Source organism: Carassius gibelio, chromosome A7, assembly GCF_023724105.1.
Source record: "Carassius gibelio isolate Cgi1373 ecotype wild population from Czech Republic chromosome A7, carGib1.2-hapl.c, whole genome shotgun sequence".
NCBI lineage: Eukaryota > Metazoa > Chordata > Actinopteri > Cypriniformes > Cyprinidae > Carassius > Carassius gibelio.
In genome coordinates, this window is record NC_068377.1 from 33,473,129 (window position 1) to 33,603,819 (window position 130,691).

Consider the following 130,691-nt stretch of genomic DNA (forward strand, 5'->3'; position numbering starts at 1 on the left):
CCATGTTTGATACATTAGAACCAACATTCAAACCGCCACTTAAATAGGACAGCAATCACTGTAATTAGAAAGAGTCGAGCAATTTTTATCATTCTAACCAATCAAATATCTTATAGGAAATTAAAAGCATGGTAAATAAAAAAATAGAATTCATATACACACATATAATGTGTGTGTGTGTGTGTGTGTGTGTGTGTGTGTGTGTGTGTGTGTGTGTGTGTGTGTGTGTGAGAGAGAGAGAGAGAGAGAACGGTCAAATAGGAAAAATTACGCATGTAAATTCAAAGTGAGAATTAGAATAGACCCTATACTTAAAATCACTCTTTTTTTCCTTCTTGGACTACCAACCAATCACAGTCTTCAAAAGATTGTGTCATACATAGCAACGGGGTCAACCCCGCCTCCTCACTAAGATGAACGTTTTTGTCTTTTCCTTAGTCAGAGTTGCTCTCAGATCGGTCCCGAATTGCTTTAAAGCTAAGACTCCTATGTAAAAGAGTTTTCTGAGAGGACTTTCTTAAAATCATTATGAATGCGGTCCCAGCTCCCTAAAAAGGTGGCTAGGTCAGAGGAGGAGGCTGTGGAGAATACAGTAGGGGAGGGAGTTAGGGTGCCAGTAGAGGATGGGTGCATGGAAGAGACTGTGGAGGACCATAGAGGAAACAGTGGAGAAGCCACTGGAAACAGGGAAAAAGAGAGGGTTATGTAGAGCAGCCACCTGTAGGTGTTCCTTTAAGAAGGAGTGGTCAACACGATGGCCATTCATCACAATGGGAACCACCAGCTCTTTTTACTGGTGCTTAGTCTGCAGACAAGAGAACTCCTGTGTCCATCAAGGTGTGAGGGACATAAGCAGGGAGGCTTTCTAAAATAGCTGCATTAGTGTTAGTGCTCGCTCATTCAAATACCTATGCTGAGAGGGTTTTCTCCATGGTGGGATTAAACAAGACCAAAACCAGGAACAGCTTAGCACTTGATGGAACTGTGAAAAATGGCTGTCCTGGAACCACAGTGCTTCAAATGGGAGCCACCAACCCCTGGCCTCAAAACCAGCTACCAACACCTACAATAAACAACACTGACCATTTTCTCTCTCTCTCTCTCACACACACACACACACACACACAAATAAATGCTGAATTAAATAAATATTATTTTATTTGTAAGAATATGTGTCATTTATGAGATCAGACACCCGTCCCCATCAAACCCCTGCCGCCATCGCGACCGCGGGCAAAATCTCACTCTGAACTCAGTTCAAAACTTGAGAGCCCTGCAAGTGTGACAGAACCATGTTTCCCTCTCAAAACAGCAGAAGTGAATCAGAGAGAGGGACTGAGAGTGGATTTGAACATGATATGAAACAGCCTAAATCTGAGGCATAGGCTGACGAAATTTTTTTTAATCAATTTAATCATTAAAAAAATTGTGGAATTGAACAGCCCTAATCGACGACGATGTAGGATTCATCAAAACGAACCGACTCACAAGAACGATTCATTCACAAACCGGATATTACTACGTGGTCATTAATGCGTCAAGGAAAGCGATTCCCATCTCAAGACTGTAGACTGAAAAAAAATATCTTTTTTTCTTCTCATCTCAACTTCAAACGTTAGAAATTGCTCTTTCATTTCTTGAGGGTTGACCAGCATCATAGGGACGCTGCTATAACAGTGTGGGTCACTAGGAGGCGCTAGAGGACTGTTCACTGTGTGCTGCGAGGAAAATGACCAACAGCCGGTGTAAATTATAAATGAATAAATAATTATTATTTAGATCTCTCAGTAACATCATAATAACATAATAATTTACCAAAAGTAATGAGAAATAAAATAGATTTATATAGAATGTCCCACACTAATATTTCTGCTCTCATGCCTTGATTTAATTATTGTGCATTTTAATGTTCCCCTCAGTGCACGCACCTAAAGTCCAGCCAGTTCATTTATAATTAGAGGGAATCTAGGTGCAGTCATAGCTCTGTTTAATTCTCTGTTTACAAAAACATTTTAATAGGCTCAAAATATGTGAGTTACTCAAATATGTTTGTGACACAAATATACATAAAATAAAAATTTTATACCATATGGAAAACTTTTGTTGCTCGGAGGTTTTTTTTCTTAGTTCAAGATAATATGACGTTCTTCTCCGTAATCATATGTCTAAGATGTTTCTCTTAAAATTACACAAGGAATGAACAATAAATGAGACAATAATTGGTTTACAGTTCATGATTTAAAAAAAAATCACATCAAAGAACTTATAGAAAATATTTGAGTTCATATTGAAATGTCTGACTTTTGATGACCAATTTTAAATCCGAGCACAATTTGAGACATTGTCAGAATACACATGTGAGATTCATATTTTTAGGCATTTTATAGGAGAAATATCTGGGAATAATGAGAGTTTAGCAAAATATGATTTGCTTTCTGTTAATTCTAATTTGCTTTCTGTTTATGTAATTTGTTATTTTTTAATTCCTTTGAGCAACAATCTGATTCAAAAATCAACCATCCATTTATAATATGTATCAAATAACCAAAATTGCCAATTGCAACAGATTTTTATGCAGAACTAGTCAATGTGGACTAATGTGCGAGTGAATCTATTTTATGCTTGTTTGAGTGGGTACTGTATATAACATCTATGTCACAGACCTCTGACACCCATCTGACATCTCCACAACCCATGAAATCCTTCCTCGGCTTTTGTTTGTTGTGCCTGCTATGACTCCCTGTCCACAGCCCCATGAGTGCAGTCACATAAAGTGTCCCTGAGCGGTCGGGGGTGTGGCCCCGTGGGTGAAATGGCAGGGCCCAGCAGGGTGGACGCTAAAGTTGCCCAATACTTTCACTGCAGATTCTTCTGGTCCAGCAGTTCAGGCACCCCTCGCTGTGAGAGCGGGTCACTTCTCTTAAAGTCAGTGTCTCGAGGACATTTATGATGCTGACATCCTCTGGACTCCGCACAGAGTGTGACTTCAGTGGATTTACCATGAATATGAAGGGATATTCCAGCAAAAATGATTATTATATTTCAAACCAGAGCTCAAATGGTACCTAGTACAGAAATGCAGGTTTCTAAAGGTTAAATGAGATTCTGTTTGAGTTATGGACATAAATCATACCTCAAACCATGCGGTTTGTTTAGGAGAGGTGTGCTTTTGCTTTTCTAAAGGATTTGATTTGTGTTCACTTCTTCTGTTGCTCTGCGAATGTTCACAGATGATGCAGTCATTTCAACAAGAAATCTGGAATTTGGAATCTGGTAAAATTTGAATTTGTTGTGTTGCCCAACAGAAAGCGGCTTGTTTGAAAGGTTTTATGTCAGCTGTCGTTCATTCATCTACACTATTGACAAAGGAAAATGTATTGTAATTTTATTTTTTTTGTTATTTGCCATTTCCAACCCCCCCCCCCCATAAACATACACTGAAAAAGTAATTTCTAGAAATGAAAATATCATGAAGACTAGCGAACATTCATTTAGAACACCCGATCAACCACCTAGTAATTAACAATAACATCCTAGAAGCTGCACAAAAACATAGAAAATCAATCTCAAAACAAGGAGTAATTATTTTTCGCTTCCCTGACAGCCAGTATGTGCGCAAGATCCTCACATGTTAAAACTGCTGTGCATTTGGTTTGGATGCCAGTTTTTTTTTTTTCCAGTTGGACATTGCAGCATGAACTTTAAAGATTTTGCAAGCCCCTCAACTTGGCGATTCCTTGACCCTCGACCTACGATGAGTTCTCAGCAGGAGGTTACGATCCTTGTCAATTGTCTATACTGTCCTCATGTGGGATGTGTTTAATATCTATGTGAACTTCCCCTTCTCATAGTTTACATGCCGGAGATATTTAGCTGGATGTGCACAAAGCTTGCACAGACTTACACATCACCCCATCACTTCAGAGTTAAAAGAGTCACTTCCCACTCTAGCCCAAAGGTCTCCAATGCTAACTACACATGTCCTGAGAAATCAATTACGAGGAGACACTTGATTTTGAGTGATTGGTGAGGGCGCAGTGTCTCCATATTCCATGTCAGCTTACTTCCTCTTCTTATTAACCAAAATGAATCTGAATATCATTTTGACCTCAGCTTTCCTTCAATCAAGAGGCTCAGTGGGGGGTAAATTAATTTTAGGGGCATTCAACACCTCATAGTGCATGACAGATAGCAGACAGCAGTGGGAAGTGTTTTGTGTGTGTGTGTGTGTGTGTGTGTGTTAATAAAGAAATAGTGCCATTTTTTTTTTCAGTGTGTGCATGCGTGACCCAGTTGGCTTTTCGCCCATTTTGCAGAATCTGGAAGCTACAAATGAACCATCTGGTCTCTGTGTGTGTGTGTGTGTGTGTGTGTTACAGATTGTATGTGGAAATAAACAGGTAATTTGCAGCAGCTGATTCTTTTCTCCTCTTCAGTGATGCTGATGAATATTATCCAGATAGAAATGGACATATATTCCTGCATGACATTTTTTATGTAATAATCTTTTATTGTTTGTAATTTATTGATAGAGATTCAATCCACCGCACAATACACATTCATACTTCATATTTCCCAGTCCATCAGCTCAGTGTGGGTTGAGTTAACTTTGCATGTAGCTAGTATTATTTTATTATCCCGGAGATGCTGTTATTGATTTTATTAATGTTTTCGATTAGCTTCTCCTTTATTTTATTTAGTTTATTAGTATTTTAGTAAAGTTTATTTTGCTTGTATTTATAATCAACATTTCTTGAATTGAAACACGAAGTTGGTTTTTTAATGCTTCACTTATTTGCAAACGTGCATCATTCTAAATTAACCCTTAAAACTGGCTACTTCAAAACATAGATTTGTTTTATGAATTCGTAAATTATGTCTCACGATTCAGATGCCAAATATTTAAATATACCTGCATTATATAGAGTATTTTTAGGTAATTAATATGACAACAGAATTCACATATCACCAGAATCATGGCATGTTTTAAACCAAGAGGATATTTTGACTGTGAAGGTCTCCGTATCTGACAGATCCTCTCTGCAGCTCAGAGCTACTTCTCGGACTTTTGATCATGACATCTGTGTCTTGCTGAAATGTTTGCTCGTCTCCTCCATCCTTCTGATGTAGCTCCAGGAGCTAATGGCTTGTGAAAAAGGCAGACGGGCCCCTGTCTGCATGTGTGTGTCTCTTTGTATCTCTTTTGTATATAAGGAGAAAAATATATTTTTTGTTGTTGTTGTTGTTTAAGAAGAAAAAAAAAGACACACAAAAAGTATGATTCTTTAAAAAAGGAAAAGAGTTAATGTGAAGTTTGTAATATGTCCAAAAAAGGAATCAAAATGGGTTTTTCTAGCATTTCTTCCACTGGCATCATTACATCTGTTCAGGCATCAGGTGTTTTAAGATAATCCAATTATTCTTGACCTTCCTGTAGAGACTCTATGAATACCTCAGAGTGTTATGCACTCATCTCCTGACTTTAATCCTGTCCCAGACGTTGAATCACAACCAAAACCTTTCTGCTCATAAGTATAGAAAAAATCTGTCTTTTCCAGATATCAGACATGATATTCAGGCTTGTGGAAGAGATCAGGGCTGTGTTTCCCAAAAGCATCGTAAGCTAATGGTTCTATGATTTACTTGAAACACAGCCCAGGACTCACACTAAAAAAAATAATAAGTTACATGAAAAAAACACTTGCGATTGCGTTTCACAATTCATTTAGTTTGTCTCAGTAGAATGATACCTAAGTATAAATACTGTGCCAAGTGTACTATTACAAACAAACATCCAAGGGACTGGCCTCAAATATAAAAAATATAAATATAATATGGCCTCAAATATAAAAAAATATTGAAAGTGGCGGGAGGTTTGAATAATTTCCCCCCAAATCATCAGAAATCAATGTACAGCAGATATTCAGGGAGAAATTACAAACACGCAGGCCAGAAGCATGTTGGAGAGCTTTGTTGCAATATTTTGTTGTACACAGAAAAAGTCATCAATTTTCACAGCCAAATCAATATATATATATATATACATTTTGTTAAATTATTAGATTTTTTTAAATATAATTATTTAAAAAGTTTTGAGGCTCTCAATTGCTTTATGGAATGAATTACACGTTTCTTAAAACATTTTTATATAATGTAAAATTATTAATCGAACAAAGCTAAACATTTACTTACTGATATTATGCTTGAGTTGTGGTCAGGATGTTGCTGTGGGGTTACTAAGGTATTCTAACTGGTTGTTCATGTGTCTCTAAAGTGGCTGAAACTTGCAAGGGTGTTCTATTTGCTGCATTTTTATTTCTTTATTGTAGTGTTTTTATTTTAGATAGTAAACAAGCTATTTCATGAAACTTTCGTTTTGTAAGTGTACTCCCAATGCATTTATTAAGACATCATGGAACGCTGGCATACCATCATTAAACATTTAATTGGAAAACATTATTTTCCATAAAATGTCTTTTTTGCATGTCTGCATTCACCATGATAAAAGTTAATATTACATTCTGCTTTATAATGTCTCTATTTAATAAATGAATCTGCCATTTTAATAAGGTAGATTGGGGTAAAATTCAGGCAAATCATTAAATCCTTGTTTTCATCCAAAATATTATGGTTCATTTAATTGATTTTATGGAACTGATTAAAAGACAACAATACAAGCTCATTATGTTTTTCCTTACATTTTTTATTTCTAATATTGAGTCCAAAATGACTAGTCGTGTTTCTCCTGAACGATGCTTTAATACAATAAAAAATTCTAATAAGAGCAGTTGACTTCATGAAATGTAGAGCATTTGAACATGAATAACAATTAAATACGAAAAACAAACATAATGAAAACTAGGACAAGAATTCTCAAACATGCCACTTTTCTGTTTCTCTCTCTGACAGCGCAGCGTTTCTTGTGTAAATATGAAATGAAAGATGCCCTCAAGCAAACATCTGCTCTCAAACCCCACACACACTCACACTCTGCTCTGAGTGTCATGTTAATTAATAATCCCCAGACAGTTGAATCATATTTACAGCTCAGTCCCGCTGGCATTGCCTTCAGTGCAAGAGCTCTGACAGAAAATGCTTTGTTTTGGTTTTAGCTGCCTTTCACTTTCTAATCACGTTCTTGTGTGTCACTCCTACCTGATGAGAAGTGTTTGGGTTCAAATTGAAATCTTTTCAATCTTTTGCTATAAAGTTCTTGTGTGTCAGCTTATAGGTTCTTCAAATCAGCATATTGATTTCTGGGATTTCCAGAATTGTACTTAAAATACTTTGTTCTTGCAACTTAGAAAGGTTCTCATGGGACGTCAGACTATAAAACATTTTTTAAGAGTGTAAAAAAATTGAAAAGTGGTTAAATAAGAACATTTGAAAAGAAAAGAAAAAAAAAGAAGATACAGTAGAACAAGAAGGGAAGAAGGAACCAGACGGAGGCCTCAGTGTTGGATCCATCAGTTTGTGGATTAAGTGGATTGTGACGGGAGCCAGACGGACTTTGACTCCCTCAGGTGATTTTTCCGGTAAGTTCTCAATAACACAGAATGACAGGGGACAGAGGGTGCACATCCCCTCTCGTGTCATCCTCATTCTCCTGCTATTTTCAAAATCGTGGCCGTGACAGGAGTTTTAGCCGCAGCTGTAATATGTAGCCGTGGAGGGCAGCCAGGCACGAAACTGGTGCTTGTTGTCACGAGCTGTGGTCACTGGAGTTTGTTACATTAGCCTGTCGGGGTGAGAGGCTAACAGCGCTGTTACTTTAAAGACTTGATACAGCTGGAACATGACAGGGTCTGTGTTTGATTGAACATGATCACGAGAGAGCAGCTCGGCCTTCCAGCATGATAAAACATCGCCTAAACTGAAAAAGCAAAGGGAAAGAAGGTAAATACTGGTAATAGTTCATGTTTATTCTCGGGTAACACTGCCGTTTTCATATCTTTATGACTTACTGTGCAAAAAGCTAAATGAAATAACGTTTGAGGTAATGCTGAATCAGAACAGATTTGGAGAAGTTTAGCATTACATCACTTGCTCACCAGTGCTTCCTCTGTAGTGAATGGGTGCCGTCAGAATGAAAGTTCAGACAGCTCATAAAAACTGATAACATCCACAAAACGTCTATAATATTTCCTCCCTCAGTAAAAATGTCCTCTTGTCTGAATCAGGAGAGAAATATGCACAGATGGAGCACAGTTTACCAGTGAAAACAGTCTAAAACAGTTCTAAAATATATTTATATGTTGGTATATTTTGATGTGTGAGGACAACAGGGCATGGGTTTTATAATAATAATTATTATTATTTTACTGGAGGAAGCATTATTGTGTATTATGAATTCATATTCATTATGGATTATGAACTCATATCAGAAGAGACTGTTTAAAGTTAAAATGCTTTCATTTTGGAATTGTTTCTTACAAACACACAACTTTTCACTTCAGAAGACATTAATTAATGGACTGGAATGGTGTGGACTGCTTGTGGATTTTTTTTTTTTTATCATCTGTTTGGACTCTAATTCTGATGGCACCCATTCACTGCATAGGATCCTTTGGTGAGCAACTAATGTAATGCTAAATTAAAAAACATGGCTGGTTTAATGATCAAATATGAAAGGGGTTTCCTAAACTAGAGGTTGATCATAAAAATGTAAAAAATAAAAATAAAATAATAATAATAATAATTGTAAAAGTAAAAAACAAACAAAAACAAAATGTTGTGACCATTAACAGCATTGAGGAACTGTGAACATGCACTTAATATTTAATATAATAACATCAGTTAAATATTTTAGGTTTACAGGTTTAGCTGCCAAAAATGTTTGCCTATTTAAAGGAGCATAAACTATTAGTTATAGTTCATGACATGCCATTCTGAGAAACTAAATTCCAAAAATGTCTACATTTTACTTTCAAAACCTGAAGTATATATATATGTGTGGTTTCAAGAATTTATATGTGGCACACAAATGGATATTCAGCATACCAGTCTCTGTAAAAGATTTAAAAATATATTTATAAAAATCTAAATTAATATTTAATTAATTCTAAATTAATTTTTAAAGCCAAATTTAAAGTCATATTCAGTGATCAAAGATGTGGGTACCATCTGGTCTACAGGTGAGACACTTCTGTCCTAAAAAAACAAACAAACAAACATCTTGCATTTTAACACCAGAACCTATGAGTGTTTTCCAGAGCAGCATTGGCAGCTCGACCACTATGCCTTTGATTGTGCTTCTGCAGTGGAGTTAGTTTTGTTTCATGGTCCTGTTCTCTCCTTTCATTTCCACAGTCTATCTCTTGTCATTGTTCATCCCTGGGGTCTTGAATGGGTAGCATATGGAGCAATGTCTCTGTTTTTGTTTTGAGGCTGAGCTAAAAGTCAGGAGCATTTGGTGATCTCACATGACCACCACACGTAACACCTCAGTACCACCAACATTATTCGCTCATGGGTAAAATTGGTTTGGCAAAGTACTTAAATACATTTGTTTTGCAAAAGGTTTCCCAGATATTAATTTCTAGTTTTAAAACGCAACACTGATATATTTCTTTAGCACTGCAATTGACCTCAAAAGTCAGTCCTTAACCTCACTTTGCATACATGCATATGGCCTTTAGGTGGCAGTGTTGTCTTGCTGTGCGTGCTGTTCTCTCACCATCAGCCTAATGGAGTGAATTCCACAGTGTGTCTGACACTGATGGCTCAATCTCCCTTGTCACTTGCAATTTGTACCTGGCTTTCTGAAGGCATGAACACTGAAATCCTGAGAAGTTTTGTCTGTTATCATATATAAGCCCCATATTAAATTTGTTTGACTAAGCTTATATGCATACTTGGATTTTGAAGTGCATATATTTGGATTTGCAACTTAAAATTTTTTATTTGACATTATTATTTGACATGCATTTAGTTATATGTATATAATTTGTCAATATAAAATTCTGCAAGCTTTGATTGCACATATGAGTATAGATTTCAAAATGCATAGGGTTATCGTATGTTCATGCACTCATGTACACATTTATGAAGCTCAAGAGAGAGAATGAAAAATCCACAAAGACAAGTGCAAAGAGAATGAGAGCATGACTGAGGTTGTGTGAAATAGAGAGAGATTTGTACCCGAGTCTGGTTTGCTATAATGGTTGCGTGCAAAGGCTTTCACTCTTCCCAAAGGAAAAAGAGAAAACTAAATGAGGCAAAACACATGACAGACAACTGCAGGACAGGCACAATTAGAATCATTATTGAGGCAGCAGAGATCAGAGAGGAACAGCATGGCCGTCCTGCTGGGCTCTGGCACGCAGGCTCAAGAAGGTCATGGTCACTTCAGTAAAGGTATGCTGGATCTTCTCCTGGTCATCCCAACTTAATGTCTCTATGCCTTCTGTTAATCAACAGCAGACACACAAACACACTTATACACACTCAAGATTGAGCTATTTTACTGAAATCTGTGCAAAATCAAATCTGATCTTGTGAGGTGTAGTCCACACTGGTTCAGAAGGAACATATTTTTGTCTGCCATTCTCTCTCTCTCTCTCTCTCTCTCTCTCTCTCTCTCTCTCTTTCTCTATCTCTCTGTGAAACTTTCCAATAAGGGTGCATGCAATTAATTATTCAGAAATACATAATGTATCATTAATCATGATGGATAAACTGAAACATCTATTCAAAAGTCTCAGAAGACAAGTTCAGCAACATATTTTCATTTGTCTGAATACAAATGCATTACTATTATTATTTTTGAACATGAAAGTGATGTGACATACAGCCAAGTGTGTTGACCCATACTCAGAATTCGTGCTCTGCATTTAACCCATCCCATCACCCATTCAAGTAATATTTCAATGTTTCTGCTTTATTTTTGATAGAGTAAACGCACACAAAACTTATTGACCCCATACCATTGAATGGTGTATGCATTTAAAAATGTGAAAATATTTGTGACTGTATCATTCAAATGCAAATTTGCAAGTAGGAAATCATAAACAAAGAGCTATTAAAATTATATTTTAAAAAAGTTCTGCCCCACTTTGTGTTCTGTAACCTTGTGTGCAATAAAATTGACAAAAGTGTGCTTTAAATCACCAAAACTTAGAAAGCACATACCTGCACATTACTTTACAAATTTTCCTTTAGAAAATTAAGGAATTTCACTTATTGCAATAACCATATTTAACTGCAATGTTTCTCTAGGTGACATCAGTTTGCTGGCGATGTCTCCATTGCATCCCTGTCTCTCTCTTTCTACAGACGCACAGTCTCTCCTGAATTCAACTCGCACGACTCCCACGTTTAGATATGCTCTGGAATCTTCTGCTCGAGCGAGTGGACTAATGCATCTCGGTGGAAACGTTCACTCACAGATTGATCAGGCATTATAATATCTGCTCTCTCCACCATCACAGTCAGAGATCCGGAATCGAGTCATCTCAAACATGGGGAAAATAGGCAGTGAAGAGCATCGTAGGTTAGTGTCAGTGTTATGCAGATGATGCATAGTCAATGTCCCTATTCTGCATTCATAATTGCAATTCCCAGTTCATTTAGTTTGTCTCAGTAGAATGATACCTAAGTATAAATACTGTGCCAAGTGTACGATTACAAACAAACATCCAAGGGACTGGCCTCAAATATAAAAAAATATTGAAAGTGGCGGAGGTTTGAATAATTTCCCCCCAAAATCATCAGCAGTCAATGTACAGCAGATATTCAGGGAGGAATTACAAACACGCAGGCCAGAAGCATGTTGGAGAGCGTCTCCCTTTCTGGCCTCCAGGGCTGTTTATGGAAATGCAGAATTTAATAAGCTCTTCTCGACACCTTGTCACTGACGTGTGTGTATGTGTGTGTGAGTGTGTGTGTGCCTGCATTAGCAATGCTCTGTTGAATAAGTCTATTATGATGAGACAGAATTGAGTGAACTTAGTGTGCACTGTCTGCATTCCTTGAATACTACAGAATTATTTGCACTTGAGTTCTGTCACACCATGTGTGACTGTACAATCTCGAAAAAAAATTTAAGTACAAAAGCTGTAACTGGGGCAGAACTCTTTCAAAAGGTACTAATATGTACACTTTAAGTACTAAACACAACTGTTTGGTTAAAATTACACCATCCCGTCTAGAAAAAAAGACTTTCTATAATTTACAGTAAGCTTCAGTTGGAAAATACAAAAATAAAACTAACACAAAATAATTATACATATCTAAATGATACTAAAATAACTGTTTATTTTAACAGAAGTACAGAAGTAAGTCAATCAAATAGCTCTGACAACTCTGTAATCATTTACATAAAATAGTCTGTGGTTGTTGTAATTACAGCTAAATATTCAGTTTTCTGTTCCTCATTCTGCACTCTGAACCGGAGCAGACCCGGAAACCACTGATCATCCCCAGCGGCTCTCATTTCACTGGGCTTTACCGGGGCCCACCAGGCTTTGGGAAGATTGATGATCAGTCAGTAAGCTGCCACAGAACCAGATTCGCAGAAGGTCTGGATTCACTGGTCTGGTAAAGGAAGGGCAGGAATAGCTGGAAAATTTGGCATCACTTTAGCCTTTATTCACTGTCTGGGCCAGCAGTGTTGGAAAGACAGTCATGCATGTCGGCCCAAACAACTTCTGCCAAAGAGAACCAGATGATGATTTTATTTCTGACGAAACATTACCTCTTGACCAGTTTTTGTTAGAATTAGTGCTATAAATCTACTATTTATGTATTCAGTAAAAATCACACAGAAGTTGTATTATTATTATGGCACTGAGGATTCAAATGCTCCTTTTAGTTGTTTATAATTATATATTTATATGACCTTCTCAAATGTATTGTTGCACCATCGAAACAGATTTTATCTTGACAGCAAATCACAACAGATTTCAGTAATTCTGAAAGACCAAACATCCATTTAAATTTGGAATACAATAAATTGCAGCCAAAAAAACTAAAAAGGCTTTTAAAATGCACATTTTCTGGCGTGTTGTTATTCTGTCTCGGATCTCCTGGACCTAAAAACTCACACAAACACAGAAAAAAGAGAGCTGTTAAGTGTCATCACATCCTGACATACAACAACATTCTCTCATTTGAGGCTTCGAAAAAAGAAACACTGGTAACTAAAGTGCATCTGTCTTATAATCGGTCAAATGACAAACAGATGAGGCTGTGGGTGGCAGGTATGGTTCCAGCATCTTAAATGATAATCTGATTTGATGTATCGCTTAAGTCTGTATTTGTAATGGTAGTTTAATGGCTAAAGTTCTGGGCTAGCAACCCAAAGTGGGTCTATTTGGAAAGTGTTTGTCCATTCAGTAAATATTATCCCCAGCAAGAAAGTTTTTGGAATAGACAACTAAATGGCAAGTGGCCAGATAGAGTTCAGCCAGAATGGCTACCATTGTGATTTCTCTTGAGTTGACACACTGTCAAACCCTTGCCAGTGTTATCTGTACTGATCCTCTCTATAATACGTGGTTATCATGACTTCCTTTTATGGACCTCCATGCAAAGAAAAGTGGTGGAAATATAATCATACTGGCGTAATGTCTGGTTTATCAAGAGCTCAGAAAGAGCAGTCGGACCAGGTTTTTTTTTTTTTTTTTTTATAAAAAAGACTAGGCATCTTGATAAGAGTCTTGACTTTCATGAAGGACAATCAGTCACATTAATTCAAACTGTTTGTTTCACAGTAATACCTTTTTGGTTCCAGATCCTGCTCCATATATTAAATATGTTATACTGACTGTGATTGTGTGGACTGTCACTGGAAACATCGCTCCTGGTTCATGGCACTGAGTTAGAGACACAGGTGGTGTTAACCTGTGGGTTTCTCAAACTTCTGAAGCCCATGAGTCAGTGCAGTCCTGTCCATTGTCTCTGTGAAGGCGTATCAGTGCTCTGTGAGGCTTTTAAGGAAATTAAATCAACGACTGAACATCAAAGCTGTGTTAAATGTGCTAGAAGGTGGTTCTCTAATGCTGCCTTTAATTAAAGGCTGGATCGATGACCTTTTGTGAAAGGTCTGCTGGAGTCTGATTGCAGCTTCTCTCCATTAAAAGTTTAGTTTCACCAAGATTTCTTTTTTTAACACTCTTCAGTTTTGGAAACTGTGGTTCATTCTTTGGAGATAACCAGGGACAGGGTAGGAGGTAGTATTGATTGGTGTTCTAATCAAAGAAGAAAACCACATTATATTTGATATTTAAATTGTATATTCAGTGAAATCACAATTACTGCCACGGTTAACAGAAACAAGATTGAGAAATAGTGTTTAGAATCCTTGTTTCTCAAAAATATGCTTTCATTGAGCAGGAGTGCTTGCACACAGACCCATGGGGGGTATGTGGGTCAGGACTGTCAGAACAAGCCTGCCTTTACACAAACTGATGGGTCTTTTGCCCCTTTAAGCCCCCTTTTTCTTCCCACCTCGCCCCCTGCCCATCTCTGCAGGCCTTGGGGAAAATGTTCCTTTGGCCTCCATTAGGAGTGCACAGTGTTCCTCCCCAGCACTCGTGCCACTATTAGTCGAGGAAAGAGCGACAGTAATGGTGTCAAACGCCTGTGGCATGAGGACACTTCCACACAGCAACGCAAACTCATGTCACAGACCTCCGAGCAGCTCCATGCTGCTGTTGTGCTCTTCAGAAGGCTGCCTCAGGTCTGAGAGCTGTGATGTTTAGCTCAGTCTCCACTGGAGAAATACAAGTACGCCATTTGTTTGACCATTTCCTAGCAAAACTGTAACATGGTTTCAACCAAAATACCACAGTTAGAGCATACGTCAATAGTTTTATGCGTAACCCTGGACAGCAAAACCATTCTTCCAAGTCGCTGGGGTATATTTATAGCAATAGCCAAAAAAACATTGTATGGGCCAAATGTACAGATTTTTCTTTTATGTCAAAAACCATTGGGATATAAAGTAAAGATCATGTTCCATTAGGATATTTTGTAAATTTCCTAACGTAAATATATCAAAACTTAATTTTTGATTAGTAAAATGCATTGCTAAGAACTTAATTTGGACAACTTTAAAGGTGATTTTCTCAATATTTTTTTTGCACCCTCAGATTTCACATATTCAAATAGTTGTCTCTCAGCCAAAAATTGTCCGATCCTAATAAACCATACATCAATGGAAAGCTAATTTGTTCAGCTTTCAGAGGATGTACAAATCTCAATTTTGAAAAATTGACACTCAAGATTGGTTTTGTGGTCCAGGGTCACATACATATATTATCTACTTTTGGTACGAACAATTGGTGCTTTCACTTATACAACCCTTTCTTCAAATGTAATGGCGTTTTGCTATTTGAACATTATGTGTGAACAGGAACCATTGTCAAAATGTTTAGCAAAAAAGCAATACGATTATTTTATTAGTTAAGCAAGGTTTGAATGCACATGGAAACATGGGAAAAGAACAACAAATAAATATATATTACCATTAAAAAGTTTAGGGTCTTAAAAGATTTTGGTAAGAATCTAATGCTTTTATTCAGCAAGGATGCATTTAATTGATTAAACATGATATAAAGACATTTAGTTCAAATCAATGCTGTTCTTCCAACTTTGAAGAATCAATAAATCTTGAGCAGCAAATCAGAATATTAGAATGATTTCATGTGACACTGAAGACTGGAGTATTGATGCTGAAAATTCATCTTTGCATCACAGGAATAAATTACAATTTAAACATATTAAAGTAGTGAACGTTGTAAATTGTAAGAATTTTTCACAGTACTGCCTTTAACTATTTTTTTCTTCTTCACATAACTCAGATTTTTATCAAAACAATTCTGCTAATGTTTTAAATGAAACTACTTCTAGTTTGAAATTTGTGAAAACTGTATTTATGATTTACCATTTACATGATCTGGATACAGATTTTTACAAAGAAAATAAAAAATGAAAGAGGCAATCTGTGCCGTTTTAACAAATTATGTATAAATGTCTTACATGGATAAAAGACTGAAAACCACTTAATGTATGTGGTGCATTTAAGGTAATGTTACTAATATAATGAGATTTTTCTGTAAAAGTGGCTAAAGATCAGTTCAAGTAAATTCAGTTAATATCTATAGCAAAATCCCAGCGGCAACACTGGTTACCATACTAAGTTTTGGTTAATATATTGTTTATATTGCAGGACTTTAATTAACACCTGGAAATGTGTTTACATTCTGTTTCCCTTTTATGCTTTCTAGAATAACACTGGAGCCTGGCTCACATTTGAAATCAAAGGCTTTGATCTGTAGGGTTTATCTATCGATTATCCTCACGAGTCTGATCACAACAGACATCACACTTGATGCAGCCGCCAATAGTCTGTCTCCCACTCAATGCCATCTGTCTGGTATGGATCCACTGGCGCGAAATCCAATGTTGGCAGAAGTTTCCTTTTTGAACTGATCTAAAGATCAAATTCCCTTTCCACAAGCCTCAGTGTGAAAAACAACAACAGAAACCATAAATCTGACCTCAGATCAGCTTTCAACCAAATTACGAGGCTCATCCCATGCAAACGCACATGGTATCCTCTCGCATTTGTGTTTGATGTCAGCCAGCATCGTCTAAAGACAGACTCATCCTGCACTGAGATCAAATGATGCTGTCAAGTTTTAATTAAAGCCTTGATTAAAGAAAAGCACATTCTGCATTGAAAGAAGAACGTCAATTTCTCATTACCTTAAATGCACACATCCAAACACGCCAATAAACACTGAAAGAAAGAGCAACCGAGGGAGTTAGTCTTTGATGAAGGTGTGTAGAAGTCTCTCTTTGGACCTTAATTATGATTAAGTTTATTAATCATTCCCTTCAATGGTGGATTAGATCCCAACTGTGCTTAAATCCATATGATATATGAACAGTAAGTAAATCCTCTAAGGGGATTACTAGAAGGATGGAAGGTTGTAAGGAAAACAAGTGTCTGATTTTATAAGTTTGTGGAAAAAAAAAGAAAGTACTACATGTGTCAAACATTCTGCCCCTCATGATTAAATTCTATTATTCTTAAAGGTCAACAAGATCCTGGTCAAAGGACAATGCCAGCATGGCGGAAATATGTAACAATATATAAATTAAACATCAAATAAATAGTCACACTGTTAGTTATTGTTAAAAACATTATCATTATTAAAGCTGCGGTAGGGAACTTTTGACGCTCTAGCGGTTAATAAACAGAACTGCTTGCGTCTTGCGGAAGAACATCGTAGCCGGAACTACTTCTCTCTGTTTATGTCTATGAAGAATCACAAAGGTCCTGGGTTACTCCGCCGCGGTACCCCCGAAGCAATCTAAAATAGTCCAAATATAAACACTTATTATAGGTGCACCCTAGTGATTCAGGACAAGCCAAAAACACGGTTTGGAAAACGGATTCATGGTGTACTCGCTTATTATATACATTTTTCTACATTTTGAACACAAACAAAGTTACGGACTGCAGCTCTGATTGGTTGTTTCTTACCAGGAGCGGATGTATTTCTGCAAATGGCAATAGGACCACTGGGAGGAGCCAGAGGAGCTTGATTTTTTCACAGATTATATGTCTCATTTTCTACTGTCAGGACATAATGACAGGTTTAATAAATATGTAAAAAATATATTTTTACAAAAGTTACCTACTGCAGCTTTAATGGTTCAAAAGGAAGTTTCATCAAATTTAGTCTCATTTAGTCTCTATACTCTCATATACTCTTATTTTAGGGTGCCTTCCAATATATATATATATATAAAAAAAAAAAAAAACACAAAATTACAACTTTTGGTAAAAATGTTTCTATGCAAAAAGAAATTTCAATGTAAAGAGTGTCACTTATGGGTCAGCTGCATTAATGAGTATTTAAAACCTATTTAAAACCTCACCAGATCTTTCTTGCATTTAATACGGTTTAATTTAAAGCATTGATTGCAGCATGATGTTGCTGATATGATGCATCTGTGTGTTTTGATACATGATGCATTTGCTTTTAAACTCATAAATTCATATTTGCTATAATAAATTAAATAGACATGAATTATAAATATGGATTTATTTTAAAACATTGCAAAAATATAATTTACATTGCGACTACACATGCACACAGCTTCTTCATAAAATGCGCCCGTCATTAGGACTTCCAGCCAATACGCCAAAACTATGCGGTGGCCACATCTGCAAAATAAAAAAAAACAATAAACAATAAATTGCATCATTCAATTTAATGAACTTTATATGTTATTTTATATCATACTCTTAAAAGAGCTGTCACTGGGGCATTGTCATTTCCAAAGGTACACATATTGATGCATTTTAGTATATTGAAGGTACATATTAGCACTTAAAATGCACATATTACCTAAATGGTACACATATTAGAGGCTTTTGAAAGGGTATCACCCCAGTGACATGCATTTTCATAATATGCATTATACTACTTTTACAATTCAAAAAAGGGGAGAAAACATCTTTTCCTTGTAAGAACCTCCACCCCCATATCATTCGCCTCTTACTTTCCAATCAGGGGCTGACAGAAGGTGAGGAGACCTGTTTACAGGGTCATGGGCACGCGACGCTATGTGAGTCGACAGCCAAAAACAGTTTCAAATAAAGTTGACATTCCACACTTCAGCTACTTGCTAAATTATACTTTGAATTAATTTATTTGTAATTTCAAATAAAAGTAAAATTAAGAAAGAATCATTTGTATTGCTTGTGTAAGAGAAAGAAAAAAAAACGTAAAAAAATACTACATAAAAGGGCAACAGTTCAAACTCAAAAAGCTTGTGGTTTGGCCTTTGGGGAAGTGTATAGGTCAAGAAATGAGACTGTATTCTCATTACCTTTAAGCAAACGCGTCCTCGGATCAGGGCATAGGGAATTGGACCATAGCTTCGGGAATCTGTGGAATTCCGAAGGTTATCGCCTTCCAGCCACACATGGCCTCTTGGAACCTAGATTACATTAGGATGGGAAGTACAAAATATTAAACCAAAATGCTAACTTGAGAAAATGAGTACAATTTATTCTGATTGCAGCCACACTCATCTAAAATGATCCCTGAAATGCATTTGCATCCGACACACCGTATTGCAACACTAGGATCTCCCAGGATTAGAGGATAAAGTAGAAGTTTCTAACAGTGAGAAAGTTCACATGACTTAACTGCTCATCTCAGATGGGAATGGGATAATATTTACGGACCGCTGGGGCCTCACAGCCCCCCCCCCCTCTTTATCCTCTCGGTGAGGGGTGAAACCACGCCTCTGTGAGCTGCTCCATGGGTCTAGAGTCTAGACCATGGACAGACCTGCCAGGCTGGGCCGGCAACCGAGCGAAGTCTGATTCACACTGACATCAATTAGGAATAATCTCATCACACTGGGAGAGTGGGGCTGTCAAGCCCCTAATTAAGTCCCCTCCACCCCCTCTATATGTGAGGCGAAGGCGAACAACACATCACGTTGTCATTATAAACATAACAGTATGGACATGCCTATCTGGCACTGACCAAACTGAAGGATTTTTAAGTTAGTTTTTCCCCATCAAGTAGAATTCCAAGGAATCTTGAAGAATTCCAATCTTGATGCAGCATTCTTATAGTCACGTTAGATATCTCACAAAGCCATCTCATGCATTAATGTGTGAGAATGTCTAACCAGGACACACAAATTGATTCGCTGAGCTTCTGTATTACAAACAAATGCATCATTGACCGATGCTAAAGAATCGTGATTATAGACATATGTCACGTCTTCAAGTCGACTCTCATTAGCATGGAAACATATGTTTGATCCCATCCACAAGAAATCTCAGCCCGTTGTCATCTGCTGTTTCGAAGCCGAGCTTTTGTCCTGTCTGTCAGCCAAGCATACGAGAAATCACACCATACTGTGACCAGACACAAATGTGGACAACCCTGCATATGATCTTACAGATGGGAAGCATGTTAAAAACATAGTACCGTTTCTGTTGTTGATTGTTTAACATCTAGATTCTGGTCTACTAAATACCTCTACAATGAATTATGCAAGTTACAGGTAGTATAGGGCTTATCTAAACAAAACTTTGTTTTGCAATCAAATTATTATTATTATACTTTTTCTGTTGAATAGAGTCATGATGTAATTTTGTAAGCCAACATGGAAGTTTGGGTTGCACTTTATTTTACAGTACGTGTACTAACATGTTCTTATAGTGTACTTACAGTGTATTTATCCAAGAAAGTTCTGGTAATACAAGGTAACTACATGGGGTATGGTTAGGTTTAGGGTAGGTTTTGGGTTAGTACCTAGTTATTACATAGTTATTGTAATTACTATAATAAGTACATAGTATGCACATAGGGAACAGGACTGTAAAATAAAGTGCTACTGAAGTTTGCATCACCACGGTTCCCTCGACAAAAAGCTGTTCATCTAGATTATTGCAGAAAATATACTCTGTGACCAACAAAGGTTTATGAATCTTACACATTTTGTTCCTCAAGATTTTGAAGCTTATATACAAACCAGAAGTAAAAAGCTAAACACAGGCTACAAACAAACTACACTACGGCTGCATGTCTTCAACATTAGCGGCTGATCTTAATTTCAAATGTAATTTTGAAAAGTTTGCAAGAGAATGCAACAATGTTGTAAACACGGACTAGTGAGTAGATACGTTTAACTGTTCAGCATCCTCACAATCTCTGCAGTCCATTTAGCTACTAGTAAGCAACCACCTTTTTCAAGAAATGTAAAAGCTTCAAATTATGAGCAGGGTAACACTAATCTATTTATGTTGTAGACTAAAACGTGAAATTATCTTGAACTTGTGTTAATCACAGACGTCATTTGAGGCATTAAAAAAAAAGAAAAAAAAAAAACACATTGACAATCAACAGCTGATAAAAATGCAAACTAATGCAAGTTTTAGGACTCGTTCCTGCAGCACTGTATTGAACTATCACACATTTTCTCCTGTTTGTAGATCTTGTGGTTTGGAAACATACAGTGAAAAACAGCTGTGTAAGACCACACAGCCAAATCGGTTTTTAACATTCTATCTTTGATTGACAGATCCTTTTAAACTCAAAGGCATTTTATATATAGGACCAAACAAATCACCCTGTCAGTGTGAAGGTAGTTTTTAAACACACTTGCCAAGAGACTCTTTTCAAATTATGTTTCTAAAGCATTGATATTTCAATTTTATTAGATACCACAAAGTTTCAGATCTGACTTATTATATCAGCATTCCTTCCTTCCTGTCAACACAAACATCTTGGTCACAAAATGAGCATTAGAAAGAAAAATCAATAGAGCAAAAGATTGCTATAACATCATCACTCTGCATACAGTTTTAAGAAAAGAAGAAACTGTATTGAAACTGCAATTGACTCAATTCGGACATTGCAATCAGGTTAGGAAGGCTAGTACTGAGAGTGAGCATATACTTCTACAATCTCGGGTCCTTGTTCGTCTGAGGGTTTGTATTACTTGTGGTGACAGGCCTTTCTTTCTCTCCTTTCTCTTCATCACTTGCTCTACTCACCTGGCACTAACACTAACAGCTTCGGGAAAAATTACAGGCCAGAACCGCACATAGTCAAGGTGGGGGAAAAAAAGTGATACAAAAAAAGCAATAACAGCTATTTCCGTGACAAGGTGACTATGCTCTCTCTGGACCAATAATAACCAAGAAATGAGGATTTCTTGTTGCCATAAGGTAAATGTTTTACCCTACGAAGGTGAAAGCATGTGAAATAAGAGTTAACACAGTGGTTTACACACAAAAAATAAGGGGAAAAATTTAGTGAAGGACTTCAGAAAGTGTTTAAGGAAAGATAAGAAGTAGAGCTGATGTCAAGTGTGGTACAGGAGGTACTCACGTAAGTGTGTGTTTTAAAGACGTCTGATGGTCCACTAGTGCAGACTTTGTCCCCCTCCAGCCCCATCACTCGTTTACAAATGTTCATCTTTGGATCAAAAGGACTTTTGGCTATTACGATATCCCCTCTGGAAGAATTTAACAGGTAAGGTCAAAATAAAGCGGATACTCAAAGTTTCTGCATTACTGTATAATCAATAAAAGTCAAGTCAAATTTCAGACTCACTTTTGTATTCGGCAGAGGTGACGGCTTACTCGTTCGGAGAAAACCACATCATGGTTAGTAATGGTGGGTTCCATGGAAGGCCCTGAACACTGTCGGAGGTGAATTGTGGGTAGAAATAGACATTTACTAACATTTATTTATGTATTTTATTTTGTAGAAGCAAATGCTTTAAGCAAACATCTCCAAGAAACTAACCGATACAAATTCGCCGATATACTCAAAGGCACAGTGAGCGATGCAGCCATACTGGACGGTGTAACCGACAAAGCTAATCGTTTTCACAAAGAAACCACGAAACATCCTGCCAGTCTTCACAAATCCTGAAATAATAATAAAACAAAAGAATCAAAATTATAAACAATTATTCACATGCAACACTGATTTTGTAATACAGGTGATATTGAGCACATTTACTGATTTGTTTATTTGTTTAAAACTCATTTTTAATATGCATCCTAATGATCTTATTGTGAATAATTCAGTTTTTTTTTAGAAACAACTGACATACGTTTAGGCAGAATATCTAAGATTACTAAATGAAATAAAAGTTAATTAAGCTATACAGAAATACATCAATATTTTTTTTTATTATAAAAAAATGACAAAAGCTTAAACTAAAATCAAAAGAAAAAAAGAAAATATATAAACAAAATGCCAATTTAACATATTTAAAATACTATAATAGTATATAAACAATACTAAAGCTACACTGATGTAGTTTCAGGACACATAAATTAAACCTTAAATTAAGAATATAACTAATTTAATTATTTTATGACTAATTGACCATCCTAACCCATTCTTAGTGAGAACAGCTCTGGAGCACATGCTCTAACTGCTATACTTCAACTTCAAATGAAAACCTTAAATTTGCATGGGCTTACCCAATCGGACCTCTTACTCAGTTGCTAAAATTGCCGACATAGACCTGTGCCACAGGCTTGAAAGAGGGTTTTAAACACGGTCACTGAGGTGGTGTTGGTGGGGAAATACACCTCACACATTTAATGGCTAACAGTTTAAACTGTGAAACCAAAGTGATCATTAGAAATGGTGTTTCATTCTCAGGAGCCTCTACAACCCATCAACAAGACACAAATAGTGACCCCTGGGCGTCTGACCCGGTCTCAGACAACCCAATCTACACCTTTGGGAGCAGGTGACAGTGCTAGCAGGCACAGGTTCATCTCCTCCAGCTGAAAAAAAGAGTGTTACGCTATGGCCATATCAACAAAACACAGGGTTTTTTGTTTGTCTTTGCACCACAACACTTTAACTGATAAAACTGTGGTGTGTTGTCAGAATAAACAGTCCATCCACTCTCAAACTATTGACTTTTCCTTGGTCATCAAGCTAGCAGGATGTGTGGGTCAATAAAGGTCGTGTTCGGATGTTTGTACACTCTTAAAAGAATAACTCACCTCAAATTTTCTCAGCTGAGGCCATCCAAGAGTTTGTTTCTTCATCACAACAGATTTGCAGAAATTTCAAATTTCTCCACTTGCTCACCAATGGATCCAAATGCAGTCAATGGGTGCCGTCAGAATGAGAGCCAAACAGCTGATAAAAACATTTCAATAATCCACAAGCACTCCAGTCCACCAATTAACATCTTGCATGAAACAATGCCAGTGTTAAGGCATTTTAAACGTCACTTCCAGCCAAAATACCAGTCTCCAATTCATGCTTCATTCAGTGAAAAAGTCCATCTCCTGTTGTCCTGTCACAAAAAAAACAAACAAACAAAAAAAAACATATGCATACTGTATGTATTTTTTTGAAACTGTTTTGAACTGTTTTCACTTGTAAACTGTTCTTGAGCTGTGCATATTTCTATCCTGATTCAAACAAGATGACTTCTTCACTGGAAAAAGCTATATTATGGATAGAGGACTCTTATTTTAGCCAGAAGTTTGATGTTAAACATGTATTTTGTTCATTTATCAGATGTTACTTGATGGACTGCAATCCAGATGAGAACTCGTGGATTATTGTGATGCTGTTATCAATAAGAATCTCATTTTGATGGTACCCATTCATTATAAGGGATCCATTGGTAAACAAATGATATAATGCTTTCTCGAAAACAAAATCGTCTACATCTTTGGAAGACCTAAGGGTGTGTACATTATCATTACTATTATTTTTTTTGGCTGATCTATTCCTTTAAAAATAAAGCACCCAAAAGAGTTTTTTGTAGCAATATAATATAACCACCATTTAGGGTTCCCCAAAGAACCTTTTGTGCAATAGTAAGATTCCATAAATCTTAGAGGTTCTTCATAGAACCATCAATGCCAATAAATAACCTTTATTTTTAATAGTATACACATCCACAAAACCTAACTTGGCTGAGAAACAGCTCAAAACATAACCCAGCACTTCAATGAGGTGCCATTTGTCGATTTTTGAACTACTTCCCAACAAGAAACTCTGAAAGTCAAGCTCTTGCACGATTAGAAAACAAATCTTCAGAAGGACAACCTCACTGGATGTCCAATGAAGGATAAACCTCAATCTTTTCTCCTGAAACAAACCAAAAGAAGCAAGGTGACCCAGCCGAGCAGAAACTGAACGAAAGCGAGCCCCATCCCAAAAAGCCCCTATTGCCTCATCTCCAATATTGGGTGGAATTAATCTGTCTGTCCCCTACTTCCTCCATCTCAGTCCCAGGCCAAGTGTCAGGTGTCTGTCTCCATGTGTCATGGAAAGTGCTACACCTAATCCCATTACCGACCAGCCATCTCCTCGCCCCATACCTCTGTCCCCTGCTCCCCTCTCTTTCCATGCTGGTCAGACATCGAATCCACACCTTTGAATCCTCATAATTGCGTCTGATACCCCAACACAAACAGGGTGTATGAGAGTTAGCTGCTCTGCCCAAAGGCCCCCTCCGTCCAGGGATGTTTCTGCCTGACTGGATGTCGTCATATCTCAGAGAGGCAGTGAAAGGGCCAGCTGTTGTTTTGCTTATCAAAGTCCAGGGTGAGGTGAACAAACTATTGTTTCTGAGCAGTTTTTTCTTTGCAATTGATAGCAGGCACAGATTCTCTGCCTAAACTATAACATACAGTATATGCTCACCTTTTAAAGCTCTATAAAGTATCTTTTGGGATGTACTAGCCTAGGGATGGGCAAAATGAAGTATTTTCAAACTCGACTAGGCAGTTGATTGCTGTTGGGTGAATTTAAAGACTTTTCTGACAGGATTTTGTTGTGCAAACTGTCAAAATTGTTATTTAGTTTCTGAATACTAAATAATGGCCTGCCTTTTGAAAATAATACTAAAAATAATATACAAACCTACACTACCATAAAAACAAAAGCATTATGAATTATAGATTAAATCAATTTTAAATCAATAAAAAACCCTGAAAATAAATAAATAAATTAATTAATAAGCCGTACTGTTTTCAACATTGATAATATTAAGACATGTTTCTTGAGTACCAAATCAGTATATCAGAATGATTTCTGAAGGATTGTGTAACATTTGATGCAATGATGCTGAAATCTTTGCTTCGCATCACCGGAATAAATTACATTTTAAATATATTAGTAATTTTAAATAGTAATAGCATTACTGTTTTTACTGTATTTTTAAAATGCAGCCTTGGTGAGCGTATGATACTTCTTTTAAACACATTAAATCTTACCAACTGCAAACTTGAACGGTAGTTTAATAAAACTGTGTAATAGAAATAAAACTACTGGACAATGGTTGACTCAACACCATTCATATAACAACCAAGGATTTTGTTCCAGAAATTAGTTTGTCTAGTTATATCCATCCTTTTCCTTCAATCTTATTGGCTCTCTCTCTCTCATTCTCATCCTGACCTCAAGAGACTGTGTGTCGCGTTCATAACGTGGACCAGCTCGGCAGAATGTGTGGCGGAGAACACAGCATCCCCAACTACGTCTAGTCGTCCAATCACCAGCACCATCACTGTTGTGGGCGTCCATCATAGGTGAGGATTAAGGATTTAGCATAATAAGATTACACGGCCAGTGAATGATATCAAGAGACAGTCCATATGCGGCTGCCTGGTTTTCCACTGGCACCCTGTGTGTGTGTGTGTGTGTGTGTGTGTGTGTGAGAGAGAGACTGGGTGAGTCAGCTGCTTGGAATCAAATGGAGTTTAGCCAAAATCAAACAGACCTACTGACAATTGAGATGAAAATCTCTATTTCTGAACATTCCCCTGTGTGTTCGGAACGAGCACTAACTGCCACATGATTCCCTGGGCGGGCGATGTGACGGAACCAAAATGAGTTTTATCTAACAATTGGATAATTAACTCTAAGTCTCCCCTTAATCCAGGATTACACAGCAAAATGTATATATTTGCTACATAGAGTCACATAGAGCATCTCTGGAGAGCCATCTGTGGCCCCAGACCCTCAAAACCCAGAATGCAACAGAAGGGAGAAAGGGTTTCCAGAGAGCTGAGAAGCAGGTGGCATCAAAATTGCTCTTTTAATCCTATGAATCTGCTGGAAAACAAACACTTCTGAAATTGAACAAATCTCTTGAGACAGAGCTGTTATCAATGTTTTAGCAGCATTTAATCTGATAAACAGCTCTAAATAATAGATTATTTACAGTTTAAAATTTGGCACCAAGACTTGTTGAATTAAGATTACTATAATATCACTACATGGCAAATGCTTTTCAATTTCATTTGAGAACTTGCCAACGAGTAAGACAATAACTTAAAAGAACAACAAGTGCTTTGTTCTAAATATGCGCTCATTTTTATTTCTTAAGTATTAGAAAAATAAAATAAGCTGTTGCATCTTGAACTCAGGACATGGACGTTGCATTAATATGGCAGATGAAGTAAAAAAAAAGTTGTGAAATAGTATTTAAATATTAAAATATGTGAAATAGTTCAAACACCCTGTACAGATCAGCCTATGCATAAATGCACTATACCTTATAGTCGCCCTAGTCTCTCTCTCTCTCTCTCTCTCTCTCTCTCTCTCTCTCTCTCTCTCTCTCTCTATATATATATATATATATTAATCAAATCAACAGAACAAAAAACTAAAATAAAGCTAAAATTAAAACAGCTGAAATGCATCATGTGTAAAGTAATAATTAAAATTTGTAGTTTTTTTGTAGGCGAATTTCGGTGCATAATTACATATATTATTGAGGACAATAATCTACTGCATACATAAATGTATTACTTCAAAAAATCTGATGGTGGCAGAAACAGTTTCAAATATTATGGCAAAACACACAGAGATCCCTTTAAGACTAAGAGTCAATTACAATGAAATATATACTGCAAACACCTGGTTTACAAAGCAAAGCGTGCAAACACCCATTCAAGCACTGATGTCACACTTGTGTAAAGGTCACAATGACTCCATGCCACCATCCAATGTGCTAACACTCCGCTGACCTCCTGAAATAGCAAAGAAAATAAACAGCAGCCAAGGTGACACTGGAAAGCAGGCTGTAATTCTGAGCCTCATTGTTCATGATTGCCGGACATTCAGAGCAAAAATATGTACAAAAAAAAATTTGGTTAAAAAAACAATCAATATATTGAATACAATCTAAACAAAAATGGTGCAAAAAAGCACTAAAATAGCACTGTGGTTCATAGGGGAACCATTTTAAGTGCCATCTTCAAAGGTGCTACACAACACCTTTGGCAAATGGTGCTACAGTATGTAGAACCATAAGAGGAACCCCATTCTCCTCAGGTTTTAGATGTTACTCCACTGTCATGTTTACTATGAATGGGAATGGCAAAAGCTGTTTTATGCTTTTCTGAGGTCGAAAAGTCTTGTGAGCAGGGCCTTGGGGGCAAAAAAGGTTTAGAACCACATTATCTTCAGGAAATATACTGTATATTAATGTTTTTATTTTTTCAACTAATCTAAGAGACTAAGAGCGAGTTGGAGAACCTTTTAAGAACTATACAGGGGCTTATCGGGTTCTTTGTATGGCAGTGGTGCTATATAGCACCTCGACCACCCAGAAAAAAATATGTTTGTGTGCGTGTGTGTAGAAAAGAAACAACAACTAATATACTACCAGTCTAAATATTTTTTTCCCTTTTATGTGTTCGTTTATGTCTATATATAAACTATTACAACTTAAAATAACTTTTTTCTTTGTTTCTGTGTGATGATACATACTGGGATTTAGAGCAGTGGAGTAGCCACGGGTGTCCCAGGGTGTCAGCTGGCACACCTGAAATAGATGCAGAATTATTTTTATAGTCTCAATAAAAAATGTTAACTAAACTTGGGCTATTGTTGTTTAATTAGAAAAAATATATATTTTTAAATCAACCCTTTCACGCGTAAATTACAAATATTTTAACTGAACCCTTGTTTCCATGGCGACGCGTCATGATTGTCACGTGACACACCGCAGCCACTAACAGATGTATCGCTATTCGTTTTATTTAGTTTTTCATTATTTATTAAAATATATACAAACTTGCTTACCATGTCAACTATCTGATATGCTGATTCTTCGTTTAAAAACCTTTATAAATGATCTTGTTCTATAACGAGATGAGCGCTGCAGTTCAGAGTCCTGTCAGCCGGATTTAACGTAACGTTACCGCACTTGAATTCCCCAGTTTCTCCCGAAATACATGAAAGTAAGTGGCTGTTGAAATGGACGAAGAATAGAGTAAACTTTATTGTTCTGCTATGTGTGTCTGATATATGAATAAAACACGTCGGCAAATTACATTTGATTAGATAGTTTTTGCTGCTTCCATAGACATATGTGTATTTTACAAACTACCAATGTATTGTTTTACTAGTGATTATGTATATTTAAATGAATGAAACCTAAAATAAACATTATGTGGTTGTAAATTTAAATGTAATTTACATTTTAAATTGTTTTTGTTAAAATATATCTGTCGACATTTGGACTGCCAACCAATCAGCAAACTACCACTAGGAGTATGGTTGGACGGAAGCAGTGCGACAAAAATACAATCACATAATTTTGCACAGTAATCTGACAATAAATGTGGCACACCCAGGTTTTCATATGAACACCCATAGTCTCTTTTCTGGCAACGCTACTGAATTAGAGGCAATATTAAATACTTAAATTAAGTGTTTACTGTTTATTATTTGAAACACAGTGATCAAAAAGAGAGGAACTGAATCCCAAGGCCTGCTTCTCAGTTTCTTATCACAGCACATCTGCATTTAGACATACATAAGGAGGTTGACTTTGGGAGATTCTGCAGAACTTAAGAAGATTACATAGATTCGAATAGTGTTAACTAAGATGGCGTTCCCCCAAGAACCCAGATGGAAGGAAGATGAGGAGGGGGGACCTCTCTGATGTTCTCGATGTGTGTAGCAGAAGGCAGCTGAGGGTGGCCTTGCATGGCTCTCTTTGTTCTCATTGGTCCTTCATGTCCGTTGAAAGGGATCAGGGAACCTAGAGATTTGGTAATCAGGAGGCTATCAGCACAGCTATCAAAATGAGGCTGGCACCTGGTTGGTTGATGGAGGACAGATGTCTGGATGCATGACATAAAGGAACCCTCCCTCCATCACTTGATTTTTACAACAGTCCAATGGAAATCAAATGGGTTTTAAAAGGCAGATAATGACTAAAGCCAATTATGGTGTCAATCCCCATAAATATGACCAAAAGCGAAGCGATTTCAAAGGATGCTGAGCTAGTTCTGTAACAAAGACGTGACATAAATAGACTAATCTTTATTGAAATGACCTTTGACTGCAGCCTGAACCCAAGATAGAGCTGAAAGGCAAACAGATCTTATCTGATGTCCCAAATTAGGCCTTCTGTTTTGGCAAAAAAAATAAATCTTACAATTGTCTATTCACTAAATGCCCATCCCTAGTACCGATTTTTTTTTTTTTTTTTTATATACAGATTAATTGTGTTTTCAGAGAAGAGAATAAAATGACCTTCCTGTGGGTCACAAATAATAGTAACCACCACAACCCTATAATCATCCTGGCCTCCAAGATTATTACTTTGCTTTCAACACCAACGCAAACAAACCCTCCGCAGATGATAATCTAACTTCCCTTCAGAGCTATGCCACTATATTCTTAACCTCAGATTGTGGTGGCAAAGAGAATCATGCTGGGGAAACCCAAACAAGCTGCCCAGGAAACATCTGACATGTTGTGACTGTTCGTATTAGCACTGTGTGGAACAATCAGATAGGAGTTTATAAAACTGACGTAATAAAACTATATTAGCGATACTTGCATCTACTAAAACTAAAAAGTGCATCAACAATAAATGGACCTGTAAAATATAGAAGTTGTATATATATATATATATATATATATATATGTGTGTGTGTGTGTGGAGTGATTGTGACAGACATAATTTACCTTTGTTATTCAGTGTAGTTCTGTACACTGAGTTTCTGCATAACATTTAAAGGGACCGCGATCCCTGAACAGTTATGCAGAACGACTGTGTACAGAACTACACTTAATAACAAATGTGAATTATGTCTGTCACAATCACTCCACACACACATCGAGCTTTGGGACTCTGTCACACAGATCCTCGGAGTGAGACTCCACCACACGACTGCATATCACCCGCAGGCTAACAGACTCTGTGAACGTTTTCATAGATCGACGAAGGCTGCCCTGCGTGCCAGCCTTAAAGACAGCTACCGGTCTACAAGCTCGCGTGGGTGATGCTGGGTATCAGGACTGCACCAAAGGTGGACCTTCAGTCCTCATCCGTGGAACTTGTTTATGGACAGCCGCTGCGAGTGCCAGGGGATTTTGACCCTAGCACCACAGTTCCCTGGTCTGCTACTCTCCAGCGGTCTACTCTACTGGATAATGTGAGGCTTTTTACACCTGTCCCTACCTTCCGTCACGGCCTCCCTCAGTCGCACATCCCCGCTGGACTTCACAACAGCCGACTATGTTTTCATTCGCCGCAATGCCCAGAAGGGACCACTACACCCACCCAACAAAGGCCCATTCCGGGTTCTGGAGACAAGGGACAAACACTTTGTGGTGGATAGGGGTGGCAAACTGGTGCGACTCTCAAATGACTGCCTTAAACCAGCTCATTTAGACGTGGCCAGGCCCATTGACCTGGCCCAGCCCCCACAATGCGGGCGGCTTCCCACACCCCATGCCCCTCACCAGCGTAATGACGGTACACCGGCTGCAGTGAGGTCTCCTCGACCTCCATTACAGCGCAGTCACTGTGGCCGGTTGATACGCCCACCTCCCCGTTGACTGTTGGGTTTTTCTGTTATGGTGAATTCTGGGGGGACGTGTGTAGTGATTGTGACAGACATAATTCACCTTTGTTTTTAAGTGTAGTTCTTGTACACTGGGTTTCTGCATAACTGTTAAGGGATCGCGGTTGTTTTTTTGCCTTTAAAATAAATGACACACACATTCGTGTGCTCAAAGTTAGAAGTTGTCTCTTGCAAATTACTGCAATTTCCACACACACACACACATGTGTGTGTATGTGTGTGTATATATATATATCAACTATCAAAGATAAGACTCATTTGACACTCACTTGAAAGGATGCATAATATTATACCACCTATAAATGAATTACAAGTCAATAAATATGGATGTTAGATACTGATTTGCATCTTTTTTTATTATGTGAGACACTACCACAACAATAAGGAAATTGGTATGGGTCAAAGACGAGAGGTCCTATTCTGGAGACTGTATCAAATAAAATTTGCAAAAGCTATTGATATACACAGAAAGCATATTAAATGCAAGCTTGCAAGTGTCTACATTAATGTTTCAAGCTAATTTTGTTAAAGTAAAATGTCAAAATATGGGTGAAATAATGTTTCATTGTCATTCAGTGTAACAATTTCATGTAAAAATGAAACCACACGTCTTCTGACATGTAATTGTAATATATATTAATATATAGATACATTCAGGCTTCTCTGATAGAAAGTTCAAAAGAGCAGGATTTGTTACAAATATATTTTGTAACACTGTCTTTACTGTCACTTTTGCTCAGTTTAATGCATCCCTATTGAATAAAAATTATGTATTTATTTATATATATTTTTAAATAAACACGCGTACACTGACAGCTTCAGTATTACACTATCAGTGGTTATGAATGAACTGGTTATGATCTGTTCACTACTAGCTAGGTCTTGTATAAAGTAAAAGGGCATCATGATTTCTGTGCTATGGCTCAGTTGGGTCAGTTTCAACACCGATAGCAGGATATAAATAAATATGATACAAGTGTTATGTAATTATAATAAACGCTAAAGTCATTTGTACACTTATCCTACCTGACTCGTGCCCATTCACTGCGAGATGTGTGTATTTCTTCATCAAACCTTCACTACGCAGCTGCAGTCAACCTTGAACTCCACTGCATCATCATCGCCAAAAAAAGTCTCCTTCTGATTGGCTAAGAGAACAACAGTTCAGTCTCTGATTGGCTGTGGAGCCATCGCTCCGCTGTCAACAACAGAAAATCATGGCGGCTCCCGTTAGAGGCATGGCTGGGTCCACCAGCATAGGCAACACAACTAGTTTTCAGAAAAAAACCCGCAGCAAACTAGTTTCTATCCCTGGAACCAGACCGTCTGTACAGAACGGACAGCTCTTAGTGTCTTCTGGCGTCAGCTCTCTTGACTACGTGATCGGTTAGTACAATTCACTCGGCTGAAGCGTACTGTTAAGTGAATGTGCACTATAATGATATTGCCTAACCTGATTTTACCAAGTGAGACATGTTCCTGGGACAACATCGTTGTTGACCCTGGAACAACATTGTGATTAACCAATCAGATTTGAAGAACCAGTTTATAGATTTTGTTAAGTTTATGCTTAAAATCAGTGTTTGGTGCTTGTACATCAGTGTCATTCATCTATCATTTCCTCTGATTTTAGGGATTACTCATGGTTAAGGTTAGGTTTAGGTGTAGGGATATGGTTAAGAATATATTTTTGGAGTAAAATGTTGTTCCAGGGTCAACAAAATATGTTGACCTAGGAACACATCGGACTTGGCAAAATCAGGACGTGCAATGATATTTTAACACGGCACTCTATCGTCATCATATTTCTTAATAAATCTAGAGAAAATCCGCATTAATAGACTTTTGTCTGCACTCCTGTCACACTCATAATATATGCAATTAAATGTTTTAACCTCACGAAGGAATCCCATCAAACAAATATCAGGGTCCTTTTCTGTTAATCAAGGGAGTTATCTTCGCTTTCCAACAAAATGTATAATATTAAATTAAGTATTTTTTGTATTTTAGGTCCTGTAAGTCATTGATTCAATAACGATTACTTTATGGTACTTGTACGTCATCATTAATCTAGTGATTTTTCTCTGTATTTGCAACACAACATTTAAAAAAATACATTCCTATGTACATCATATAAGATGTATTACTATATTTCTGCGTATTTCTCTTTTTGCATACCCACAGTATAGATTTATTCTGTTTTAAAAGTTAACCTTTGTTATTATAGCCATTTTAATAATAACGCAGAATCATATCTTGTAAAATATGAGTCAGAAAAAATGTTTTCTTTCAAAGTATGCATATTTGACCTTTTCTGATTAAGTTATAGAGATACCTTTGTCTTTTGAAGTGTATGATTTTGGTTGACCGGTAGATAAACAAGGTTATGTGTTCTGTCATTAAGATGTATACACTTTTCCATAGGTGGTGGCCTGGCAGTTGGAACGCTGCTGCTTGTAGGTAAGAAATGAAGCAATGTCTCTTTTCTTTCATGTCAGTACATTGTTAAGATATTGTTGTTTATGGCTATTATGTTTGAACTAAGCCACTGGTTTGCATGCCATAATATGTAGAGAAAATATGGATTAAGTGTTATAGGTATTGTATATTTATGTCAGATAAGATTCAACTTTATTGTGCATAGTACAAAACCAAAGCCAGTGAAAAAATACAGAAGCATTTAACCAGAACTGCAAATAGCAATAGTGTATGCATTATTTAATTTCTTTTTTAAGATGCAGATAATAATGTAGTTGCTTTTGATTCTACAAAATCTAAAATTCAATAGGCTGATAGCTCACTAGATGAAACAACCCCATTTCAAGAAAATGCCATAAAATTAAGAATATGTGTTCATTCCCTTTAACATTATTCCAAGTTTGAAACTAACCTCAAAGATATGGTAATTTACAGGTATTTTTTTGGAATTTATAAAACTATCATATACAAAAATTAATATAAACATTTTGTTTGATCATAGGCTCACATTCATGCAAACTAATACAAAGTTTTAAAATGAAATTTCAGTAGGGAATCTGTGATGCTTTTTTTCAGGATTTATTGGTGAATGAAACCTTGTGAAAAGTGTTTATTCAAAATAGAAAGCTTTTTTAACAATACAAGTCTTCACTATAACTTTTTATCAATTTAACACATCCTTGTTGAATAAAAGAGAAAAGATAACTGACCCCAAACTTTTGAATGGTAGTGTATTGTTAAAAAAGGATTTATATTTTAAATAAAAGCTGTTCTTTTTTATTTCTTCTTTATTCAGCAAATAATCCTTAAAAAAAGAATCACAGGTAATAAAAAAAATACAAATTAAAAAATAAACAGCTCAACTGTTTCCAAATTCAGCTTTGCATCACAGAAAAACATTATATTTTAAAGTATATTAAAACAGAAAACCATTATTTTAAATTGTAATACCAGTAATACTGCACAGTTTTACTGTTTTGTTCTGTATTTCTGATCAAATAAATAAAGCCTTGATGTGAAAAAGATATGCAGTTTTTAAAACATTAAAATTGTAATGTTTCTAAAATTTTGACCACTACAGTAATTCTGTATAACAGTGTAACGATAAAAATTTCCTTTTCATCGGGAAGAAGGAAGCGGGGACCGGCACACAATCAAAAATCACTTTAATATTCAAAAATAAACAAAACAGCACGTCAGCCCCTCACGGCGACTGACGCGCACAAATAAAAGCCAAAACATAAAATAATGTCCCAGGCCTGGTCCTCTCTCGTCCTTCACGGTCGTCGCTCCAGTTTTATATCCTTCCATCTCCTACGTGGGACTCCATACTGGCGGTGGGGCGCAGGTGCAGCTCATCTTCAATCACTACACCTGGCCTCACTCCTCGTTCCAACGCCTCTCGGCCCCTCCCCACTCGCCACATACCCCCATCGCCCCTCGCAGGCCGGGGGGTAGTCCCGAGACTGCGCTCTACTCAACCCTCCGGGGGGGACCGCTCACGGGGACCTGCGGGAACCTGGGGGTAGGACAGACGAGGCAAGAGAAAAGGAGATGGAAGGAGGAGCGACAGAGACGAGAGAGGGGAGAGAGGAGAAAAAAACAAAAAAAAAAAATTCCGGTTCCCAGACGCACTGCTGCTCGGCCCTCCACCAGCTGGGTGATCTCCTCCGCGATGGACGGCGACGGCTCCTCCGGTTTTGGGCAGCGGCAGGAGTCGCCCGTTCCCTGCCCCTCCGGATTCCATCGCGGAGGCAGCAGGCTCCGGCCCCCTGGCGAACGGCGCCGACTCCTCCGCTCCCTCACGGATGGCAGCCGCCCCTCCATATCGTGTGCGGCCGGCAGCGAGCTCGCCCGTCCCCGGCAACTCGCTCCAGCCCACCGCTTCGAGCGTCCCTGGCGGCACACGCCTCGCCAGCTCGAGGGCACCGCGGATTCACCACAGCGGCGAGGGATCTTCAGCAGCGCGTCCCTCCTTTCTTCCGGGTTTCGGCACCACTGTAAAGCGATGGACTGATATTCATTTCAAGTCATTTTGGAGTTCATTTTCGTCCATATATATGTACAAAAGACAGTTTCTTTGTCATTCTCTTGACAAGGATTTCTGTGGAGACCAGAGGTTCAAAGCCCCTTCCCCCCCCTTAGGAATTTCAGTCTGGTTCTGCTGGGTGGGGGAAGTGTTTAAGGAAGTGTTTTAACTCTCTGGGTTTACATGTGATGTACGAAGTTGCATCTCACTTACGAACAACAACTTTGACAGTCTCTTCTGCGAATTAAAATTTTCAATAATTGTTCTAGTGGTGTTAATGTTGAAAGCTGTTCTGTGAAAGCGTTGGTTGGTTGGTTATCTTTCTTGGGACTTGTGACACAGAATATTTTAGGACTTCCTGAGGAATTTGGCTCTGTGTTTCAAACACAGCCCTGATAGACTCTTTAATTTGTCTGGTTTGAGTTATTTCTGTTACAGGGGATTTCTCTCCACTGGATTCACCTCCAACAACCTAGCATGAACAAATGTTTTATTTATTGAGGAAGATAACAAGGACGATCATTGGCACAAAACATACCTAACAGTGTGCAAGTGAGAGAGAAAGAGAGAGAGAGAGAGAAAGACTGCCTGAATGATTGAGCGCGTCCTCCATCAGGTTATGTCATATTTATAAAACAATTGTTTGCAATTTCCTAAGAGTAACGTTGTATCCTAATATTCTTTTAAATTTTTAAGGTTAGTGTACTCCCCCCTTGGCTTGCATCATCACTGGTCAATGCTTAAATTTTCCCCCCTGTTGTTTATCCCTCACATCACTAGCTCCGCCGTTGTGCCATAAAGATGAGTCGTTTTGAGGGGGAGGTTAACGTTTTTGATTAAAGATCATGAGGGCACATGAATTAAAAAAAAAACAATGTGCACGGATTCATTATTTATAATAAACAGTATTCCATTTAAAAAGTAGGAATTAGGACTATGATTTTATGGTGACATTAAACTTAAATTCCATAGATCAAATATATTTAGAAAATCAAAACTTAGATGTAGTCTTTGGGCTCAAATGCAGCAAGTGTGGCTTCAGAGAAAATGGAGGGGAATCCCCCTCTTCGGTGACTAGAGGAGATTGTGTGTGAGGGAGGCTCGTTTTCAGACTTCTGTTATATTGTTATCATTCACCTAAATGCTTGTTGCAGTCTATGGATTTCTCAGTCAGTGTATTTGTTTTTACAATGGTATTGCCTAATTTAGTTGCACAATATATTACACCCAGCACAAGGACGTTTTAAACATGTTTTTTGAAAAAGGCCTATTCATGTAATTTACATGTATACTTGCCAAGATGAAAATTTAGATTTGTGTGTGTCTGTGTGCAGGATTTAAGAAGTTCATGTTATGCAGGAAAGTACAGTGCATGTACAGTAGGTTGTGTGGCATCAATAACCCTGCAGTTAGCAGTGTGCTGTGTGCATGTGATTGAGCAGTGTGTAGGGTAGAAATAAAAATAAAAATGCATCTTCATATTTAACAAAGATTATGCTGCAAGATTTTTTCTCAACTATAAGTCCCCAGTTACTACAGTTTTGCTAATTTCCCCACAGCATCACTGCATAGAGTTAATGTAGAGCTTTCTCCTAGAGTAACAGTGTTTCAAGTTGTATTTACTAATGCAGTGGCAGACTGGGTCAAGTGAGTACTTTGGGTTTTCCAAAGTACTCCTGAGCCCATTTGGTTATATTTAACACAGCAGCATGAAGGTTTCTAATGCAATGCCATCTGAGGGCTCATGCACATTCAACTGAGGTTTCCTGCCTTTCTGTTTTCACAATATTATGTATAGTTGTTGGAGAAAGACCTAAATTCTTTGGGATTTTTTTGCATTGAGAAAGGTTTTTTTGATTTGCTTGACAATTCTCTCATGAAATTTGGCACAAAGAGATGAGCCATGGTCCAACTTTGCTTGCAAGGATAGGATGCTCCGTATAAACCCAAACATGATCCCCTCACCTATTACCAATTCACCTGCTTACTGTTTTAAAACAGTTTAATATGGAGATTCTATAACCTCTTCCGTTTTATTTGGCTCTGTCCCAACTTTCTTGGAGTGTGTTAAAGCCAACAAAAAAAAAATTGTTTATATGTACAAAATACATTAAAGTTGGTCAGTAACAACTTTGGAAATCTTTTCTTTGTACTTTTGTCAATTAAATAACAGTTAAAGAGAATTAACAAATCACAGATTCTTAATTTTGTTGCATTTTACAAAATGTCCAAACTTTTCTGGAAGTTGTAGACTAATTCTAGAATTATATATATTTTTAATTTTTCTGTTACTTCTTATCTTTTTTTTTTTTTTTTTTTTTTTTGGACATTTGGTTAAGAAAGTTGACACTTTACATTCTAACATATGACTGTCATATCGATATATATATATATATATATATATATATATATAAATTTTTATATATATTTTTTTTAATTAGTGTCATTTTGACGTGGTTCATTGTTGTTGAAACATATATTCATGAGGATCTTATATCTTTATGGCCTAATTTCTATTCTTTGCATTCTTTTTTCATGTTGAAGTCATTCTTTCACTTCATTGGAAGTTGATTGGTCATGGTCCTTTATAATGTATTGAGTCCTGTCTGGGTCACTCATGTCCTCCAACACGTGACCCTCATGAAAGATACCACAGCTTTATACTTTCTAAAATGGAAAGAAATTGTCTGCTTAATTTGTATGCTGTAGCTTTATCTAATATACAACAAATTACATCTATCTTTTTTTCAGATGTTATAAGTGAAGTGCGTAATTTGAGTTACAAGTAGCACCAAAGGAAATTAGTAAAAAATAAAATGATAATAATTAAAAAATATATATATATAAGGATAAAGAAATATTTTTCAGTGCCAAAGTGTTAGCATTTTGGTTAAATACGTTTCATTTTCTGCATTTCAAACTGCTATAGAACAAAGTAAACACTTCACAGTTAAGATTAGGGTCAAATTTGTTAGCTATTTATGTGGAGTTGAAAATTTAGCTGTTATTATTTGATGCAGCAGTGATCAAAATAACTGATGGAAGTGTTCTCAGAGGTTGCACATTTAATTCCGATTTGTTTTACCGGTGCCATTGTGAATCAGTGGGACTCTGACAGCAAGCATATGGAACCAGGAGGGCAGAAGTGTTGACCCAAATTTCCCCTGCAGCTTTGAGTGTCTGACTCACACTCCCTGCACACACACACTCCTACTGTTTTACACACATGCTAAATTACGGCTTGCATTACTCTTTCTCCAGAAGAGACACCCTCTCTTCTCTGCATCAGAAAAGATAGGAAGTCTCTAAAAGTCCCACCTCTTGGGTGACTGATATGTGCCAGAGTTGTGTTTTCTCTACAGCAGAGATATGCACCCCCGACACATATCGTCTCGCCCCCGACACAACCCCGCTAGGCTAATAGCACCCGCAGGTTTCATTTGTAAGGCACCATAGAAACGCCACCACAATAGACTCCAACTTGAGTGGGCCCATCTGGGTGTCTTTGTCAGGTCCACTAAAAGCCACAAAGGCCTGCTGACCTAGAAACCCATCAATAAGGGAGAGGGGAGTTCTTCCAATGACAAATTGAAGAGCTGAGGAATTGTTTTTTTCTTTCATTGGTGATGGGATATGAGAGGCATCCAGGTTTGTAGCCAGAATTGGGACAGGGGACAGAAAATCCCTCATTCTATCCTGCTGTTGGAGGAATCCTTCAGAGGTCACACAGTGGCTTTAGACCTGTATGGGTTTAACTTTCAGTTTGTGTGTGTTTTTGTGCTGGAGAGGGGAAAAAAGCAAACTGTTAGTGTTTCTGAGCTGGCCTCTCAACTCAATTACAAGAAGTCTGATTTTTTGGTAATTATATCAGCACTAAACCAATTGGTTCAGTTCCTTTAAAATTTTATTTGAATAATGATAATAAAATAAAATAAAAGACAAAATATACAAAATATTGCTGAAAACTGCAGGGTCAGTACAATTTATTTTTAAGTAAATTAGTAGTTTTATTCAACAAAGATGCATTATATTGATCAAAATTATCAGTAAATTATTGTAAGACTTACATTTGTCAAATAGTATTAAGCTGTTTTCAACATTGACAATGATGAAAAATATTTCTTGAGCAGCAAACCAGCATATTGAAATTAGTTTTGTTTGTGTAATGTCTCCAGTTACTCAACGTAACCGTGGTTCCCTGAGAATAGGGAACGAGACATGAGGGGATATAACGTTAGGTGATGTTAGGCGACAATTTTCTTCAGAATCTTTCAACTGAGCGGGAGTCGTTGAGGCTCTGAGGAACTTTTCCACACAGCAGTTTACGTAATGTCTCGTTCCCTCCTCTCAGGGAACCACGCTTACATTGAGTAACTGGAGATGTTCCCTTATCAATTTGCTCTCTCGACATTGCAATTGGGGAACGTATTAAACCCTGCATTGTGTTTTCCCTGCCCTTAGGTCGGGTACCGAATCTTGTTATAACACCTTAACACTTGCATCATAACCATGAATGGCGTTGAGAGCACTTCAGGTGTATAGCCACCCACTCACTTCTGACATGCTAAAGCGAGCCAGAGCGCTGTCTTAAATGACAGCTCTTTCAAGTTGCTCGAGTTGATCTGGTTTCGAAAGGTGGGCCAGACAGGTGCCTCGTCGGGTTTGATCCTCCTAAATGTGCCAAGCTTTGTAGGGCATGCAAGCGCACTCCTCACTGGCTAACAGTAACACTTTGAATTGGAATGCAACACCTTTGAATGTAAATTGCTGGAAGCACATGAGATGAGATCTGAATATGAAAATAAGCATTTTTCTCTACTCTGTTACCGGCTGACCACCGCTCTGAGACAGGGGGCTGCTTGTATCGAGGAAACAAGTGCATGATTGGAATTTTTCTTTTTTAGGGTCTGGTTGCATCTCTAGCAACCAGAATAAATATTTGTTTTCTTATTTCATCATCTGAGGTTGGCCTTGTATTTGTTTTCTGTTTTGCCATATTTACAGTATCTGATGTGATAGTGACCATTCTTTTGTCACAAGGTGCCTCAAAAGGCTCACCACTCTATGTTTTGGTCTAGTTTGGGTTGATATATGTGACATTGATGGTGATTCCTGTTCACAGAGGAGGACCGCTATGACAGCTACTCCCGCATGCTGCTCAAGTACTTCCTGGCAGAGGGAGTTGTGTGTGGACATGAACTCTTCCTGGCATCCGCCCGAGATCACCCTGATGATATCATGCAGGTATGACCAAAATCGAATCAAGTGTTCACACTCTATCTGTTTGACACTTCGGTCAAGTTTTTGCTTCTGTGAACTCTTAAGTACATCAAATCCATTATTTGCCATATCATATTTTCTTTTTATAACTATGTGGCCCTCAAAACAATAAACCTGGGAAATCTGTGTGTCTTTATCAGTAAAATATTGTTTTTGCCATTGACCGGGAACAGTGTGACCGAGCATGACACAATGTCTGTATGTATTATTATGATTGCGCCATAGTCTGATTTCTGTATCTTCTTTTGGTCTAAGGTAACTTTGAAACTGTGTTGTGTCTTTTTGTTATTGGTTTACCATACTAGTCAAAGTAGTTTGTATAGTATGCAGTTTCAGTGCAAGTATGAATTTCTTAATGCATAGGGCATTCTTTGCACATTCCAAATCTGCCCTATTGTGTTCATAAATCGACCTTGCATTTCAATTACCAGTAACCAAAAGTAGCCAGAAGTAATATGTGAATATGTGCTGTGTGTGTGTGTGTGTGTTTGTGTGTGTGTATGTGTGTATATATATATTATTATTATTATTATTATTATTATTATTATTATTATTATTTTGTTTTATTTTTTTTTTTTATTTTTTTTTTTATACTTATTTCACAGTATGACATTTAATTTATATGATTTTTTTTCTCTCTCTCATTGTCTGCATCCTGTCTTGCTTCTTTATTTGAGCGGACATTTTATTTTATTTTGACATCATTTACATCTGTTTGTACTTCATTATGTGATCAGACATTTTATTTTTATTTTGAAGTCATTTCTATCTTCTTGATTTTATTTGAATAGCCCTTTTATTTGATTTTTACTGTGTTTTTTCCATTTAACATCTTTCAAATTCTTGCTTCATTATTTGATCAAACATTTTTATTTTATTATTTCATTGTATTTCATTTTGACATAATTTGCATCTTCTTGCTTGCTTCATTATTTGGTCAAACATATTATTTCTATTCTTTTTTACATTTGAATCTTTTCTTCATTATGCTTGTATTTTTTATTAATAGTTGTTGTTGTAATACTAGTATATTTAATTTAATTTATTTTTAAATGTATTTGTATTTCATTTTGACATAATTTGCATCTTGTTTGCGTCATTATTTGATCAGACATTTTTTTTTCATCATTCACAGAGTAAGACTGTAAGACAGCAATGCAGAATGCAACTGTTTAAAATGCATACTGTTTCTTGTACTGTTCTAGGTAGTACTCAATGTCTTGTGTGCTTTAAGCAGTACACTAATATTTAATTACGAGCATAGCCAGTGTTTTCTCTCTCATCTCCATCCCCATCTAAGCTTTTATAGACTGATGCATGAATGTTTTTGTGTCTTGAGCATTAACGAGTCTCACCTTAATGACAGTGGACAGGAGTTCCTCTCTCGCCAGCCCCTGATTGGCCCCCAGTCAACACAAGCTTAATGAGGGCCTGTTGTTGCCCTTCAGACAGTTTGTGAAACAGTTTCTGTTTTTTGTTATTGCATGGTCTATATGAATATTCCTCTAAGGGACAGTTCCCACCTTCATTTTGGTATTAATGTCCGCATCAACCCTGTTGTTTAAACAATAGCATTTAAAGTGCTAGCCTAGCACCATTTTGATGTGTTTATTCATATTTTTGGCCTTGTTAAATGGGTCACTTGACATTTAATTTCCCTTTTCACAGTGAACTTTGGCCAAGAAACTGGCTTTAGTCTACCTAAATACAGTATAAAAATACACACAAAAGAAAAACACACTTGTAAAATATCTTTTATAAAACGGAGAGTTCCGGTTCTTGATTCTGATTGGTTGAGCCGCGTTAGAAGCTGTTGTAAATTACACTACAAACAAACACCTTTGTTTAATTCTGTGTGCTGCTCAGCAACCACTTTGTTGGAACTATATTGTTTGGTGGAAGAATACTGTTTTATAACTGATTTATTTCATTACACTTTATTTGCTCTTTTTTTTTTTTTATTCCGTGAAACCTTAACTACGTGTATGGAATAACCATTTTATAAAAGCTTTGCATTGCGCCTTAACACCCCTTAGCTGTTATAAATTCACTGCAAACCACGGCTTATTGCTTTAGTAAGCATAGTTCTAAATAGATCAGGTAGAAAGTCTTTTCATATTTAGATTTATCAACTAGTATAAACAATTTACAAATCAATTTCTAAGGGTTCAAAAAAGTTATAATGTAATACAAAGACATCATTCTGTAACTTTTGCATTAATTTTAGTCTTTAAATTATATTTTAAAATGACTGTTCTTGTTGTTGTTGTTGTTATTATTATTATTATTATTATTATTATTATTATTATTATTAGCAATAGTAGTAGCATTCAAATGAGCTATTTAATGTTCTGTCTTTTCATATTTTTTAAAATAGGAACTCCCTTCTCCAATTGTGGATGACGTTGCCGGCATGAAAATCAGTGAGGGTCAATCTCAGCCAAGTGACCCTGAAAATCCAGACACAATGAAAATCGCCTGGCGCTACCAGAACCAACCCAAAGTTCAGGTAAAAGACCATCTGTAGGGAAATCGATCATTTTATTCAGTATAAGATTAAGAAATGAAGCCCAGATATTCACAAAAATGTATTTGATGGCATAAATGTATGTTTTAAATTGACAATTACAATATTAGAAAACTCAAACTGAATTATTTCAGATAGCTGCCAAGGCAGCATTTCTCAATTTCGTACCAAAAGTAAATAAACTAAAACTAATAGACAAACACTGATTTGGATTTGAAGTAATCTAGCGTCTTTTGCTTTGCATAGTTTTGTGTGCATGTCACACAACCTGTCCATGCTGGCATCAGTCTTATTTGTCTAGCTTTAATGCCAAAATACCATGATGTTTGATTGGACGTATCAACAGCAAAAGCTGTGGGAAGGATTTTGTCTACCCTTTTAAAAATTGACAAGCATCTTTATTTTACTATGGTACCCATGCAAGATTATATAGTGAATTAGTTGCATTTCTTATTTGCATTTAGCATTGTTTTATACCTGCTGTCCACAACTCTTATCTGAATACAAATGAAGTTGAGAACCACTTTATACAAACTAAGTAGGGGGCTTGGGATAAATAGTGTCCTATAATAAATATATTAGTTACTACCCAACCAGCGCTGTGAATGGGCTTTCGCTGCTTTCATTCACAGTTTAGGTGGATTACTCACGCTTAGCTGGTTATAGGTGGACTTAAAACCCAAGGAGACAGGAGGACATGGAGCTTCAATTCAACCTTAAGCCCTTTACAATGGAACAGAAGCCTCCAGCACCCCCAAATCCCTTCACAGCCCTCGCCGTGGCATCCGTGCGCCCCTCTTTCTTTCGTCTGGAGAAAAGACCCCTCCTGCCAGCTCATAATCCAGATTGCTATGGAGATTAAGATTTCACTCTTTCTGTCTGCATTTCGGACAACTTTCGTTCATTCTCTACCATTTTTTCCCCCTTCCTTGTCATTGGATATTTTCAGTCTCGTTTCCTTATTTCCTCCTCCTCCTTCCTCTTCCCCCCACCCCATTCCTGTCTCAGAGGCGATACTTACCCTCCTTAACCTTTATCATACCTCTGTCCCCTCACAAAGCACCAGTAAATCTAGTAAAGGATTTGCATCCTAAACATACAGTGCCCCTGACCCCCCACCTCATATTGTTCTCAATGGAGACGCCAGTTCAAAGATCAGTCGGTCAAAACCCATGCCGTAACGGTAAAGGGGTCGACCCGACCTGCCTACTAAACGAGGATGAGCGCCAAGCTGTCAATCTCCAGAAGAGGTGCTGGAACACATAAGAGTCGCTGATCCAAAACAGAAGAAGATTAGGGGCTCACCTCGCTGCTCATTAGAAACTCTGGAGCAAAAACCAGACCCCCTCACAACCGGAGGAAAACATTTGCACACGTGCAAGTCACTTCAGAAAGTGATTATGTTCTCAGTGGGTTAACGAATCACCTGGGTTTCTTACAGTTTAACAGTTATTAAGCCATCAGTGGTAGCTGGAAGTTGTAGAGCCTTTCATATTAACCTTTCTTGTTATTGTTAATGTGTGTAATGAATGCTCCACTATGACTCCAGTCATCATTTCACAGGTGATTCTCAATTTATACAGGTGTTCAAAAGTTGGTCAGTGAGATTTATTTGAAAGGTATTAATACTTCTGTTTAGTAAGAATGTATCGTTGGTGTGTAAGATTTCAAATAAATGCTCTACTTACTGTTCATCAAATACTTAGGAAAAAAGTATAATTGTTTCCAAGAAATAAGTATTAGTAACAATCAGGGGCGCTGCTGAGGATTTTGGGCCCCATGAAAAGAATCTTGACAGGGCCCCCAACACAGCTGAGAGTTTTTTCATATTAATTTACATAAAATCATGCTCTTTTATGGTATTTTGACTATCATTCTCATATATTTAAGTCAATCAGACAATTGAACTCCATCCCATGTCCATCCACACCTGTAATTTGTCCTCTGTAATACTGCACTACTTCAGTACTGTATAATGTATATACTGTGCAAAGCTGTACATGTGTAATATAGTGTATTCACCACTGATCTATATATATAGATCAGTGGTATTCACATATATTTATATTTGTATGAATATTTGTACTGTACACTGGCAATGACAATAAAGTTAATCTAATCTAACCTGATAATTTTAACATGACAGTTGAAATGTAACGGAAACACTGAAGTGCGTTTGAGAAAATTGAGTTCCCTTATCATGCACTTTTAACATTCCAACAGCCACCAGCATTCATTTTAACCGCAACATTTAAACTTATGGTAATTATCTTTAACACTAGAATGAACATGGCATCATTTTGACCGTTTTGAAATTTGCATAATCAGTAACTTTGTCTAAATAAATCACAAAGCCTTGCTGCTCCCTGACTTTTCCTAAAACTACACAAATTTTCATTAAAACTAGTTTAAATACTTATTGTGTGAATAAAAACAGAAATATAATAATTTCTATCTATAACGTCCACAGGCAGTGATTTTGCGCTGTTTAAATTGAGTTTTGCCGACGGTCTGGATCAGATAATGTGAAAGTATTATGTGAAGATGGTTGGCAGAGATGAATCATGCTGTATTTGCGGTGGTATTTGACAATATAGGGGACAGTGTAGTAATACAACTCCACATCATCTTCAAGAGAGGCACTGAAACCTCACAAACAGCTGATAGTTCAAGTTCATGAAGTTACTGCTTGCAAGACAGGTGCAACAGCGTGGACCGCAGCAGGGTGCTGAAAGTGGGCGCCGCCTCGTACAAAGATGCCGACACCGGCTGCATGTGAGGCAAAGCTGTGCACCCTCTGCACCCTGCTCTATCGAAACGTGCCAACTTATCGAAAAATGCTACCGTAGAGACCTAGGGCCTCGTCTACAAAGCGTGCGTACGCACAGAAAAGTGCCGTAGGTTACGATCATTGTCACGGGCGGTCCACTAACAATTTAGGCCTACTTACAAACCCACTTTTTTTCTTGTGAAATGTTGGGTAACATACTGTCGACCCTTTGCCTCTTTCACTTCTCTTATTTTTTTCTCTTTCCGTTTTTGACTTCCAGATTTTTCAGGCATTTTCACATCCTCTGTCAAGTTGAATCTGCCGGTGCTATTGTGTTGCCTTGGTTACTGGATACAATTTGGGCGGACTAAACCATTTTATGATAATCGAGAGGGGGAGAGGGGCCCACGGACGTTTGTGTTTCCTAAACAAATACATTTTTTGACACCAGGAAACTGCAAATAGAATAATTTAAAGTTAATAATTTTTACTATCAAATAATTTTTTTTAGCACCACAATTTTATTGGGGGCTTCTCTGGGCCCCCTCTTAGTCATGGGCCCCGAGAATCGTCATCGTTTACCCCCCCTTTACAGCGCCCCAGGTTACAATAAGAAAGGTTTCTTGAACACCAAATATTAGCATTTTAGAATGATACCTGAAGGATCAGGTGACTGGAGACTGGAGGATTGATGCTGGAAATTCAGTTTTGCATCACCGGAATAAAACCTATTTTAAAATATATTGAAGTAAAAACCTGTTATTTTAAATTGTAATAATATTTCACAACATTACTGTTTTTATTATTTAAATTTTGCAAGGTTGGGGGTTCGATTCCCCGGGAACACATGATAGGTAAAAATTGATAGCCTGAATGCACGCACTGTAAGTCGCTCTGGATAAAAGCATCTGCTAAATGCATAAATTGAATTACATTTTTTTTATCAAATAAATGCTGCCTTGGTGAGCATTCTTAAAAATCATTCTCCCCCCTCAAAGTTTTGTACGCTAGTGAGTAAGTTATACATTTATTTGCTAAAAAGTTTGCAGTAAATGTTCTTTCATATTTTGTTTTACATACTGTAACTACCGCATATTGCTACGATTGAGATATGATAGTCTATGGGTGTAAATAGGAGCTAAAACTGACTTCTTATTGCTTACATCAGTAAAGGTATGGCTATTATTCTTTCAGTTCAGTTTTAAGAAAACATGCTTTGCTGTCCCTAATGTGTACATATTTACTCTTACAATGGATTTGATGACATTTCCTTACTTAATGACAAGATACATCATCAGATTTGTCATTTGTTTAAGATTATTTTTGATTATTGTGATTTGACTGAAGTATTTGTAGTGGTGACAATTAAACATGTTCACGCAGGAAGTAGATTGGAGAAGGGATTTATATTTTTACAAATGAAAATAGGGCAGTAATTGCTTTGGTGTAGTTATTTAAAATGCATTATTAAATTCTGTATTTAGTGCATTTTACATCCCTAGAGAATAAAGTTTGTCATATTTTTCTTTTTATTTGTAGACCGCTTTGGCGTCATCAGTGAGGTTTGGCCATTATTATGACGTGTCCAAGACCATGGAGCCTGAGCTACGTCAAGCAGCCAAATGCCACAGTTTTTATCAGCTACAGGAAATGCCACTAGCCACAGGATCAAGGTAACTACTATTGTCTACTTGAATATCTGTTAGGAGAATCGTCACATATCTCCAAGAAGAAAATGCAGTAACACTTTAGAATAAAGTTCCATTAGTTAACGTTAGTTAATGTATTAATTAACATGAACAAACAATGAATAATACATTTATTACTGTATTTATTCATCTTCGTTAATGTTAGTTAATGAAAATACAGTTATTGTTAGTTCATGATAATTCACAGTGCATTAACTAATGTTAACAAGCACAACTTTTGATTTAAATAATGCATTAGTAAATGTTGAAATTAACATGAACTAAGACTTATAAATGCTGTAGAAGGATTGTTCTTGCTTAGTTCATGTTAACGAAAGTAGTTAACTAACAGTAACTAATGGAACCTTATTTCTAAAGTGTTACCGAAAATGCTTTCTCAGTGCAGTGCAGTTGCTATTTTTTAGGAACACATCTGCAATATAATTTTATGTCGGGTGTTGAGCCTTCTAAAGGTTTTTGTAAAAACGTCTCTGTACTTCAAGGTCCTTGCCAATGCTTTGAGAGATGGGCATGAGTCTTCAATGGTGTTTGCAATGTGCCTGTTTTATGGTTGTGAGGGGTGCGCATTTAGAGGAGTCAGGAGCTTATAAGCAATATCGCGTTCATTAACCAAGATGAATTGCCTTCGATAATGAACGCGATATTGCATAGCTTGTCAGTGATCTACGGCTCTGTCTATTAAATGCCGCTCCATTTAAAAGCAGGTGATGGTGATTTAGCAGTAATCACGGAACCGGATTTACTGACTAGATGTGCATGATCATATCGTTAGATATATTGCCCAGCCCTAGTTGAATGTCGTAAGTATTTTGGCAGTTTGGAAACGAAAAGTTTCATTTTATTAGAAAACATATGAATTTGAATGTGGCAAAATTGTGTTACGGTGGTTGTGCATATTGTGGCAGTTCAGAAATGAAATGTCAAGTTATTGGCAATAAACAGCTTGATGAGTGGGGCAAAAAATTTTGTTGGTTGGTGTATTTATCACAGCAGTTCAGTAATAAAATGTCTGGTGAGTGGTGCTAAAAGGTTAATGCTCTTTTGTCTTTGACAGTAACGTATCCTGTACAATAAACCCAACCAGAAATGTTAAGTTAAGTGTCAGTGGTAGAGCATTGCGTTAGCAGCACAAAAGGTTGTGGGTTCGATTCCCAGTCTGAATGCACTGTAAGTCACTTTGGATAAAATTGTATAAATGTATAAATAAATGTGCATGTAAATCATTGAGCTCTTTTATTAAGTGTTGTGACTAGTGAGAGTTGTACCTGAAAAAACACGACCGGCTGGAGGCGTGATGTGTGGGCGGAGCTAAAGAATCACGAGCGCCAGTAGGCTTTTGCGTTGAGAGCATGTGGAAGCTGTGACATTACCGTGAGGGAAAAACCATCATCCAAAACAAACCACAGCTAACAGTCAGATTCAGCCGTTTATTTATGATCCAGAATCAGATCCCGAGGCTGAAACTGAACGAGAGCAGCAGCAGCAACGACTCGCTCCAAGCGGGGCTCGAACCCGGGTCTCCGGCATGGGAGGGGACGCACTAACAAGGAGGCAGAGATATTTGAAGCAGTTTTACTCACCGCCTGCGGTTCCAACACACGATCGTGACCCTTTTTCGTTGGGATTGCATCATCCTTAAGAAATAAACGATACGCAAATCCGTCGTCAAACTGGGCTTTGTTTGTAAAACAAGCATCTTCGAAATGCAGGGAACAAACAAAAACACTTGCACAACTCCGTTGATGCTCTGTAAAAATAAACTCCATCCACTGGTCCCTTAATGCTGTTTTTTTTTGGTAATCTGTGCAGGGTTGTCTTGCCCTGGCAACCAAAAACACACTACTTTTGTGACATTTCGCGACGCTCTCGCTCTGATCAGTGAAGTCTGTTGTGCTCTCAGTGCTCTGCTATACGGGATCGCGCGCTCTTCCGGCAGAAGTGCGTCAGGACCCATATAAGGAAATTCCGCTCCATCTAACGTCACACAGAGCCATACTCTAAAAAAACTTTCCGAAACTTGTGACAAACAGGAAGGAATATTTTGGGAACAAAAATACTCCTTCAAACGTACAACTTAATTTTTTAAACTTTGTCCATGTTTAGCATGGGAATCCAACTCTTTAACAGTGTAAAAAACTCAGTATGCATAAAATAGCATTTCAACCCCCCTTTGAGGTCAAAACACAGTATTGTGCAGGGAACTGCATGGAAATATGTTTTTTATTAATCAATAATCTACCCCTGTAATCATAATTTGTGTTGAGGAATAAAAGTTGTTGGTGTTTTATTGTCTCTAGTGTACATTTGAGCTGGAAACTGTAATGAATTATGTATATAAGTACTTTTTTTTTTCTTCTTTGGCCTAAGTAGTTTTTTTTTTTCATTGAGCCTATTTTTGTGATGATAAAAAACAAATTGAGGAAGAATCAGATGTAGATAACCGCTTCCTATCCCTTTCAAAGAAATCAATTAATCAGCAAGCTTAAGCGATAACCAAATGTCTTGAGATACAAAACAGCCCTCATTGTCTTTCTGCGTTTCACAGCTCATAGAATAAAAAGCCCCTTGCTGTTTCTAGACTGTTAAATCACTCCGTTTCACTACGTGGTGTAATTGGCACAAAATGCTCTCTAGGTGAAAGCGGAGTCCTGTTGTTTAAGACGGATGCTACCTCCACGCGCCCCTCTGGTCCCCCTTTCGCTCACATCATAATTAGCTCACCTATCGGCCATTATCCTCTATGGACTGCACCTTAAGCGATCACGCTCTGTTGAGCTGCTGCGGTCGCTGTCCCAGACACAATGGGGGCGTGTCCTCTTGATTGCCACCACCCCCACCTCCCCAGGTCTTAATCAAAAGAGGGAAACACGTGTTTTACCCCATTAAGGAGCATATCAGTTAGGTAACATATTTTATTTAAGAGATTAATACTTTTGTTCAACAAGGATGCATTAAATTAATTAAAAGGGACAGTAAATATTTAAAAATTAAATTATTCCTTTCATGCAAAGCGGAATTTTCAGCATCATTACTCCAGTCTTCAGTGTCACTTCTTAATTTGCTGCTCAAGAAACCTTTTTTATTAATAATAATGTTGAAAACAGTTGTGCTGCTGTGGTTTGTGGAAGCCTTTTTTTTTTTTTTTTTTTTTAAGAATTTAAAGTTCAAACAAACAGCATTTATTTAAAATAGTAAAGACTTTAAAAAAAAAAAAAAAAAAAAAAAAAACACTTACTGACCAGTAGTGTTTCTGTTGTTGAATAATGTTAAACTTAATTTTTTTTTGTTTTTTTTTTGTAGCATTCACTTGAAATGTGTGCTTGTGCCAACCTTTGGTAAAATAAATTTACCATGATTTATTTTTTTATTTTTTTTCTCCACCCAATGCAGTTTTGGGGACAGTGTAAAATATTCTCTGATTTTAAGGGAAAGAAAAATTGATTACTTAAGTAAAGAAAAAATGTGTAATGCAGAGCAGGTCAAGTGCTTTGAACCGCCTTGTTATGAGTTGCACATCTTACCCCTGATTTAACATAGAAGCGCTGTGTCACTGGGATCAGAAGTACTGTCCCGTTAACTCCCCTTAGGGGGAGCGCCCGGAGCTGACAGGGGTGGCAAAGTGTTTAATTAATTTCATTTCATTTAATTAGCGATGCATTTCCTTGCGTCTGCATGCGTGGAGAGGTTGCGCCAGGGTTACTGTCGATGTCAACAGGTTTTTGAGATATCAAAGCAAATCTCACTTTATGACGGCAGCATATGCCACTACAATTAGTGGTTTTAGTTCAAGTGTACACAGATATCATCAGCTTTTGACCTGTTAAGAAGCCATAGTCATATGTAACATGTAAGTACTTTCCTGAAACCGAATCTTTGCATAAGAAAAACAAATAAATAAATAAAAATTGTTTAAGGGTATAATTTGTTTGCACATTTGTGTTTCGACCGTTCTAATTAAACTTTGAAACTTTTCTTATTATGAGTCATTGCAAATTATTATAATTAGCTGCACAATTTCACACTTATTTTAGATTAAGCGCATAATAAAAAAAAGAGAAATGTTAAATGTGATTATTTTAAACTTTACCCTTTAAAAAATTGGGGTCTGTACGATTAATATTACGATTAATATATATTAGAAATAATATATATATATATTAGAAATCGAAGTCTCTTATGCTTACCAAAGCTGAATTTATTTGATCAAGCATACAGTAAAACAGTAATATTGTGAAATATTACAATTTAAAACAACCATTTTCTATTGTAATATTATTTAAAATGTAATTTATTCCTGTGATGCAAAGCTGATTTTCAGTATCATTCCTCCATTCTTCAAAGCCACATGATCCTTTAGAAATCATTCTAATATGAAGATTTGTTGTCCAAGAAACATTTTTTATTATTATCAGTGATGAAAATGATTGCATTACTTAATATTTTTGTGGAAACAAATATATTCTTTCTCAAGATTCTTTGTTGAACTGAAAGTTCAAAATAATAGAATTTATTTAAAATAGAAAACTTTTGTAACACTGTAAATTCCTTCAAAAAGTCTGTTTTACATCTACAATCTCAAATTGCATTCTTTTCATATTTGCATATTTGTTTATCCAGCTTTCAATATAAGTGTATTTTGTTCTTCTCTCATGTTCTTTCAGTCCGTTACCATCACCCTACCATGCTCTCCTAAAGTCCATCCAGACGGTTATCAGGAAAGAGGGGTTTGACGGGTCCACACCACAGGTTGGTTATCATTTGTTTGTCATTTGTCTCTTTAAATGATAATGAGCTACTGCTCAACCCACCCCTCTCTTCCGTTTTTTTGTGTATTCAGTAGCACATTAAAATGAAGACTCTTATGTTCACTTTTACATCCAACTACAAAAGACCTGCATTGCTTACAAGACATTGTTGTCGCTACAGCTGCTCAAGTGCGGAGAAAATTGCAGACAGTGTACAACTGGCTGAGGGCGGAGATATGCTAATACGGGACAGTCCATCTGTGGTTGTGGGCGGGGCCAGTGCAGTATGGCTGCTTGAAAATTTTAAATTTAAAATTGAAACGGTTTAGATTTTTTGGGAATTAAAAAAAGGGACTGAATGAATTTTATCATTGTAGGATGGGTTGTGTCCACACATTGCTTAGATACATTTATCTGCAAACATCATGTTAAAGTTAATTTTGCTCCCGATGTCCCCTATAAAGGAATAGTACTTGGAATATGAAAATCTGTACTCACTTTCACGTCTTTCAAACTCCATTCTTTTTTTAACAAAAAAGAGTTAATCAGAATGTGTCATTTCAATATAATTAAAGTGGATGGTGACAGTCAAGCAAGGTTTTGAGTGAACAGTGACTTCAATTTCAGTCATATGGCTTCAGAAGATGTGAAATGTAATACTCAAAATAACTCCTTATCATACTTATGGTTATTTTTGTCCTTTTTTTTGAGCTAGACAATCAATGGTCCCCATCCATGTTCACTGTATGAATAAAGAGCAGTTGTTACAAACATTTTTCCAAACATCTTTTACATTCCACAGAAAGAAAGAAGTCATACCGGTTAGGAAGAACATGAGAGTGAATAAATGACACAATTACAATTGTTAGGTGAACTATCCCTTTAAATGGACCAAAAAGTCTATAATGAAATGCACAGTTAACAGACACCCGTTTCGCCGCAGGCGATGTTTTTACAAGAGCTTTAATTTGTTGTTTCATTGATTGGTCTCGGTTGGCTAATTGTTGCCTGATTTTGTCTGTGCTTTCACTTCCTTTGTAGTGTGGCTTTTGTAGCTTGTGATATTTAGGAAATGGAAAAGAGCTTAATTGTTTTTCTTTTCCTTTCCACCTTTATTCCTCTTTTTCTCGTCTCATCCTCAGTTGTCAGTTTCTCCATGTTGTACTCGAATCGCTCTCAGGAGGGAGATGGGTTCCCTTGGGTTTCTTTTCCTTAAAGCTGAGTCCTATTAGTTTTGTGGTAAACAGGCCAAGACAGACACTGGGCAATATGCCCTCTGTCTGTTCATATTCATTAGCTCCTACTGAGAAGCAGGGGAGCTCGGCCCCTCTGGGGGCCCCTCTCAGAAACGGCCCCATGATGGCCTCTGTCTTGACTTCCACATCAGCACTGCATCTGCTAAGCCACTCTTGGGACCGGGCCACTTGAGGATACACTCACTATTTTAATCAGTTTCCAACTTTATTTGGCTCTAATGTGGCTTCTGTCATGTGCTGAACTCCAGATATTGGTTGTTTTTGTGGTAAATTCTACTAATATAGGAAATGGTAATACAACTAAACAATAAATAAAATAGTACTAAACAAAATTGTTAAATGTAGTTTTAGTTCAGTTAAAGACAAAAAAACTGTCAAGTGTACAGTTTTGTTAGATTGTAAATCTTTTTTTTTTTCTCTTTCACTTTCAATCTTACTGCAAAACAATTTGCCTCCAATATGTATATGAATTTGTTTCTTCTTTTTAAAATATTTGGAGAAATTTTTAAGCACTACATCGTTTTCTCACCAATGGAATGGGTGCCGCTGATAAAGCGGCTATTAAAAAAATAACTGTTAAGAGTCCACACCAATGGATAAATGCTTTTCAAGATTAAGGTTTTGTTTGTCACCAACATTCAGAATTACATCAAAGTCCTACGTCTATGGTAGGATTTATAAACTATACGTTTTATAGTTACTTGCTTAAAACTACACTAAGTACTCTCATTTGAATATTCTAATCTTAGCAAAGAACTTTCAGTGGCATGAAACATATAGTTTGACAACATATGAAATTGAATTAACCTTTAGAACAATTTTGAATAATGGTGGAAAATAAAAATGTTGAAAAACAAAACTTTATTTCAAATTCAACTGTTTCCAATGTAGTTAAACAGTTTTAAACTGTAGTTTAAAGTTTGACCGAATCAAGTTCCCAATCAAATCTTATTCCGTTCTAGTTTGTGTGGCTCTTTCTAGTTGATTGTTGCGCTTTAGTGTTTTTCTTTTAATCCGTGGCACTGATGGGAACCTCAGGCTCCTCACCCTGGATGTCCTCGGTCCACTGTCATTCAACCGACAGATTAAGTGCTTACATCATCAAACAGTGCCGTTCTGTTGGCAGAGGTGGCGGAATGTGATGAGGTTGAGAGAACATGGGCACAAAGGCAAGAATGCTCAGAATGAGGGCAAAGAGGGAACAGTGAGACTGACTAAAACGTTTGTCAGAATGGTGACTCAATACTAGCCATGACTGCAATGACCTATAAAGTTTGAATAAAATGCCGTAACATATAGGTTGGGTAAAATCAGTACCTACAATACCTACAGTATTGTACATTTTATGAGTTTTTAAATTTTCATTATTTTAGATTTTTTTTTTAATGTTCATGTTACCATCAGGAATGGTTATATTCATATCATCTTTCTCATGCACACATAGCGGGAAAAGACTGTGAGCAATAAAAAAACGGAGTGTGGCCGAAGGGAAGGTGGAAGCCGGTGAGTCAGGAACACACTCTTTGTGAAAATGTCAAGCTCAACTCCCAAGAAACACTTTGGAAACAGTCAAACATGAGGTTTACTTAATTTAAGATGCTTGTGATTGCTGGACGGTGAAGAGGGTGTCAACCTTACTGTTTATTGTCAGTGGACTGATGTGAGGAGGACGACCAGGCGGTAGACAATTCAACATGACTGCTATTTTTACCTGGTTTGAGATATCTAGCTTCCTTTTCTCTATTTGAAAGATATGAGCAGGTTAATTGGTTATTTACAAAATAAAGATTTAATTAAATAAAAATAAAAGAACTTCATTTTGCTTCAATAAAAAGAAGCAAAAAGAAGAAGAAAGTGGTGAATGATTGCATTAGGGGAACTTTTCTGTCCCTTAAGACTATTTTAAAATGTTTTAAAACATAAGAACTTTAAACATGATTTTTAATTAAAAAGAATTTGAATCATTTTTGAGAGTGTTAAAAGGTTGCTGGAATAACTTTCTATCTTTCCCTTTATTTGTGTGTTTCTGTGGGTGTAAATTTATAATCTAAAATTATTTATTTAAAGTTATTAAAAAGAAGTATTTTTTTTATTACATTTTCTGTGTCGGTTGACACAGAAGAGCGTTGGCAGTTTGTGTGATATGGAGAGACACAGAGGAGACTGTTGACAAAGGAATTGTTGAATAAAGTTGTTATTTTTGTTTTCTTCGCTTACAAAAAGTATTCTGCAGATGGACTATTCTGATGATGCTTTTCATATTTTTCTGGACTTTGAAAGTGTAACTTATTTGGCAGTCAATGGGACAGTCACAAGCCTCTCGGTTTTCATCCAAAATATCTTAAATTCATTACCGTAGACGAACAAAGTTTTATGGGTTCGGAACGACATGGGGGTAAGTCATTAATGAAACTAGATCTGAACTGAAAGTGCTGGTAAAATGAAGATCTAACTTTCTTTTCACATCTTTATAAATATGCAAATATGAAGTTGTCCAGTCTGAGGTGTCCTCTCCATCTTTATTAAGCAGGTTCAGAATTAGCTCTTTGGTCTTTGATGGTTTGTGAATAAGGTTCAATTCTCTGTCAGACTTTGTACACTGTAGAGGGCACATCTCTCACCCATGGCCCCTTATCTTGGCTGATGTTGGCGAATAACGTGCCAAGAATTTCCTGGCACTTGTTGGAAGCAGACAATTTGGCTCTTTGGTTGACAGCCACATTGTGGTCATGTCAGGCAACTGTCCTGATTAGAAGATGTCGTCCAATCACTTTTGACTATCGCGTTCCATTTGACCGTGCTGTTGAGTGTTCTTGGCTGGGCCGTTTGTTTCATTGATTCAAGTTGTTTGAGAGATACATGACCCTCACTCCAGCAGACAAAAGGCTTTTCACTACAGACAGGATTCCACTACTGACTTAGTTACACAAGTCATTGAACACTTATGGATGACATACTATTTGGGCACTGTTTTGTTTGCTTTTCACCATTCTCTCTCTCTCATTATATAAATGTGAAATTGTACAACGGCTAATCATGTCCTGTTGAGAGTCTCTAATTGATTGATTAAATAAATTGCTTGATTAAGTGCTGTTTGTGGTTTTAAGTGTACTTTCATTAATACTAGCACAAACAATGAGTACAGTTTAGTGAATAGTTCATCTAAAAATTAATTAGCTGAAAATGTATTCGCTATCAGGGCATCCAAGATATAGATGAGTTTGTTTCTTCATCTGAACAGATTTGGAGAAATGTCTGCAGTAAATGGGGGCCGTCTAAATGAGAGTCCAAACAGCTGATAAAAACATTGTGGTAATCCACACAGGATAAAATACCAGTCCTCTATACATAATATTGTATTCTTCAGTGAAAAAGGTCTTGGAGAGAAATATGCACAGATAAAACACTATTTACAAGCAAAAACAGTCAAAAAAAATAAATTATCAGTGGATTTTGATGTGAGAGGACAGCAAGAGACTTTTTCTTTGTGATTGGTTGTCTTTCTAGCATGTATATTAAATGTATTCCATCAATAATCTATCCATATCGGTCTTTGCAGTGCAAAAGTATCACAAAATGACTGCACAGTATCGTGACAACAATAAAGATATATGTGGTTCTGATGCAACATTTAATACAGAATCAAATCCTGAACCTTAAACTTACCTAAAACTTTAACACTGTTTTTTGCTGCATTGCAAGCACTTTTGTTTCGTGTTTGTGCCGTTTTAATTTAAATCATACAATATTTCACTACACAGAATTGCTTACAGAGTTATGAACACTGTAGGGAAAACTGTAAGTATTATTTGATGTATTACTGTAAATAAGTGTCATGCAACACTACAAGTTTATCCTTGTTCCTCTTGTAAATGAAAGTGCACTTATTAAAATACTGTTAAGATATTCATTCATGCATTTTTGAACACAAAGTTTGCCAAAGTTTACCCTACAGTGCTTTAATTAAATATGCATTGCACAAGCCAGATGTGAATTTGTTTACATGAAATGTACATATCCAGATTGTCTCAAAAAGAATGTGGTGTTGTTTGAAATTCACTTTTGTGTTTTTTGTGATTGTCTCTTTTTTTTTTTTTTTCACTTCTGTAGTCTAAGGTCCGAAATGTCCTGCGGCTGGGTCTTCATTCTCTGGGATCAGTGCTGTGGGGGGATGATGTGTGCTGTAAGGATAACCCCGCCCACTGCCACGCCCTCACAACCTTTCTCTACATCCTCCGAGGCATGCTACGCACATCACTCTCAGTCGCTATGGTGACCGTACCATCCCACCTCATACAGGTATTATTAGATTATATCAAATAGTTTCTCACTGTGTTCATACAAATCTTTTGTTCAGGTTTATTTTCAAGACTGATGGTTGAAAATCACCCTTAAATGCTGATTTTTTTATTTTATTTTATTTTTTGTGTTATTTTATTTTTTTTTAAGACATTAATGTTATTTAAAAAGCATGCATTAAATTGATAAAAATCCTATCTGTCCATTCATTCTACTGAACTGTGATTGGTTGTCTTTCTTGCATTTATTTTCATACACATTTTTCATCAGCTATTGCATTGCAGTGCATTTACCTCCCACCCCCATTTTTTTCTGTGCTGTTTGCTAGGGCTATTTCTCATACTGAGATATGTTAAAATCTTAACCCTAAGTATTTAACTAGGGTTGCAAAATATACTTTAAATCATGCTGCTTTCCTAAGCAATACGATTCTCAGTTTTTGATGATCAAACCTGCAAAATTCCATACACTGAAGGAAGCACACACAATATTGAGGCACATGGATATTAGGAGACTTGTTCCAGCAACACCTTGGTAACCACTCCCAACCGTATTTTGGTCACCACTCACAATTTTTGCTATCATCATGCAAGATAGACTTCTCCACCATTGACTTCTAGAACTAATCTCACAGAACAGCCTTTTTTAGAATTTTTATTTTTTTTAAACTTGACTGTCAGTCAATGTCAGCATTGAGGTCACCATAAGTTTGTCGACCCTGGCACACCATCACCGCCCCATGAGCCGGAGTCAAAGAGTCGACCCCCCTCTGTTGTGTGAATGAGGTTCCGCTTGGCTGGGGTTCAGGGGGCCTGTGTGTGTATCTGTTTGAGTACATGTATGTTTGGCCTTCAGAGAAGCGTCTTCATTGGCGCGTGAACCCACATTCTTTGTCTGAGGCCCTCAACTTTGCATTCATCCAGCCAATGGTCAATCTCGAGTCTTTCTGAGCGCTTCTGTCTTTCAGCGTCTCTCGGTTCCTGAGAGGCCCTTTTCTTTGTGCCTCCATTAGCCAACGAGAGTCAGGCCGCAGCCGGTGTGCTCTGAGAGTGCTTCAAAAGACAAGATCTCGCAGTTCTTTGTCCGTTTGGAGACAAAGTGCTGAAACCCCTCTAAGGGAGGCTGGGGGGCACACAGCGGTTTTCTGCGGTAGAGGTGATTGAATAAACACTGTGATTGGTTTGAATGTGGTTTTGTGGAGTAGATTCAGTAAATACAGTATGTTTTGGTGGAGGATTCAATATTTTTGCTTTAACTACTAAACTTGGGGTCAGCTCTTGTGCTGTAGTGTTAAACCTCCATTATTTTGGATTAGCACCTCATCTGAAGTCTATCTCAACAGGAAAGCCTCCTCTGAAGAGACTAAAGCCATGGTCCATCTGAATCTTTAATCAGTCTCTGCTCAAATAGCACACACACATACAGTTACAGCCGTTGTTGGGTCAGGACCCTGGAGACCCTGTCTATCAGTCTGAAGAATTACAGCTTCGGAGACCTGAAGGAGGTTAAAGGAAGAGCTGAATAGCTATCGTGGCTAAAGTTAGCTCTTCCGTGTGACTTGTAGAGCAGGTCAGTTTTGGCAGAATTGGCAGAAAGCAAAGACTAGTTGTTCATAATGTTTACACATCCACTGTGTATTCTTTATTAAATATTTTATTTCCTAATTTGATCATACTCTGAGCCATCAACAAGACATAACTTTTGCCATATTAAAATCTATTGATTAGATTAAACTATTAATAAAGATGTTCCCATGAAATGCAATTGAGCTATACTTGTGTATCATTAATCACAAGCAAAATTAATTTATTTTTTTGCATTGCACCAGTAATATTTCCATTTAAATTAGCTTAACGTAATTTGCCATTGTGAAATTAGTTTTGCCTTACATATGCAACTTTTTAAAATATTATTGTCAGAACATGGCAAAATCAAAGATTGATTCACATTTTTTACATCACACAAGTATTGTTCCTTATATATTTCTGTGTTGTATTTTTAATTAGTTAATTATTTTTTTTATTACAAACTGTCAAAATCATGCTTCAAGAAAGCTAATTCAACTACACAGTGTTTCCTATGACTTTTTTTTTTTAATTTTTATTTTTTTGAATATTTTTTATTATTATTATTATAAATAACACAAGTAGTAGATTAAAACAGTCTCTTCCACTAATTGTCATTAACCTGTCTCCTATATTTAATACCATCCTTGACTTGAGCCGTAAGTTTGTTGGCTCAACTGTTATAGTTGCATTATTTGTTGTTTTGTTTACTAGCTTTGGTGTGATGGTTGAGTTTCCGGCGAATGTCTAACACAGTTGCTTGGGTTAAATTTTTTATGCTAGATCTGGGGAAAAAGGTCACGGCTGCGTACATGAACACACAGGATCTCAAAGTCCACTGTAGATGAGAGGAAGAGAGGAAAAGAAAAAGAAAGGACACGGATGCATGAAAAGTGCATTAGGCCTCGTCAGCTGCTACAGAGAGGAAGCGTATGAAATATTCACGAGTGGCATAGAAAATCATCTTTCTGTCTTTCTCTGCAGTGTTCCCTCCTTTCTGAAGGCGCTCTGTATTTGTTTGTGTCCAGGAGGCGGCGCTCTCAACAGATTTTTATGTGTTTGTGCATTTTTGCTGTTTAATACTTGAAACTAGCTTATTTTCTCATTTGTATTGGCCTGACTGTCTTTGCAGTTGTAGATCTGTGTTTGTTCAGTTTTAGCCTCGTTTGCTTCATATCAGTGAGGTCAAGGTCAGAGGTTTTCATGACTTCTTTTCCAAGCCTGTTATGGGTTTCTAAAATATTTTACCCTTTCTATCATGTTTTGACCACATTTTAATCTGTTTAGCATGATTAAACCAAATGTTTCCCATTTAAAATCATCACCCAAAATGCATAAGGAGGCAGTCCAGAAACAGGCCATTTCTAAGTATGAAATGTACAATTCAAATGTGACACAAAACCTTGATGAGCTTAAAGACATATTTGAAATGCTTTCGATGTCTTTAGATTTTTACTCCATTTAACAGCAGATATTTTTGGAATGAAAGCATTAATGGGCTTTTCTCAGACTCGGATGTGGATGGGATCTTTGGATCTTTCTCTGATTTGATGTGGCTTTATGCTTCCATTCATCCAGATTTGTGCCGTATGGTGACACTGCATGAGTCGCGCGGTCAGAGAAAGAGAGTCAGACAGATTTGGAGAGCATGTGTTTGAGCAGCAAATGTATGTTCTGCTTGGATCTGATGGATTTAATGTTACTCGACACAACCAAAGGCAGCAGTTTACAGAGTTGCCATTATGCAGCACAGCTGTTATCCTTACCAAAGACAATCTACTATCTATCTAATCTGATTAATGAGTCATAAAAGCCAACCCTTTTTTTTGACCCCAAACTTTTTAATTACACCTCAAATGGACATAAGTGATCCCTCAAATGCATAAAATCCTGTGCTTTTTTTTTTTTTTTTTTTTTTTTTTGGTGGAGATAATGACCTAATTCAGTTCTCACAGGTAAAGGAATATAACCCGTGCTCATTAGGAGGGGTTTAATTGGTAAGAGATGCTCTAGATGTTCCTGCATGTGTTTGTACCATGCACTTGTACACTCATGTATTTCCTGTCTCTCTCATCCTCTCTCTCTTCCTGTTTCAACCTCTCAGAACAGAGCCGTAATGGGCCGAATAATCAGACTGAGTGACACAGCCATCGCTCTGGAATCATTCAAAGGCTCAGAGAAGGAGACCAACCCACTTTACAAAGACTATCATGGTGAGATTAAACACCCTTAAAGCCTAAATATTAAACTTTTGCCTTAAACTTCTTCTGCAACACTTGATATCTAATTTATATCTGATTTTGATATTTTATGTTATTATTATTTTTATAAATTGTTTTTGCATGAAGGACAATAAAACTGATTTAAAAAAATAATACATATATTTGTTTAACGAATAAAACTTGAATAATTACTGTATATACTATAATAAATAATTAAAAATAGCTAATTAGACATATTTAAAAACTCATATAAAAGCCAAAAACACACAACAAAATGACTAAAACTAAAATAAAAGTAAAAAAATAAAATTCCAAAATCTATAACAATAAGTTCCAGTGTTGTTATTTTTTTTAAATAAAAAAACTAACTTCTTTATTTGAAATAAAGCTGTAATATACACTTAATATACAATATAAAACTGTATATTAATATACAACTGTAATATACAAGCTAAAATAAATATTGAAAAAAAAATGATAAAAAGGTCAAAAGCACATAACAAAACTACTAGAACTTATTCAAACTTGAAAAATGAATATATAAAAAAATTTAAATTAAGCTACTATAATAGTATATAAATATTCCATAAATAACACTGTTCAACATAGCAACACCTTGGTAACCATTCACAACAGATTCATGGCAGAGTATTTTACACGGACACACACGCCTCACATTTGCTTCATTTGTCCCTCTCGTCTTATTCATGCCTTCTTTTGCATCTCTCTCTCTCTCTCTCTCTCTCTCTCTCTCTCTCTCACACACACACACACACACACACGCGCACACACACAGGCTCAGTAAAGTGCATTAGCAGAGAGGGGCAGGCAGGGTGGACCTCTCTCTAGCTGTCAGCTCGTGTTAGTGTGGCCATGTTCAATCAGACGTGCTTCTTGTCAGACAGGCCAGGGGGAGATTCGGCTACCACGGCAAACATCCACACACACACACACACACACACACACACACACAGATCCCCTCCGCCCCATCACAGGCACCCAGCACAGCCCTCAGGGGCCACAGAGTTGCAGAATCAATATTTTCATACTGGCTAAAACCTCTCTGTGGTCAGCCTGCAGATGAGGAAGATCTTTTGGGCTCACGCTCTTTCCGTTCTGCCCTTTTTCCTCTCTTTCTGCCTCTTTATATTCTCCCTTGTTTTCATCTCTTTACGTTGCATATTATCTTTTCATCTCTTTTGTGTCCGTCTTTCTGTAAAGGTCAGTTTGTTTACAGTTCTCTCTTCTCGTTTCTTTCTTGCACTCATTTACTCTGTGTTTTCATAATGGCCAAAGTGGGTGTGGTTTACAAACACTAATGACCTCCGATGATTTGGTTTATTTATTTTATTGATCGGATGCTTCTCCGGTATTTATGAACAAAGTGTATACTAGTGATTTCAATTTCATAAGTTAGTTTATCAATTAATTTATTCATTTTATAATATAATTTTATTGTGATGATATTTTATTATTTTATTTTAGAATGTTATTTTGTTAACGTCATTCATTTCTTTCAAATGCTGTTTGTTTATCTATGTCATGTTATGATGGTTTATAATTTTATTTATGTTAATGTAATGCTTATCAAAATTTGATGAATACGTTCGATGATTTCAGTTTCATGAGTATTTTTTCATTTATGTGTGAATGTTTATATGTTTATTTTAATGTGCATTATATATTTTAAATTTCAGGTCACAGTTACATGTTATTTTTTATCTATAATATTACCAAAAACCAGGTCAGTCATTTTTGTCAAAGTGTCATTCATTTAGTTTTAGTTTATTTCTTACTTTATATATAATAGCATTCAGTAGTCATTCATCAGTACATTTGCTAAAACATTACTTGCTGGATGTATGAACAACATTAAGCAGTTTTTCTCAGATGTGAAGAAAAAGAACAAGTGAAGATGTTTATGAACAAGTGAATCATTAACATTCCATGAGTTCTTTTTAATAAATTTGAGATATTTTGAGATGATCTTAAACAAAGATGCTACTGATTTCACTTGCATGTGAATTAGCTCTTTTTAGGATTTATCAGATGTTTGCAAACAAATAAGATGGTGATGATATTAATGTTTTCTAAGTTGTATGTGAATTACCTCTTTTTTAAGATGTTTGTAAACTGATAAGATGCTTAAAAATATAATGCAATGCTTTCCAGATTATGGACACACCTCTACAATTTGTATTTATTTATTTATTTTGGAAGTGTTTGAAAAAAATAAGGTGTTCGAAGACTAATTTTTTTTTTTTTTTTTTTTTTTGACCTCGTTTTATGAATTAATGCTTTGCCATAAGATCTTATAGACAATAGTGAATGTGAAGATGTTAACGAGGCCACTCTTTCTTTTCTGTGGTGCATCCACTACGCAAAGCACGTTGGGATTCCTGTCACAGTGAATCAACTCGAGCGGAATCAATGTAGCGCACAGGTCCCTTTACAAGCAGGGCCTTTAAACACACACACATACACGCATGCTCTTTCCGTCCTCTCATCCTGGTCTGTAGCGCTTCTTTTTAATGTCATAGCTCTACTGGCTGCATAACTGAGAAAAAAAAGAGCTAGGAATTAAAGAGATAGAGGTCGAAAAAGCTTTCTCTCTTCCCAACATGCCCCTGTGCTGACTGACCTTGTTTTACCCCCATCCTCCACTCACCTCTCTTGCTTTCTCTCCCTCCCACCAACCTATTTCTCTCCTCCCTCCACTACACTTCTTCTCTCGTATGTTTTGGTTTCTGCGCATTGGTGCAGCTAATAAAATAATGGTTGATACAATGCTATAGTGGCCAGTGTGAAAGGGGATAGCTGCATGTGCCCAAGGTAAAATTCAGCACACAATGATAAACAGAGTCTGTTTAAATAGGTAATAGACATAGCAAACTTATTTGCTAGAGAACTTGTTTATTAGCCTGTGCTATAATGTGAATATAGAAAGAAACATCATGCTCACTAAAACGTAACATAACAAAAAATGAATTTTAAATGCAGATTCAGTCAAAAAGTTTGTATTAAAACTTAATTTTTTAATAAACTTTATAAACTCATTCACACACCTTGCGCCTAATGCAAAACATGCACCTACAGTACACAAAGTTTTTGCTTGCAACCTGTAAGAACAATAAAAAAAATAAAAATAAAAATCAGCAAGGATGCATCAATTTGATCAGAAGTGACAGTAAAGATATTTATAATGTTACAAAAGATTTCTACTTCAAATACAGTAAATGCCATTTTTTTTTTACTTTGTTCACCAAAGAAAAAATGTATCATGGTTTACATGAAAATATTAAGCAGCACGTCAGTTTTCAGCATTAATGAGAAATGTTTCTTGAACAGCAAATCAACATATTAGAAGGATCATGTGACACTGAAGATTGATGCTGAAAATTCAGATTTACATCACAGAAATAAATAACATTTTACAATATATTTAAATAGAAAACAGTGATTTTTAATTATCATAATATTTCACAATTTGTAATGTATTTTCAATCAGCTCAGTTCAGTCTTAGGGAAGGAATTTATTTAAAAAACATTACACAAAAAAAAAAAAAAAACCTGTACAAACTGAACATTATATCACATCCAGATGTATTTCCAGCACATTTACACAGTGATATGATTCGCATTTAATGTCTTCTGTTTGTTCAGGTCTCCTGCATGTTCGTCAGTTGCCCCGTCTGAACTGTCTGTCGTGTGAGGTACCCGATACGAAAGACTTGGCCTTCAAACTCAAGAGAAAGCAGTTCACAATTGAGGTGAGTTCATAACAGTGATGGCATTAGAAAACCTTCTTTAATCGTTTCCTTTAATAATGTTCTCTTCAATTTATTCAGTTTGAATACTCGCAAGCGTTTTATCTTCAACTTTGTTGGTTCTTACAATTACGGTAAGAGTAGATGCTAACTCATTTTAATTGCTCATTTTATTTTCCTCCCCCTATGTCTCTCGACCCACTGCACATATTAGGAGGTCATGATTATGAATTGATGCTCACATTAGCTGTGCTTCACTAGTTCCTGTTTATCTTCCTCAGCTATTGAGTGTCAATTTGAAAGGATGAAACAATTGATTTTAGACAGAACAGGTTACACCTCTTCTCAGAATAACCTCAAAAGTTTGAAAATGTTCTTTCTGAAGTCTCCTATATACAGTTATACTCTTTAATTTGTAACATATCATAGCTGGGGATTATATAGTAGTCAGACAGGTCTGATCAGAAATTTTGCATAATGTATTCACTTGAGGAAATGTGCCCAAGTAAATATATTTTCGTAAAAATAACTGAAGTTATTTTGCGTGCATGCGTGCGAGTAAATTCACTTTAGGGTTTCAGTATAATAATAATAAAACAAAAATTAGATATATATCATCTATAATAATTATATATATATATATATATATATATATATATATATATATATAGATATATATAGATATATATACACACACAAAATTTTTAACTTTTTTATCATTTATTTTCATTTATATTTCAATATTTTTGTTCTTGTGACAGCTGTTCTAGCTGTTTTTTTGTCAAATTTTGTAACTTTAAATTTAAAATTTTTAAAGTTTAGTTGGCTAGATATTTGTTGATGAAAATTGTTGAGTTATAAATCTGGTGTCATGTTGATAACAATTTGTTGACTAGTACAACCTAGTTAATAATAAGAGATATTTCATCCTCTTTGAGAAAAAAAAAAAACTTACAAGATGTAACTTCTTTTCTACATTTTCTAGGTTACACTTCATTTAATTATGAATTATTCTGAACTTATTGTCAGTTTCAAGAAAAGATTTAAATGTAGGTTTCCTTCGGTGCTTGTGTTTGTTCATTTTATGTTGTGTTTACTACCATCACAAATTCTTCAGTAGACACACACACACACACACACACATATTCCTCTTCCAGCCAATGCAGCCTGTCGAAAAAGTGGAGACAAATGAAAGAGTCCAGTCTACTGAAGCCCCATCATTGGCCCCTAATTAAGTTATTAGTGGTGAAGCTGTTAATAGTTAATCAGGAAGTCTATTGTCTCAGAAAAAGCAGCAGTTTTTGTCTTTAAATGCTCTCTAAGGCAGAGACTTCTCATCCACTCCTCACTAGATTTATAGGGTCAATAAAAGTCAATGTGGCTTCCCGCAATGGCTGTTTAACGAGCCTACTGCTTTAAGTTTGAGTTTGTGTTGTAGCAGCGCTGAATAATTGTGTGTATCTTTTTGGACAGCGTAATGTACCTTAACATCTTTTCATCTTATCTTTCAATATGTCCCAGTATAATAATTTGTAAATATAACTGAAGCATGGCATGGGATTTGCAACACCAAGGTCATGGGTTTGATTCCCAAGAAGTGCATGAGCTCATAAAATGTATACCTTCAGTGAAATACAATTTGATTTACGTCGGTCAAATCCATAAATGTAAATATCATATTATTAAATCTAAATGTGCATAGACTAAAATTGGTTTAAAGGTCTGGTCTTGGTTTTTTATATATTTTACGATTAAAATTCGTTCAAATGAGATAATATGAAAAGGTGTTCTTGATTGAAGCTCCCAGTGTCAGGTGTGATGACATCACAGTAAAAAGTGATGAAAGTGACATGTTTTTTATGAAAAACATAACCCCCCCCCCCCCCCCCCCCCATTCGATCTTACCATCCCAATCTAGCCAATAACCTACAGACAGGCCTGTGATCAATAGTGTTACACCCTCAACTTTGTCACGCACACAAACAAATGTGCCGTGCGAAGTTTATGCCGGGTGAAAAGAAATTCATGTCAGTGAGTTTGCCCTGCGGGGTTGAAGGTAGTGTGCGTTCCTTTCAACCCAATGCCTCAATCACAATTCGGCCCTTATTTTGTGATCATGTTTGTGATGCAGTCTTGATGGAAAGGTTTTAAGGAGAGCCACTAATTGTTCATGTATGTTTACATTGTCTCTACAGCAAGAATCAAGTCAACTTTACTTTAAAAAAAATTTATATAATGAAGAATCATCACCTTGGGAAATTGATGGACTTTCAGCACTCAGAACCTCTGAAGTGACCTAAATTTTGTCTTTAACATGTAAAAGTGGGGAAAAAATGTAAATGATCATTTTTACACCCATTTTCTTTCTAGCATTGCTCTTTCTAGACAGGCTATCATTCCAACCTTCATTCACACAAAGAAAAAATTTATCTTTGCTTTCCCTTTAAAATGAGTAAGTGTGAATCAGAGATCTGATCTACATTCTGTGATTGTGTTTGAATGTGATTGGCAGGACAAGTGTGTGTCAGTCAGGTCGCTCAGAGTGCACGTGTCAATCAGAGATCAGCCATGGTAACATGACCACAGAAAGATGAGTTTTCTCACATAGAAACCATGCAGGACATGTGAAATTGCGAAACTGAAATATTAGGTTGAATCATTCCTTACTTGCATGAAACTACTGTAGCTGTTCTAGCATATTGCTCATAAAATGTACAATTCATTTTAATAATATTTTTAGGGACACACAGATATAGAAACTTGGGGTCGTGCTGATAATTATATTTGCTATGGCCGATAACTAATATGACATTGGTTTATTTTGAAGATTTTTTGCTTTAATGCTGAAGCTTCAGTCTTGCTTATAGTAAAATTAAGGCATCAGAAAAGTATAAATAAATGATAAACAAAACAAAGAAAATAACAAACGTGTATGTCACAGAATCACCTGCCTCACCAGCCAAACCAGCCTCCTACACCCGTTCACAATCACCTGATTACTAATCATGGACACCTGCATCCATCCACTTACCTTACCATTCAAAAAAACACTCACCACAGTCACTCGTTGGCTGGTCTCAAGGTTACCACCTTCTCAAGCCGATCCCTTGCCTACCTGTCAGTCGGTCCGGGAATCCTCTGCTATCTATTGAAGGAGTAGATAAGATAAGCTCAGAGATGTTTTTCTGCTCCCATGGATCACTTCAGTTTTGGTTCTTCTATGTTGGAAGCTGTTCCTCAGTTGCCTTAAACCCACCTGCTTGTTTGAATCTGCCTGTTTGCTTCCTTGACCAGTTATGACACAAGGCCAGCCCATGACAGTATACTCAGCAAAGACTCAAATGGATCCTCGGCGCACCTCCTCATCTGAATCACACCTCCCGCCGACTATTACCACCACACCACCAGCCTGTTCCATGGCCCGGCAAGCAAACGTCTCTGCTGAGGCAGCCTCCAGCAGTGGGTTTTTGCAATGTTCCCTCTACTTCGAGTTGTCACCCCACCTGTTTGTAACTGAATGGGCGAAGGTGGCGTTCATCTTGCTGCTGTCCAGAAGAGCCTTGCAGTGGGCGGAAACCGCATGGAACTTGCAGAGCCTTCGAGTTCACTCGTTGGAAAGCTTTTTTCAACACTTCTGGGAGGTATTCGGCCTGTCGACCACGGACATCATAGTGCCTGATGAGCTTTTCCAACTGAGGCAAGCAGATTTATCAATCCACCAGTACACTCTTCGCTTCTGCACCCTTGCTACCAGCAGTGGCTGGAACGGGGCTGCTCTGCTCTCAGCCTTCATTTCCAATCATTTCCAGTCAAGATCATCCTGGCCTCAAGAAATTTAATCTCCTCCCAAAGCCTTGCTGGATTAAAAATTTCCCGCTGCAAAAATGACACCACCTACCAGATCACCACTGTCCAGGGAAAGCCGCTGGGCAAGAGGCTGGTGCGGCACCGCATGCCAGTCCGTACCAACCTCTCCATCTGCCCATCTGCTCCCCTCCGTGGAAAGCCCAGACTCACCGCATATCACTCTTATTCCTTCTGAGTATCAGGCCTTCCAGAACGTGTTCAGCAAGGTCGCAGCCACTCAGCCAATCTTGACCATGTCACCCAGGTACTCCAACGTCTCCGCCAGCATCACCTGTATTTAAAAGCTGAGTAATGCTAATTCCACAAATCCACCATCCACTTCCTGGGCTATATCGTCACCCCTGCAGGAATACAAATGGACCAGAGGAAGGTGGATGCTGTTCAGAACTGGCCACAACCCACTTATGGTCAACAAAATCCAGATCCTTCTGTCGCCCCTTTATCACTCACTACAGCCAGAAGGCCACTACTCACCTCTATCCTCCGACAGAAAGCCAAAACCCTCACCTGGACTCCAGAAGCACACCAGGCCTTCCTCCAGCTCAAATCCGTTCTCTCCCAATGGAAGGGTGAACCCCCAGTTCTCCATCCATGTGCGTACTTCTCACTATCAGAATTACGACGTGGGGAATTGGGATTTGCTGACCATCAAGTTTGCCCTGGAAGAATGGCGGCATTGGTTATAGGGTGCCCAACATCCACAGACCACAAAACTTGCAGTACCTCAGAGAAGCCAAGCGTCTTAACCCTAGGCAAGCTCGCTGGGCTCTATTCCTTACCCGCTTCCACTTTGTGGTCACTTAGCAGCGCACTTTTCTGCCTGCACCAGCCTGATCCAACCCCAGAGGAACCAGAGTCCATCCTATCACCTTCAGTCTTCATGTCTCCCATCCTGTGGGCACTCGACGACCAGGAGGTCCAGAAGGGAAGTTACGTCCCATCCACCCTGCGTCTGGCCCTTCTAAACACCTCTCCGGTATCCGGGCACCCAGGCAGCCACCGAACCCTCTCGCTCCTCCAGAACCGCTACTGGTGGCCCAACATTGGCCAAGATTAATCCAGATATGGCAAGGGATGTTCGGTCTTTGCAATCTCCACCATGCCACGATGTCTGCCTGAGGGTAAACTGGTCCTATTAACCATCCCTCACCAGCCCTGGTCCCACCTGGGGGTGGACTTTGCCAAATTCTGCAAATTAATCCCACTAATTACCGAATTACCTACCACCCTGGAAAAGGCAGAAGCCCTCTTCCAACACATATTCAAGAACTTCGGTCTTCCAGAAGACATAGTTTCCAACAGGGGCCCCCACTTCATCTCCCTTTATGAGAAATAAATAAATATTACTATGATATTATTATTATTTTTTTTTTTTTTTACCAACCTAAATTAACTTATTTTTTGTTTTTATTAAATAAAAATAAATAATAATAATAATTTTTGTGTCTTTTATTTTATTTGTTTTACATTTTCACCTGTCCAACTTTTTGAGTGAATCCAGCATCCCAACTCCTGAATGCGAACACAGCCAAGCATGAATTGTCATATGTTTGCTAATATTCTGCCTGTCTGTTGAAGCAAGTTGCTGTGTTGTACTGTAATAAATGCAGGCTGGGTCTACATACTGTCACTCAGCTACCCAGAGGAACATTTGGCTGCTTGTCTTTGACTGACTGGTAAAGTTGAGTTGGCGGTTGATGAGCAGTCAATTGCCCAGAATGCCCTGCGGTCAGAATTAACCTCTGTCCCTGTTCCGGCAGGTATATAGAATGAGTGGGGTTATGAGGAAAAGCGTGATTAGCAATCACTCACACATACGCGTACATGTCAGTTGAAAAGGTAATGAGGTGATCAGCTGAGGATTGAGAACGGAATGTGAGCGGTATGTGATTCAACTATACTTACCCTAGTGTGAACTCTGACCCAAACTTGAGCCGAACACACCTTGAGGGAGCTGTGGATTCTGGAGGTGAGATCAGATGATCTTCAACCCAGGATTTGGGTAAAATTAGCCATGGCTTACTCTGGTGCAATCAGCACTGGGTTGAGTGTCTTGGGGTGTGAGTGTTTTAATTGCAATACCTGCATTGTTTTCTTTGGAATGGTTGAACCATCTCTTTTATTTTAATTTTATTTTTTTCTGTTTTTTTTTTTTTTTTACCAGTTGAGGCCATATTTAAGACTTGTGTGGGCATATTTATGGTGATATGTCAGAACATTGAATTTATAATTCTCATAACCACACAAGCATTCCTTTAGTAACTGTTGTTTTGTTGGCCCATCTTAGTTTTGAAGGTTTTGAAGGTTCTGCTCCTGCGGCAAAATCTTGATTGATTGGTTGTGTCTGGGCCAGCATGATCTGTTTAGGTCTTATTGGTTGGGCCTTGCTGCTGTGATCCAACTATTAACCTGCGGACAGTTCATGAAGATGTGAAGTTGTTGAATGGTGTGCTTAGTTTTAGTGGTCAACCAGAATGAATTGGTTGGGCCTTGCTGCTGTGATCCAACTATTAACCTGTGGACAGTTCATGAAGATGTGAAGTTGTTGAATGGTGTGCTTAGTTTTAGTGGTCAACCAGAATGAGTTTTGCTGTCATTGATATAGAATGCAGTGACATTCTAGTGTTTTCAAATTTTTCAGTCACTTAAAATAGGTGACTGAACATGCAAATTAATTGTAATAATTTAATGTTATATCATTTGAGTGTTGATTTACTCTACTATTCAAAGGTTTGGGTTCAGTAAGATGTTTTTAATTAATATATTCAGCAAGGATGCATTAAATTGATAAAGTGACAGTAAATACTTTTTCGTTGTTGCAAAAAAAATCTATTTTAAATTAATGCTGTTCTTTTGAGCTTTCAGTTCATGAAATAATTAATAAAGAATGTATCATTGTTTCCACAAAAATATTAAGCAGCAGAGCTGAATTGATATTAATGAGAAATGTCTGTTATACAACTGCTCAGCATATAATTTTTTTTTTCTGAAGGATCATGTGACACTGAAGACTGGATTACTGATGCTGAAAATTCCGCTTTAAATCACAGCAATAGAAAATAATTATTTTTAATTGTAATAATATTTCACAATATTACTGCCTTTACTGTATTTGCGATCAGCTTTGGTGAGTATAAAATATATCTTTCAGAGAGAAGATTTAAAAAATCTTACAGAATCTTACTGTTGTAATTCATAATCTCAAAATGGCCAAATATTTGCCAATTGCTTGGCTGTTTTATTGGTCCATCACTAATTATTTAACAAATGCAATATTTCAGCTTGTAACATTAATTATCGAATTGCAGCACTATTTAGCCTGAATCACTGACTTTAAGTCCAAATTGTTCCTACTAAAGACATAATTAAAAATGTCACATTGGATTTGTTGATGAATGTTTCTGTACGTGTATTTCTGTGCAGTTAGTTTTGTGCCAAGGCTTTAGTGATCGGTCCACACATGCTCCATCCTGAGTGCAACACTCTATACATGGGATCAGTATTTATCATTCATTTAACTGTATCTGCAGTGGCCCTTACAGTGGCTCTTGACTTTTACCCAGACTCTTTGAAAGGGCTTTACATGTGCAGTGTGCAGTCTAATATTAATGCACTTCTTCAACCCAAACATACTGAAAAATTCAAAAGAGACCTCAGGCTCACCTGACTGATGGTCATCTTATGGGCATCTATCACAGCCAAAGTATTGTGCTTTTTCCAAAATGTCAAAGGTTAAGAGAGAGGTGAGAAGCCTGAGCACTTTTTGAATCTTTTGCTACTGTGTAAAACTTCAGCCATAGTACTGTTTAAAAATGTTGAAAATGGTTTTGAAATAAGTCTCTTATGCTCACAGGCTACATTATAAAAATACATTACATGAAAATATTAAGCAGCATAACTGGTTTCAATAACTGATAATAATAAGAAATATTTGTTGAACAGCAAATCAGCATTTATATTGATTACTGAAGGATAATGTGACACTTAAAGGGTTAGTTCAGCCAAATATTAAAATTATGTCATTAGTAACTTACCATTATGTTGTTCCAAACCCGTAAGACCTCCATTTATTTTTGTAATGGCGCGTTTCCACCGAAATTACCCGGAACATTTTTACCAGGAACTTTTTTTCCCAGGAACTTTTCCCCTCCAGACCTTTTGCTTTCTGCGTTTCCACCATGGGGTAAAGTACCGGGAAGATTAGGCAAATAGACGTAGGCCTGCACGCGTTTCTCAATACAAAGTACCGTTGATTTAAAAAAAAAAAAAAAAAGTATGCTGATTTTGGACGTGCATCATCGGTAGTTAGTTCAGACTTTGTGCATTCGACTGGGGAGTGTGATGTCCGCAACGATGTGGATCCTGTAATTTTCCTCTTTACAATAAAATGAAATAGGATATCAAATACCACTGCCTGCGCTGCGTGAACTCAACCAATCAGCATGTTTAGCGCCAAAGTCCCGCCCCCGAAAGTTCCGGAACTTTGAAAAAGTACCACCTTGCCAGAAGGGATTTTCTGAGGGGCATGTTTTTTACCCGGAACTTTTAGTTCCTGGTTCCTGCGGTGGAAACACACCAAGTACCAGGCCAAAGTCCCTAGTTCCTGGGTAAAGTTCCTGCTGTGGAAACACGGCTTAACACAGATATTTTAGATTTAGTTCGAGAGCTCTCAGTCCCTCCATTGAAGCTGTGTGTACGGTATACTGTCCATGTCCAGAAAGGTAAGAAAAACATCATCAGTTAGGGTCAGTTAGAATTTTTTGAAGCATCGAAAATACATTTTGGTCCAAAAATAGCAAAAACTACGCCTTTATTCAGCATTGTCTTCTCTTCCGTGTCTGTTGTGAGAGAGAGTTCAAAACAAACCATTTTGTGATATCCGGTTCGCGAAAGAATCATTCGATGTAACCGGATCTTTTTGAACCAGTTCACCGAATCGAACTGAATCATTTTAAACAGTTCACGTCTCCAATACGCATTAATCCACAAATGACTCAAGCTGTTAACTTTTTTAATGTGGCTGACACTCCCTCGGAGTTAAAACAAACCAATATCCCGGAGTAATTCATTTACTCAAACAGTACATTGACTGACCTGATGTGAAGAGAGAACTTTTTTATTTTTTATTCCGTTTCCCTTGTCTCCTGGAATATAGATATGTTGCAATTATTGTATTGAAATAAAGCAAAAATACATTCTTTCGAGATGCTCTGCTTCACTTTAAATAGTGGCGACACTGTTTTTAGCTAAACTTGCCTTCATCAGCAGAGTCAGCCTCACCCCCACCTGGTCCACTGTCGGCCGGTTCAAAGGTGGAATTTTGATCCGGAGCAAAAGACGGCTGAGTAGAAGTCTTTGTCGGTTCTGGTCTGGCTGCTAAAAATAACTTTCCCACACTCTCGAAATGCTCCAAGGGCTTTCGCAGTACTTTCTTTCAACTGACAGCCCTTTTCTGAACTCTGAGAAAAAATAGCTTTGTGCATCATAAAGGTTAAAGGAGATTTTCAGGAGATGGTTTTTGAGAATTGTAGTTGATTTAAACAATGGATTCTATCCAACTTTTTAAGTTGTCTGTGATGAATAACTAAACACTTGATGATGCAGTGTTTTTTTACCTTTTTTTTTTATTTTTTTTATGTTGATAGGAGGAATTATTGGGCTGATCCTTTTTCGAATATGGATAGGAAGGGTTCCTAAAAAGGGTTGCATATGATTAGGCTTTATTGCATCAATTTAGCCATATGCTTTTTTAAATCTTGTTTCAAAATATTACTTTGCTAAACTACGACAAATCTGTTTTATTTTCCACCCTCAGTCACTCTGAATACCTCGAGAGATAATTCATTTGTGCATTTCTGTACTGGTTTGCATTCCCTTCGGCAACAGCAATTGAGATATAAGGTGTTTGCGTGCCAGGCTTTCCCATGAGACAACTGCCATGTTGCAATTCAGAAGAGTAGGAGACCAAGTTTTCCATCACGCTTACATTTTATGGCCAAAAAATCTCCACCCACTTCCCCCAGCCTCCCCTGCTTCCTTGTATCGTGGCGGTGATGTTAATGACCAGTGACAGCTCACCTATCCCTGGCGTGCCTCCAGTTTGTCCCATCCCCCTTCACATGCACACTGCTGCGATCACGCACATTTACTGTGAATCCTGCATTGTGAAACCATTGCCAGTGTTTGTTAATATACACACGTACATATGTATACTTGTGTACTGGGATTATTAATTCTTCATAACACATATATAATAAGAGATAAGCTACCTAGCAAGTGTTCATGACATGGACATCTTATTAAGAATGTGATTTTGTTTCGTTTTAGTCTGTTGTGTTGTCTGCTGTTGCAAAACATGGACAACCATTTAGGCTGTTGGTAGTTTAGTGTCTATATTAAGTGCCAAAGATGTTTTGGATGATTTTAGAGCATTATCAGTATGTCTTCTCACTGTCCAATCAGCACTGGTGGATTTTCATAGTATTTACTGTGGGTGAGTTAGCGTGTTGGCGTGTTTGCGTGTTGTGAAATGGAGGGTTGCGTGCTGGGCCTGTGTGAAACAAGGCATAAGTGCATGAGTCGGCATGAATATGAAAGCAGCTGAGTCGTATCTAAGACTCCCTTTTTTTTTCTTTTTTTTCTGCTTGTACTAGCTCATTCTCAGAGGATTTCCCCCCTTTTTTAATAAATAATGTAATTTTATAATTATTAATCCATTTATAAAATTAATTTATTATTATAATGAAAAATAATCATTTATAATACATTTATAAATAATAAAAGAGTTTCTCCACTCTAAAACAACTTTTGGATTTTTGCTATAATCTAACCCCATGCACTACATTTTTAGCGTTAAATATTGTTCATTATATTATTCATACATTATATATTATATATATTACATTTCATAAATGGGTGATTCTTCAGTCACAGTATGTCCCATGTCAGTAAATTAAACTAAATAGGTCTAAAAAAAAAAAAATTATTACTTTTTTCCTGAGAAATATTTAGGCTCTGCTTTGTTGTTTTTTTATTGCTTTTTGATTGATTGATTGATTATTTATTTATTTATTTATTTACGTTTTTTTATGAATGGTTTAGTTATAAAGGTTTACTTTTCCCTAATCATCTGGGCGTTTTGCATTTTTACATCATTTTCATTTGCCATTTTAACATTATTTTGATTAAGGAGCTGGTTATGGCCGTCAGTGAAGCAGGACTAACTCAGATACATTTACTAGCCTTTATGTTTTAGTGTGGGCTCAGTGAAGAAAATAGAAAGATGTCACGAGGACAAAAAAACCCTAAAATTACTGGACAGATCTCTTAATTAACCAAGTGAAAGAAGACTAGAGCTGTTAAGTTTCAAAATGACCAAAAAAAAAATACACCATAAAACTAGTCTATAAGACTCGTAAGACTTTTCTGAACGCGTATAATAGCTGTGTGTATTGAGAAAACTGACATTTAAGCAGCATTGTCACAATATTAAAATATGATGACTATGATAAACATTTTCTTCTTTCTTTTTTCTTTTTTTGAGCAGCAATTTTAGAGGAATTAATTAAAAAGTATTATGAGATCATGGCAGAGCGGCTGTCATCTCAGTTTCCGGCTGATGTGGCACAGTGGCCTTGGCGCGATTACTGCCAGTGCTAATGCTAACGGGGCACTGAGCACAAATACCTGATTAAGATGTAAATTTACCCGTAATTGAAATGTAAATTCTTACATTTAGATGAAGATGTCAGCTGTCACATTGCCATGTCATTATATAAATTTTTCTACCCTTTTGTGGCCAACCTATGTACACATCATAATTTCTTTTTGAAGTTTCCCTTCATTTTTTTTTTTTTATATATATATAAAGGTGCATCTTCACTTTTCAGTTGTGATATTCTCAGTACATTTCACGTACCTTTTGTCCGGTTTTATATTTTTATTTCACCCGCGTGTGTGTGAAACGTTTACTCCTTTGGGATTCAGGAAAATTTCGTCTGAAAATTGCGTTCATTTGGTGCCAGTATTTTGATTGTGCATCCATTACTTCTGCTGAATATTCCTCAATACAAATAAGACCAGACCCATGTATCTGAGATAATTAATTTCCATTTGAAAGCCAACAGAAAGCGAGAAACCCTGCCAGGAACAAGCAAAAAAATTTGTGTTCATTTAGGGTTTTTTTTTTGGCAGTGGACGAATTAATAGTTTTTGCCCCAAACAATATGACCACCTAGGGATATCTGCTTTACTCCTTGCTTCGAGTAGTTTTGGACTGGTAATCAATTAAGCATGCCGCCTGGCATTAGCATGCTAATGTTCCTGTAAGCGAGGGTCACACTGGCTAGACTTTGCAATGCATAATGTCTTTATTTGTAGAGTGGGGTCTGCTGTTGAGATGCTGTCGATCATGTGAAAATTCTTTGAATTGTCTTTTGGCTGCGTGTACCTGACGAAATTTAACAAAGAATTGTCTAGATCACATTTTCTTCCAGGAAGTGACATTTTACATATAGGATATGATGTGTAGTTTTAAGATTTTATTAGACATGAGAGCACTGTGGTGTGTTTGGTAGAATGCATTTAAGTGTCTGTTCCCGTCACATTGTCTCTTATAATAAAACTCACCTGTGCATGCATTAAAGTCAATCGTTAATGTCCCTAATTGTATGCACTGATCTTTTGGAATGTTTACATGCAATATTGTCCTGAGCAACAGGTAAAGATGTCGCCATTCTTGATTTAGGTGCCCTACGCTCTCTCAGGAACGCAGTTTCGCTTTGTTCCCTGAGTCGAAAACCCATTTGTAAGCTGGTGAAAATAAGTGTCTCCCTCCCTCCTCCGTGGGAACGACAGATCGAATGGCATGACAAATACTAACTGTGTGCCCAGAGCCAAGGTGGTGTTTGTGTACAGGTGTGCAGGGATTCTTTCGAAAGGTGTTTCTTCCAGCATGGCAGAATGCTGACAATGCAGTGGATGCACATTAAAACCCCCACCTCTCATGTAATACCTGTGATGGTTTCCAATTAGTTCCCAACCGTACAGGAGTTTTGACAAGCCCGTTTCGTTTTTGGTGTCAGTTCACATCTGTCAGCGTCACTCAACTGCACAGGATGCATTTTCAACAGCATTTCTCATCAAAATCATTAGCTTGGCCAAAAGCAAACGCACGCCTTCTGCTTTGTGAATGGTCGTGTTCATTCATGCTCCTGTGATTGGCCTCTTGCTGAGCAGGACTTTAAACTGGTGATGTGGGAACAGCCTTTTGGCAGGTGTGCGGACTGCTCATGTGCTCCGGCCTTATGATGATTATGATTTAGATCACTGATAGATAAACGCCCTTCTGCCCCACATTTATCTATCTAGAGCCATGACTGTAATTCTATTAGTCTGTTGAACTTTCAGTCTATCTATATGTAGGGCCCTATGAAATCTGTTTAATTTTCCCCAAATTTCTCGATTACATTTTTCTGGTTTTAATGGTTGAATTAAATTGCATGAATCAAAAAGCATGTCTAATTAATTGAAATCATGAAATGTATACAAGTTAACAGCACTTTAAAAGTTTAAAAATAAAGTTTTTGAGGGCCCATTTTTCTTTACGTATATGTATTTATTTACTTCTGTGTTTTTCATTTTTATTTTTCAATTTTTATGGATTGTTAAAATTTTTAACGATTTAATAAAATTGTAATCCAAACTTTTTTAACAATAATAGGGCCCTATGTAATGTTTAGTGTCAGGGTTCCTACACGGTTTCGAAAAGTATGGAATTATATTTGCATTTCCAGACTTTTGCCCCTATTTAGTTTTTTTTTTTATAATAGCAATTTAAGAATTTAATGAAAATAAGTTTATCATACAAGAAGTGGCAGCTGTTTAGTGGTTCTTCATTGATTGTCAAACACGACTAGTGTACGTGGTGCAAGGTGCACTCCCAATATTCTTAGCACCATATTACATAGTCTCTAGGACCTTCACAAAAAAAAATAAAAAATACAGGCTTTTGCACGAAAAAAACCATTACACTTAGCATATGTGGTTGTATCTATATATCCATCCATCTATCTCTGCATATGTAAGTCTGTCTCTCTCTGAATCTAGCTTTTTATCCATCTGCTACATAACTCCTCATGTTGCCCAATGCAGTGTATCAATAGATCTACAGTATAGTATCTTTTGCATTTTCTCTGCAGTCTCTTTACACTGACCCTCTTTATCTTTAAAATATGTAGATCCTGTCTGATATTATTTCTATTTGTGCATGTCTCTCTTTGTCCCTGGTCATTATCCAGCAACACTCATATATGCACACGAATTGCGTTGGATATGCTCTCTTTTCATTCTCTTGTCGTGCTATATGTCATTGTGGTTGCCAGTAGGCTGTGTGTATTTATTTAGGGGTAATTGGAGGGAGAATCTAGGGAGTAATGAAGTGTGTCCACTCATGGCTGCTCCCCTCCGCGCAGGACTCAGCAGCACAGCAAGCCAGCATCACATCGCCAGAATGCTTATTTTATACCCAGGTGGACAAACACAATTACAGGCCTCATCCTCATTGTGGTGGCCTAGAGTCTGAAGCAACCGTTTGTGTGTGTGTGTGCGCCAGATTGGCTGTTCAGTGGAGCTCGAGGAAGACCTTTCAGTGTCTCGGAGCCCTCTGCACCCCTGCTGTTCTCTTGCCTGGTCCTCCAGAGCGGCCGTATGATTCCTCTAACACCTCCGGTATTTAACTCTGTTGTGGAAAAGCAAGCCGGACACTGTTCATGATTTACATGTCATTTGCTGCCTCATATTGTGTGAAATTCAATTGCACGCCACAAACTGTAGCCAAGCACCCACGCCGTCTCTCTCTACCTCTTTCTCACACTCACACTCTTCCTTTCCCTGCTGTTTCTTCATATCAGCGAAAGTTTGCTATCTGAAAAAGTGGCCAGTTGGTTACCAGTCCTCTCTGACGTTGTTGTATTTTTGATGTAGTTATTGTAACAGAACTGCACACAAGCATCACTGCGCTTTTTCTAGCACAAACAATCAGGGAATTTAAACTATAAACCGTTATTGGCAAGTTATAGTTAGAGGATGAATGGACAGACATTTGATGAGTTTTCAAAACATAAATTTGCATAGTAATGAATTCACACATATTCTAGTAAATTCACCTTATTTAGGTCTTGTTTATTTTGTCTTGTTGTTTTTACTGGAAACATTAATTGAAAATGACAGTGATTGTGAAAAATATAAAAAATTGTATTTCGAATCAGTTTTTCATCATACTTCAAGTGTCCAGAGGTAGATTTTTACTTCATTATTTTAGAGTAATCTTTCTCTTCCAGCAGATGTGAATGGAGTGTAGTGTAAGAGAGGTACGGTGCTGTTGTTTCTCTGGTATGTCCGCTGGGCTGAACCTGTTGTGACTGGAGAGCAGTTGGTGGAGTGTTGGTGTCTCTCCCCTCTCTGTCTTTCAGTGACCTTCAGATCTCTCACAAATCCACTAACGCCTTATATACATGCAGCTGTATCTAGAATGACATATTTTGACATGGATGTATGGATAGAACATATTTTGGAAAGAAATTGGTAAATTGGAACTTTTATTTAGTGAGGATGCATATAGTTGATCAAAACTATTCTAAAAAACATTTATAAACATTGATATTGAATCATTCAAATAAATGCTGTTCTTGCATGAACTTTCTAGAATCCTGAAAATCCTGAAAATCCTGAATCTGTTGTCTCTGAAAACTGTGTGTGTGTATATTTATATATATATATATATATATATATATATATATATATATATATATATATATATATATATATACACACACACACATATATGTATGTATATATACAGTTTATATAAGAATTGGCAGGTTAAGGTAAGGGAACAGACAAAGTTTGTAGAGTATAAAAAAGGATGTCTTTAAAATGACAGGAATCAATGTATGAATATATATTTTTATGCATATATATATATATATATATATATATATATATATATATATTAGGGATGCAACAATAAACAATGCAGCTAGTCCAAAGATCAACAGGTTTTCAATTTAAAATGATTTTTTTTTTTTTTTTTTTTTAATGACAAAACACTCCTGTACACTTTATGTGTGTTCTAGCCATCTTGGGTATTTTCATAAAACATTAAGTATGCTTAAAATCCATTGCTAATCAACACACACCATTATATAATACATTTCCTGTCTCATTCTGTGAAGAAGGCACATCTGATCTCAGAAGGAAGTTATCTCAAGCTTTTGACTGATGATGTTGTGGGGTAAAAATGTATGATGTTCTCTTTTGTTGGGCAACAGGTTTAGAAACGCTTCTCATTGCAAGTCATTACAAGTGAACATGTTGTGTTGTTGCTCTTTCACATGCACGTAATACGCAGCGAGGTATTTACTCATAAAGGCATGGAAATTATTTAAATGCAAAACCCCAAAAAACGCAATTCACAATCACGTATTTAACCGTGGATGTTGTACCGAATGATTCAATATTGTATTGACAATTTTGCCGTCTCATAAATGATTTTGGATTTGTAAGATAATAAAAACACTTTTATGCATCAAAACATTCCTCTCTCTCTCTCTCTCTCTCTCTCTCTCTCTCTCTCAAAGTCATCAAATTTGCGACAGCTAAATATAAAATTTTTGACAAGTCAAACATGTCAGTCTCTGAGTAACATAATTTATTCTAAGCCGCAAAATAAACTGTAATTTGAACAATAGTTGACCTAAAGTTGTTATTCTAGTCAGCTCGGCGTCGTTGGTTAAGGTCAAACTTCTGACTATTAAAGTGCAGGTTATGGTTCAATGGGATGGGGTTACTAACGGCAACACCTTTTCAGCATTGCAGTATGAAGTCCACATTATGCCGGCCATTATGTCCCCACAAGTGATGTCCTTTAGTTAAAGGGACTCTTTCTTGTGAAGAGTTACAACCTGTGATGGATTACACCCCAATTCATTAACACTCTGAGCAGCGCTTTAACACACTCTCAGACTCTCTTTCGCTCGCTTTCTCCCTCTCTCTGTGTCCAAGTTTCTCTCGTACACCCAGTTCTCCTTTTGTCTGCTCCCTTGGAAAGGCAAGTCGTCCATACAAAACCCTGTCTTTATCTTCCATTATCCCTTTCCTCTCTCTCTCCCCACCTTCTTCTTTTCCGTCTCTCGCTTGCGCTTCTCCACCCATGTCGTCTTGAGAGCTGAGAATACCTGCTGGCTCATTAGCTCCTTCCTCACGGTGCTGCACACGCATAAAGAGCAGCGATGGCTAACAGCAGAAGCCTTTAGCTCGCTGTCACACACACAAATGCACACGCTCTCACGCACACTTCCCTTAAGCTTGTGGGCTGCTCTTATTGGGCTGAAGGATTGAGTCCCACACCTCCATTTGTTGTTGCATCAGACAGAGTTTCTTTTTTTGTGTTTTGTGTAGCCTGGAGTGTGAGCCAGTGGACAGGTCCACAGAGAGAAACGGCACAGTAACCCATGGCTGACCTCGCCACTGCTGCACGTAATGTGTTTAAACTGTGTTTGAACCCCACTTCTGGTTTAGGGGGTGGAGGGCAGGAGGAGAACAGGAGCTGGGTTTTGCTGGACAAGTGGAGGATGGACTAGAAGGGCTTCAGATTGTATTTGTTTCTTGTCCCTTTTGGGGAGTTTATCACTGATCGCTCAAAGTGCCTCCAGTCTTCAATGAGCAAGAAAGGTCAGAAAAGGTCAACAGAATTATACAGGGACCTTATGTTTTGCTCTTCTCACTGTAAAACTGCATAGGAAATGGTAAGATGATGGGATGAACATTAGGCCTGGATTATATAACACTGATTTCAGACACTTTCTAGCCTGATCTTAGTATTTCTGTGGCCATTCAAGCCCAGTCTGCATATTTTGCACAATTGGAGTTGTCAATTTTTATGTATCATTTAGTATTGTATGATATGTACAATTTCTTACCATCAGACTTTGATTCCTTCTGTTTTATATATTAGAGCAGAATATGGAGGTAATACGGTAGTGTATTATAAATGATGACCCAAATCTGAATCTCAAGTGTTTTTAATGCCACTAAGATGTACTTGGCCAATTTCAGCTCATATTTCTGTTCTTTTCAGATGATAAAAGTGCTAAATGTAATGTAGTCTTAAGTCGACTTAACATTTGGCAACAAAACCCACAAATAAACAATTGTTATAAAGTGAACTAAAATTCATGTAGTTATACTTTAACAACCTGTTGTTGTTGCTATTGTGTTTTAGTATGTGGTTGTTAGCCTTTAAACCATTCTTTGGAGTCCGTACAAACTTTCTTTTCATCAAAGAATACTTAAAGAAAATGTATGATGTTTCCAAAAAAAAGTGTGTGTGTGTGTATATGTATATATATATATTTTTTTTTTTATTATTATTATTATTTTTTTTTTTTTAAACAAAAGTGCATGTTGATTTTCAGTGAGAAAAAGATTTGCATTAAGTAATTCAATGCAAACTGTTCAGTTGCTGTTTTCTTATTTTATTAGTCATTTACATTAATATAGACACCCAAGATGTTTGGATACACAATCATCATGTTTTATAGTCACTTTTTGCTATATCTTTTGATTGAGACCGGGATTGAGCTACAGTGTTCCTGTAGCTCAAGTGGTTGAGCATTGCGTTAGCAAGCGCAAGGTTGGGTGTTCGAATCCCAGGGAACACATGTTAGGATAAATTTCTAGCCTGAATTCAATGTAAGTTTCTTTGGATAAAAGCGTCTGCTAAATGCATTGAAGGATACGTTCAGATTGATGTAGGACAGTGGCTTAGCAGTTCTTCAGTGCTAACACGCTGCCACTTGTATGTAAAATGTTCATATAAAATGGGTTCAAACAAGCATTCTGAGACGCTTGCAGAAGCAGAGGTGGTGTTTCTTATGTCATATCATATACTGCCTTCATTTCTCAACTCAACCAATCGGATATGAAAGCAGCACTTACACATGTTTGTCCTCTGTGCCTTTTGCACCCCAGACTAGCTTGAGGGCAACCATCTCTGCATTCATATTCTGGCCAGCCAGCCCACAAACGCCTTAAGCCCCCAACATACACCCAACACCCATCCGACAGCACTCAGGGTCCATTCCTATGGCACCTCTCCAAATCCGAACGAGCAGAGAGGAGTGAAAACTCCCCCTAGACTCCTGACCTCTGCAGTCAGTGGCCCTAAAGACACACAGCACAATGGACACGGCTGACCAGAGGGTGGGATGCAATGAGAACGATACTGATTATGGTACACACTTGGGTTTTTTGTTATCTCGGTTACTTTTGCATGTCCTCGGGTGCTTGTCACTTGGATTGGATTTTGAATAACGTGCAGGAAGCAGCAAATGAAAAAGAAAGTTGTGATAATTATAGGCCTAACGCCAGAAGTAATTACTTCACATTATTTCATGTCCAGTGGTTCTGATTTTATGTAGCACCCCAAATTGCATATTGAGAAATAAAGCCGTATTTAAGAGCACTAAGTCATGGTACTTGTTTAAACATGCTCAATTAAAAAACCCACCATGCAGACATCACACTTTGCTAGGAAGTATGTATGGATAAATACACATTTATAAATTTTTATATATTACATTACACTACATTATTTTATATTATTATTTGCTAAATGAAATCCAGTATTTTTCTCTTACAAATTTTGGTTGATTCCAAAAATAATACTTGTTTTGCTCTAGAACATCACACTTTTCATAGCATTTTTGCTTTAAACAACCATTATTATTCATTTTAACAAAAAATTGTACCTTTCTCTTATCCAGAATACAACTATTTTATGCCTAATCCTGATATACATTATATTACATTATATTATATTTTTTAATTCAGCATCATCAAACCAAGTCTGCAGGGCTGTTGTATAATATATATAGAAATTATAAATTAAATATATAAGTTATATACTGTAAATTATACACTATACTTTTATATAGATCACCTCACAATAATCTCCATATATATAAAAGTTGGACATGAGATTAAGTATTTTTGACCTCTTCTTGAGTCACGGCATTGTATTTGATTTTTTGGGACTGTAAATAGGGCCTACTTAAAGAGGGCATTGATAAATGTTAAAATAAACTAATCTGAATCTTTAGTTTCCCTAAAACTGCCCTGTTGTATGGAGAACAGTGTTGCTTCTTTAAGAATCAAATAATGGCTGTTTCCTGGGTTGCCCTTAATGCATTGATAGGTAAAAACATAATGCTAGACTTTCAAGAGATGAAGGAAACACCAGATAGTGTGGTGGTGGTCTTATTACTTGTCATTGTGATCAGTGTGAAAGAGGAAAATAACAGATAATGGTGTTTCCAATTACACTAAGCAGTAACTTTTCATGTTGCCCTTAAACACAAGTTTATCAGCATTGGCGGTTTAAACGTGAGGAGTATTTGCTCTGGACAGTTTGTGCTTGTTTGTTAAACAAAAAGGTTTCTAGACATGTACAGTGTTGTTGCATGGGACCTTGAGCAAGTTTAAACTACAGTTTTTGCTTCTATGCTTCATTTAACATTTTGGTTATTAGATGCAAAGCTTGGAAAAAAATGAAGACATGTTGATAAAGAAAACCCACAAGCTGAAGGTTAGTGTTGGGAATCAAGAGTCGGTTATTATTCCCTACCGGTTCCATTTAAAAATATAAAACCCAAATCATTTTAATGATGTGTATATTCATGTTCATTCTCCACCACATTGGAGAAAAACATTACCTGTTTACGTTTTATTTAATTAGTCAAGATTTACATATTATTTCACTGTGTATTACAAATTTTCTAATGTCTGAACTTTAAAAGAGTCTCCTTGATTGATAAGAGGCTTATTCCATGTGAATATAATAAGTTAATATATTGGGTAAAATATTAAGTTTTGGCTTATGCAATTTGAGTTAGGGTAAGTTCGGGTGAATTCGGGTAAGTTGGGCTTTTGTGTTACATCTTGCCTAATTCACCTGTATTCACTGCATAGAAAGTCTGTTACTTCAGTCCAAACTCTCCTGATCCCAAACACAATCTCCTGTGAGATTTGTGGTGATTCTTCACAGGTGCCAGTGAAACGTTGCTGGAGGGCTTTGAAGCTATTATCAGTGTGAGGTTTTGTTCAGTGTGGAGAGTTATCTGTAACCCTCTTAAGGAAAGCCACTCTTAATGTTCCTCTTGAGAGCCTCTTGTAAATCACTTCAAGTGTTTTAAACTGATTTTGTTCAAGTGAGTTGCTGGCAGAAGTTGTTGTTGCTTTTTGCATGAAGCACTTCATGACAACGATTGCCTCTTAATAATCCACTCATCCCTTGAATGATCCTACAGGTTTCTGTGGACTCAGTTTGTTGTCTTCTCTGCCATGATAGAAAGGTGTCATCTTCCCCATCCCATTTTACATGCATCTATAAAGAAGCCGTTGTGGTTTTGTTTGTTTAAACATCCAGAAACTGATCATGCAGCATTGACTCATCCAATGAGGTTGAGGTGGGCTTTTCTGTTTGTCAACCAGTGGCAGACAGATGCAATTCTTTAGAAGATGTGTTTGAAAACAGTCTTTATTATTTTTGCGATTCCATTTTGTGATGTAAATGGTGCAGAAATTAACTCTTACTAAGACTTAATCTATACCAAATGCATTATGGGAGCACAGTTCCTGTGTTCCCTCATACAGTAGGACATTGTGTGATCAAGGATGTCTCATGTTCAAGTCTTCTTAGTCACGCTATACTAGTACAGATTGGTCTGGCCTGCCTTGAGGCTGAGAGTAGCATGTTTCATATTTCAAATTGTATGCAATAATGGGCTTCGAGGAGCCAAGTCAAATTGTTATGTTTTCTTTTTTAATTACACTTCAGTGACTTCAAGATTGAGTTAATGTTGCCCGCAGAGAATACGAGAGCTGTTTTCTAAGAAAAGTAGTGATCATGGCCCTTTTGTTTTTTTTAAGAAACAATAGATTAATAAATATGTATCCATGTTTTAAATATTATTATATTTCATTTAAATAATATAAATATTTGTATTATATTATATTATATTATTTTATATTGTCGTTAGCGCCAAGTCAAAGTGTTTTATTTTGTTGACAAATATTTAGCCTTTTTTAAATACAATTAATATTTATTTTATATATATATATATATATATATATATATATATATATATATATAATTTTTTTTTTTTTTTTTTTACTATTGATATTATAATAATATATTATTAATATTTTATTTAAATCCACACACACACACACAAAATTGTTGCTACAAATATACTGTTACTTCTTTTCATTGGAACCCAAAAGAATACTTTTTAAGGATCTTTGTGTAGCTCTTTTAGATAAAATGTCAGTGACCGCATCCGTTAAGGTCCATAAATGACCAAAACATTCGAAAAGGTTTTGAAATGACATCATAGTGAGTAAATAATGACAGGGGCTGAATTACCGCTTTAAGTTCCAGCATTATCAGATCTGTAGATCCCTTCTCATGTTCTTCAGGATTCCTCTAGATAAGCTTAACGTCTTGATTGGGATGCATGGTAGCCTTCAGGGCTTCAGGGGATGAAGGATCTGAAGCTTTTAAAGACGTGTGGAAGAAGCTGACGGAAATTACAGATTGTCCTGAGCTTCCACCGGCCTACTCTTTAAGGAACATGACTTGCCTGCTGTTCACCAAACAATAGGAGCTTTAGAAGCCCATTGTTGGTAGGAGATAAACATCAACTTGAGGCAATAGGTCACCTGAATCATGGCTGCAGTTGCAGGTATGTTTAGCTTGTGGCAACTGACTTGCTGTACTGAAGTGTATTTAATCATACACTTGACTACTCTCGACACTGTGTGTGTGTGTGTGTGTGTGTGTGTGTGTGTGTGTGTGTACCTTGCACTGAGCTCCCTCATTAGCCTCTTTAGCACAAGCTTTTGGTATAGCTCATTGCCTTGTCAGAGATTAGTGCCCATGTGGGGCCAAGTTACCGTAATAAAACACTTGATTCTAATGACTCTCCTCCACAGACTTTTCTCCTGAAGCGCCAAAAAGCTCAAGCCTCCCTCAAGGGTTTTTGGCGGCACACTAACAGTTACACTTCTCGGACCATTTAAGGTGCATGGCCAAGCGTCTAACACGATTTGTGTTCACACACTCTGTTTGGTCTGTCTGCAAACACGGGCTAGGATGTTTTCTCACCTGTCTTAAGTCTACAGGTCTTCAGTGTGGAGCAAAGAAGCTGAAACAGGTATCTCTGGTTAAACGTGTTCGTTAGGGCTCATTCATTTAAACTGATCACAGATTGTAAATGTTCATTTTGTTGTATTCAGCAATATAAATATGGGTTTTCTTTTTCTTTTTTTACAATCTGTGGTACAAAAGTAAAATTAATGCAAGAATATGAAACTATAATCCTTGATTGTAACGACTGTTGCTCTGTTTTAAAATCTAGATCAGTGTTATTTTAGTGTTATTTGCTGTTTAGAATTTTATAGTATATATTAATATTTAGAATTCACTTTTGTTTTGGTTTAAATTTAATTTTAGAGTATGTTTTAGTCTCTTTTTGTTTTGTGATTTTCAAAATTTTTCATTATGTCCATTTAAACTTATTTTTATTTTAGTGTTAGTAATTATATTACTTCCAAGATAACATTTCTAATATTCATTAGTTTCTATTTTCCATCTGTGTGTGTATATATATATATATATATATATATATATATATATGTGTGTGTGTGTGTGTGTGTGTGTGTGTGTGTGTGTGTTTGTATGTGTGTGTGTGTATATATATATATATATATATATATATATATATATATATATATTGCTAAATGCTAACTATTAGATATTTCTGTTGCAAATAAATCAGTTATTTTGGGCTTCCCCTTCATAAAATAAAAATAAAAAAAATTCTCAAAAATATTAAGAAAACGCAGCTGTTTTTGATAATAAGAAATGTTTCTTGAACAGCAAATCAGCATATAAGAATGATTTCTGAAGGATCATGTGACACTGAAGATTGGAGGAATGATGCTGAAAATTCAGCTTTGCATCACAGGAATAAATTGCTTTTAAAATATATTAAAATAGCTATGTTTATTTTAAATTGTAATACTATTTCACAAATTTCATCTTTTTACTGTATTTGTGATCAAATAAATGCAGCTTTTGGTGACTCTTCTTAACAGCTTGAATATAGTAATAAGACCATATTATGGTTTACTATTATTATTTTGGTAATACTATACTAGTTTACCTGTTTGTTTTGCATTTGCCCTCCACATTATTAGTTCAACCTTCCTCTTACATCCTCTTTCTCTCTCTTTCAGAGACTGCATTTGCCTCCAGACCTGTCAGAGACGGTGAGTCGAGTGAGTAAAACAGATCTGGCAGCAGGATGTGGTTCCACTGCCACGGGCAACAAGCATCTAGATTTCTAGCGGGTTCCCATTCCTCCTGCACCCTCTGCCTCGCCGTGATGTTTAAGGGCAGGAGACTACGCTACAGTCACACCTGCACTGACACACTCGCTCTCACTATTAGTGAATGAGAGTAAGATGGTGCAACGTTTAGTAGTTACACAACATAGGGAAACTTACAAGTGATGTCCAGTCTCACAGAAACCTGACAAATACCTGTTGCTATCTTTGGATAAAGCAAGGATGTGATGCAAATAAACAAACAAAAAACACAGTTTGACTACCAGTGTCATTTCAGTGCAATTCACTGGTTCCTGATTAATATTACCTTATTTAGCTATAAATATTTGGTGTCAATAAAGTTTCTACAAAAAAAAAAAAATTCACTCCTGCGCTCTCTCTCTGTCTATATATATATATATATATATATATATATATATATATATATATATATATATATAGATATAGATATAGATATAGATATATATAGATATAGATATAGATATATAGATATAGATATAGACATATAGACATATAGACATATAGATATATAGATATAGATATATAGATATATAGATATAGATATATAGATATATAGATGTATATATATTTTTATAACCACACAAAAAAATGTCCCAAAAAATTATCTGTAAAAGCGTGTTCTCATTACTACCCTATAAAATAAAAAAAATGTATTAAATTGATTGCATACACAATGTTTTTTTTCTGTTATTAATGCTGGGTTTGGGGGGGGGGGTGTCCTGATTTCCTTGTTTACCATGTAATACTGACCCATATAATATACGTCACCTAAGGCTTCACAACAACATACTGCATTTATTTACAATTTAATTATAATAGCATCATTTTGCATTTATAATATTCCAGCTTAAATTAAAACTGATGTGACCCTGCTTGACTTAGCAGGGAAATTACTTTGTTAATGTAAAAATGAATGCACAAATTATTAATTTCTGCTTCTGAATAAATCTGCATGTGAAAGCATATCTTCATGAGGCAGGTATGCTTTATGTACACAAGTTAATGTTTATAACCTCATTTTCATTGCTCATAAATAGTTATCAGGGTTTACACTTTTTTTTTTTTAAATAGACAGTATATTATATGCAGTCAACTATTTTTTGCCATTATAATTACGTTTATAGAGTGATCAGTCTGCTCAAATAGTCACATGTGGTTTGACATGAATACTTGCTAAGAACAAACATAGTTTAGCAATTGTTTAGATTCTAATAAGACGCTAGTTTTGTTGGAAGTGATATATAACACAAACCACAACTAAAGTTATATGAGATTTCTCAATTCTTTTCACTTCCACTGCTGTCTTTGTCGGAGCTGTCCTGAACTCCCATAAGCCACTACCTGACCCAGCTAACATCAGGACCAACCTAACACCCCCAAAAACCTTCCACATGGACACTTTCCCTCGGCGTCCCTCCCGCTGAGACAGCAAGTGAAGCAAAATAACTCATTCTGCCACACAATCGTTTCATCTCTCCCTCCGCTCGCTCGGACCGCTTTATTCTTCTCGTTCCTTCCCTCCCTCGCCTCCCCCCTCCCCCTTTTTTTTTTCTTCTTCTTCTTCCTTTTAGACCATCGTAACTCTACCAAAACAAGAGCTGGCAGTGTTGAATGGCATAGGCCTTTTCTATTGTGGTGTGTTTTTGTGATGTCTGAGTTCTGTGGAGTCGGCTGGTGCCTTTGTTCACAAGTTCTTTTGGTGGTTATGAGGTCTGTGGAGAGAAGAGAAGGGGTTTTGACGTGCTGCCGTGTCTTTAAACCGGTAGTAATGTTTATAATTATGAAGGATTTTACTTGAAAATGTTCATTTTCAATAGGAGTCGTATTGAAAGTTCTGCATTTTGGAAAATCGTGAAGAAAGCGACGTGTACTGTACAAAATGCTTTTAATAGTTTTCACAAAATACATTTAGAAAGCTTTTAAATAAAGTTAAATCGAAATATATGCAAGACAGGGTAGACCTTCCATTTTTCCAATGCATTGCTCTGACACAAAAACCATTACAAGTGTTCGTGTTTCAGATACACAACATCAACAAACAAAAAAAAAAACTGAAAAACCTGTAGAAGTTAAGAGATGTCAACATGTTGTCGATCATAAATAAAGGACAGCGTGATTAAGCCGCAGTCATATATATATATAGGCTACTCTAAGCCAGTGTACTAGAATGTAAAACAACTTTTTTCCTTTACAAAAACTGTATAGCAACACAAGACTAACGATAAAAAAAGAGAAGATTAAGATTGGTGTGTAATAGATGAAATACAAAGGCTTTGGTCTGTTTTTACAATCAACAATGGTTAAAGTCTGATATGTACTTGTAAACAACTGCGAAAAACGTACTTTTTTTCTTTTCTTTTTTTTTTTTACTCTGTCAAGCATTTTTAATCATAATTATTGGAATTAAATATTTCTAGTCTCACAAAATTATTTGACTGTGGGACACTATAACACAGCTATACCTAACAGACAACTTGTACCTGACCTAAAGAAATGTTTTTTTTTTCCTCTTTTTTTAACGATGCATGAAAATCCGTATCAAACATATGTATCGATTTTTCTCGGGGGCAGTAAATGTGAGAATATATTTATGATTCACGATAATTCCGCGTGGAAATTTCTTGGGGAAACCGATACTTACAATTGGACAGTAGCAAAATGGATGAATGCGATTTTGACGTTTTATAACTTCCCATTTTTCTTGACGTCACAATTATAAACAATCAAGCACAAAGTCTACCCATCTCCAAACCCTCATATTAAATTATAAACTACTCAGTAATTTACATAATGGCTGTTGTTCCTTTTGTAGATAAAACAGTGTCGTTAATTGAAGTTGATTTTTAACCTCAATCTTCTAGCCGGTGAGTGAAAATATCTATGTATATGCGTTTCCTGTTGGTGTGTTTCTTTGATATGGGCCTGTATGAAGTCTGATCCATAATCCTGATATTAGCTCAGTAGAAAACAATCACAATATATCACGCTCCGCCATTTCAAATGGATGTGAGACCAACTTATTTTTGGCTGTTGTCTTGACTTGCCAATGTACAAATACAACAAAAAAATAGAGATCGAAAACATGGATGTAGAAGAGGTTTGTTGTTTTTGTTCCTTTAACGTCTCTCTAGCGTCTGGTTTTCCTCTTAGTGCCGCGATTTTTTCAGACCGTGACAAGAATCCACATGCTTCCTCGTCCTCGTATTTGTCTGTTTGTTTGTGGAAGTACTGCTGAAGAGGTCCAGGTTCTCTTTTAGTCTCTGTGTGGAAGTCAAAGGGCGAAGTAACTCTTTTCTTTACTGTAATCTTGACCAGTACTGAGACATGTCTGGCTCAGTTCCGGGAACTTGGACAGGGACAGATACTCCAGGGGAGATGAGTCCTAAAAATAGAGACAGATTATAGGTCAAAAACATGTCCGTTTGCAAACTTTAAGCTTTGGTGTTATGTATGAACCTGGATTAAGAGGTTTGTGTTGTCTGCTAAGTGTTATCATATTTTTTTCATGCACTTTAACAAACAGGTTTGTGATGTAATGATTCAAGATGTATTGAAGTGTTAATGCTTTTTCAACCCTCTTAAAAATAAGGGTTCTTTATTGGCATTGATTGTTCCACAAAAAAAAAACAAGATCAATGGAATCTATCCATTGCAGAAAGGTTCTTTAAAATCGAGAAGAAGAAAGAAATATGAAATAAAAATATGGTTCTTTTAAGAACTGTTCACTGAAAGGTTCTTTGGAGAACCCAAAACTATTCTCCAAGAAACCCCTTTTGGAACCTTTATATTTAATAGTGAATGAACAAAAAATAAAATGTACTGAAAACAGAAACACAATTTAATACAAACGAAATCATGCACTTAAATTTTTTGTAATAATTAGTGCAAAATAAATAAATTGGTTAAAGACCATATGGAGATTTTATTATTATTTTTTTAAATGAAATAAAGCCTCTCATGCTCGCAAATGCTACATTTATTTGACACCATAAAAACTGTAATATTGCGAGACATTATTATAAATTTAATTAATTGTTTTCTATGTTAAAATATAATATATTCATATGATGGTAAATCTGAATTTTCAGGATCATTACTCCAGTATTCAGTGTCACATGATCCTTCAGAAATCAGTCTGATTTATTGCTCAAAAAAATTATCAATGTCAAAAACAGTTGCGCTGCTTCATATTTATGTGGTAAGCGTGATACATGTTTTATCAAAATTCTTTATTGAATAGAAAGCTCAAAATAACAGGATGATTTTATATGTAAATATTTTGTAACATTATGAATGTTTTACTGTCACATTTGATCAATCTAATCAACGTTATCTCATAAACAATTTGTACGTATTTTATGAGGTGGCTAATTCGTACAAATTTGTGTGACCTCACGCGTACGATTTTATACGATTTGTCTAAACCCCAGTGTCGGGTAGGTTTAAGGGCGGGGTTAGGTGTAGGTCATTCATACAAATTCATATGAATTTTGCGATTTTGGCAAAAATCGTATGAATTTGTACGAGTGTGATTGTACGAATTAGCCACCTCGGTAAATATGTACAAATTGCCGTGAGATCGGGCTGAATTAAAGGTGCTGTAGGGAACTTTTGTAAAAAAAAAATATTTTTTATATATTTATTAAACCTGTCATTATGTCCTGACAGTAGAATATGAGACAGATAATCTGTGAAAAAAATCAAGCTCCTCTGGCTCCTCCCAGTGCTCCTATTGCCATTTGCAGAAACTCCATCGCTCCCGGTAAGAAACAACCAATCAGAGCTGCGGTCCGTAACTTTGTTTGTGTTCAAAATGTAGAAAAATGTATATAATAAGCGAGTACACCATGAATCCATTTTCCAAACCGTGTTTTTGGCTTGTCCTGAATCACTAGGGTGCACCTATAATAAGTGTTTATATTCAGACTATTTTAGATTGCTTCGGGGTACTGCGGCGGAGTAACCCAGTACCTTTGTGATTCTTCATAGACATAAACAGAGAGAAGTAGTTCCGGCTACGATGTTCTTCCGCAAGGCACAAGCAGTTCTGTTTATTAACCGCCAGAGCGTCAAAAGTTCCTCACCGCAGCTTTAATGCATTCTTGCTGTTCATTTCTTGCGAATCAAAAATCTTTCTAACCCCAAACTTTTGAACGGTGGTATAAATGTGCATTTGATCAAGGACGCACAATGAACTCATTCTGCCTACCTGTCGAGGTGGTACCAGAAGTTGCCATTGTTTGGCTGTTCATGTGTGCCTGCATGTGAGGGGGGGTGTATGTGTCGTAGCTTCGCCCGTTCACGGACGGACTGGTGGGCAGCATGCAGGAATAGGAAGATGCCTGGCTTGGCTACAAAAAACAAGAATATATGTATAGAAATATTTAGCTTTTTAGTATCTACAATACAGAGGAGTTTGAGTTAAATGATGGAATGGGGGACACTTAAGGAAGCATTATGAAGGGTAGAGGAGGAAACGAGTGTTTGTGACGCTACTCACTTGCATAGACAGACTGTTAGCCATTGTGAAGCTGGGCATCGGAGGCAAACCCGTGTACGTGTTGGTCAGAGCCGTGTCAGATCGGCCTAGCATTGACCCTGTTGTGAAGGACACTGGTAAAAGACAAAAGGAAATCAATGCCTTATTCTGCATGACCGTATTTTACAACCCTTAATAAACCCCATATCTAAACTTAACAACTACCTTACTAACTATTAATAAGCAGCAAATTGGGAGTTTGTTCAGGGAAAACTCTTAGTTGATGGTGATTTTGTGTTCTCTATTCTAAAACATAAATTTGGTCTTGGTATCAAGAGTTTATTGCATGCCTTATATGTTTAGGTTTTGGAGTGCCATTTACCAGGAGTGGTGGGTTGTGGGATTGCCTGGTAGATGCTTGTGTTGAAACTGCTGCTGATGGGAATGTGACTGGAGGAGTTACTGGCTTGTCGTCGCTGGTTCCTCAGTTTCTCTTCCCTCCTCCATTTCGCTCTTCTGTTTGAGAACCATACCTGCAACACAGAGAAAGTCAACAGATGTAGACAATAGTAACATGGTGACATGGTTTCAGATTTGCACTGATATTCTCACCTGTATTCTAGCTTCTGGAAGGTCGATTTTTGCTGCAAGTCTTTCTCTTGCGAAAACATCTGGATAGTGGGTTCTTTCAAACTCTAAAAACCGATGTGAAAGCGTGTTACTCTGTGTACCTCAGCTGGGTATGAGAGACATTTTGTTGTAAATGCTTGCATTTGATGCTCACCTTTTTCCAGGGCTTCGATCTGCTCCTGAGTGAACGACGTTCTGTTTCTTTGCAGTTTTCTTTTCAATTGCAGGCGCATTTGAGTCTCATCTGAATCCTCACCGTTCGAGCTAATAGAGTTAGTGTTCTCGCCTCCGTTGTCCTGTTGCTGGCAACCATCTGCAAAAATAAAAACACCATGTTGCATCAGTGCTGTTTTATTATTATTTATATGATATTACAGTATTTATTCATATTTTTAATTTGTTAATATCTTATGCTTTTAGTTTTCATTTTAATTTTAGCTCAAGATTTAGTGAATTGTTATTTTTCTTTAGTAACACTTTACAATAAGGTTCCATTAGTTAATGGATTAACTAACATTAACTAACATGACTTACATGATTGTTAATCTTTGTTGGCATTAGTTAAAAAATAATGCGATTCTTTGTTAGTACATATTAGATCCGTTCCATCAAATAGTATTGACAGATACAACTGTTTATTTTAATAATGTATTATTAATTGCTGAAATCTTCATTAACCAAGAATAATAAATGTATTTGAAGCATTTGCCTTTGCTAAATAATATGCATTTCACTTATCCAAAAAAAGGAACATTACTGTAAAGTGATGCCTGTGCTTTTGTCATTAATATTATTATTAATATTATGATGCATATTTCTATATAGCTTTATTTAAATTTTAGCTACAGCAATTTCTAAGTAGATTTCTAAGATTAAGATTTTTATTTATAATTTTTTTTTTTTTTTGCTTCAATTCATTGCCCGATATAATTTATAATGATATTTTGCATGAATAATGACCAAAAAAGTATCAAACCAAAAACTATAAAATAGCATACTGTATAAGAAAATAAATCAAATATTTAATTTTGTAATTTTATAATGGAATAGAATTTGTATTTGTTGTGAATGCGCCTCTAGACTCAGGGCAGGAATTGTCAGCATCATCTGAATAGTTCGGTAACAAAGTACCAAAAGAAACGCATTGAATCATCCTCAAGCTCCCTTGGATGTTTTCATACACAGCACATATAATGTATAGGGATTATTAGTGCTATTCACCATATTGGTGTCCAGGGACCCATTGAGGTGACCACCAACACTTGAATAGAGAGCTGCTTTTCTCTATGACACAATACCACCAGAAGAATGAGGGGGACCATTAAACTGTGCAGACAGAGATGGGCTGCCAGGCCTTTTTCGTCAGGCTCAAATTCTCCCGGGGTACAATTAGAAAGGAACAACAAAAAGAGAGGCGTGCAGTGCTCAGCATTGTATAACACAAGGATCTAGTCAACAGAGCTTTCAGTTCAGTATGTTAACCTCTACACACCACTGTCATTAATCAAAGAAGCCCAGGCCGGGCCTGTTAAACGCCAGTTAGGATTTATACGTTTAACAGGAGATGACCATTCAAAGACCTTTTCTTGCTTTAGGATGGGTTAGAGAAGTCTCTCCGACTTTCATTCCAGACTATTTCACCTGCAGGGAATCGCTGGTTGATATGAAAACACATTTCTGCCACAGAATATAAACATTTCAAAACTTTTTCTAAACTCACAACTGCAAGTTATAAAGTCCATTTCCGAGGAGAAATGTCAGCTCACAATTCTGCCATTTTCATGCAACCACGAGTTAATATCTCGCAATTCTGACTGTATAACACTCAACTGGAAGTTTATATAGCACATCTCTTTTTTTATAACTCACAATTGTTTATATCTAGCAATTCTGTAAAAAAAAAAATCAAGATATAAACATAAAAATCAAATGGAAAAAACAAATTGTTCACACTCATGTCATTCCAAACTAGAGTTATTTTTGCATCGAGAAACTATTAATAGTTTTTTATTAACATTTTAAATAACTTTTTATTTCTAGATAATTTTAAATAAATTTATTTACATTTTAAAGTTCAAGTAATTTTGTTGTGTTTTGTCATTATTTTTAGTTTTTGTATATGTGTGTGGTTGTTGTTGTTACAAGTTACAAAAATGTTTTCAGTGATTTCGGTTTTATTTTTATATAAAAATCTGTATGCTGTTATTTTTTTCAATACATTTTATAAAAGATATATATACATATATATTTTTTTGGGGGGTTGTTATTGTTCAGTGATAAAAAAAAATTACAACACATAATAAAAGCACAATAACAATTGTACATAAAGTATGACTATGCACTATGAACCTGTACGAAAGGTCTTTTAAAGTCTCATCAGGAATGACATAAGGGTGAATATTTTAACTTTGGGGGTGAATTATTCCTTTAAGCAGCACATTATTGCACAAACATAAAGTAAATGATTGTTTGTATTTTTCTTATTTATTATTAATATTCTCAGACAGTGTTTGTGATACTGTGAACATCCACACGCAGGATTGATTCTGATTCATCAACCTGATTAGCAACAAACTATTCATCAGCTAAACTTTTTTCATTGTCTCCTCTAACCAAAAGCCTGTGCATGTACTCTCTCTCCCTCAAACAAACAAAAAAACCCTCTAATGAGCAATTACAGAGAGACAGAGCTGTGCCTGTCACAAATTCTTGCATGTGACAGAAACATCTTTTGTCCCGGGACGCACAGTGCTTTTCTCTCACTCCCCATGGGGTGCAAATGATGTAGAGCGCAGAGGGAGGGGGAAGGTGGTAGTGCAAGGACACCTCCGCCGAAAACTCTGTTCCTAGTCACACAAATCCAAGAGCTGGACAGGAGCCGTAGTGAAATGAGCGATTAATTAGCACTGACTCCTCAATTAATGAGTGTCCTTTTCCCATCTAAGTTTGCCAATGGCACACTATTCTACATTCTGTATAATAATCTAATGTGTCTCCAGATGGACGGAGATATAGACCTAATCACTGCAAAATATTTTTTGACATATTTTTAAATACTTTTTCAATGAATTTATAATAAAAATACAGTAACACTTTACAACAAGGTCCCATTAGTTAATATTAGTTCATGCATTAACTAACAATACATTCATTACAGTATATATGAATCTTTGTTCATGTTATTTGTTCATGTATAAAAACGCAACTGTTAATTGTTAGCTCAGGTCCATTGCATAAAATTAATGGTAACACTTTAGTATAGGGTCCAATTCAGACTAATAACTAGTTGCTTATTAGCATGTCTATTATTAACATACTGGCTGTTTATTAGTGCTTATAAAGTACATATAATGCATAACATCCATAATCCTACTCAATACCCTAAACTTAACAACTACCTTATAAACTATTAATAAGCAGTAAATAAGGAGTTAATTGAGGCAAAAGTCATAGTTAATGGTTAGTTGACAGTGGGAGTTGGGCCCTAAAATAAAGTGTGACCAAATTAACAAATATAACTTTTGACTTTCAATAATGTCTGAGTAAAAGTTGAAATTAACATGAAATAAGATTAATAAATGCATTCAAATGCATCATGTTAACTTTCAAAGTTAACTATTGTTAACAAATGAAACATTATTTTAAAATGTTCCTTAAAATACCATAGTATTTATTCTAAATTAATAATAATGTGTATATATGTACATTGTTGTATACTTTATACGGATATACTGTATAGTTTACTTTATTAATTAAAAACAGTGTAATAAATAAATTGTACTTTATTATATTGAATATTGTCCTATCAATTCGGTGGAATTATAGAACAATATGGTATAATAAATGAATACAAAAAATTATGACTATGATTATTATCATAATAATTATTATTTAAAAAAAATTTCGCTGTTCCTTTTTGTAGTTGATATGATATTGTTTTTCCAATTTAGCTGGTAAGAGTGATGCTCTTATTGCTTTTAGACCGTCTCACCTTGATTTGGTTGTCCTGGCACAGACGTACCCGTGTACCATCCCGGGCGAGCCCCCCACGTGCCGGTCTGTCCGTTGATCATTCTCAGCTTGTCGTACATGCCATCTGCACCCATCTGTTGCTTTTCGCTAGCCAGGTTGCGTAGGACTCGATTTATCGACGACACCTGAAAGGTATAAAGCAGCTCATCAGTCGAGGCCTGTGTGTTCCAGCTTTAAAATGGCATGTTGTTTTATTATAGCTCCCTCCATGAATGCTATCTGTATTTATGAACCTGTAAGTTCTTAAAATATGGATAAATGCAAACAATTATTCAGTTTTGTCAATGAAAATGTTTTTATTGACCTTAAAATTGCTCAATTAAATGACGCAAATGAAGCATTATTTGCACTTACGCTCGGTATGTTATCGTTTGTGCACGCTCCTTCAGACAGCAGCCTGTCCCGAATTTCCCAGGCGAAGATCGAGGGACACTCCCTCTTGTACTGTGCTATTTTGCCGACCACTTCAGGCGTCGCTACCCTCGGTTTGCTGCCTCCGATGGCTCGCGGTCGGATGGAGCCGGTCTCATAATATCTCCCCAAAATCTTGCTCACACACCCATTGGACACCTGAATGGACAGCAATATACACAATTCACATACATTATTTAAGACTAAAGTGAAATAATGTAATGTGCTTCAAACAGTTATACGCTTACGTTCTTATTGTCCAGTTGGACTTTTGCATCATCATGGGTCTATGAACACAGAAAATATGCCTTAAAATTGCTAGGCTGATTTCAATGCGATGGGGGTCACACTTTACGTCAGTGTTTGTTTGTTTACTGCGCAATACAAGTGAATAGCACATGCTTAATATTTGAATACATTATGCTTGTATTGTTGTGAGCAATTTTATTTACCTGTACTATTTGATTGAATGTTACCATGATTTGACTTGTAACTAAGTTTAATTATTCCACTGGGACATAGTGAGCTTGTGGATGTACAAATGTGCTTCACGGTCACCTGCAGAATCCTGGAGATGTCACAGGGTCGCGCTCCGCTGTGAGCGAGTTCGACGATCTTCTGTCTGGTGGAGTCCGGTAACGGTCTGCCGTTCACAAACACCCCGCCGAGCTGGTTGACGCCACTGTGACCTGTGACACATGGAGACATGACAAATTGGCTCGTCTTTCTCCCCGAAAACATTCCCTCAATAGGTGTCCAATTGTCCAGAATAAAGCACCACTTCTTGGAGCTTTTCTTTGATTAGTGTTACTGACAAACTGGGTCGGATTAGAGCAAAAAAAACATCACAATGTCTATGTTACATAATATACTGTCAGTGCAATCAATAACTACAAAATAATTGCACATTAAATACACTGCACAAATAAGTGTAACCAACAAAGGAAACTTGCATTTTTTTTCTAATGAATAATAAAGAGCCTCTAAATTGATAATATCTTAAGTATACAATGGAAAAAGTACAAATGTGCATTTGTTAAGCTATCTGATCTGACCCTTAAAAAATCACTGGTGATTCAGGCAAGTGATATTTTGTGTGACCAACAATTGTCATTATTTTTTAAATGAATAATCAACGTTATCTGACCATCGTTAATAATCCAAGCTAAGTTTTGCATTTACCCAAGTCGTAATGCCCTATAAATCAACGTTTGAATCTCATGCACTTCAGCTGACGCACACAATCGGCTGATGGAATGACCGGAGTCTGAACATCTCCATTCAAGTGAACTGAAATTTTCATAATCAAATTGTCCTCAAGAGAACAGCTCTCTGCGAGACCGTCCGCCAGTGTTTAGAAACTCGCGTTCACACCGCACTAACAGATCCCTAATAAATAAGCACCCATTACCATTCCAGTACAACAGACAGTCTGGAACAGACCAAGCATACAGCAGTGATCATAATAGCAATGTGTGAAATATCTAGATATTAAAGCAAAGCAGGACCTGCAAAGCTCGGAAGAATTTGAAAAGCGCATACCAGTTCGGCGTATTTTTGATGCGACGTCCAATGAAAAGTCAATTAAAAGCGAGCAAAAAAAACTGCTACGAAAAGCTTCCCCGGAGTATGTGTGTGCTGTAGCTCTCTGCTCCTCTCTCGTCTGACTGCAGGAGCCCGAGCTCCTAAGCAATAAATAAGCTCCAAATATAGAAGAAGAGGGGGGAAAATATGATGAGACTCTCTGACATTTGTCTTTAGAATAAAGCTAGCTGCACGTCAAGTTTGAGCTTAATTTCTGGAAATAGGCGGAGGTCGCCTCGGATCATGCATGGAAGCCTCATTGAAAAGATCAGCTGAAGTACTTGTGGCAGGACTGTCACTTTATATGACACTGCTCTGCTTTTGAAAAACGCATCGTCACGACAAACAGTAGCATGATAAAACAACCCTTTCTGTCTGCATTTGGATATCAGACAAAATTGGATCCTGCTCTTGTTGCCTTCAAGGGAGGCTTCGTTTTATTTCTAGCTATAGGGGCAATGCACGGGCACGATGACAGAGGCGTGCATGTTTCTAAACACATTAAAACTGACAAAGCTTTGCTTTTTCAGTCCGTCGTACTGTTTGTAACTAACCCCACACATCTGCTACTGTCTTGTGAGAAATACACCATTGAAAATGGCCACTAAATTTGAAATAAGGCCGAAAAGGTGAAAATGTGCAGTTCTGAGCCTTTAAAATCCATTGGTGTCATAAATAAAGCCTGTTCATTTAAATACCACATCCAACTGGACTTATTTGAATGAACCTGATTTATTTAAACACTGATGCTGCACAACAAACAAGTGATAATCTGTCCAAATCCAGTGGAATAATTCCAGGATTAGTTGGATTTAATAGACTCTTGAAGGTAAGAAGGCGTGCATTTTTATCAAATGAATCCATTTGATTGATGACACCATCACAGAGGAACATGACCTGGCCTGTCATTTCACAGTTCAAAGGTTAAGTCTTAATAAACATAATTCCCCAGGGTGAAGGACTGTAGATCTGGCCTGGTGGCACTCATAATGAGACTTGTATTTTATTACTTCCCTACTAATAGGGAAACATATGTTGTGGATTTTGAACATCAATCCTAAATCTCCAGGCCAAACTGGAGATTTAAAACAGAATTTTTGTTGCATGCATTTACATTTTCAATTTAATTTAAAGTTTCTCATTTCTCACTTTATTTTCTATATATATTTTTTTTTACTATTCATTATCTGAGTTCTGTCTTTTTATTCGCATGACTGATTAGGCTAATGTATAATTGCGTTACATAATCACAAAGAAATAATTCCAGAAGCATTTATCATATGTCAGCCCTCTGATCCTACAGTAGGAGACAAATGCATGAACTTAGTGATGCTGTGCCGTTTACAGAATACCATAACTCCCTTTTCTCCCCCTCAAGGAAGCACGGAAAATCCTCAAATCCAATCCTGGAATCATCAAACTATTTCATGTGTCCCGTTTCGTGCATTAGCTGTTTCGACACTGTCAAGTGCTCTGTGGAAGCTGGCAACTATTTCCTGTATTAATCTAGCCAGAGCTGCATGTATTTGTTACCAACTCAAGCAGAATTAAACATCTCCTCCCCCATCAGCATTTCATTTATTTATGCTCGACATAATATATAAAATGCATCTTGCATCCGTTCAGCCTTTCTTTTAAATATCAACACGAAACAACAGAAAAGTGTTGGAATTTTCTCTGGAGAAAAAAATAAATCGCAATTTAATGCCCCACAACTTTTCCAAAATTCAAACTTCCGCATATTATGTATTCCTTTAAATATTTAAATTTCCGTCAGAAATGCAATGCAATTAAAGTTTAATCGTAATCAGCCATTGATCAAACAGCAATAATTAGTAAGAAAACACACAAGAGTGGCTTTATAAGAATGGCACTTACTGTTTTGCATCATGGACGCCACACCTGATTCCCACGTGGGTTGGTTATGGTATTCTGTGTGACAAAGAAAATAAATAAGGTTAGTGTTGAAATCCAGCTTTTTTTTCTTTCTTTTTTTCTTGGTGTTGCATTTACGGCCGAAGCATCTCTACGCATAAACGGGTCAAAAATATGTATTTAGGAATAATCCTTTCTAGAGGAATTTCAGCTTTAAAAACTTGCCTGCTAACAGAGTTGACTGTCCGATTAAAACAATTTAGCCCTTCATTTGCGTCTGACTATTTAGATAATTCCTAAGAGCAAAAGAGTAATATTAGTGATAACGATTTTTATTAAATTATATTTTGAAAATGGATATAAAGGAAGTTCCTTCCTTCTTTTTTAACAATTTGTAAACGTATTTATTTGCAAACTGTTTCACCTGTCATTTGTTTATTTATTTATTTTAGTTTTTTGGGCACATTAAATATATAAAAAAAGAATCTGCGCTATAAAGTATAAAAGTAAAGTGAAATATAACAAAGGGTAGGCTAACTAGTGTCTCCGTCTCAATTTCTTAGTGGTCGGTGGAAAAAAAAAATGTTCAACCTTCCTCTTTAGATCTTCCCGTCAAAAGTGTACAGTGACACACGCTGTCTACTTCGCATCAGTGCTCTGAAAAGTGTGAACTGGAGGGGGTGAGAGGGTCCTAACAAAGCCTGCTGGAGCTCAACAATGCGCCTCTTTTACCTTCTATACCCAAACCCAGCCAGCACAACTCGGCCTCTGCAACTAGCAACACAACCTCCCACCAAACGCACCAATACTTGCCCGAATACAAAGAGCCGAGGGCACCCTGCCCCCCAGACGACCATCACACACACACACACATCCACTGTCACTTTCCTTACGGCCGTGACCCCGGTGCCCGAACCCCAATGCGTGTTTCTGTTTGTGGGGTTTGGGGAAAATAGAAAAGTAATTTCGGGTTGTAAATATCTGGAGGTGTTTGTGTAACAAGTGTGAGTTGTTAGGGGTTGTAAAAGGATGCAACAGCCCAACAGGGTGCTCAATTGGGGAAAAAAAAACAATTGCAATAAAGGATCTATTCAGTGACATTGCTTAAATGGGGCCCAGGGAAGGAAAGTCTTTCGTTTCATTTTCTCTCCCGACGCTGAAATAACAAAACCTGTGTGTCCGTTTCCATTCGCCCTCTTCCCAAGATTGAAGAACTAGTGCCTGATAAAAATAAATAAATAAAAATTTGCATTAACATTTAAACTTTACCTCAACAGTAAATAAATAACTTTAATACGCATTCTTTTACACTTAAATTAGGTGTTCTAAAGTTTCTTTAGAATGCAAAAAAAAAAAGTTACTTTATTTTTAACGTTAATCTCTAACTCTTACATATTCTTAATTTACCACTAAATAGATACATTTTAATATTGTGATTTAAATTATTTATATTTAGCCTATATATATATATATATATATATATATATATATATATATATATATATATATATTCTAATTTTTATTTATTTTTTAAACGCATAATTTTTCGAGAGGTAGCCAGTTATTAAACATCTCTCTTCCTCTATAAGAATTTGTGCAAAATGGAAACAACCTGCTAGTAAACTCAAAATATCCTTAAAACCTAATGTGAGGGTTAAATCTTTTAATCACTCTTAATCACAGTAAAATGTTAATTGTTTTGTGCTCTTTTAATTCGCTCTCGCTGTAAGTGCATTGAGCCTCTGCGTGTTCCGTTAATGATTTATCTAACGTCTCGTTCAGGCTGTTGTTGTTGTTTATGAGGTTAACTGGGATCTCATCTGCATTTCTTTCGTTTGTGTAATCCTTAACTACAGTTGCTTTAATTAAACATGCTTATTCAGGAAACAGTGTTCTCCATAAACATCATTCACATGCAGACATGCATCTGGATGTGTACAAAAGCGCAGTGGGAAGTTTTGAAGGATCTGACATTAACATGCCCTAATCATCTTATACTGCCATCGACGGGGAAATCTTTTGTTATTTGGAGCTAGATTTATTTAGTGAATGTTTGTAACGACTTGAGCGTGCTGTAATAGAAACACTAGTTGAATAAGTAGGCCTGGTGAATATTTTCTGGATAAAATAAACGAGTGCGCTGCGATAGTTCGTTTTCAAATGTAATAATTTAAAAATAATTCTATTTTAATTTCACTCGGGCATTATATATTGATGTTTCTCTTTAGACTACATATTTAACATTAAAGTAAAAAAGCTTTTTTCTTGACTGTGCATTAGTTCTACAATACTGAACTTTATTATGGACTTTTTTTTAAATAGCTTACACGCTTAAAAACTCTAAATATGAATAATCTTACAATGCAAAGAATGATAAACAAGCAGGTGCTCGTGAGATTCAGGCAAATCTTTAAGAAGGCACTCGGCTGATGAATCAAACTGACACCTTTCCTCAACGGGTCACTGCGTTCCCGTGCTCCGCAAAAAAACACTGTTCGGGCCTAATGTGGCCTCTAACTCTTGCCTCTCACAGAGACACATTTACTGTGCGCGAACAGCAGTAGGTTGTCTTAAAAGTAAAAAATAAAATAAAAAAATATATATATATATAAATATAGCATCACCTAAAAGAGCTGTTTAGTTAGGTATTTAGTTTGTGAGTTAGCATATAAACTATTAATAAGGCGAGCATTTATTTATTTTTGTGACTCGGCAACAACAGTAATAATATATTAATATTTAATGAATGTAATTATTAAACAAAATGTGATTGATCATTTAATAAAATTCTAGATCCCACACGAGCAACTAACTTAATTCATTTATCTTTTTACACGCGCACTCACCTTTTTGAGGCATTCTGCTCCAGCGCCTGAGCCCTTCCGCGCAAACTGGTGGCTCTGGGAAATAAACAATTGGTCTCCAATAGTAATTTCTTCTCAGAATATATATGTTTTTCCAGCGTTTCCTCTGTCTGGAAGGAAAATTCCCTGCGAAGGAGACACAGATTGACAGTGAGCGGAGATGTCAGGACTGCTCAGGGACTGAGAGTGTGTGTGCTCGCATGTGAAGTGAGTGAGTGAGAGAGAGTGAGAAAGTGAAGGCACATGCAGTGAGAGAGAGAGAGAGAGAGAGAGAGAGAGAGACTGTGGAACACACCTATTCTGGTTGGTGATAGTACTGATGTATTTAGTCTGTCTGTCCCCGTTTGCAGCGCTTTACCGGCCCATTAGAGAAGCACTGACCCTCTGCCATCACGGAACAGAAAACAGGCCACTTTTGAACCAACTAATCAGTCCGCGCATGCAAATGCAGAGCGCCCCCTCTCAAATTCCCTCAATATCGCTTTACGCAACGGTGCAGGATTGCTTTAGTCTGCTTCTGTTAGATGCACTGCTTAAATCACGGTTTAAATTCACCCAGGGAAAAGAAGCATTTTAGTGTTTTGTAGTTTTTAGCTCTTTTGTCTTGTGTTTTCACATTGCAATTTGGCCAGAAAAGTGTGATTTAATAACTTAGGTCACGTTTTACACACATATACGTGCTCACATAGTTATTAAATAAGGCGCATTATATTTGAAAGAAATTAATTTTTTACTTTATTTTGTAGGCTACTTATTGCTTTTACAGTGTGTTATTATTTTTTACTATAGCTACGTTATAATTCAATTTTACACACCGTTTTTTGATTTTGAAATTTACTAGTTTCTGAGTGAAAATTGTTTCTACATTATTTTTCTCAGTGTAAGGCTTTATTGTAAAATGTTGCAGCAACTCTCCCACGAAAATCGGCGTTTTTGCGGGATATTCCTAAGTGATTGTTTGCTGCTTGAGACTTTTAGGTCCTGAGAGATCTGGCCCTCCGTGACACTGATACAAGAAAGCAACCTGTTGACAGCTGTGCATTCAAAAGGAGAACCTGTTTGCTCTGTGCATTAGGCTAAGTGCACTTGCAAATGGTCCCCGGTGCAACTGGCTAAAACAAACGCAAACACTCTCCACGTGCTTTTGTTGACACTCACGCGCTTTTGCACCGTATCTGCGCGTGGAGGTTACCGCCATTTCCACGTGGCCGGATTTTCACCCTAATTTCACTGTTCACTAATTGTACAGCTTGTTCCTATGAGTCACAAACAGTGAAGACCTCTGTCTAGTAGGCTCCTTTCTGTTTGCAAGATTGGGAGAATGTGATTTTAAAACGCAAATAAAATAAAACCATGAGGAACATACAGGTCCCTTAAATAAAGCAGTCTCAAGCAGGTTAGTGCATGCATATTACATTTAGATTCTTGCAAATTTAACCGCTAGTTGCTAATGTCGACAAAAGATTATGTAACTCAGTGTTATTTGTATCTCAAACTTACTATAGGCCTACTATTCCCATATTTATATGCCTAACCCGTCTCGCGTATTCACACATCGGCACACCCGAAAACAACCCTTCTGCGCCTGGATGTAGCTACTCGGCTGTACAGTGGTAACTCGAACTCGAGAAAAAAAAAAAAAACGCTGTAATCATTGCATTCACTTTCCCAGACATATGCCAAGTTAGGAAATAATCAAAGCTCATCAGTAAACTATCTAGGAAGTGAATGAGAGCCCCTGAGAACTATTGCGTCCCTGACTGTGTCACAGAAAGGAGACAAACGGCACTGCCGAGGAGTAAAAGAAGCCTCAATGGAAACGGATCAGAAACAGCTCTGTCCCTGTATGGACCCTGCAGAGTTTCTGTCTTTTTTACTCTTCCGGATGTTTCCACAATTAGCTCTTCTTGTCTGTGTTTTGGTCTTTGCCTCTACTTAGTAGCCTAATCCAAAATATTCTTTTTTTTAGTAGCTATGTAGTTACTCTGTTGTGTGTGTGTATATATATATATATATATATATATATATATATATATATATATATAGTGCCATATCTGTTGATTCCTCCTTTAGATTACTCGTAAATCCTCTCCGTGTTAATGAGGTGTATTTAGGATGTGGTCTAATTCAGGGGGCATGCATCACCCTCCAGGCCATACAAACCCATACATCAAACGAACCCTGCAGATAGTAATTTTACACGCAAAGCAATTAGCCCGATTGGGATTAGTAACTGCTAATACGAAGTCGTGAAAAGTAATCCCTAATCTCGTAGCTGTTTCGCTCTTGGGCAAAGTGGTCACTGTGTCTTCTCAAAACTTTTTAGAGAAGGAGAAGGAGGGGAGGGAATGGGACTGACGTCTCCCTTCAGAAGAACTCGAACAAAAGAGTGAATAAATAAAAAGGGTGGAAAAAACTAATCAATATACAGACAAAAAAAAAAAAAAATCCATATACAGACTAAAGTTCTGCGGCCAAAGAGGTTTACTCACCAGTTTACTTCTTTTTTGTTTTTACTTAATCTTTTTCATGTAATACTTATTTATGATTTATTTTATGATTTATTTTTGATAATAAGCAAAAAATCATGTTAAATTATAATAGAAAAACGCCTAACCTTACATTATTATTATTATTATTATTATTATTAAGAAGAAGAATGTATAAACAAATTATTAATTTTAATTGCTTTGAGAAAATGGAGACACAATTTTAACATTTCTTCTTTCACTGAATTACGTTTATTTGTGTTCAAAGCAAAAGCCAAAGCAAAACAACAACAACAACAACATTCTTTAAAGCGAAATATATTAAATCGAATAAAAATGTTTTTAAAAAATTACAAATATATTTTAAGGTGTTGTAATTTATGAACTGTGGCTACCTGCACTAAAAATTTACATAATAAATTACATTTTATGAAACCGTTGCCTACTAAATTAACCATTCCAAATGCAGATTTAACTTTGTCTATATTTGACAAAATGGTTATAAATTAGGCTGAACATTTTATGGCTACTTTAAGAATTAAAATCCGTCAACAAGAGCCAATTTTGTTATTTTTTTTTTGTCAATTCATTAATGTATATCACTTGTATCTTTTAGTTGGTTTGTGATATTTTTTTTGTAAAAAAAAAAAAAAAAAAAAAAAAAAAAAAATGAGTGAAATTGCAAAATGAACATTTTAGACGCAATCAGACGTATTTCCCTAATGAACACAGACCGTGCTTTTTCTGAGGACTGAGGGGAAAACATGCAGTATTTGATCTTAACTTACCGGGATATTTCAGATTCTGATCAACATCCTGCTGTTTCAAACCCTTTAAGGCTGATTTAAATAAAACGATCTCATGAATCCAGATTGCGTGACACTTTTGAATCCCGTTCGGAGTGGAAATGTCAGTGAGAATAAAAAAAACGGTGTAACCCTCACTCACTGTAAACTTTCTCTTAATATCAGCCTCAGCTCGCCACCGATTGGTCAGATGACGCGCAACGTCACGCTGGAAAATAGTTCTCATATAGCCATGCATGCAACGCATCACGGGGAACTCCACGCGCATACATTAGCCTCGATTTTCAACAGCTGGCATGATTATTGCCCTACATTTCCAGTGAAGAATGTGTGTTTCCTAAAGAGGACATGAGCTTTTATTTGATACCTAATTAGAAACGATTGTTTAATTGCAATATAGCCTATATTAAATACTACATATAGAATTGTATAATAAATAGTAATATATGTTAACGTAACCTAAACATAGTTATAGTATAATGACAATGAAGAATATGAATACAATATATTTCAAATGCACTAAACACTATATTGTTTAACAAACGAAGTCTGAAAATAATGTTACATTTTTTTATTTGAAAATAAAAAAATTCCAGCCTGTTTTTATAAAAACTTTAAATTGTCAAAAGCTATTTTTCCAGTCTCACTTTTTGATCAGGTTGCTATCCTTCTGTTAAGCAAATATTGGCCGATGCGTCACGGAGATCTTATTTACCCGACTCATTCAGGTGGAAAATCAAATGGTTAACCGGTACAACAGCACGTTTAGTGAAAGTGTTTGTTTCCACTTAGCTGCTTGTGTGAGGTTTTCTTAAGTGTCCATCACTGCTGTTCTTTTATACTGAATGAAGAGATGTTGCGCAATTAACTACAGTTATGCAGTTAAGACACAAGCTTATAGCCACTTTAAAATATGAGTTAATGTGAAGGAACATGGTTTTTACTCCATATGACGTGTCAGCAGATGTTACTGTCCATATTGCGTAAAGGCGCAACAGTTCTGCATTGTGTCTGTCAGGAAATGAATGGGTTGTGTTGGTTCTTTAGAACGTAAGGAGCAGGTATGGGGCGCACGAGCATTACTCAACTCTTTGTTTGACGTAACCACAATTAAGGGCCACAGAAACCGTGCAACGCTGCAGGGTTCTCCAGGTGATCGCTGGAAACCGCACGGCTTATCACGCGGTCAATAAAAGAAGACGCTGCGCAGCGGCCGGACCAGGTGCATCCGTTCACTGCTCCACGATGATCCCGCTCTCAAGAACCCGACCAGGCGTGAAGGAAAAGCTGTTCAGTCGGCTTCTCAGCACCATCTCTCTCCCTCTTACACACACACACACACACACACACACACACACACACACACACACACACACTGCTCTTTTATTGCAAACAACATGTTTTCAAGCAGGCTAGTGTCATAATTTCTATAATCAGTTTTTGACATGTGAAGTGATAATCTTCATTGTATTTTTGTTTACACGTCGTTGTTTTTTTACAGATAGTAGATTTTAAATTTTGAAATAGTTTCCGACATTTGTACCTAGTTCTTGAAAATTGTATACATTTTAATACATTCTATAAATAATTAGGCTAAAATAACTGTGAAAACTGCTAATCACGTAAAAAGTAATAGTTTCCTTGCCCTTTTCAACACACGTGAGTGTAAACTTCAAAATTATTTAAAGTTTTTAAAAACATATTTAAGGTATTTTTTATTTCAAGTTATTATTTTTTATATCATTTTTTTTTTGAATCACTGATAGGTCTATTCTAAAGTTAGTTTCACGTAGCCTTAACTCCAAAACGCGCCTTTTATATCGAAATATTGATTAATTGTGGATGTAATTAATATTTATTAGCCTTTTAAATAATAGCCTACCTTCAGCTTTTTCAGGTCTCATCCAAAAAGGCAGAGGGGATGGGCACTTTTCTTGAATTTCAGGCAATGCCATCATGGTCTGCGATGGGAATAACTTCTCTAATGGCCGGCCTTTACTCGCAACTATCCACGCAGAAGAAGCATGTGAGCATGACATGGATCTTTTGTTTACTGCTGCTTATGCTTACACACAGTTCAGGATTTGGCCAGACTTAACAGATATTAGACTATTATGGGTTATGCATTGTCGACTTTTGTATGTACCACGCTCAGTTTCTTTTCTCTTTCTCTTGGGGTTTCTTGAAAACGAAAATGCATAAACAATCACTCACAATTATAAGCACTCATACTATTTCTCATTTTTCTGCACCCATAATGAGATTGAATTGAAAAAGATCAAGATTTAATTTAATTGCTATATGAGTATAGGGGGTCTCTTTAAATCTCTACCTTCAGGTCTTTGTCGTCCCAGTTTTCTCTAGGATGCTGATGGCTTTGTGATGTGTATTATGTGTATCTCGGTTTTTCAGCAGTATGTGCGAATCTCTCCCCCTTTTTAATTTAAACAGCTCTCCACCAGCCCCGGACAGAGACATTAGCAGAATTCCCTCAGGCTGATCGCAATCAATGTATCCAGCGCAGACAGCAAAGCCCTGGATGTTAGAAACTCACTTTACCTCAATGTGACAAGCTTGAGTACGACCCACAATCTGAAAACACAGTCAGAATAAAGATTCAGTGGCCAGCCTTGATTGTCTATCTATCTATCTATCTATCTATCTATCTATCTATCTATCTATCTATCTATCTATCTATCTATCTATCTATCTATCTATCTATCTATCTATCTATCTATCTTTGGTTTTTCTTGTTCCAAGATGATTCCTAGTGGATGTTTGAAGTTAGTTCCTCTCAAATTCACACAGGTGTCGTAGCTGGTGGACTATATGGACAGAAAACCTTTTATCCTAAGGGTCTATCCTAAAAGTCTATTCCAACAATAATCAGTAAATTTTTAATTAATTATTATTTTTTTATTTATATACATTTTTTGCATTTCAAAGACTAGCAGAAGCAGCGTGCAGGATTGTTTCCTGGACTGATATTCTATCGACAGTGGACGCAGGGTGAAATGATTGACACCTGCCAGCGATACTGCGCCAGTGATTGATCGTGACGCGCGCGACTGGCAGCAATAACACGGTAAATGGAGAGAGAGACTCAGTGTCCGTGGCAAACTGTGAACCGACAGGACGAAATGGGAGCTAACGAGGCTGTCAGATGTTATGACAGCACTAATAAAAGTCCGTCACTCCCCACGATTTAATATCATTTAATGGAAACGTATTGCTCAGTTCAAAATACACACCAAATTAATTAGAGGTTAATTTCTGTGTTAAGGCCTGAGGTAAAAACCTGAATACTATCTATCTATCTATCTATCTATCTATCTATCTATCTATCTATCTATCTATCTATCTAGCGAAAACAATATATAGTTCTTGTTCTGCCTTATGGTTCTGCTTGACCCAGGTGACTTCCCTCCTTGCATCTTGGTTGGTGTGACTATTGGTGTTGGTCTATTTTTACCCCCAGCCCACATTTAGAGCTGATATGGTTTTTACGCTGAGTGGTGTTTAACAAATGATGTTACCATGCCAGATTAGAGTTAAACAAAAGAACACTTAACTGTGCAATGTTGACCTAAGGGATAGATGGAAATATGTACAGTATGTGGCCAATCAAGGGTGTGAAAACGGACAAGAAAACAATAAGGCAGGTTTGGTCACATGGTAGAAAGTGTACAAGTGTGTCTTCAAAAATGTCTTCACAAATGTACAAGAAACATGTCAAAAATGAAATCTGAAGTAGTTCTCAATATGAGAAAGCGTTACAATTTTGCTTCAAAAAAGATATCACTATCTTAGTCTGAAAATCATTGTGTCTGTGAGAACAAGAGCAGGCACATTCATAACGTGCCACGTGCCCAAACAGGGTCATTAAGGCGTGCGACACAGCAGACTCATGCTTGGGGCAAACGCATGGGCAGAACTAGCGCGAGGAACTCAACGCACATCCAAACGCACAAGTGATAGGTTTAAATGGATGTTGTGTTGCTAACACTTTCCGTGTTCGACAACTCACACTAAATCAGGCAATAACAACAGCAAACCATCTGGAAAATAGATCGCGGAGAGACCCCACTCATCCCATCTTACATCTGCCTGATGCATTCTATCATGCGGTGTATTTTTAAGATAATCAAACTGATCGCTTGGTGCGAATTCCATCCTTGAATAGGCCAACGAGTGATGGGGGGGGGGGGGGAGGGAATAGGCCTCTTTTGCCTCTTTTGACTTTTAAACTTGTGTTTTAATGGGAATGTGAAGCATCAATGAATCATGATGCAGAACATGTAGATTCTGAAATGCTTTTCTACTTAAATATGTTGTGGTGGTGTTGTTTTGGTCTCGATTTGGAGACTGGAACCCATGGATATCAGATTTTTTTAAGGGGATATCACGCATTTAGTTCAATATTTAAAATTAAAATATAAAATGTAATATTATGATATATTATTACAATGTAAACTAATGTTTTTTTTCTATTTTAATATACATTCAAATCAAATTAAGTCCTGTGATCAAAGCTGAATTTCCAGCATCTTAACTTTAGTCTTCAGTGTCACATGATCCTTCAGAAATCATTCAATATGCGGATTTATTATCAGTGGTGGAAACTGTTGTGCTGTTTCATATCTTTTGGAACCTGTGGTACTTTTTTTCATGATTCTTTGATGGGTAAAAAGTTAAAAGGAAGAGCATTTATTTAAAATAGAAATATGTTCTAATAATATACACTACTCAATAGTTTGGGGTCAGTACCTTTTTATTCTTTCCTTTTTTGAAAGCAATTAAAACTTTTATTCAGCAAGGATGTGTAACTGTTGCTAACATTATTAATTCTAATAATAAATCAGCATATAAGAATGATTTCTCAAGGATCATGTGACACTTTACTGGAGTAATGATGCTGAAAATTCAGCTTTGCGTCACAGAAATAAAATTATATTTTAAAGGATATTAAAATAGAAACCATTATTTTATATTTTAATAACATTTTGCAAGATATACATTTTTTTCTGTATTTTTGATCAAATAAATGCAGCCTTGATGAGCAGAAAAACTTACAAAAAATTACAAGTCTTACTGATCCCAAACTTTTGAACAGTAGTGTATATATATTTAAAATTGGAAATATTTCTTATAAAAGCAGCAAATCAGCATATTCAAATGATTTCTGAAGGACCATGTGACGCTGAAGACTGGAGGAATGATGCAGATTATTCAGTTTGTCTTCACAGAAATAAATTACATTTCAAATTATTATTATTATTATTTTTTGATCATATAAATTCAACCTAAGACAGCAAAAAAGTCTTCTTTAAACATTAAAATAAATGTACCTAGTCCAATCTTTTAAATGGTTGTATGGCTTTCATACAGTACATTAAGAATGCTTCATTTTGAGACACTTGCAATTTTTTTATTTTAGTTTTTATCACAGTTTAGTCAATAATTAATCCCACTCATTTGCTTTCAAAGATGAGTTTAATGCAAGTTTACAAACCTGATCACCTGATCAACTCGGTTTACGCCAGCCTTATTGTCACTCACTAGGACAACAGTGTAATGCAGGCAATGAAGTCCTTCTTGACCTGTCATTGAACCATCTGCTCTTCGCATGAATCACTGTTGTAATTATAGAAGGCCAATAATAGAGAATTACACTCCCTGAACCCCAAGCTGCAGCAGTCTCTGTCCGCAGATAGAAAGATGGGAGGTTTAGGGGGGCACAACTAGTTTGTAGTGCATTAATCCCCCAGTCTTGAGAACCTGAGCACATTTGCTGTATCAAGTGGGAGGCTGGGGTGTACGGGGTCTGTCATGACTGCCCTAATAGTTCCCTGACATCTATTGATTCGGGGACAGCTGTAAGGCTCTGCCGCAGAAGCCAGCGGCAGTCACAAAACATTAGCTTGATGGCATAACACAGCCTCCACAGGTCCATATCTGACCCAAATAATCATGCTTGTGCTTCTTTAATCTTAACTAAACAGAATGGTGAAATGTCAAGTACAGTGTCTAATTTTCTAAATTACTATAAATATTTTAAACCTACTTTTAGTTTTTGAATTAGTCAAAACATAAATGAAATGCCTCCACAACTCATAAATCCCAAAGCAGGTGTGCAGGAATAAATACAAGTGAATAATCGAACAAAAACAGACGAGTCCCACACATTATTAGATAGCTTGCAAATCTTATTTTAATACAATATTTCAGTCATGCAACCTTCTGCAGTATTAGTCAAGTCTGCTGTATTGTCTATTCTTCCACATGTACAGTACATACATACAGAGAAACGAAATTACGTTACTCTCAGACCCCCGGTTCATTATGGTTCGATTAATAATAGTAGTGCAATATTTGAATTAATTAGGTCAATTAGATGAGATGCAGCATTATTCGCAATATTACTCTTCCATATATGTGGCCATGTAAGGAGCCAAAGGACACCTTTTTAAGGTATGAAATCTGCATTTTAAATATAGGCTAATAGATATATTGAAAAAGATATTTGAAAGAAAGGAAGCGAGAATGAATGGCTAATGGAGGGTTAACTTGTGGACCTATTGCAATGCTCTTGTTTGATTTGTTATCCTGCTTCAGTGGTGTTGCTCCATGATTCATCTCTCAGGACTCTTAGGGTGACTAAAGCACAATGTGGGTGTAAAGTTGCCCTGAAGCAGTGAGCTGACAGTGGCTTTTTTCAGCTTCGTGAGGCTTCATTTGGCTGCATGTGAAGATGAGAAAAAATGCTTTCGGTTTTGTACGTTTTTGATTTTGCCCTATATATTGCATTGTGAAAGTAATAAACATGCTTATAGATTTGTATTAAAGTTAAAACAAAAACTTTCAGATGACATGCAATTCAAATTTCAGATGGTTATGAGTAAAGTAAGTCTGCAGTCTAAATTGTATCAAACATAAAATCAGAAAATACAGGTAAGATGTTTTTTTTTTTTTAATGCAACTCTCTCATACAACTCTCAAAAAACACACACCTGACGGTCTCAGCTTTTATTGTCTTGTTGATGCTGTGTTGGTGCGCCCTCTGGTGGTTTCTGGATCAAATCATTTCATATTTTGTGGTTCAGCTGATTTTAGGCAGCTGTTTTACGCACAACTAATAGAAAACAAATGAAACAAAATTATTATAGTGCAATGTGAATTAAAATGATGAATGTATTGAATTTTCAATGTTAATAAATTTCACATAGTTTTCTTTTAAATTGAATACCTTAGTCATTTTACATAGTATGAAGCATAAAAATACTTAGCCTATATGAAATTTCTAATAGCATACACTGCATATAATCTCCACGGAAACGTACCTCACGTTTCTATACAGTGTATCCATTATAAGTGCATATTTTCTAAATACTGTACAAGCATGTGAGTGTTTTTATTACACTGATGTGCTTGTACATTATTTAGAAAACATAATCTTTGCATGCACTGGGCAAGGTCAAAGGTCACATAGCTAGACTGTGCTACATATAGTATCTGTTTATGACATCACTGCTTTGTAATTCTGCAGTGAAATTATGCTTGAATTATTGGTAGATTTTCACAAACACACACATGTATATTCTGTGTATACTGACAACACAGTTCATCTGGTGGTGCATAATTTTGCAGTTCAGGCAACATAGCCTATACACTTGAACACAAACTATAGATAGACAGAAAGATAGATAGACAAACTGAAAACAAAACATTTTTTTACTCAGAAATTGGTAGTAAAGGATAGAAAAGAAAAGGATGGGATGGGATGGGATGATTTCCAGGAGCAGAAGGAAATGTCAGCGCCACTGGAGAGTTTGATCTTCATTTTCTCCTCCAGTGAGCTCATTACCAGATGCGTGTGCGGTTATGGCACGGACAATATATATATATATATATATATATATATATCAGAATTTTCTAGTGAAAATGAGCTTAGACTAGGTATTTTACCCTTAACATCAAAAATCATGCTGACATAACACACTGAATAAATTTGAATGTTTCTGCACTCTTCTGTAACTTGAGACCCTAAAACTGATTACCTCTTATACTTTTATAAGTGTATGTATGACTGCTGTGGAAGAGGTTGAACAGGCTTTTTCCAATATGCAACCACAGCTGTACCTGTCCTCAGTTATGCCAGGCTGTGCCAGCCCCGTCTGTTCTGTGCCCACACCGAAGCCTCCTCCATCTGTTTCCCAGCCAGTCTCTAGGTCTCTTTCGTTTCAGGTTTATCTTTATATTTTTTACCTGCGGTACTGCATGGCCATAAACACACAGTTGATTCTCTATTAGCAGTCACCTACATAGTGGGAGTCTATAGTCAGCTGCATAATCATTTGTGTCCATGTATTCAGGCACATATTTGACTAAAAGCTCTCGTGCGGCGAGTTGGAATGGTGAACGTCTTGGCTGTGTGTGTTTGGAGCCGTCAGGTGCATGAGCCAGTTGAGTTTGTCAACCAAAGTCAGCCAAGTTTCGTTCCTGAATCAATCTGTGATTTGAATGAATCAGTTAACTGAATGATTCATCTAATCATCATAAATATTTATGCTGTGTTCAAACTATGACACAACTCCAGAATCCAGTTAGTATACTGTGCATAGTAAGCAAACTTCCTGTATGCATGGAATACCCGGATGTCCTACCATATTTGCCAGAATCTTCTGAATATAACTCAAGAATGCTGAAATCAGTAAAGAAGCTGTGTTTGGAATAGCATCCTTCCATACAAGTCGTATGGTAGAATGCTATTCCAAACACATATATAAGAGTTATGATACAACTCCTACTATATTGCAGTATGCTATGCATAGGCTATACTTTTTATAGTATGTGAATTTTCTGAATGCATTGAATTCCCAGATTACCTACTACTTTTGGTAAATTTTGATGTATGCATCTGAAGACATACCGTTTCCCATAATGCAATGCTTTCCATGTGACATTTCATCTTCAAATGCGTGAGTGAACTGGAGGAGAGTAGTAATTATAAATACAACCCATATACATGTTACTGCTAATAAAAATTTCAAACATTTAATTTTAAATACTAACTTTCATTCAGATTATAACTGTTTTCAAAATGCAAGAATCAAACTGGATTTTAAAAGACATTCTGAATGAATAAAATGATGCACAAGCCTACCGCTCACACATATTTCAGATGTTCATTAACTGATTATAAAAATGTTAGATCTGATTGCAGCCGTTGATTCCAGTCATGTTTTGCTAAGTTTGTATTCATTTTGCACAGACTATGGGCAAACTGACACTACTATGATGATAATTCATGTAGGGAATGCTACTTGCATTCAAACCTACTGCCTACCATTTAAGGTCTTCAGCCACGACAACACCCACTTTCTTTTACTCATCATAATTTGTTAAAGCAAATACATTGTTTTTGCACCAGCCAGCTTATTGAGGTCAGAAATCATTTAATAATTGTGTGACACTCTAGCCGCCTCTAGGCCTGGCTGAAGCGCTGGATATCTGGCCAAGGGATTGCAGTAGTTAAAAGATTTGTTGACTGTGACCTTTGCAGTGGCAGAACTACAGGCTCTGCAGACCCTTATTAATGAGCACTAATCAGCTAGTAATCATCTGGAACATTCCGGGGGCCAGTGGGGGTGTGTTGAGGGGGGCCATGGGCCAGGGAAGAGAGCCAAGATGAGGATGCAAAAGGGCCTCAAAAGTTTTAGATGAACTGTGTCAATTTGAAGAAGGCACTAACATAAAAACTGTTTGTGTTACAGACATTAATTGTTTGCTTTACATTAGTGATCTTATTTGGGATGTGGGTTGTTATACTTTTTTTGAAACTCATTATTGTAGTGATAGTCTCAGCCTCAGACGTCACGCCCACGGACGGTTGGCTAAACGTCTGATGCATATGGGACACAAATGTGGAAACACTTCAGAAGTCTCAGGGTGCTTTCACAACTCTAGTTCGGTTCATTTGGTCCGAACCAAGGGCAAACAATTATACATTGTAGCATCTTTCAGCTTTTTTTAGTTCCTTTTCACACCACACTGATTGCTTTGGTCCGTACCAGTTGAAACGAACCAAAATGCAGTCACATGACAACATCTACATCGCTCATTGGCCATGACGTATTTCCTAAACTGCTTTTCGATTTGTCAGAATTTACGTGCGGGAAAATTCCAACACAAGAGGAAAAGCCGGAGACAACATGACTACACGACTGCGCGGGCTGGTTTTGTCCCAGGCCATAATTTATTACATTGTTTCTATATACCACAATATGCAAAAAATACATTTCTATAATGAAGTGTGGATGCGGCTTGAAAACAACGTTCAAATGCACTGCAAACAGAGAGCGGGAATAGCTCGTAACTTCAAGCGGAGGCGTGCATTAATATTTCTTAACTCTGACATGCTCATGGTCATCTGACCAAATTTCTATGAGGCTCCACACCTCCTCCACTACTCCACTGCCATGCTTCAGTCTGAAGGTCTGGCTATTTGAGACTATGGTAGTGACGACTAATGCACATATGTATTTGTTTTATAAAATGTACAACAGGAGGAAGCATTATTACGGACATGTATTTAGACCAAGAAGCTACGGTTTGAAGTTAAAAATACCTTGACAGATTTGTTTCTTACAAACAAGCAGCTTTTCGCTTCACAAGATTTTAATTGATGGTATGGAGTGGTGTGGATTAATTTTGGAATATTAAGAAGTTTTTATCAGCTGTTTGGACTCTCATTCTGACGGCACCCATTCACTGCAGTTTCTCCAATCTCCAATCAAATTTCCCAAATCTGTTCTGATGAAGGAACAAACTCATCTACATCTTGGATGGTCCGAGGGCAAGTACATTTTCATTTCTGGGTGAACAATCTCTTTAAGTTTTTAAGCTGGTGTTTTTTTTCCCAGTGTACCCAGATCACACAGTTTGAATGAGAATATGTCCGTTTCTCTTCACAGGACCCTAAAGCATTTGAATTCTCATGAGGCGCTCCAGTTGGCTGACTATGAAGAAATGTGTCTGCATTTCAGTCCAAGCTTGATGGTAATAATCATCACATCACTCACTCCACACAAAAGCACATCTTGCTTGCTTTTGTTTCCTCTCAATCATTTTTGCATCTTATGTCACTTCCAGATTTCGGATCACAGGAAGCATTTGGTGTCACCCCCGATTATCTTGTCCTTGTTCAACCTTCCCTTCTGAGACCATTTTGATAGATACATAATAACAATTTTGATAGATACATAATAACAGATATTATTGCTTTAAAGGCTTAGACGATGAAGGAGATTAAGAGAGTGTGTGTGATATTTTAATGCAACAAACACATGCTTCTCTCACACAGAGTTATTTACTTTAGGATTCCCTCTGCTTTTGTCTATGACTTTTCAATGACTTTTCCATTCATTCAAGGAACAAGATAAATATTAAAAATATTATTGAAAAAATATAAAATGTATTAAAGCTGAGCATAATTAAAATAAATAAATAAATAAATAAATAAATAATTTATAGAACATTTCTATGTATTTAATAATAAATATATCTAAAAATAATAATTAATAAAACAAGGAAGTTTGTTTATTTATTTATTTGACATTTTCTTCGTTGGACTGGCTAATTTGTCTAATTTCTCTAATGAATCATCAGTACAATGCCATATTATCGAATGCAAGACAAACGTTCATGAAAGCTATTCTAATTAACAGAACATTAGTGCTGTAAGCCAAACTAACACTTCCTATGATATGATTAATACAGCCGTTTCTTCTGGCTTTTTTCCCAGCCCATCCGAATAACCACCGGATTCTTGCCATCAATATATTTCCACTTGATTGATGGCATAAAACTGGGAATGTAAAGTTAGATTAAGAGCCATGAGATAGATTGTGCATAACAAAAATCCTTAAAATCCTTCCCAGTGTTCATGCTCAAAGGATCATTTGTCTTTATAACATGGTGCTATAAACACTATTTTCCTCACTGATGCTCTCCATTTGCAAAAGTCTTTTTAATGCAGGTGCAGCGAGTGAACACACAGTTCATGTACATGAAAGGTCTACAGATCAATGATTAAGAGACAGAAAGCAATTTCTCCTTGTTCCTTATGTTAAGCATGGCAGCATGACAATTGTTTGCCCAAGTAGGCCTACTGAAGAAAGGTTATTATGTGGAATCAGTTTGCAAGGAGTAGCCTCAATCATCAAGAAAGTGTCTTTATCATTTATAGCTTTACATTTTCGTTTTCTGTTTTAATTGTTAGAGTTAAAAGTGAAAGTGTATTTTTCTTCATTCATATTCATTTATATCATCATATCATATCATCATCCAATAGCTTTCTGCCGGCCTCGCTTATAAAAAATTATTAATTCAATTCAATGCAAACATCTGTGATGTTGCCAGTTGTAGCTTTAGGCAAATCTTGTCAAAATGTTCATATGAATTTAGTCTCAAATTAATAAATATTTCCATATATTCGAAATTTGCGTAGGCTCATGTAATGTACTGTGGAGATAACTTGCTGCCAGTGTCATCTCCGATTGCCTTCTAAACAGGCCAATGTGAATTTTGTCATTCATTATTTGCATAATATGCTAACACATGCCATATTTCCAGCACAAACTGGGAGCTGCAGCTCTGTTATGAAACTAGCCTAAAGCCAGTGGCCTTTTATTTCAGTAGCCTAATGAATTGTTAATGTATTTAAATGATATTTGCTCTGTCAATTTAAATCTGCTCAATTTGGTGATATTAATGAAACAGTTGTATCAGACACAGTCTTTTAAAGGGGTCATATAATGCGATTTCAATTCTTCCTTTCTCTTTGGAGTGTTACAAGCTTTTAGTGCATAAAGAAGATCTGTAAAGTTGCAAAGACTAAAGTCTCAAATCTAAACAGATATTCTTTTTAAAAGTTAAGACTCTGCCACGCACTCCCTAAAACACCTCGTTTAAACACGCCTCCACATGTCTACATCACTATGTGGGAAGATTTGAATAACGCCACCCAGATGTTCACGCAAAGAAAGAAGGCATAACTTTTATTCTCATCATTTCGTGGAGAAACTGTGTGTTTCACTGTGAAAGTGAAACTGCTTTGTTTGGTCTTCCAAAAGAGCACGATATCTGCTTCGTCATGCCTGGGGCTGATCTGTGCTGGTCGCTGAGGAATACATCAAATTTGCACTGTGGATCGCCGGATCGGCTTTCATCGTGGACGAAGCAGAGTCCAGCCCGGGGTCGTCACATGTGGTTGCCGAAATCCCTGGCCGCTCCCTCATTGAATCGGCTGGCCGTTTCTCACTCTTTCTGCCGCTTCTGACTCACGGTATGTAATTAAGTTTACATATGTAAAGGATTTGCCACTGATGAATCAAACGTGAGTTTTGAGTAGTGTAGAGTAGCACTTGTTGTTTGTCATTTCTCAGATTTTACAAATGCAGACTTGGTTTTACGCGATATGCAATGCAACGTGTAAAAAGACAGTAGAAATCATTATAATCAGTAATCATGTTCCCACTGGATGTAACAACTGCCTCGTTTGTGTTGGGTTTTATTGTTTTTGTCCAGTCATGCCGGTGTTTTGACCGGGACATGCCATAACAGTACAGTACAGTATTTTTTGGCAACATCATACGAACTCTTTAATACTCCATGATGCCTAACTTCACAGCATAGACTTCATGTGCATTAACTTTATGTTCTAGGAAATATACGTTACAGCACTGAAGTAGGCTATGAAATAAATCCAGCTAACAACTGTTTAATCCAAATATCTGTTTAAATACGTTAAATGTTATGCTGGAAATTAACTTAGCTATAAACAATACTATAATTTAACGTTCTCTTACAGAGCCCCGAACATGACATGTAAGAAAAAATAAATAATTTACTAATTCGTTCCCTCAATGTACTAAATCGTGCACATGATTAGCGTTCTCTCGATTTACTATTGTGTTCGCTCAATTTGTTAAATCGTGCGCACGATTTATCAAATCGAAGGAACAAATTAGTAAATTGTGCGCACAACTTATAAATAGAGTGAAAGCAATAGTAAATTGAGGGAACGATATAGTAATCGTGTGCACGTTTTAGGCCGGGCATACACTGTGCGATTTTTGTGCGATTTCGGCAAAGTACCAACTCACACTGTACACTCTCAGAAAAAAAGGTACATGGTGGTACAAATAATGTTCCTCGAAGAACGGTTTTGTACCTTTTTAATAATTGTACCCTAAATGGTACAGGAAAGACCTCTGATGATACTGTTTGGTACCTTTTAAGGTACAACTGAAATGAAGGTACAAAATTGTTCTCACATCAAGGGTACATTGAATACCTTTCATCCTTGATATACAGCTCCCTTATTATTACATTTGCAAATAGCATACAATCTCTGTGAACGAAAATGATTAAATGTTAAAGATATGAATAATTTACAGATTAAAATATTTAAATGAGTTTATACAACTGTCTTAAATGTACATTATCATAACAGTTCTGAAAATAGTGCTAAAAACATGTGAAAACTACTAGGAAACAGGTTTTGTGATATTTATAAAACAAAATACATGCAGTTTTTTAAATAAATATTTTAATAGACAATCATGATGAAATACATTTATCATTGGTATCCACGCAATTTGTCCTTTGCTTTCCTTTGCAATCCGACCAAATTAATGTTTCATGCACGATTGGTTGCTGTGTTAAATAATTTGCATAGCAACAAGACACTGATTGGTCGAAGTCGGCAGCGCTGCTGCAGCCGTTACGGAATTTTCTCTCTGTCATTACGGAGAGCGGGAAGAAGCACTTCTGAAACACACGTGCAAGGCATTTTGCTTCTGTCTTTTTCGACTTAAAAGCTCAAAAATATTAAAAGTGGTAGTAGAAAAAAAGTATTAAGTGGATTTAAATGATCAAATAGTTTGTAGACGAAATGTAAAGGTGAGTTTTGATTATTTGTGTTTATAGTTTAAAGTGTTATATAATTAGTACATGTGGCAAACAATTTAAATGTTTCAACTACTCAAAGCGAAATTAGAAACGTAGATTTAGCATATAGGACAGCATGCAATGCTGTTATCCATTCGTGTACACTTTTTGACATTTTTAAAGCAGTTAATTACTTAAATATTACGTTACAATACACAATATGTCATAGGCATAGCAACACAACATTGATTGGCCAAAGCATTATCAAACAGAACGGAGAGCGGGAAGCAGACGACCATGGCTTTGTCGTCGATGTCGTCAGAAGAGCTCCTATTAAAATTAACAGAGGCCGGACTCGAATTCTCAGAGGAAGAAAAGAGAAAATTCAAAGGTGAGTTTTATATTTAATCAAATCAAAAATGTATAAAATGTTACAACTATTTAAGCATGGCATTAGCAAGTTTATTTAGCTTATGTACGAATCCAGTGCTATTAACCGTCCGCTTATAGTATAAAGCGATTTAGTTTGTGTGCTGCAATTCTTGTAAATTAAGTAATGCCTGGTTCAGATTAATTTACAAAATTTTTGTGTCAGTTATGATAGTCACGGTGTCTCGCCCACACACACTGTCGCTCACTCACTCGCGCGCACACACACACACACACACACTCACTCACTGTTGCTCGCTTACATACTCACTCACTCTTGACAGAACCGTCGTTGATGACCGTTAAAAATTTAACATGCTAGTCTGATGTGAAGCATCGCAGACGCGACATTGTTTGTCGCCTATTATGAAAGTGACGTGATATTCAGCCAAGTATGGTGACCCATACTCCGAATTCGTGCTCTGCATTTAACCCATCCGAAGTGCGCGCACACACACAGAGCAGTGAACACACCCACACACTGTGAACACACACCCGGAGCAGTGGGCAGTTATGACACACTATACGAGATGAAACTATTGAATCTTGCGTCCCGACGCCCGTTGTGGTTTATGAATCCCCACGACACCCTGCGTCAAACTGATCTGTTAAATGTTATCGTGTAATCTGAACCAGGCATTAATTTAACGTTTGACATTCGTTACACATACGGTTTCATACCTATTAAACTCTGTGCATTTCATGTTTTCAGCCCAAACCCAACTCCTATATACAAATAACGTCCGTCTTGTGCATGTTCAAAAAGTATATATCTTGCAAAAGTCCAGACAAACTTGTGACGTGTGTTCTTTGTGTTCTGCCCATCAATCTTTCCCTGTGTTTCAAATAGTGTGATTAACGTTACCTGATTCTGCCCTATCTATAAGTCATATACATTTCATTCATTGTAAGTTTTTTGAAACTTAGCAAATGTCTCTTTGACTCTTAGATTTTGAAGTTGATGGGGAAACTGTCAGCGCTGGTCTCACGAATCACATGATAGCACAACTTTTTGAGAAGTCTTTTAAGAAGCAAGTTAAATTTATCAAACTTATCCAACAACTTGAAGAGAACCAGAGTGAAGAACCGTCTGAAAGTCTGACTACACCTTCAGCTTTGAGGCAAGTATTAGTATTGTTTTATTTATGTTCCCTTATATTTTCTTCTGATTGACTGATTTTCCTTAAGTCCTTAAATTTTGTATTAATTTTTTTTGCCAGAATGACATTGATGTCAGTCTTGATAAAGCACAGTAAAACTGCACTTCAAAGTCTGAAAGATTTCACAGAAGTAACTTTATTTGAAGTCTATTAACCCAAAACTCTGATGCTTCAAAACTTCAATAAAGAGATCGTAAAATAAGTCCAAATGAATTAAGTCGGTTAATTAATTTGTTTATTTAAAATCTGGCCATCATTTTATGTTACAAAAAGTGCATAATGCTGCTAATTTTTGTTGGTTTTGACATATAACTCTGTGAAGTGATTTCAGTATATGTGAGTACTTTTTGAAAATTCCAGAACATTTTATCAATAGCTGCGTTTACATGGACACTTGTAATTGAATTGATGGCTCAATCGGACTAAAAAACCTTCATGTAAACACCTTAATCGATCTGATTTAGCTTGATCCGGAATTTAGATCGGATTGACATGGGCGGTTTATCCCTTTTGTAATCCGATCGAGAGAACATGTAAACACTTGATCGGATTGAAAACCGAAACTGAACAGCCGGAAACTCTGTATATTTGTGCAGTGTGCGCATGTCAAAACATCAAATCCAATTTGAAACTTGTGACACATAAACGCGCACATCAACCTGATTACTTTATTTATCATTCATGTAAACACCTTGTTCGGATTCATCAATTGTATTGATTTCATTCTGATTGTGTCCATGTAAACGTAGCTAATGCTGTTAAAATTCATGTCATAAGATCAGCACTTATCGGCATAAAATTGTACGAGTGCTGCACGAGACTATGGCTCAGCACACACTGTAAGTTTAATAAACACTATTTTGTTTTTTAAATTCCAAACCCTGGTAAGCATTTGTAGTAAATTCACCAGTTGGTTCTTGCTACAGTTTAATTATTATTTTTTTAATTCTATTATGGCAATATTCACTAGTTCAGTGCTGAAAAATAGTTTAAAGTTCCCATTAGAGCATGGTGTGTGAACTGTTGCTTTATACTATGGTGAGAAAAGAAATAACAATTAAAATTAATAGTTTTTTTTTTTTTTTCTCGTATTTGTTATTCCAGGAAATGGGTCGAACGCATGCCGTAAATTTAAGCCGATGTTTCCAGGATTCTTTCAGCAAAATTGTGTCCAATGTTTTGAGTTTGGCTAAGGGGAAATCCGTTATAGAAGCACATTAATGGATGCCAGAAGAGAAGCTGTTGCAGAGAGTCTTTGTGGTATGCATGTTTTCCGTTTAGACAGCTTGTATTGAAAATACAAATTGAATATTGTACGTCTTTATACTTTATATAAGCTGCCTGGGGGGCGGGATGTTAAATCACTAATTCGAGAGTAAAACATTCACATTTTTTAAATAAGAAATTAATAATTATTTTTTAAAAAGTAGTTTTCGGCCGAGTGCATCTAGAAGTTTTGGCCCTGAATTTATTCGGTGCATCCCTGAAAGTAAGAATTTAAAAACTACTCTGGCTTAAGTGTAGATAGACAGTTGTAACTAGTCATTGGGAACATGAATTTAATCCAGATTTACTTTTGATGTTTGTAATATTGTTTTTTCCATTCTGTTTAGGAAGAACCAGCCACACCATATCCCACTGTACAGATTTTGGGAGCGTCTAACTGGAAACAGGTCTTCAGCGAGAAGAGAATTTTCAGCACTGTGAAAATGAAGGGATCTTTGTTGAGCAGTTGGGGTGGAGGACGGTGTTCTCTCTGCTTTTTGCACGTATTTTGTATTCAACCTTTCGTCCCTCATACAACAGGAACACACATCTCTTTCTCCAAAGTCATGTGTTGAAGCTAACTGCACCTGGTGACAAACCATTGCCAACTGCTGTCGTCAGGATTATTTTATCTTAGACTGAGAGGATGCCACGACCCTATGCATGTCCAAATTGTTCCTCACAGACATTCATGAATATTGCTGCTTCCTTAAGCAAAAGACACCAATTCAAACAGTGTTGGGAGTTTTCATCAGAAAGCATGTTGAGTGATTATGAAAAAGTGACTGGAACAAGCATACGCACTCCATTTACATCTTTACCCAGAGAGCTTCAAAATACACTTAAAAGTCACAAAAGTTGTCAAGCCATAGATTTTGCATGTAAAACACTTCAACGTGTAAAAAAGAGGTTTGTGTAAATAATGTAAAGTACAGCACCAAAGATGTGTTTGTTATTAATGTTGTGCATACTGAGGAAGTTCCTTTATTCTTTCAGGTTAAGTACGTTTTCAGTGTAGATACATTTCGGATACTGTGTGGGAAACTGTTGCTCCCACAATCGTTTGACTCTCATTTCCATGCATTTCGTGTTTCAAATGATAAGGATTGGTTTTGTGTGATGCCAGGAGAGGAACTGGACCACCAGGCACTTGACCTTTATGTGGTTGATGACCATTTGTATGTAAGAGCCAGATATGCATAGTCACTCACCTACAAAACATTAGGTTTACATGTCATTAAAATGTTTATAATGCTATACATAATTTAATTACTCCTTTAAAACTGTTAATGTTATTTAAATTCAAGGCTATTGTGTGGAAGTTAAAAATGTAAAAGTCTTAAGTTGTATTGTGAATAGCTTGTGAATTTTTATTGTAGATTGGAAAATGAAATTGACATATTGTGACATTTTAGTGAAATATTTTATATTATAAATGGAGAAATGTTTTTATGTTCTGTTAAATTTTTTTTAAATCTTCATTGTAAAGTGTACAGATGTATTTACAAAACAAGAAATATTTGAACCTGTAACAAAGTATTCAAACATGTATTTATGTGTATTGTGAACAGCTTGTGATTTTTTTTTTTTTTTTTGTAGATGGGAAAATGAAATTGACATATTGTGACATTTTAGTGAAATATTTTGTAGCAAATGGAGAAATGTCCTGTTAAAAATTTTTGAAATCTTCATTGTAAACTGCAGAGATGTATTTTACAAAATAACCTGTAACAAAGTATTCAAATACAATGTATTTATGTGTATTGTTTCTCATATTAAATTGATTTTATTCAATAGAAAAATGGCCTTTAATAGTTCTTGAAGGAACATATTTGACACGGTTAAGGTACAAAAGGGCTTGTCACTGGGGTGGTACCTTAAAGGATCAAATTTGTACCTTAGATAAAGGTACAATACTGTACCAGTAAGTAAAAAAAAAAAAAGGTACATTTTGGTTTTCCATGGTACAAATAATGTCCTTAAAGGTACAAAGTATAATGGTACAAATTTGTTACTTCACATTAAGGTACAATTATGTACCAGTAAAAGGTACCGCCCCAGTGACAAGGGTTTGTACCTTCTTTGGTACAAAATTGTACCTTTTTTTCAGAGAGTGTATGAGCAGATCGCATGTGATGCACTGCTTTGGTGATTTGTGCAATTCTGTGTGCTGAAACGTCCACAAAAAAAAAAAAAAAAAAAAAAAAAAAAAAAAAAAAAAGGCAGGCGCAGAGCTCAGCAGCTATATCCTCCCAACTTTTCTCTCTGGCATTCCAAAAAGGCTGACATGTTGCTGCCATAACTCCACAAGTTTTCCCTCCATCACTTCAGT

The 130,691-nt window shown here is 36.7% G+C and overlaps 3 protein-coding genes across 12 annotated transcripts; 1 reads left to right on the forward strand and 2 right to left on the reverse strand.

Moving 5' to 3' along the window:
• Positions 1–18,040: 18,040 nt before the first annotated feature.
• LOC128017322 (mitochondrial inner membrane protease subunit 1) lies at positions 18,041–32,556 on the reverse strand. Of its 6 annotated transcripts, XM_052602660.1 has the most exons (8): positions 32,405–32,493; positions 23,774–23,823; positions 23,525–23,663; positions 22,299–22,423; positions 22,104–22,192; positions 21,879–22,005; positions 18,850–18,960; positions 18,041–18,181 (listed from the first exon to the last, which is right to left on the reverse strand). In XM_052602660.1, the coding sequence occupies exons 4-8, from the start codon at positions 22,401–22,403 to the stop codon at positions 18,119–18,121; spliced, it is 495 nt and encodes a 164-aa protein (XP_052458620.1). In that variant the 5' UTR covers positions 22,404–22,423; positions 23,525–23,663; positions 23,774–23,823; positions 32,405–32,493; the 3' UTR covers positions 18,041–18,118. The 6 variants fall into 6 exon arrangements, with proteins under 6 accessions (XP_052458620.1, XP_052458617.1, XP_052458622.1 ...); XM_052602657.1 differs by lacking the exons at positions 23,525–23,663; positions 23,774–23,823 and adding an exon at positions 28,263–28,317 and having other exon boundaries at positions 32,405–32,479; XM_052602662.1 differs by lacking the exon at positions 23,774–23,823 and having other exon boundaries at positions 32,405–32,470.
• LOC128017321 (elongator complex protein 4) lies at positions 32,557–90,678 on the forward strand. Its single transcript, XM_052602656.1, has 10 exons — positions 32,557–32,764; positions 33,803–33,838; positions 41,008–41,129; positions 43,543–43,674; positions 48,002–48,135; positions 52,833–52,917; positions 58,283–58,471; positions 62,141–62,249; positions 65,922–66,028; positions 90,251–90,678. The coding sequence occupies exons 1-10, from the start codon at positions 32,596–32,598 to the stop codon at positions 90,359–90,361; spliced, it is 1,194 nt and encodes a 397-aa protein (XP_052458616.1). The 5' UTR covers positions 32,557–32,595; the 3' UTR covers positions 90,362–90,678.
• Positions 90,679–92,250: 1,572 nt separating this feature from the next.
• LOC128017320 (paired box protein Pax-6-like) lies at positions 92,251–110,665 on the reverse strand. 5 transcript variants are annotated; one of them, XM_052602650.1, is made up of 13 exons: positions 110,535–110,665; positions 107,240–107,383; positions 104,397–104,450; positions 101,493–101,623; positions 101,183–101,221; positions 100,878–101,093; positions 100,483–100,648; positions 96,646–96,804; positions 96,474–96,556; positions 96,244–96,394; positions 95,883–95,995; positions 95,592–95,733; positions 92,251–93,764 (listed from the first exon to the last, which is right to left on the reverse strand). In XM_052602650.1, exons 2-13 carry the CDS (start codon positions 107,250–107,252, stop codon positions 93,679–93,681), a joined length of 1,353 nt encoding a protein of 450 aa, XP_052458610.1. In that variant the 5' UTR covers positions 107,253–107,383; positions 110,535–110,665; the 3' UTR covers positions 92,251–93,678. The 5 variants fall into 5 exon arrangements, with proteins under 5 accessions (XP_052458610.1, XP_052458612.1, XP_052458614.1 ...); XM_052602652.1 differs by lacking the exon at positions 110,535–110,665 and adding an exon at positions 107,553–107,660; XM_052602654.1 differs by lacking the exons at positions 95,592–95,733; positions 110,535–110,665 and having other exon boundaries at positions 107,240–107,475.
• Positions 110,666–130,691: the final 20,026 nt, after the last annotated feature.

Coding starts and splice junctions, on each gene's coding strand:
- LOC128017321 (XM_052602656.1), top strand. CDS start 32,596: ATGGCGGCTCCCGTTAGAGGCATGGCTGGGTCCACCAGCATAGGCAAC. Junction 32,765..33,802: donor CTCTCTTGACTACGTGATCG/GTTAGTACAATT, acceptor ACTTTTCCATAG/GTGGTGGCCTGGCAGTTGGA. Junction 33,839..41,007: donor TGGAACGCTGCTGCTTGTAG/GTAAGAAATGAA, acceptor TCCTGTTCACAG/AGGAGGACCGCTATGACAGC.
- LOC128017322 (XM_052602657.1), bottom strand. Junction 22,424..28,262: donor CTCCACTGCTCTAAATCCCA/GTATGTATCATC, acceptor TTATTATTTCAG/GATTTGTGAAGACTGGCAGG. Junction 18,961..21,878: donor TCTTTAAAACACACACTTAC/GTGAGTACCTCC, acceptor AATGTAATCTAG/GTTCCAAGAGGCCATGTGTG.
- LOC128017320 (XM_052602650.1), bottom strand. Junction 96,557..96,645: donor GATCGAAGCCCTGGAAAAAG/GTGAGCATCAAA, acceptor ATCGGTTTTTAG/AGTTTGAAAGAACCCACTAT. Junction 95,734..95,882: donor CTAACAGTCTGTCTATGCAA/GTGAGTAGCGTC, acceptor TGTTTTTTGTAG/CCAAGCCAGGCATCTTCCTA.